The following is a 144,179-nucleotide window of genomic DNA, read 5'->3' as shown; positions in this document are numbered from 1 at the left end:
TTTTATATATAGCAGTGTGTAGATATTAATCCCAATCTCCTAATTTATCACTTCTCCCCACACTTTCCCTTTGGTAACCATAAATTTATTTCAAGATCTGTGTCTATTTCTGTTTTGTAAATAAGTTCATTTGTATCGTTTTTATTAATTTCACATGTAAGTGATATCATATGATATTTGTCTTTCTCTGTCTGACTTACTTTACTTACCCAACCAAAAAATGGGAAGAGGATCTAAATAGACATTTCCCCAAAGATTATATAGAGAAAGCCAAAAAACACATGAAAAGATGCTCAACATCACTAATTATTAGAGAAATGCAAATCAGAATGACAATGAGGTATCACCTCACACCAGCCAGAATGGCTAGCATTAAAAAAATCTATGAACAATAAATGCTAGAGAGGGTGTGGAGAAAAGGGAACCCTCCTACACTGTTGGTGGAAATGTAAATTGGTACAACCAATATGGACAACAGTACAGCCTTCACTTGTGGCTCAGCTGGTAAAGAATCTGCCTGTAATGCAGGAGACCTAGGTTTGATCCCTGGGTTGGGAAGATCCCCTGGAGAAGGGAAAGGCTACTCACTCCAGTATTCTGGCCTAGAGAATTCCATGGACCGTATAGTCCATGGGGTCGCAAAGAATTGGACATGACTGAGTGACTTTCACTTTCACTTTTCAAGAAGGTGCCTTAGAAAACTAAATATAGAACTATCATATGATTCAGCAATCCTATTCCTGGGCATATCCAGGGAAAACCATAATTCAAAGAGATACACACACCCCAATGTACATAGCAGCACTATTCACATTAGATAAGCTATGGAAGCAACATAAATGTCCATTGTCAGAGAAATGGGTAAAGAAGATATGGTACATATATACAATGGAATATTACTCAGTCATAAAAAAGAATGAAATAGTACCATTTGCAGCAACATGGATGGACCTAGAGGTTATCATACTAAGTGAAAGTCAGCAAGAGTTTTTACACTTGTAGATTTTATATTAGGTCTTTGATCCATTTTGAATCAATATTTGTATATGGTCTGTGATAGGGGACACAATTCTTTTTTTTTTTTTTTTTTGGTATGTGAATACTCATGTGTCCCAGCACCATCTGTCAAAAAGATTATTTGTTTTTCCTCCATTAATTAATTTGGCACCCACTAAAAATTAATAAGCTACAAATGTCAGGGTTTACATCAGAACTCTCAATTCTATTGCACTGATCTATCAAATGTCAGTGCCATGCAGCCTTGATTATAGTATCTTTGTAGTAAGTTTAGAAATTGTGAGGTCCAGGACTTGTGAGTCCTCAACATTATTCACTTTCAATATTGTTCTGACTATTCTGAGTCCATGCACTTCCATGTGAAAATTGAGGATCATTTAATCAATTTCTGGAAAGGAGCCAACAGGGATTTTTTGCTATGGTATAGACTCTGTAGATCACTTTGAATAGCACTACAATCTTAATAATATTAAATCTTTCAACATGAACACAGAATATCCTTCTGTGTTTGTTTTTAGATTTTCTTTAATTTACTCCAACAATGTTTTGAAGATTTTAAGGTACAGTTTTTTTACTTCTTTAGTTACATTTTGCTCTAAATATTTATTCTTTCTGATACTACTATAAATCAAATTGTTTTCTTAATTTCAATTTAGGATTTTTTCATTTTAAGTGTATAGAAATATAAATGATTTTTGTACACTGACCTTATATCTTGAAATTTTACTGAACTTATTTATGTATTTTTAGAGTTTCTTAGTGAATTTCTTAGCATTTTCCATATAAAATATCATGTCATATGAGCATGTACTGTTTTTAGAATGCTTTACATATATAATCATAAAATTTGTTTATCTTTTTCACGAGCTTACTTTTTTGCAAGCAAAATATCCAAATACTTATTTTTCCAAATTTCCTGTGTGTTGCCATTATTAATTCCATCATTCTCCCAGCTCCCCCTTATCTTCATGCACACATAATACTCACTTCTGAGACCACTGACAGTTCATCCCAGACTGAGTGGAGAAGGCTTGTACCATTTGCTGCTGTTCCTCGGACAAAGTGGCCACGGAGCTGGTGGACGGTGTGGGCACTGGGATGGAGACTGCACTCTGGGTGTTTTTAGGCCTGGCTTCCATCACAAATAGCTCATCATTCACTATACAAAGACTGGAGGAAAAATACACATTTAGACAAGTGATGGATGGACAACCAGCACCCCCAATCCTGACTGCTGCCACTGCCACTCAGCAACCAGATTCCTTCCATCCCCCTCCTGTGTCTGTCCCCAGGCTCCCTGACTGGTTCTTCTGCCCCTCACACAGAGCCCACCTTCAGAGAGATTGTCTACCAGCTTCACTCAATGGATAGGTTGATCCCCAACCCACAGACAACTTCACGTTTACCCTGAACAGCAGCCCAGTACACTACAGTACAGGAGTGTACAGTCTGATCCCCATTTTCAGAAGACACTGAGTCATGGAGAGGTCATGTGACTTGACCAAGGTCACACAGAGAGTGTTGGGTCAGGGAGAGAACCCATGTGCCAATTCCAGAGTCCATGCTCTTCCTAACCACTAGGCTAGATTGTTCCTTGGAGCTCCCTGCTGGCTTTCCACAATACTGAGTAAACGTAAGGTCTGCCCCACCACATGTCCAGGACCCTGAAACCATGCTGGATGGGTCATTCTGCCCACAACACGGCTCTCACCTTGAAGAGCTGGTAGGGGTAATGATGAAGGTCCGGGTGAAGGCACGCACACACTCCTGAGACCCTCCTTCCACTTCAACAACAAACAACAAACAATACCTCTTAGAGCCCTACATGTTTACAGGCTCCCATGGTGGACCCCAGTCATGCTGAGGGGACAGCTATTCGTTTGGGGAGCCACGGTGTCAGGAATGGGGAGGGCAACTGTAGGAGCTGTCTGCTCCTGGTGTACGTGTCCCCATGACAACCACTACACAAGTTCATGGGATGCATTTTTCATAGCTGCCCAAGAGGTGGACATTATGACCCCATTTTGCAAATGAGGAAACTGTGGGGTTAAGTAATGGCACAAGTTCTCAGTGTAAAGATCTGAGATGGGAACCACCAAACTCCACAGCCTATGTCCATAATGCCCAGGGCAGGAAGGCAGACATGGACGCAGTTCAGATCTGGGTTGTCTATGGGAAGACTGAGGGCTGGAAGACACAGAGGGGAAGGGAGGGGAAGGGAAGGAAAGAAGGGGAAGGGAAGGGAGGGGAAGGGAAGGGCAGTGAAGGGGAGGGGAGTCCAGGGGAGGGGACATAATGAAAGGGGAGGGGAGGGGAGTCGAGGGGAGGGGAGAGAAGCTGGAAGGGCCCTTGAGCTGGGAGCCTAGCCAGAGGAGGAAACAGTGGGGCATCTGGGCAAAGAGGGCTACACACACTTACCTTCCTTGAACATCCCGTTGACAGAGAAACAGAGCATCGTACCCTGAAAAGGAAGAGCCCAGGTAATGTCACCCCCTCAACCTCTTCCCCACCTGTGGCTTCCTGCCTGACCATCCCCCTACAGGCTCCCCACCCCGTCACTGCCGCCCCACCAAGGGAAGAAACAAACGCTCACTGTCTGGAACCACATGTCCACCAGGAAGGAGCTGAGGTCATGCTGAGTTTTGGGCAACATACAGAGGGCACGCACAATGTCACTATTTGTGTGCTTCAACTGCTGGACACGCAGGTCTGTATGGGAGGGGAAGAAAGCAAAAGTCAGGGCTGCCACGCCCTGGACCCTATGATTGGCTCCCTCACCACTCTTCCTGCCCAGCCTTCCCACCACACACTCACTGGGGTCCTTGACCTTCTTCATATTCCTGCTGTCCTTGAAGTACGCACATAAGCTGCTTCTAGGAGACAGAGGAACAATGGGTGGTGGTCCAGCCAGCAGGGATGTTAGCAAGAGCTGGCCTGTGTCTGATGGGGAACCACACAGCCTGAGGGAGGAGTCTGGGCAGTGATACTCACAGGCCTGGATCCTCAGAGTGGAATGGAATGGTCAAGGAGAAGCAGGCCTTGTGGTGGTAAGCACTGAGAAGGCCATATCGGTTTCCAGAGTCATAGATCAAGTAATATCTGTGGAACAGCAACGAGGACAGGCTGTCAGTGATCCAAACCCCAAAGGAGACCTGCGGTTTGGTGGCCTGACCCAGACTCAGCCCTTTCTATTCCTCATGGTGCCAAGTCTAAGTGAACTTACTGCTTCAGGAATTGAAGGATCATATTCTTCAGTGCGTCAGGTTCTTCATTGTTTTCCTGGAATCAAAAGGCATTTGAGACTATGTAGTGGATAAACCCATACCTGCAATAGCCCCAAATATTCTCTGATCCTCTTCCTCACCTTGCTGGGCTTTGTTGCACAGGGAGGGTGACTGTCAGTGACAACTGTTGAGGGTAACTCCTGGCCATCCTGTAGAATGGAAGAGGAAGTCAGGAGTGGAGACCAGAGGGGTGACCCCGGATGATCAGGGAAAAGGATGATCCCAGGACACAGAGGATAGGAGGTAAGTTGTAAAAGGGTCCTAGAAAGTCCATAGGCAAGCTTACAGTGGGTGTCTTCATCATGATGTCTTAGAGGTCTCTAGTATTATATGCAACTTTTATGTGTCTGTGTATGTGTTTATGGATATTTTTCCAGTGAGCATATCCATGTCATTTTCAAGACTCCATATCCCCTAAAGTGGTCAAGGGTCTGATGCCAACACATAATCTAGGCAAGACCCAAAGGGCTTGAGTGTAGGAGGTCTGAAATGTTAGTAAGATACAATGATTTACATAAGAACTTACCAGGCGCAGTAACTTTGGGAAACATTCTATGACGGCACTGTCCAAAACCAAAAACAGAGAAGAGATGATTGATAGTTCAAGGTTGTAATGTCTAATTTGAATTAAAACATTAACATGATAAACACAGATTGGGGTGTTCTTGCCCATTCAGCAGCCCCTTGTACCCACCTCAACTTCTGATTTTGAGGGTTTTGGGTTGACTTCCCTGTTGAACACTGAGTATCTCTCATCTGACTGAAAGGCACCATCTCCTCATCTCTCTGAGTACCTTAAGTTTAATATTCCTTCCTCCTCTCATTCTCCCGCTCCTTTCCCCTGGGTAGCTCCCACCTAGACTGTCCTGACTCCCTTCTCCTGTGCCTCAAGGACGAGCACTTCAAATCCAGTCTGCAGGCCTTCCTCTCCTCCCTGCCTTCCTTCCTCTAGGGCCCAGTGAAGGCTGTGGAGAGAAGAGGGAATGGGAGGATGGGAGCCTGGGGCTTTGCTACCTCACTGGGCATCCAGCACTCTGCCAAGTCAGGTCACACCTTAGGGATGGCCCAGGAGGCTGTGGCAGGGAGGTGAGTGAGGTGGGGCTCAGGAAGGATGAAGACAGAAGGAGAGTGGAGGGAGGAGGGGAGAAACAAGGGAGACATAGGGGCTCAGAGACAAGGGAGAGAGAGAAAGCAAAGGGAAGGGAAGGGAAGGAAACTCTACCATGGTGGGGCTCAGGGGAGAAGACAGAAGGAAGAGGAAGTAGTGCCCCTGCTGCAGCCCTCTCCTTCCCCTGCCCTGGAACACCCCAGGCACCCCAGGTAGGAATGGAAACTATGCACATGTTGGGCTGGGGGCCAGCCACTAGATGCTTCTTGAAGCTTTGACACCTGTGTGAGCTCGGTCAGACCTGGGCATGGGAAACAGAGTAGCCATGGGGGTAGATCTTAAAGGGCCAGGTCCCGGTTCAGTGTGGAGCTGAGGGTCTTTGGCCCGCCCTCATGATCACCACTTTCTGTCCTGATGGCCTCTGCACCTGTCTGAGTTGGATCTTTCTCTGAGGAATCACACGTGTCTCAGGCTACCAGGGGTTCCTCTGGAGGACAGGCAGGATGATGTGACGTGTGCAGGGAGGGAGAGGCGGTGTCCCCCGAGAGGCCTGTCCTGCAGTCTCCTCTAACTCCTCTGCCCCCTGCCTTCCTGTCCTGCCGCAGGAAGCTCTCTGCACACTGGCAGTGGCCAACTTCTGGCCCCTTGACTCAAGGAACCCTGCTTTTTCCTAAGAAGGATCCAGCCCCTGGCTTTGGGCTAAGGGAATGGATGTCATGACAGCAGCCACCCAGGACCTCAGCCCCCAGCACTGGGCAGGAAAGCCCCTGTGTAAACATGGAAGAGGAGGGGAACACTTTTGGAGGTAGAGGGAGAAGGACCCTCTCTGAATGGAGGAAGGAAGCCCCATCTCAGCATGGAGAAGGAAGGCCCATCTCAGCATGAGGCCCGGACTTGGAGGACCCTTCTCAGTCCAAGGCCCAGCAGTAGGGTCAAGTCTGGTCACTCCTGGTCTCGGTGAGGGAGAGGAGCCCTGATTCCTGAACCATGCTCTTGGGAGGCCCTGGTGGAGAATGCTAGGGGCAGAGAACCAGAAGCAGATTTCTGAGACCTGAAGAGGTAAGCAGGTCAGAGGAAGGAAATTCCTCACGGGTAAGGGACACAATAACCTCAGATATGCAGATGACACCACCCTTATGGCAGAAAGTGAAGGAGAACTAAAGAGCCTCTTGATGGAAGTGAAAGAGTAGAGTGAAAAAATTGGCTTAAAGCTCAACATTCAGAAAACTAAGATCATGGCATCCGGTCCCATCACTTCATGGCAAATAGATGGGGAAACAGTGGAAACAGGGGCAGACTTTATTTGGGGGGGGCTCCAAAATCACTGCAGATGGTGACTGCAGCCATGAAATAAAAAGATGCTTACTCCTTGAAAGAAAAGTTATGACCAACCTTGACAGCATATTAAAAAGCAGAGACATTACTTTGCTAACAAAGGTCCATCTAGTCAAGGCTATGGTTTTTCCAATAGTCATGTGTGGATGTGAGAGTTGGACTATAAAGAAAGCTGAGCACCGAAGAATTGATGCTTTTGAACTGTGATGTTGGAGAAGACTCTTGAGAGTCTCTTGGACTGCAAGGAGATCCAACCAGTCCATCCTAAAGGAGATGAGTCCTGAATATTCACTGGAAGGACTGATGCTGAAACTGAAACTCCAATACTTTGATCACCTGATGCGAAGAGCTGACTCATTTGAAAAGACCCTGATGCTGGGAAAGAGTGAAGGCGAGAGGAGAAGGGGATGACAGAGGATGAGGCATCAGAAGGGGATGACAGAGGTTGGATGGCATCAGCGACTCAATGGACATGAGTTTGAGTAAACTCTGGGAGTTGGTGATGGACAGGGAGGCCTGGCGTGCTGCAGTCCATGGGGTTGCAAAGAGTCGGACACAACTGAGTGACTGAACTGAACTGAACTGAACTGAACTGAAGGAACACAGAAAAGAGAAGGCAGAGCCTATGATCCTCCCAGAAGATCATGGCTGCCACCTTTGGCAAAGAGGTACTGTCAGTAATAGTTTAGGCCCCCATGGGTAAAGGTCACCAAGAAGGGTGACAGGATGGTCTCACACAAACCTTAAGTAGGTGGACTGGTCTGGAAATCTGTTACACAGTGGGTTCCCTCGCAGCCACAGCTCTTCAAGCTTCAGCCCCTTCATCTTGTTCAACTCCCACATAGAGTTCAGCTGAGAAATATGGAGAAGAAATTGGAAAAGGAATCCCAGGGCAAGAGAAACAACCAGGCCCCTGCAGCCCAGCCTCCACCCCACTCACCCCTCAGGTGCCCTCATCTGCCTCCTGTCATCACTCTGATGACCACAACCAACCCCCCTACTCTCATCCCAACTTTGATCTGACTCCCTCTTCTTACCTCATTGTTGGAGAGGTTCAGTATCTTGATTGTGGGGACCATGTGCACAATGTCAGACAGGCCGTCCAGGTGGTACAGTTTGTTGCAGCTCAGGTTCAAGGACAATAGCTTTGGGTGAAGAAGAGTTAGAGTGAAGGTTACTATTCTGGATCTTGGAGACAAATCTGTCCTCCACCCCATCTCTTCCACCCCCTACCATAATATCAGAGCTGGGCCTTCAGCCTCACCTCAGGGAAGTTCTTCTTGATGATCTGCAGGGCAGCAGCCATACAGTTTCTTCGATTCAGAATTATCTCAATATCATGGCCCATCAAGTCTTCAGGAAGGAGAGGGGAGGGAATCAGAACACCAAGTGGGGTCCAGGCCCATAATCAGCCCCTCACCACATTACCATCCCCAAGACTCCCTCTAGGAAGACCCCCTCTGCCCACACCCACCCTCAAATTACTACTGTCAGCCATACCTGGGTCAAAGCGGAGCTTCTGGAGGTCAAGAGATTGCTGGGAGACATCAAATCGTTTGTTAAAGGCCAGCTGCAGAGACAGAGAGAGGGAGAGAGCCACTCTGAGACTGTGGTGGTGGCAGGGAAATCGGGGGTGAGAGGGATGGGGGGCTGGGGGAAGAAGAGACAGAGGTGAGTGTTGGCATACAGGATGCCTTGAGTTGGCATTACCTTTAACTTCTCCATTTTTTCTGGTCTCAACTTATTACGCACAGAGTAGGGAACAGCAGAGGGGTTGACAAAGATAGGTATCTGCAGGAAGAAGAGGTGGGGTAAGCAGCAACTCTAGTTCAAGAAGACGACTAGCCCCAGGCCTGTCCTCCTGTCCCAGGATGCATTATAGGCAATGATCTGGACACACACCTTTTGGTTCTCTTCATCATAGATCTTGTAGCTTACATCCATCAAGGCGGAGGCAGTGCTAGCTTTCTGCACGAAGAATCGAGCCCCATTTTTCACATAGTGGAACTATAGGGATTAAATGCAACAGCAATAGTATCAGAGGCCAACAGACCCTGCTATACCAGATCTCTCCCCCTTCCCTGTGCCCACTCATCTGGCTTCAGCATCCTCTCTTACATCCACTGGAGTAAAGCAGACACTGCAAAGGCTCTGGATTGAGTTCATTAGCCACATCTTGTCATACTTTTTCCCATGAGGAATCTAAGGATGAAAAGAGGGGTTAGGACAGAGGACAGATGACAGGGAATTTAGCCTGGAGAACAAACCTTTTCCTATTCTTTTCCAGTCTTCTACTGAGCTTGAAAGGGCATCTAAAGAAGGGACCACTGGTATGATTTCTTATGTTTGTGCATAATATGGATTTCCAAAATACTCCTCTCCAGTCAAAGCTCTCTGCCAATTAATCAAGGTGTTAGAGATGATCTTTCTTTAATAAAGTTCCAGGAGATCCTACCTAGTGCAGATACTGCTTGCCCCTCAGACAAGGTCTCCAGAGACTCGGCCCCCCATGTCCCACACTCAGCTAGCCAAACTGAGACCTCTAGTGCAGAGCTGCTCCATATCCTAATCAGTAGTTTATGTCTTTGCCTTGAGATAGTCTCCAATGTTCTCCTTACAGTCGGTCTGTTCCCTTTATATTGCTTCTCTGAATTTTTCCTTAGATGAACAAGACTGTTAACTAAGCAATAAAATGGTCAGATTACAAACTGTCCCCAGCAGAATAAACTAGCATCTCAACATGAGAACAACATAACTCCTCCTGATTTTTCTCTCCTTCGCATTCCATACTTTTTTCAGGATACTCACTGTGACCTTAAACCAGCTCCCTTGGGCACCATCTTGTGTGTTCTCCCTCATTTTTCTCATCACAGGTTTTCCATTTCCCCACACAGTAACACAGATATTGCCTTCTCTGCGCCATCTCACTCTCCTCCCGTTGCCTCGGAAGGAATAGGGAAAGCTGACATGGAGAGAAGAAGAGTGAGTGGCCATAAGTGCTAAGAGAGTCTTCTGTACACACTCGTCTCTTTGACACCAGCACTACAGTTTGGATCATTGTTTAGTCACTAAGTTGTGTCTCACTCTTTGCAACCCCATGGACTGCAGCCCACCAGGCTCCTCTGTTCATGGGATTTCCCAGGGAAGAATAACGGAGTGGGTTGTCATTTCCTTCTCCAGGGGATCTTCCTGACCCAGTGATTTTACCCTCATCTCCTGCATTGGCAGGTGGATTCTTTACCACTGATCACCAGGGAAAACTCAATTAGGGTTGCACAACCATTATTCCACTTCTAGCATACTTCAGTTTTACAGTGAGAGAAGGAAAAGAAGTCCACAGGGAGAGCTGGACTGTCCCAGGGGCTGCTGTGTGCAAACCCTGCTGCCTGGTCACTTACTGTCTTTCTTTGGGGCCCTCATGGACATTCCTCATCACCATACTTCCATCATCATCAGAGTGGTGTGAAGGCTGAGTCTCATATTCATTATCTTCATAACGAGGGCTCCTCTTGTCAAAATCATCTTGGAAAGAACTCCAACCTTCATTTCTTCCTTCAGGTGAACTATCACCACCTCTGTATTCTGAAAAGTGGAACAAAAATACAAGTTTGAACACACATCAGTGGCCTACTCACCATGTACAATGTCTTAGGCTAACAGGCAAGCAAAATGCCAACCTGGCCTAAGGGTTCAATCCCACACACCCCAAAAGGAAACTCTTCTGTCAGTTCAGACGCATACTCAGTCCCTCAGTCCTGTCTGACTCTTTATGACCTAGCAGCCCACCAGGCTCCTCTGTCCATGGGATTTCTCAGGTAAGAATACTGAAACGGATGCCACTTCCTCCTCCAGTGGATCTTCCTGACCCAGAGATCAAACCTGTGTCTCCTGCATTGCAGGCAGTTTCTTTATCTGCTGAGCCCTCAGGGAAGCATTATCTGAGAGATGGCACTATCATGGGAGAAATCGAGGAGAAGCAGGATGAGGAAGAGGAGAGGTTTGGAATGCAGGTGTTTGGAATACACAATAGTTATACTTTCATGTCCATGCTTTACTTGTATAAAAAAGTTAGGTCAGAGTTTTACCAGGTTCTTGAGGGGAAGCACTATTACTATTGACTCGTTACCTAACATAAGAGAAACAATTATTGATAATTAGATCCACCTGTCTTCTCTCTGATTCTTAAACTACATCACTTTGGACAATTCACGAAACTTCTCCTGATCTCAAATTACTTATAATATGTAAAAGTCAAGGATTAAAGCTAAATACCACCACAATCAAGATATAAAGCATATACTACACTCCAAATTGTTCCCAGTTAATCTTTTCATCTCCCAGCTCCATATAAACCTTTATCTGCTCACAGTTTCTATATAGTAGTTTTGCTTGCCAAAAATCCTAGAAGTAGAATTTCTTGTAAATGGAATCATACATACTGTATACCTTTCCATCTGGCTTTTTAAATTCAGCATAATGTTTCTGAAATCCAGTTATGGTCTTTCCTTTTTCATTGCTGTGTAATACCCCACTGTATGGGTTGTAGCTCTCAACCTTGTTTACACAGTAGAGGTACTTGGGGAGATTGAGAATATCACCAGCACCAAGCTATACTCAAAATAATTAAAGGCACCCACATTTTCTAAATTCTCCATGTGACTGCAGTGTACAACCACAGTTAAAAGTCACTGTGTTAAAAGTATCAGCTTTGGGCTTATGGTCTTTCCTAGTGGCTCAGACTATAAAGAATCTGCATGCAATGCAGAGACACAGGTTCAATCCTTGGGTCAAGAAGATCCCCTGGAGAAGGCACTGGCAACCCATTCCAGTATGTTTGCCTGGAAAATTCCATGGACAGAGGAGTCTGGTGGGCTACAGTCCATGAGGTCACAAAGAGTTGGACACAACATATTTGCCAGAGATCCTAGAAATGGATGCCACCTCATTTTGCTAGCTTTCCACTCTGTTGTTTTAGGGACCTGGTGATTCCATTAGCTTAAATAAGAGATTGAGAAACTATAACCCATAGGCCAAACCTGATCTTTGGCCTGTTCTTCTAGGGCCTGCAAGCTAAGAATTGTTTTTACATATTTGAATGGTTAAAAAAGTAATAATTCTTGACATGCAAAAATTATTTGAAATCCACACATCAATGTCCATATACAAGGTTTTATTGGAACATAGCCATACTTGTCTCTGGAGGCTTCCACCCTACAACAGCAGAGTTAAATAGTTACAAAACAGATAAAATGGTCCTCAAGGCCTCAAATATTTGTGATCTGGCCCTTTCCAGGAAAAGTTTGCTGAGCTCTGGCTCAGAGCGAGTGTCTTTAAAGCAAATGCACAATAACTGTGGTAAATGGCTGATGATCCCTTTGGCTAAGCCTGGGAAAAAGATTTACTATGGTTCCTTGTGACTTCACTGTAGGGTCCCTTCCTCAGTAGTTCACTCATTCATGGTATTCTGGGTAAATGTGAGAACTGAGTAAGGGATTACCATTCACCAACAAGACAGCTCAAATCACCAGATCTAGAGCTTGATTTACTTATTTTTATGTTATTCTATATCTTATTATAAATAAATATTTATTCAAATTTTATTTATTTATACATGGATCAAATGCAACTTAAGGGTATGTTGAGATATTTCAAGATCCAAGGGATCTATTGATCACTTAGCTACATTTAGAGACTGAAAGTGAAAGTCGCTCAGTCATGTCTGACTCTATGTGACCCCATGGGTATAGTCCATGGAATTCTCTAGGCCAGAATACTGGAGTTGGTAGCCTTTCCCTTCTCTAGGGGATCTTCCTAACCCAGGGATCAAACCCAGGTCTCCTGCATTGTGGGCGGATTCTTTACCACCTGAGCCACAAGGGAAGCCCAAGAATACTAGAGTGAGTAGCCTATCCCTTCTCCAGCAGATCTTCCCAAACCAAGAATTGAACTGGGGTCTCCTGCATTGTAGGCGGATTCTTTACCAACTGAACTATCTGGTGGTCAAACCAATGTGACTCCCCTTCCAGTCTTGCTGTTTATCAGATGAACTGCACTCACCTTGAGGCAGGCAGTTAAGTGCTCCTCCTGGGCCTACAATTCCAGGACCCCATCATACCCACTGAAATGAGGGTGACCATGTCAATGGCAGGGTCTACCATCTCATCTGTGTATTACACAAGTCAGCTACTTCAGAACACTTCAAAGATGAAGATGCCCCCCTCACTAATATGTTTCTCAATGCTATGGGGAAAGGATTGACCTCTGAGTTCCAAATAGCAGGTGCTTGGTCCACTGACACATTGATTTCAAAGGTATTTCAATTCAAGTGATTTCAGGTGATAACTCTTGAGCCTGCTGCTGCTGCTGCTGCTAAGTCACTTCAGTCGTGTCCGACTCTGTGTGACCCCATAGACATCAGCCCACCAGGCTCCCCCGTTCCTGGGATTCTACAGGCAAGAACACTGGAGTGGGTTGCCATTTCATTCTCCAATGCATGAAAGTGAAAAAGTGAAAGTGAAGTCGCTCAGTCGTGTCTGACTCTTAGCGACCCCATGGACTGCAGCCCACCAGGCTCCTCCACCCATGGGATTTTCGAGGCAAGAGTACTGGAGTGGGGTGCCATTGCCTTCTCCAAAACTCTTGAACCTGAGTCCCTCTAAAATCAAAATTCATTTGTCAAGTTTATGACTAACTTCTCTATCCAAAACTTCATTCCCTCTCTTGTCCCACTCATGATCTCCTCAGGACTGAGAAGTATACCAGAAAAGGGGGGTTTGAAACTGAATAGAAACATGCAGGGCCCTCCTGAGGACAAAAGCCCCTCTGTCTTCCCTGTTTCTTGTTTGTAGAAAAAGGCTTTGGGCCCCTCACTCTTCCCTGAGTTCCAAAGAACAGACTCAAGCAGTTACTAATTAGGGAGGTGAGGGAATGCAGAAACAAAGGGAAAGCAGTCAAGAAACAATAGTGCAGGTCAGTCCCAAGATGGCAGAGGAATAGGATGGGGACACCACTTTCTCCCCTACAAATACATCAAAAGATAACCTGCATGTGGAGCAACTTCCACACAACAACTTCTAAATGCTGGTGGAGGACCCCAGATATCCAGAAAGGCAAACCAATCTCTTCGAAATGAGTCTTGATGTTAGTCTAAAAGGGGGACAAAAACCCTAAGGCAGAAGGCTCACCTTCAGAACTTTGGACAATCATAGAACTCCTAACCCCAGGGAACATTAATAGATAAAAGCCCACCCAAAAGCCTTCATATCTACACTGAAATCAAACTCCACCCAAGAGCCAGCAAGTTCCAGTGCAAGACACCCCATGCTAATCCTCCAGCAAAATAGGAACACAATCTTGAACATTAAAAACAGGCTTCCTGAAGTCATACCAAATCCAGAGACACCCCCAAACTCATTACTAGACACTGCATTACCCTCCAGAGAGATGAGAGCCAGCTCCATCCACCAGAACACAGACACAAATCCCCCCAATCAAGAAACCCTCACAAGGCAGTGATTCAACCCCACCCACAGGGAACAGACTTCACAGTTAAGAGGGACTATGACCTTCCAGCCTGCAGAAGGGAGACACCAAACACAGCAAACTAAACAAAATCAAAAGGCAAAGAAATATCCAGCAGGTGAAGGAATATGATAAGAACCTACCAAACCAAACCAAAGAGGAGGAGATAGGGAGTCTACCTGAAAAAGAATTCAGAATAATGATAGTAAAGATAATGCAAAATCTTGAAAACAAAATAGAGTTATGGATATATAGATTAGAGACACGGGTTGAGAAAATGCAAGAAATGTTTAAGAAGGAACTAGAAGAAATAAATAGTCAATTAGTAATGAACAATGCAATATGTGAGATTTAAAACACTCTGCAGTGAACCAACAGTAGAGGAACTGAGACAGAAGAGAGGACAAGTGAGCTAGAAGATAGAATAGTGGAAATAAATGAAGCAGAGTGGAAAAAAGAATAAAAATAAAGGAGGACAGCCTCAGAGATTTCTGGGACAATGTTAAACGCTCCAACATTTGAACATAGGTGTTCCAGAAGAAGGAAACAGAAGGAAAGGGCATGAGAAAATATTTGAGGAGATAAAAGTTGAAAACTTTCCTAAAATGGGGAAGGAAATATCCACCCAAGTCCAAGAAGCCCAGAGAGTCCTATATAGGATAAACTCAAGGTGAAACACACCAAGACACATATTAATCAAACTAACAAAAACTAAACACAAAGAACAAATATCAAAAGCAGCAAGGGAAAAGAAACAAATAACTTACAAGAGGATCGCTATAAGGATAACAGCTGATTTTTCAAAAGTAACTCTTCAGGCCAGAAGGGAATGGCAGGATATACTTAAAGTGATGAAAGGGAAAAACCTACAGCCAAGATTACTCTACCCAATAAGGATCTCATTAAGATTTGAAGGAGAAAGCAAAGCTTTACAGACAAGCAAAAGCTGAGAGAATTCACCACCACCAAGCCAGCTCTTCTCCTTGGAAGAAAAGCTCTGACAAACCTAGACAGTGTATTAAAAAGCAGAGACATTACTTTGCCAACAAGGGTTCGTATAGTCAAAGCTATGGTTTTTCCAGTAGTCATGTACAGATGTGAGAGCTGGACCATAAAGAAGGCTGAGTGCCTAAGAATTGATGCTTTCGAACTGTGGTGTTGGAGAAGGCTCTTGAGAGTCCCTTGGACTGCAAAGAGATCAAACCAGTTGATATTGGAATATATTGGAAATAAAAGCAAAAATAAACAAATGGTACCTAATTAAAATTAAAAGCTTCTGCACAACAAAGGAAACTATAAGCAAGGTGAAAAGACAGCCTTCAGAATGGGAGAAAATAATAGCAAACAAAACAACTGACAAAGAATTAACCTCAAAAATATACAAGCAACTCCTGCAGCTCAATTCCAGGAAAATAAACGACCCATTCAAAAAGTGGGCCAAAGAACTAAACAGACATTTCTGCAAAGAAGACATATAGATGGCTAACAAACACATGAAAAGATGCTCAGCATCATTCACTAACAGAGAAATGCAAATCAAAACCACAATGCGGTACCATTTCACGCCAGTCAGAATGGCTGCTATCCAAAAGTCCACAAACAATAAATGCTAGAGAGAGTGTGGAGAAAGGGGAACCCTCTTACACTGTTGGTGGGAATGCAAACTAGTACAGCCACTATGGAGAACAGTGTGGAGATTCCTTAAAAAACTGGAAATAGAACTGCCATATGACCCAGCAATTCCACTGCTGGGCATACACACTGAGGAAACCAGAATTGAAAGAGACACATGTACCCCAATGTTCATCACAGCACTGTTTATAATAGCCAGGACATGGAAGCAACCTAAATGTCCATGAGCAGAAGAATGGATAAGAAAGCTGTGATACATATACACAATGGAATACTACTCAGCATTAAAAGGAATACATTTGAATCAGTCTAATAAGGTGGATGAAACTGGAGCCTATTATACAAAGTGAAGTAAGCCAGAAAGAAAAACACCAGTACAGTATACTAACACATATATATGGAATTTAGAAAGATGGTAACAATAACCCTGTATGCGAGACAGCAAAAGAGACACAGATGTATAGAACAGTCTCTTGGACTCTGTGGGAGAGGGCAAGGGCGGAATGATATGGGAGAATGGCATTGAAACGTGTAAATTATCATATGTGAAATGAATCGCCAGTCTAGGTTTGATGCATGATACAGGGTGCTCTGAGTTGGTGCACTGGGATGACCCCCCCAAAAATGGCAGCTCTAATTATTAAATAATAACTAATTAGTTTTGAGAAAGTGTGGAAATTGATATAAAATGTGAGACAGTTCATCTGCTCATCCTTACAATTAAGTTGCATCATCTTCTCCAGAGTGGGGCATTTTATTTTGCTTATAAGATTTCCTAATGACTAGCACTTATGCACTTATTTCTTGCCATCATGATATCAGAAACATAAATTGAGGTTATATATAAAAAATGAAAAAATGGAAAGGCTAAGTAAAAGAATCACTAATGAAATAAGATAAAATGAATAAGCAATAAGTAGTTTCTTAATGAGAATAGATTATAATTATCAGTAAACATACATTGTTCGTAGTAAACAAAGGTACAAGGTATTAACATGTTAGAAGAGATTTAGTTTGAACAGGTTCTCCCAAAATGTTTTCTGAAGAACACTGGTACTTCAAATGGTCTGTGGGAAAATGTTCCATTCCCATAGCAATTGAGGAAATTAACTGCTACAGACTGAATGTTTATGTTCCAACCTAATCTCCAAGGTGAGGGTACTTGGAGGTAGAGTCTTTGAAAGGTGATTAGGTCATGAAAGAGGTTCCCTCATGAATGGGATTTGTGCCCTTATAAAGAACCCAGAGAGCTCCCTTGCCCTTCCTGCCCTGTGAAAATACAACATGAAGACAGCCCTTTATGAAGCAGGTAGCAGATCTCACCAGACACTGAACCTGCTGGTGTCTTGATTTTGGACTTCACAACTTCCAGAACTGTGAAAAATAAATTTCTGTTGTTTATAAGCCACCCAGTCCACAGTGTTCTACATAGCAGCCTGAACAAATTAAGTCACTACCCCTTTCTCTGATAGTCAAGTTGCATACTAGCATACTTTATCTTTAAAGTAAGACATTATAAGAATCCTTTTACCTTCATTTTTGTATGTCCCATTGTTCTTTGTTGGATGAGTATTTTTTCGTTGGTGCTTTCTCTCAGACATAGTGTTCTGTAGAACAAATCTTAAAGTGCTGAAACGAGAGAAAAAACAGCTATTATATAATAAAAATACCACCCCTATAAACATCTCTCAAACAATATTTAAATCCCTCACAAAGGTAAACACAATCTCTTATTTGCTGAATTTTACTCCTTAAGTACCATCTATGTGATTCTTATGAAATGCATCACCTATAATTTTACTTAATATGTTTTCCTTAAATAAATTCACTATTTTTTCCACATGACGGAATGGGGTAGTTTTCAAGAAGTGGAATAAGCAATGGTGAGGAGAATCAGAAGCTAGCAGTGTCTGGTTGCTGCTAATGCTGCTAAGTCGCTTCAGTCGTGTCCGACTCTGTGACCCCATAGACGGCAGCCCACCAGGCTCCCCCGTCCCAGGGATTCTCCAGGCAAGAACGCTGGAGTGGGTTTCCAATTTCCTTCTCCAATGCAAGAAAGTGAAAAGTGAAAGTGAAGTCGCTCAGTTGTGTCCCACTCTTAGTGACTCCATGGACTGCAGCCTACCAGGCTCCTCCATCCATGGGATTTTCCCTAAGCCATTTAGAGGTTCCAAGCAGAAAAAGACTATGGCATCCCATCCCCCATGAGTACATGCTAAGTTGCTTCAGTTGTGTCCAACTCTTCAAGACCCTACAGATTGAAGGAAGCCTGCCAGGCTCCTCCATCCCCCACACACTTTGAAAAACTACTGATAGGCAAAGCAAATACAAAAAACAAATTCTGAATCTTCATGTAATGGCTAGTTTCACACTTTTATTGAAAAAATATCAAATTCTTAAAAAATAGTCCCCTATCGATATATGGAACCAATTAAGAGACAGAAATTAAGATCAGATCTAAAATTATCTATATAAATTGGCATCTAGTTCTCGGGTATTGATAAAAACGTGGTCAGAGGAGTGCAACGGACACCACCACGTGGCAGAAAGTGAATACCGAGTGGAGATAAGCAAAAAGTACGGCTTTAATATGGGGGCACTTTCACTTTTCACTTTCATGCACTGGAGAAGGAAAAGGCAACCTACTCCAGTGTTCTTGCCTGGAGAATCCCAGGGACGGGGGAGCCTGGTGGGCTGCCGTCTATGGGGTCGCACAGAGTCGGACACGACTGAAGTGACTTAGCAGTAGCAGTAGGCAAGAAGAAAGAGAAGCAGGGGAAGTCAACCCAGTTTCCCAAGCCTGAGAAGTCCCTCAGATTTGAGAAAAGTCCCTGTCTTTTCCCAAGGGACGCTGAAAGAAGTCCCTCAATCCCTGTCTCTGCGCCACCTGCTGCTCCACCAGTTCTGAGTAAACCTGGTACCGGTGGGCGTCCATCCTACCCAACTAAAACCTCCCGCAGCTGGATATAAAAGTTAGTGGAAAAGTTGGAATCCGAGCCAGAGTCTCCTCAAAGTTTCCCGAGTCAGGACACATACCTTAATTCTAAGGCTTTCCTCACGGAGTCGTCCGACTCCCCAGAAAACTAAGCCGACCTACCGAGAGCCATTCAGAAGGCTCTCCGACCGTTTAAACGGTGCCCCCTTATCGCGCGAACATGGAGCGTCACGTGACTGCGAGATTCGCATAGTGGCGCCACCATGGGGCGTGCCACCATGGGGCGCGCCACCGTCCACCATGGGGCGCACCACCGTGGGGCGCGCGCCACCATCGACCGTGGGGCGTGCCACCGTGGGGCGCGCCACCGTGGGGCACGCGCCACCATCGACCGTGGGGCGTGCCACTGTGGGGCGTGCTACCGTCCACCGTGGGGCGCGCCACCGTCCACCATGGGGCGCGCCACCGTGGGGCGCGCGCCACCATCCACCATGGGGCGTGCCACTGTGGGGCGTGCTACCGTCCACCGTGGGGCGCGCCACCGTCCACCATGGGGCGCGCCACCGTAGGGCGTGCGCCACCATCCACCGTGGGGCGTGCCACTGTGGGGCGTGCCACCATCCACCGTGGGGTGCGCCACCGTCCACCATGGGGCGCACCACCGTGGGGCGCGCGCCACCATCCACCGTGGGGCGTGCCACTGTGGGGCGTGCTACCGTCCACCGTGGGGCACGCCACCGTCCACCATGGGGCGCGCCACCGTGGGGCGCGCGCCACCATCCACCGTGGGGCGTGCCACCGTGGGGCGTGCTACCGTCCACCGTGGGGCGCGCCACCATCCACCATGGGGCGCGCCACCGTAGGGCGCGCGCCACCATCCACCGTGGGGCGTGCCACTGTGGGGCGTGCCACCGTCCACCGTGGGGTGCGCCACCGTCCACCATGGGGCGCACCACCGTGGGGCGCGCGCCACCATCCACCGTGGGGCGTGCCACTGTGGGGCGTGCTACCGTCCACCGTGGGGCACGCCACCGTCCACCATGGGGCGCGCCACCGTGGGGCGCGCGCCACCATCCACCGTGGGGCGTGCCACCGTGGGGCGTGCTACCGTCCACCGTGGGGCGCGCCACCGTGGGGCGTGCACCACCATCCACCGTGGGGCGTGCCACCGTGGGGCGTGCTACCGTCCACCGTGGGGCGCGCCACCGTGGGGCGTGCGCCACCATCCACCGTGGGGCGTGCCACCGTGGGGCGTGCTACCGTCCACCGTGGGGCGCGCCACCGTGGGGCGTGCGCCACCATCCACCGTGGGGCGTGCCACCGTGGGGCGTGCTACCGTCCACAGTGGGGCGCGCCACCGTGGGGCGTGCGCCACCATCCACCGTGGGGCGTGCCACCGTGGGGCGTGCTACCGTCCACCGTGGGGCGCGCCACCGTGGGGCGTGCGCCACCATCCACTGTGGGGCGTGCCACTGTGGGGCGTGCCACTGTGGGGCGTGCCACCGTCCACCGTGGGGCGCGCCACCGTGGGGCGCGCGCCACCATCCACCGTGGGGCGTGCCACCATGGGGCATGCTACTGTCCACCGTGGGGCACGCCACCGTGGGGCGTGCGCCACCATCCACCGTGGGGCGTGCCACTGTGGGGCGTGCCACCGTCCACCGTGGGGCGCGCCACCGTCCACCATGGGGTGCGCCACCGTGGGGCGTGCGCCACCATCCACCGTGGGGCGTGCCACCGTGGGGCGTGCTACCGTCCACAGTGGGGCGCGCCACCGTGGGGCGTGCGCCACCATCCACCGTGGGGCGTGCCACCGTGGGGCGTGCTACCGTCCACAGTGGGGCGCGCCACCGTGGGGCGTGCGCCACCATCCACCGTGGGGCGTGCCACCGTGGGGCGTGCTACCGTCCACCGTGGGGCGCGCCACCGTGGGGCGTGCGCCACCATCCACTGTGGGGCGTGCCACTGTGGGGCGTGCCACTGTGGGGTGTGCCACCGTCCACCGTGGGGCGCGCCACCGTGGGGCGCGCGCCACCATCCACCGTGGGGCGTGCCACCATGGGGCGTGCTACTGTCCACCGTGGGGCACGCCACCGTGGGGTGTGCGCCACCATCCACCGTGGGGCGTGCCACTGTGGGGCGTGCCACCGTCCACCGTGGGGCGCGCCACCGTCCACCATGGGGTGCGCCACCGTGGGGCGTGCGCCACCATCCACCGTGGGGCGCGCCACCGTCCACCATGGGGCGCGCCACCGTGGGGCGCGTGCCACCATCCACCATGGGGCGTGCCACCGTGGGGCGCGCCACCGTCTCCCGTGGGGCGCGCCACCGTGGGGCGCGCCACGCCCCCCCTACCCAGAACTTCCGGGGTTTGACGCACGTGGACCACGTAATAAAAAGATCCAAGTCACCTCAGGGTTCAGGAGCGTTCAATCCTCATGTAACTGAAAATTAACCATCAAGTGACCACAGCATGTCACATGGACCATAGAATGAATATACATGACCAAGAGCCACTGGATAGGTGCAGTTGTTCATATGACTGCAAGCAGTTTGCTTGCCATGTGATGGTAGGAGCCATGTCACTGTTGATGCAGGGATCTTGATTGGGTAGCCAACAATCTTTACAAGATAGAGATGGCTGAGCCTTTTATGTGACCAAGGGGGGCCATAGCATCCATATGATTCTAAGAAGCAGGTCATCTTTGTGACTTGGAGGGCTGAGGTTTCCACATGTTACTAGCTAGTATGGGCCGCGTGACAGGATGAATCCACATGATGTGCAAGGTTTACGAGTCCGCTGTACTTTAGTGATTTGAAAAGCTGGACCTCTGACATGATCATAATGGCAATCGGTCCAGAGAGACTACGTGAGCTCAGGATTTAAGATCTCATGCTAATGGCAACATACTCCAGTACTCTTGCCTGGAGAACCCCATGGACGGAGGAGCCTGATAGGCTACAGTCCATGGGGTGGCTACGAGTCAGACACGACTGAGCGACTTCACTTTCACTTTTCACTTTCATGCATTGGAGAAGGAAATGGCAACCCACTCCAGTGTTCTTGCCTGGAGGATCCCAGGGACAGAGGAGCCTGGTGGGCTGCCATCTATGGGGTCGCACAGAGTCGGACACGACTGATGTGACGCAGCAGCAGCAGTAGCAGCTAACATGATCTGCAGGTCTGGGCCTGCCATGCATCTATAGTGCCCACAAGATGGCAGCATCCAAGTAACCACAGCCTTAGGTACCCAGGATGCTCACAAACTGGATCAGCTTCCTGAGTGATGGTGACAGTAGGGTTCTCGTGGCTGCGTGTTTCAGGAAACCGTTCTCTTCTTGAGACATGGAGATCTGAGATTGCTCACATTCCTGGTTTTCTCATTGACGGTGGTGTCTGTGGGTGATCTTCTTGAGCACACAAGCCTTGGTTAATCCAACCCCTTTAATGTGCTAGTAAATTTCTTTAATGTGCTAATTTTGTTTTTCCTAATAACACATGAAATTTAATACATAAATTAACGCATAACAATGAACTGTGCATGCTGCATGCTCAGTTACTGAGCCACGTCCTACTCTTTACATGGTCTTCCCTAAAACCAAAACTGTTGCCATATTGTAAGGACTTCTTAAAAAACCTAAGTGGTGGATATAGGTAAGTTCTGTTGACTTAATTTCATGCAAGTCTAAGAAAAATTAAAGCAAACCCAGTAAGTGAATTTCAGTTGTTAATTTGAAAAAAAAAAAGTGTGTAAATGATTATAATGTGTCAAGCATTTTATTTGTGTATGTGTGTATCAAGCACTTTAAAACATTATGTTAACTCATTTAATAGTGGTAATTCTATAAACAGCTTCCCAGACAGCTCAGTTAGTAAAGAATTCGCCTGCAATGCAGGAGACCAGGGTTCAGTTCCTGGGTCTGCAAGATCCCCTGGAGAAAGGATAGGTTACCCACTCCAGTACTCTTGCCTGGAAAATTCCATGGACTGAGGAGCCTGGTAGGCTACAGTCCATGGGGTCGCAAAGAGTGGGACACAACTGAGTTACTTCACTTTCACTTTCTTTTCACCCACTCCAGTATTCTTGGGCTTCCCTGGTGGTTCAGCTGGTAAAGAATCTGCGTACATTGTGGGAGATCTGGGTTCAATCCCTGGATTAGGAAGGTCCCCTGGAACTATTATTATTCCAGTTTTCACAGATGAGAAAGGTGAAGCCAGATGTGTGAAGTCATTTGCCTAAAAAGTAACTGAATTTATAGGTGCCAAGTTGGGTGTTACTCCTAGACACTCTGACTCCAGACATTGTATTTTGAACACCCACAAGATTTTCCAAAGAAAATTAAGAATGACTCAGTCTTCTTTATTCGACTAACTGGAAAACCATCCTCAGTTACCGAAAAGTTGAGATCATAGAGGACCTCTTTAAAATACCATTTAAATAATTTCAAGTACTACCATTATTATTATTCAGATCAGATCAGATCAGATCAGTTGCTCAGTCGTGTCCAACTCTTTGCAACCCCATGAATCACAGCATGCCAGGCCTCCCTGTCCATCACCAACCCCCGGAGTTCACTCAGACATGTCCACTGAGTCAGTGATGCCATCCAGCCATCTCATCCTCTGTCGTCCCCTTCTCCTCTTGCCCCCAGTCCCTCCCAGCATCAGAGTCTTTTCCAACGAGTCAACTCTTCACATGAGGTGGCCAAAGTATTGGAGTTTCAGCTTTAGCATCATTCCTTCCGAAGAAATCCCAGGGCTGATCTCCTTCAGAATGGACTGGTTGGATCTCCTTGCAGTCCAAGGGACTCTCAAGAGTCTTCAACACCACAGTTTAAAAGCATCAATTCTTCGGTGCTCAGCCTTCTTCACAGTCCAACTCTCACATCCATACATGACCACAGGAAAAACTATTAGAGCTAATCAAAGTTGAAACCAATGAAGTCCTTCAGATTCATTTTAATGTATATTCATTTAATTCATTTGAATATAAACATCCTTAATACATGAAGTATTTGTGTATATAAAAGGTGGTATAAAATGCTAGATGATAGGTTAAAACATTTCCTTCTTTTATTTTTAAAAATAATTTTATTTATTTTTGGCTGTACTGGATCTTTATTGCTGCATGGGCTTTTCTCTAGTTGTGGTGAGTGGGGGCTATTCTGGTTGTGGTGCACAGGCCTTTCTTTGTGTTGCCTTCTCTTGTTGTGAAGCACGGGCTCTAGAGTGCTCAGACTTTAATAGCTGTGGCCCATGGTCTCAGTAGTTGTGGTTTCCTGGCTTAGTTGCTCTTTGGCATGTGGAATCTTCCCAGATCAGGAATCGAACCTGTGTTTCCTGCATTGGCCACTGAGCCACCAGGGAAGCCCCCTTCTTTTATTTTTAAAGACTATAAAGAGAAACATGACAGTCTTTATAGCTCTTGATGGAATTCCAAAAAATAAAAATGAGTGGAATCTGAATTTACATTTAGTTTGCACCTTCCTAGAAAGAACAGAGAAAGGAGAAGGTCCATATATATTTATTTCTTTTTTAGTTGCTGTTTTACAAACACTGTTTTTGCTGATTTGTGTGGAAAACTGAAGCTTTGTCCGTATATCCCAAATAAATTTGATGTCGTCTTTCTGGCTTGCTGGCTTAGGCAAACTTAATGCTGTACAAGCAATGGGATTATTTTGCTAGCACTCTGCAATGTGGCATGGCTATATAAATAATCTGAAGAAAATACTACAGACCAAAGTTTGCACCATGGTTAAATCTGAATATACTAGTAAAGACAGCAGACTGTGTGTTTGTAGTTCTAAGCTTTTTGAAGGAAGTCATGATTTCTTGGAGTGACTGTGTATGGGCAACTTGGTGTTTCTTAGATAATTTTGGATTATTTATGGAACACATGTAAATGCAGAGTATGAAAATGAAGCCACATATTAACAGTAGAACCTATTATGAAACTTTGAGATGGATGTAGGAAGCATCCGTATACAATCACAGGATGGAATCTGACATCACAACCTGACGTTGGTCCCAACTCTAGTTTCTGTAATTAACTGGTGGTGTGGTGGTTTAGTTGCCAAGTCATGTCCAACTCTTGTGACCACATGGACTGTAGCCTGTCAGGTTCCTCTGTCCATGGGATTTTCCAGGCAAGAATACTGGAGGAGGTTGCCATTTCCTTCTCCAGGGGATCTTCCCGACCCAGGGATCAAATCCGGGTCTCCTGCATTGCAAGTGGATTCTTTACTGACTGAGCTACCAGGGAAGCCCCTTCTGTAATTACCTAAGGATGGACAAGTCCACTAATGGCTATTGAGGTAAACTTCTCTTACCAAAAAACAAACCTAAGCCAGAAAGAAAAACACCAATACAGTATACTAATGCATATATATGGAATTTAGAAAGATGGTAACAATAACCCTGTGTACGAGTCAGCAAAAGAGACACTGATGTATAGATCAGTCTTATGGACTCTGTGGGAGAGGGAGAGGGTGGGGAGATTTGGGAGAATAGCATTGAAACATGTATAATATCATGTATGAGACGAGTCGCCAGTCCAGGTTCGATGCACGATACTGGATGCTTGGGGCTGGTGCACTGGGACGACCCAGAGGGAGGGTATGGGGAGGGAGGAGGGAGGAGGGTTCAGGATGGGGAACACAGGTATACCTGTGGTGGATTCATTTTGATATTTGGCAAAACTAATACAATATTGTAAAGTTTAAAAATAAAATAAAATTTAAATTAAAAAAAAAAAAAAAACAAACCCTGGAGTTCTAATTATAACTTTTCTTGGGAAGGGTCAGATATTCTCCTGTCAAAACTAATGGTCATTCCATTTATTTTTTCTCTGAGATGATTACCAGGTGGTTTTTTTTTTTTTTTTTTTTTTTTTTGAGATTAGAAAATATATTTAGTTACACTGATGGGTGCCTATCAGCTCTTTCTAATATACATTGTGGAAGGGAGGCTAAGCCTATGGATAAACACCTACATGAACACAGCTTATATAAGTTACGCTGTTTAGACATTGCATTTATCAGATGTTGTGTCTATTTAGATGAGGCAGGTTGGTAAGCCATTCTTCTTAAATATTATTTGGCAAGATTTACTGGAAATATTTACTTCTTTTATATTTCTGTTTTGTGGTGGATATTTTGGAGGTCAGTGCTAGTGTTGCAAAGAAGCAGCAAATTAATTCTGACTCCATGTTGGAACTATTTCTTTGACAAGCTTTTCATTGTTTTTGTTATTATAATCATACATAATGGCTTGCTTAGAAGGACCCCGCCCCTCTGCCAGACTGTTAAACTAAAGTGCCTTTGTTCACTAAAGTGCCTTGTCCACCTATAGATGGCAGGAAGGAAGAAATTAACACATCCCCTCCCTGAGGCTTGCCATTCTAGAAATGTTTGCAAGATTAATGACCTTTTTACTTTGCTTCCTCACCTCCCCCATCTCTGATCTAAAAAAGAATCTGGCATCCAGACCCCGATAAGATGGTTATTTTGAGGTGCTAGCCTGCCATCTTCTTGATCAGCTGCTTTCGAATAAAGTCATTTTCCTTGCCTCAACACCTCCAGTCGTGCAGCGAGCAGAGCAAGCTTGGACTCCTTAACACTAGTGGCTTTATTTAACACAGATAAATGGGAAAGGGGAATAACAGACAGTTGTGATACTGCCAAACTACACACAAATACTCAAATGCTTTTGGTTCAAACACAAATATGTACAACTAAAGAAGAAATCCTGTGTGAATTTACTTTAAGAAAGTAAAATTGACAATCTGGTAATAATATTCAAAAGAATTGATCAGATATGGCTCTACCTTTATAGGATTTGTAATCAAAACATGTTTTTCTTTGTTCCTTTAAGAAATTTATTAATTAACTAGAAGTGACTTTACTGTCAAACAATGGGAAAGAAGAGAATCAATTGTAGATAGTGCTCCCTGTCAAAGTACTCCGTATGCTCCCTTCTCCCTACACAAAGTAAAGTTTAACAGCTCTAGGTGATGATCTCATTCTTGGGGACTTCCCCATTATGGAAATAGGAAATCACATCCACAGTGAAAATGTCTTTTGAGATCAGTGGATAGGAAAAAGTGAGAAGGCTGGGATTCCTTACAGGGTTTTTGTTCATAAACTATGCCATTTGTGATGGTATGATTCACAGTTTGAAAATCCCATCCCCATGAAGCCCATTAAAAAATAAATGTGTGGTTCAAGACTTTAAAAATTATTAGAAATTAAGAATTTAAGTGGCCTTTGCTTGACTCTTGTTATCTACTCATTGTAACTATTTTTCCCACCCCCAAAATAATTCTAACTATTGTCTTTGGAAATAGTATGAGACAAGTTTTTACATAAACAGCCACATTGTTTTCTTGTTATAATGTCACACTTTCATTTACTGTAGTGGATATGTTCACATATGATGTAAAAGAGTGACCTTTGCCAGCTTTCTTTAGAATGAAGTTAGGATTGAAAACTAAATTATGTCAATGAACTTTGTATTTCCATAACATCACCAGATGATTTGTTAATTATCTACTTCATGTAGCCTGTTTTGGTCCAATTATAATTGAAAATGTGCAAGATGCTCTACCTTTTTTCCCTACAAAATCTAAAAAAAAATGTGGCATATCCTGTGCTTTCTAAAATCTAACAGGTACTTGCAATAGTTGACTATAACTGGAGTCTGAAATTTTAATTTAGTCTAGAGTATCTGTTTTTATATGTGATAATTTTATACAATTAAAAATCTCTTTAATAGAGGGAGAATCAAGATGGTGGAGTAGGAGTACATGGGACTCATTTCCCCTACAAACACATTAAAAATACCCCTACAAGTGAGACAGTTCTCACAGAAAACAAATAGGAAACTCGTGGAAGATCTACACAACCAAAGCTGCAAGAAATATCTCTATATAACCAGGAAGGACAGAAAAATATTTTAAAGGCATCAGGACAGGCCGAACACCCTGGGAGAGATACATAACAGAGAGGAACCTTAAAGGAACCTTGCAAGGCGAGTGCAGAGAAAAAGAGATCAAGCCAGGCAGTCAGGCGAGAAAAGGGAAATTTATTAGAGGGAAAAGAGAGGGTGACTGGCTCTTAAGGAGAACCAGCGTCCTCTCTTTCTGACGGAGTCCTTCTTATACCCCACCAATGAAAAATTCTCTGAAGGGATGGTCATGTAGCCAGAGGTCTTGAATCTGGTGGTCTCGCAGCTTTGAGAAGATAGGCACCAGTGAGAAAACAGGATACAATTTGGGCAATTTGGTCAGTCTCAAGGATCTCTGTGATTTTATTCTTTGTTTGTGAGGTTGACATAATGAGCCATCTTATCAATGAGACTCCATGTAGGCCCTATCATTCCAGCCTTTTTTGATTTAGGATAACGGTCGAAGGTCAATCTTCTGTAACTTCTTCCTGAAGGACAAGGGTGTTGTGGGGGTGAGATAAGAGAAGGCTGGAATGTGGGTCAAGGGGATTTGTGTGGAGTCGAAGTTTTTGATAATCTGAGTGAGTTAGAAGTAGCTCCTGGATAGTTCGGTTGGTGAAGGCTTGTAAACCATCCTGAAGAAATTTGAAAAAAGACGCATTAAACATGGACCAAAAGTTAGAATAAGGGTAAGTAGAAGGTTAGAAATAAGGGTAGTTTCCAGGTTATGCCAAGGGATTGAAGAGGAAAAGTTAAAATTTTACATAATCTCCTTCTCCTTCTGCCTCTGTAACTCAGCTTGCCCCTTGCAAAATATAGATCATGTAGGTCACGTATTCGCAGAACGTGGGGACTTGCAATACTAGGAACTGGAGTTTATCTCACTCACCCTTGTCCTGCTCTTTGCAATTGTCCAGCCCCTGCAAACCTGCTTAATCATGCCTGTCCAGGCCAGGCATCCCCCTCCCCATCTTGGACTGCTGTTCCCATGCTCATGAAGCCGCTTAGTTTAAACCAGCTTATTAACAGCTAGTGCTGCCTACTATAGTCTGTTTATAAAAACTCTATATTCCCTTTGTTCAGGGCTCAGAGCTTTGAGTGTTAACGCCTCTGGGCCCACTGACATATAAACCTGAGTTCTCCTACTCTCCAAGTGTGGTGCTTGGTTTCTCCAGTACTGGTTTCTGTAACAGGATTGGGCTACTTGTTGAGTGATTTGGGAGATCAAAGCTGGCCCATTATTGGATTGGAGAGAGAGTGGGAGGCCAAAGTGAGGGATGATTTCTCATATGAGAAACTGTGTTACCTCTGAGGCAGTTTCTGATCTCATAGGAAGAGCCTCAATCCACCCTGCAAAAGTGTCTACTAGAGTGAACATGAGTTTTATTTTTTGTGTTGGAAGCATGTGAGTGAAGTCAATTTGCCAGTCCTCTTCTGGGATATGTCCTCAAGCCTGATGTGTTGGGAATGAGGGAATAGGCTTTAAGGATCCCTGTGTTGAGACTGAGGAACAGATAATGCAAGAGTGAGTGATTTGTTGTAGGAGTGAAAGAAGGTTAGGATAGGTGATAAGAGGTCTTAAGAGATGATTGAGCTTCCCTCATAGCTCAGTCATCTGCCTGCAATGCAGGAGACCCGGGTTCAGTTCCTGGGTCAGGAAGATCCCCTGGCGAAGGAAATGACAATCCACTCCAGCATTCTTGCCTGGAAAATCCCAAGGACAGAGGAGCCGGCAGGCTACAGTTCATGGGGTCGCAAGAATCGGACATGACTTAGCAACTAAACCCACCACCAAGAGATGATAAAGAGGTTTAGTACTTAAGTGTAGGACCTGATGAATGCCTGTAAGAATCTGTGTGGCCTGAGATTTGTGAAGGACATAGCGGCCCTGTTTTTGTAACCAGTTTCTTTGTGGTTGTGCTTCCTCTTGTAATAATCGTGTTTTTTCTTCAGGGAGGTAAAGGGGCTTTATGTTGGGGATTACTATAAATTGTTGAGCTGGTGATTGGAGTGAGGCTTGTTTTGCTTCTCTGTCTGTGGCATCATTGCTCCATGAAATGGGGTCTGAGGGCCACCTGGTGACCTCGGCAATGTATGATGCCTACTTCAGTTTGCATGTTAGCTGCTTTTAAAAGGTGGAGTATAAGCAGGGTGTTAGTTATGGGAGAGCCTTTAGTAGATAGGAGCCCTTGTTCCTTCCAGATGGCAGCATGTGAGTGTATGATGTGGAAAGTATGTTTAGAATCAGTGTATATATTTGCTCTCTTGTTAGCTGTGAGGGTAAGGGCTGTAGTTAGTGCAACAAATTCTGCCTTTTGGGAAGAGGTTCCTGAGGGGAGAGGCTGGGATTCAATAATTTCGGTGTCAGAGACAATTGCACATCCAGCTACTTTTTTTCCTTCTGATGTTATAGAGGAGCTGCCATCAATATACCAAGTAAAGTCAGGATTATTTAAAGGGGTTGAGGAAATGTGGGATAAATGGGGAATCAGGTCTTCTAAAGCCTCTTTGCAAGTATGGATGGGGGGCTCAGAAGAATTAGGGATAAGGGTGGCAGGGTTGAGAGTAGGACAGCGTTCAAAAGAACTTGGGAGATTCAAGAAGGGTGACATGAATTAGTTGGATGCGTGAAGGAGATAGAGGGCCATGGATCTGTGAGAAAGTCCATAAAGTCATGTGGTGAACGAATGACAGTGGGTGCTCCAAAAGTAAGTTTTTTACTTTTCTGAGTGAGGAGGGCAACTTCTGCCAGAGCAAGTAGGCAGGCTGGCCATCCTTGAATTGTGGTATCTAATTGCTTTGATAGATAAACGACAAGGGTGAAGGAGGGGTCCTGATTTTGTCTCAAAACTCCTAGGGCAATTTTGTGTCTCTCAGTAGTGTAGAGTATAAAGGGGCGAGAAAGGTCATGAAGTGTTAAAGCTGGGGCTGAGAGAATGGGGCTAAGAATGGCTTAAGGGTGTTAAAGGCTGAAAGGGAATTTGATTTTAGCTCTAGGGGTTCTGAAAGATCTCCTTGGGTAGCTTGATATAGGGGTTGTGCCAAGAGGATGAAATTAGGAATCCAGAGGTGTAGATATTCAGCTGACCCCAAAAAGGACTGGATCTCTGTTTTTGATGTAGGGAGTGGTACGGTGGATATAAGGAACTTTCTATTGGTAGTAATATATCTCTTTGTTGATGTTAAAAGGACTCCAAGATAGGTCACTCTAGGAAGAGAGAGCTGAACCTTGGTAGGAGATACTTGATAGCCTCGATCAGTTAGAAAATTGAGAAGTTGTATAGTGTGTTGTTTGGAGAAGGCAATGGCACCCCACTCCAGTACTCTTGCCTGGAAAATCCCATGGATGGAGGAGCCTGGTGGGCTGCAGTCCATGGGGTCACTAAGAGTCGGACATGACTGAGCGATTTCACTTTCACTTTTCACTTCCATGCATTGGAGAAGGAAATGGCAACCCACGCCAGTGTTCTTGCTGGAGAATCCCAGGGACGGGGAGCCTGGCGGGCTGCCGTCTATGGGGTCACACAGAGTCGGACACGACTGAAGCTAAGTATGTTGTTAAGAATGTGTAAGTGAAGGACTACAAAGGAGGAGATCATCCACATATTGGAGGACACTACTTGGAGTAAGGTCAAGAGAGGTTAGGTCTGATGCTAGAGCTGGGCCAAATAAATGAGGGCTATCATGAAAGCCTTGTGGAAGGACTGTCCATGTCAGCTATTGGGAGTGATGATTGTCTGGATCAGTACAGGTAAAGGCAAAGACGTCTTGAGAGTCTGGGTGTAAAGGAATAGTAAAGAAGGCATTTCTGAGGTCTAGAACAGTGAAGTGCATAGTGGAAGAGGGAATGAGAGAGAGAAGTATAGGGATTTGGAACTACTGGGTATATGAGGATAACAGCTGCAATGATAAGTCTCAGGTCCTGGACCAGGCGATAGGAACCATTGGCTTTTTGACAGGTAGGATAGGGGTGTTATAGGGAGACAGAGTTGGGCACAAGAGGCCCTGATGTAGGAGTTTAGTGACGATAGGCTTTAACCCTTGTTAATGTTTTTGGGAGATGGGGTATTGTGGTTGATTGGGGAATTTAGAGGGGTCTTTGAGACAGATACGAATTGGAGCATGGTAAGAGGCAACAGATGGGTTATCTGTATCCCAAACTATGGGGTTTATGGACAAGGAGGGCAATGCGGTGGGGGAAGAGGAGGTGGGGTTGAGGAGCAGTAGCCAGGCTAGATCAGAGGCTGGGCTTGGGATAGTAACAGAGGCTTTGAATTTTGAGAGAAGGTCTCTCCCAAGAATAGGAGTGGGGCATTTTGGGAGAAATTGTATGAGAAAAGAATAGGAAAATGGGGTATCTTGAAATGTGCAAGGTAGAGGCTCAGTTATTCGTGATGTAGATATAAAACCGTCAACCCTCTCTCTGAGAGACCTTGGTTTTTTTGGAGTAGGCAGACATAGCAGAGTAAACGGCCCCTGTGTCAATGAGAAAGGAGATCAGCTTACCTGCCACTGTAAGAGTTATCCTGGGCTCCGTACAGGTGATGAGAGTTGGGGCCTGGGGCCCTGGGCACCTTCAGTCTTCAGTGGCGAGTCCCAGAAGGCTGGGCAGAGCTGGGTTGGCAGACTCCTGCTTGACACCAGAAGGAGATGTCCGGATCCCTAGAGCAGGATTTGGTCAGTTGACCTTTCAATGTCCCTTTTATAACACAGCTGGGACATGGACCTCGAGGGGGCCTTCGCTTTAGGCATGAGTGGGCCCAGTGGCCTTCTTTGCTGTGTTTGAAGCAGGGCCCAGGTAGCTTCCTTTCTTTGTTGGTTGATAGAGGCTTGGAGCCATGTAGGTCAGTGGCTAAAAGCTGGTATTTGGCCTAATCTCATTGGGCCTTCTCTAGTTTTGACTGTTCTTCCTGGTTTTTTTAAATCTTAAAAGTTAAATTTAAAAGGTCTCATTGAGGGGTTTGAGGGCCTTCTTCTGCCTTTTTTAGTTTCTTTCGGCTATCTGGGAATGACTGGGAGATAAAATGCATTTTAAGGACAAGAGTACCCTCTGCTGAAGTGGGGTCTAATTTTATATATTTTTGTAGGGCTTCTGTTAGGCCTTTTGTATATTTTTGTAGGGCTTTTGTTTTGTAGGGCTAGAAATTGTGCTGGGGTTTTCATCTAGTCTTTGAGTTATTTCCTGGAGCTTATCAAAGGTGATGGCTTTATGCCCTGCCTTTTGAAGGCCCAGAATGAGGCAAGCAATAGTATGATTACGGGCTGCTCATCCAGGTCTCCCTGACTGATAATCCCAGTTGGGATCATCTCGGGGGACAGCCCCTACAGGCTTAGTCTCGTCTGTCCTGTGTATCTCATCAGCATGCGCCTGAGAGTCTTGTCATACTTGTTCCTTCTCTTCTGGGAGAAGAGTGGAGGAAAGGATGATGTAAATATCATGCCAGGTTAAGTCCTAAGACTGGGTGATATACTTGAATTCTTTTAGATAATTATCAAGGTCTGAGGAGAAGGAGCCAAGATGCTTTTTAATCTGAGATAGATTGGTGAGGGAAGGAGGATGGGACAGGAACCCAAACAATGTCTTCTGCTCCATCTACTTCCCTTAAAGGGAGGAGTGGAGCAGGGGAAGGAGTGGGGTCTGCGGTGAAGTTTCCTGTTTTAAATTTGTTTGGGACCAGGTTTGGGGTGAGGATCTAGGGAGGTCAGGATAAAGCCTTGGGACCCTCAGGGTATAGGGTGGGGCTGAGGTCTCAGAGCTTCTCTCAGACACTGGCTGGGGAGGGGCGGGTGGGAGCTTCAGAGTCATCCTGTGCTTGAGAAGGAGGGAGAGAGGAGGGGACATAAGGTGGAAGTTTTGGAACTGTATCTGGGGTGGCTGCAAATGGATTGGAAGCGATAGGGGGTGGGCTGCGGTAGAAAGGGTTGAAGGAAGAAGAAAAGTCTGAACAGGGATCAGGAGACATTGTATTAGGAGGTTGTGGCCCAGAGTGGGCTAAGAGTATTTGAGAAGTAGAACAGGATTCACAGAGAGAGGGTCAAGAGCAGAGAGTGAAGAAAACCTGAACTTAAGGGATTTCTAACCACTTACCATTTGGCGGCAGAAGTTATCGAGGTCCAGTAGAGTATTATAATCAAGAGTTCCAAAAAAAACAGAAGAGTTCCGTTTTAGGCCATCAGGAGCTGTTATCAAGTCTGTATTGCGGCCAGACAGTGTTAGAAGAGTAAATAAGTCTTTTTGGTCTTATATCCCCTTGGAAGCCCAAAGCGTTTAGGTTTTGGAGAAGGCATCCTAGAGAGATAGATTTTGAGGGCTGGGATTGAGAATTTCCCATTGTGGCTGAATAGGGAGGTTAGACAAGGGCGAGAGAAAGCGAGGAGAAAGGTCCAAGAGAAAAGGCCTCCCCATTCTCAGGTCTTTCTCAGAGAGTAATAATAGTCTGCTTTGAAATGGGCGTCCCCTATTTCAAAGTCAGATGGGGCACAAGGCTGGGGCCGAGGAGTGTGGGGATCCTTGAGCCTAGGACTTGGAAATGAGGCAAGAGAGAGGGGATCCAAGAGAATGGGATTTCACTCACCGTTGTAACTGACCAATGAAATGTGGGCCGGTGTGTAGATGTCAGTCCGGCAAGGCAAGTGGAGAGTCCCGTCCTGGATCTCATGTCAGTTTCTCAGCAAGATCCAAGGGAGGGGACCACCAGAGGTGGGCCTGTGAGAGGAGCCCACCACTTGCGGTGGATCTTCCCTCCCAGGTTTCAGCACCAGAATGTAAGGTGAGTGTAGAGAAAAAGAGATCAAGCCAGGCAGTCAGGCAAGAAAAGGGAAGTTTATTAGAGGGAAAAGAGAGGGTGACTGGCTCTTAAGGAGAACTAGCGTCCTCTCTTTCTAATGGAGTCCTTCTTATACCTCACCAATGAAAAATTCTCTGAAAGGATAGTCGACGACATAACAAGCCATCTTATCAATGAGACCCCATGTGGGCCCTATCAATGACAAACCTAGACAGCATATTAGAAAGCAAAGACATCACTTTGCCAACAAAGGTCCATCTAGTCAAAGCTATGGTTTTTCCAATAATCATGTACAGATATGAAAGTTGGAACATAAAGGCTGGGCATCAAAGAATTGATGCCTTCGAACTGTGGTCTTGGAGAAAATTCTTTAGAGTCCCTTGGACTGCAAGGAGATCAAACCAGTCAATTCTAAAGGAAATCAACCCTGAATATTCATTGGAAGGACTGATGCTAAAGCTGAAACTCCAATACTTTGGCCACCTGATGCAGAGTGGACTAATTGGAAAAGACCCTGATGCTGGGAAAGATTGAAAGCAAAAGAAGAGGGCAGCAGAGGATGAGATGGTTAGATAGCATCACCAACTTAATGAATTTGAATCTGAGCAAACTCAGGAAGATAGTGAAGGACAGGGAAGCCTGATGTGCTGCAGTCCAGGAGGTCACGAAGAGTTAGACACAACTTAGTGACTGAATAATAACAACAACTTATAACTTCATTAATTACTGCTATATATGTTTTTGAAGATATGTTATCAGGTGAATATAAGTTCAGGATTTTTATCTTTTTAATACATTTTATGATTAGATAATAGCTTTCTTTATTGCAATTGCTTGATGTCTATTTTGCCTAATATTAATACAAATTAACCACCTTTAGGTTTAATTGGTCAGTTTACTGGTCATTTTTTTTTAATCATCATTTTATTTTCATCCTTTCTGACAGTCGATTGTACCTGTTTCATGGCCTGCTAAAACACGTTCATAATGCCTGTATTAGATTGTTCAGACTGCCACAACAAAAATGCCACAGACAAAGTAGCTTAACAACAGAAATTTGTTTCTCACGGTTCTGGAGGCTTGAAGTAGAAGATCAAGGTATGAATAGGTTTGTTTTTGCCTAAGGCTTCTCTCCTTGGCTTGAAGATGACCATCTCCTTGCTGCTTTTCCTATGGTTGTCTCTCTGTGTGTATACACTTCTGCCGTCTCTCTGTGTGTTCTAAACTCTTCTTATAAAGACACTGGTCAGATTGGATTAACGTATACCTTCACAGCCTTAATTTAACTTAATCACCCTTTAAAGGCCCTGTCTCCAAATCCAGTCACATTCTGTTGTTGTTGTTCAATTTTTCCATGGAGTGGTAGTGTTAAGTTGCTTCAGTTGTGTCTGACTCTTCGAGACCCTATGGACAGTAGCCCACCAGGCTCCTCTGTCCAAGGGATTTCCCAGGCAAGAATACTGGAATCAGTTGCCATTCCCTTCTCCAGGGAAATCTTCCCAATCCAGGGATCGAACCCACTTCTCCTGCATTGCAAACAGATTCTTTACCAGTGAGCCATCAGGGAAGCCCATGTAATCAAGGCTTCAGTATATGAATTTTGGGAGAACACAGTTCAGTCAATAACAAAACCTAATGTTAAGATGACATTATCATAGAAGACAAGAGAGCAGAGGCAGGAACAATGATGCAGAGCAGGCAGGAAGATGGTATGTTAGGCTTTCATTATTCTATGGCTTCTTCAGTTCATAAAATTCTCTATTTTCCAATGAATCCCAGACGACTGACTGAGAAATTTGCATTGCTACTACCTTAGCCTGTACCTAAAGGATGGGAACTAGTATTCCATACTGGTTACTAGTACACCACCTAGAATCTAACACTTTCCTATTATTAATAGGTCTGCTATTTTTTTCCAAGATACTTGACCTTTCTTAACCTCAGCTTCTTGAATTAGATACAGAGACAAGATCATTAGTCATATAACTCCAATTGTAAGAATTAAATGAAATTTACATATATTTTTGTATATAATAAGGGCTGTTTGCAAGGTTTAGAAGGTTGGTTACTCAGCTAGTATTTACAGAATGGTCATGCCATTCTGCATGCCTATGAAACATACAGGAGGGGAAGAGTAGAATCTTTGAACTGGGGTTAGACCTTTTGTGGGCCCAAGTATCTCACCAAATACCTCCATTACTATTTAGCAACCAGAGCTCCTTGCAGTTCTCTATATAGATTCCTAACCTTCAGGGAGAAAGGAACATTGTCTGAATTTTTTCATTGTCCTATCTTCCCTTTTTGGCACTAAGCTTGACATGTAGAGGTGTGTGAATGAATGAATAAGTAAATGAATGAATGAAAGTTATATTCTAGACATATATCTTTCTTCTCTAACAGTTAATAGCCCCTGGAAGACCAGAACCTTAGCCTCGCAGCCAGTGCTTTTAAGTGATTCATCAGAAATTTGGAAAAGGGAAGCCTAGACTTACCTCTAACTTGATGAGCCTTTGCAGGGACATTCTGGAAATCTTGGCATTTGTATCTTCAGATAACTTCTATACACACTCCTTGAGCATCTTATGTAGTTGGTTTGAGAGATAGCTAAAGATCAAATGAAACTTCTGATGGTGATCTAGCTTATTCAATAGGGCAAAGCAGTCAAAATTGAAAGTCCTGGGAATATGGGTCATCATGAGGTTAACTTGGTTGCTCATTTCCACTACTCAAGTAAAGAACTGGAAGTGAAACCTTATTCAGTGATGTAGGCTCACCTCTTGGAAGGATTCCAGCTCCAGCTTTCCAAATATCTCCTCAAGGCCATAGAATAGCATGTGGTTGATGACTAGTATCCTATAGCAGGCACACGGAAGCCTTGGTTCTCCTCAAATTTCTGAAATATATAAGAAAGAAACTCAGACAGCTGACTGTAAGAAATCAAATAAACCACCTACAGAAAGGTCCATGTGTATTTCCACAGGTTCTAAGTTATATTGAGGGGAAGGGAAGGGAAGAGAAGGGATTGGCAATGAGCTGGTCTGCCTCTGTCCCTTCCTTTCTCTTCTCTATGCTGAAATCCATTGCCCACCCTGCAACCAATGATAAATCTAACCACGAAACCATGCAAGGTACCTTTTATTGACATCTTCAGGGAAACAAAGAAGAGGTACCCTGGCACACTGTGCAGCAAAACCTCATCAAACTTCTTTCATTAGACAACCCTGCCTCCTTTCCCTACAGCCAAATGAGATGAACAAGCATTAGCTCCTGCCCTTCTTGAATAATTTCCTTCTCTCCAAATCTGTCCTAAGTGGAGCCATTTACCTCTCTCAGTTTCTCACAATGGAATCCTCACATATATCATCCCCTTCAGCATACCGAGGATTCTTCTTTATATCCCTCCTCTCTTAAACATGGGAGAGTTTTATATAATAAATGTTTTTTGCACTCTCATATTGATTTTTGTATTTCTTTCTAATAACTCCCAATATAGCTCCTCCTCATCACAAGAATTTTCAGTCATGGACCACAGTGTCTCTTTTCAACAGATTATACAGCTGTGGTTCCTGCCTTGAGCCAACAATTCTAGCAAGTCCCTCTTTTTTTGTCCATGAAACAGCAAGGATGTTCATTGCTGCCTGGTCTTGGCAAAATAAGAGCTGCTTGTCTAAAAAGCATTTTATTTCACATCAATTTTTATTAAGGTTTAGGGTGGAGCTGTGTTTTTCCACAAAAAAGATAAAGGTAGAGGGTGCAGCCATGTTTCTTAAGCCCATTCCTAAGACCCAGAGAGTCAAAGGCCTAGTTTCTGCATTGTGAAACAAGGAGCAGAGAAAGTGCATTTGAGGTAGATTTCTGGGGAATGACAGTCCTGGGTTATATATTCATTATTTTATCCAACTGATAATTATTTTAACAGATTTTCTAATGTATAATTGACATGTAATCAACTGTATATATTTAAATTTTACAACTTAAGTTTTGACATATGCATGCACCTATGATATCATAACCACTATAAAATAATGAACATATTAATTAACCCCCCAATTTCTCATGCTTCTTTGTAACTCCTCTTCACTCCCTCCTTCATCCCCATCACCATCCCCCATGCCCAGACAACTAGTTTGTATATTCTAGAGTTTTATATAAATGGAAGAATATAGTTCATCCCAACTTTCTCTCAGATTCTTTGATTTTGCATAACTGTTTTGAGATTCATTCATGTTGTTAAATGGATCAATAGTTTGTTCCTTTTGCTGATAAGTAGCACTCCACAATTTACTTTTCCATTCATTAATTGGTATGGGGCTTTCTTAATAGCTCAGTTGGTGAAGAATTGCCTGCAGTGCAGGAGAGCTTGGTTCAATTCCAGGGTTGGGACGATCCCTTGGAGAAGGGATAGGGTAACCACTCCAGTATTCTTGAGTTTCCCTTGTGGCTCAGCTGGTCAAGAATCCATCCGCCTGCAATGTGGGAGACCTGGGTTCAATCCCTGGGTTGGGAAGATCCCCTGGAGAAGGGAAAGGTTACCCACTCCAGTATTCTGGCCTCTATTCTACATGGAGAATTCCATGGACTGTATAGTCCATGGGGTTGCAAAGAGTTGGACATGACTGAGCAACTTTCACTTTAATTGGTATATGTTTCAGCTGTTTCTTAGTTTTGAGATATTATGAATATAGCTGTTATGAAACTGGAGTACAAGTCTTTGGATAGACATATGTTATCATTTATCTTGGGTAATTATCTAGAGGTAAAATGGATAGATTAAATGATAGGTCTAAGTTTAACTTTTAAAAAACGTCCAAACTGTTCTTCAATGTGTTTGTACCATTTTATATTCCCACTCAATCAGTAATCATTGAGGTTCTACTCTCTTCTAAGCCTTATTCTAGATACTTAGGAATAAAGCATTGAACAAAGCAGACAAATATGTAGGTTCTCATTTAGAAGAGCTGGAGGTGGTCCCAAGGTGGTCTCTAGAATGCAATCTCTGAGATTATATTTAGTATTCTGGATGCTTATTACAGAGTCCTATAGGGATGAACACTTCTAGAATGGAGGAGGAAGTAGGACTGAGAAAAGGAAAAAATTAGTCTTATGATGCAGGACTACTAATAGCTTTTGCCCACCCTGTATGGAGTTATGGAGCTAAAATGTCCTCCCAGATTTGTCGAATATTAGGCCTAAATGGCTGGGCCTTTATATTCTTCCTCAATCAATGAGGAATGCCATAGTAAGGGCATGACTATGGGCAAAGAGTTGGACATGACTGAAGCGACTTAGCTTGTGTGCACGTATGGGCAAGATAGCTCTCTGCAGCAGAGGTTATCCTTGAAACCACTGACAGCCGAATGCTATCTGATGTTAATGCCAACAAAGTGGGCAACAAGTCCCTCCTTTAAGGGGAAATAGAGGGAGCATGATTCTGTGTTCATCACAATCTACCCCTTGCTCTGATTGGATCTATTTCTTCATTTATGTCCAGGGAGCAGTTTCTCTGGGACCCATTGGATCTGTATTACTGAGGGAAGCTTAGGAGATAATTACCAGCCCAGGGGCTTCCTTGGTGGTCCAGTGGTTGAGAATTCATCTTGCAATGGAGGGGACACTGGTTTGATCCCTGGTCTGAGAAGATCCCACATGCTATGGGGCAACTAAATCCACGCACCGCAACTACTGAGCCCATTGCTGCAACTGCTGAAGCACACAATCCTAGAGCCCATCCTCCACAACAAGAGAAGCCAGCACAATAAGAAGCACATGCATTGCAACTAGAGAGTATTCACCACTTGCCACAACTAGAGAAAGCCCTCGTGCAGTAATGAAGACCCAGCACAGCCAAAAATAAATAAATAAAATTTTAAAAATTAAAAAAAATAACTGCCAGCCCATATCTCTGCAACTAGTCTTGTGGCCACAACTAATATTCATCTTCCACTATACATTCTAGATTCCCTTCATCTTCAACTTACCTCTGATGATGTTAATAGGTTACAAGTGACATTATCCAAACCCTCATCCCTGGTCACTTAACTCTTTTCGCTGCTTAAATTTCTCCTTTGTCTTTTTTTTTTTTTACTGTCAAAATTTGGCAGGGGAGTACCAAGAAGCACTCAACAGATCACTTGGGAGCCAAGAATATTTCTCCCTACTCTCAATGTGTAATAATATCTTTATCCTGTGATCAGAATCAATTACCTCTGCCAGAATGATGACTCCTTTTTCTGCATTATGGCTTATAGACACAAGGAGAATAAAGTGCACAAGTGGCATTTGTAGGGTATAATTCAATAGCCCAGAGTTCTAGGAACCAAGCACCCAAATTTCTCCAATGAGAATCGATTGGAATGATGGCAAGTGAGGTCACTCCAGTATATACCCCTTTTTTCCCAGATCAATGCATTATTCCTTTTGAGGACCAGAATCATACAAAAGTCATTTATTCACGGTGTATACCAAGTCCTAGCGGATGATTCCCAATGCTACTAAACCATTGCCTCCAAAAAGAACTTTGGGCCTTCAGCAGGCCTCTATTAGGCAGAAGCTTCTGAATGGTATAGAATGCTGTATGACTAATGGATTCTCTATTCACGGGTTCATTTCCACACATTGTTGTTGTAAAATGGGTCTCCTCATCTGTTATCATGTTTTCTGGGAATCCCATGACAGATAGTGGATCTAACACTCTGTATGCTCTCAGACAGAGGTGATGGCTGAAACTTTGAAGGCAAACAACAATCTAGAGTATAGATATTTTCCTTTCAAAAGACTCAGTATTCTTTTCAAGGTGAAAAGGCCCAATTTATTCAAACAGTCCCCATATTTGAGGCTCAACATTAGTTTCTATTTATTTTATTTTTTAACTTTACAATATTGTATTGGTTTTGCCATATATCAACATGAATCTGCCACAGGTATACATGTGTTCCCCATCCTGAACCCTCCTCCCTCCTCGCTCCCTGTACCATCCCTCTGGGTCGTCCCAGTGCACCAGCCCCAAGCATCCAGTAGCGTGCATCGAACCTGGACTGGTGACTCGTTTCATATATGATATTATACATGTTTCAATGCCATTCTCCCAAATCATCCCACCCTCTCCCTCTCCCACAGAGTCCATAAGACTGTTCTATACATCTGTGTCTCTTTTGCTGTCTCATATACAGGGTTATTGTTACCATCTTTCTAAATTCCATATATATGTGTTAGTATACTGTATTGGTGTTTTTCTTTCTGGCTTACTTCACTCTGTATAATAGGCTCCAGTTTCATCCACCTCATTAGAACTGATTCAAATGTATTCTTTTTAATGGCTGAGTAATACTCCATTGTGTATATGTACCACAGCTTTCTTATCCATTCATCTGCTGATGGACATCTAGGTTGCTTTCATGTCCTGGCTATTATAAACAGTGCTGCGATGAATATTGGGGTACATGTGTCTCTTTCAATTCTGGTTTCCTCAGTGTGTATGCCCAGCAGTGGGATTGCTGGGTCATAAGGCAGAAAGGTTGGACGTCAAACAATAGCAAAGCTATATCCACTTAGGTAAGTTAAGGCCCAGACTGTTAAGCCCAGGCACAGCCTCCATCATTCCCACCATGGCCACTTTGGACGTGTTCTCATCAATATGGATAAACATAGTTATTAGACTTTAATTAGCCCTGGACTTTGTGTATATGCTCCCCACACACACCAGTTGCTAGGGCTTCCTCCAATACCTAGATGAACTAACTCATGCTCGCCCCCAAAATTCTCATTGTCTCTGGATTAAAAACAAATGTCATATGCTTCCTAATGGGGCTTGCCACCACAAAGTGATTTAAGATATCCTAAAAGCAGGAAAGCTTTCTCTTGAAAGATAAAAAAAACCAGAGAAGATGAGAGACTATTGTACTTGTTTTGTAGTTCCTTATTTGTCCTAGAGATCACTATCCTCTAATAAGGTGGTAGCCAGCAAATCCTATAAATGACTTAACATACATATGTTAGTGGAGTGTTGGCTTTCTACATATCCTAAAGACATCTCTCTTGGGAAATTTATGTGCATTTTACTACTCATAATCCAAAGATAATTCTAAATATTTTAAGCCAAAGTAGTGAATAATTATGGGTATTTCAGTTTCGCGAGATATTTTGGGACAAGAAAGTCATGTGGTACCTTAGCCTGACTTCTCCCTTGACCTTCTATGTTGATGGTAAGCCTCTTGCCCCAAATATATTTGCATTATAACCAGGCATTTCCCAGTGGATATTCTCTCCAAAGCCACAACCATTAAGAACTGTTTCAATAATTGAAATTTATCCTTTTCCTTTCTCCAACTTACTTGTATGTGTTTCTTTCTCTCTAAAAACATGATGAGCTTCATGAAGAAAGTGATAGAGCTCTCAAAAGCCTTCATGTCAATGTTCTATATGTTGATTGCAGTGGTTATATATGTGAATGCACATATCTAAATTTATTGAATTATATACCTAAAGTGGATGCATTTGGGAATTCCATAGTGGCCAAGTGGTTAGGACTCGGTGATCTCACTGCCAGGAGCCTGGGTTTGATCCCTGGTTAGGGAGCTAAGATTCTATGAGCCATGCAGCAAAACCAAAAACAAATGGATGTATTATGTTGAACATAAATTATAGCTCAGTGAAGTTGATTGTTTTAAATTTATTTCTTTTTAATTGCAGCATAATTGTTTTACAATATTGTGTTGGTTTCTGCCATATAGCAACATGAATCAGCCATAGTGATGTTGGTTTTTAATGTCTTTGTATCCCTTCCCGAATCTAGAGTTGTGTCATGCTCATATATGGAATCGACATGTGTTTTCCGATTGAATTAGAGTGTGAAGCTGTACAGTTGGGTTTTGTGTGTTTGCTTATTTATTTTGTTTTGTGCCATTGCCAAGAATATTCTCAGGGGCTTCCCAGGTGGCTCAGTGGTAAAGAATCCACCTGCCAATGCTGGAGACACAGGAGATGCAGGTTCAATCTCTGTGTTGAGAAGACCCAGTGAAGAAGGAAATGGCAAGCCACTCAACTATTCTTGTCTGGGAGATCCCATGGATGGAGGAGCCTGGTGGGCTCTAGGCCATGAAGTCACAAAGAGTCGGACATGACTGAGTGACGGAACATGCACACATGCAAGAATATTCTCAGGACCTCCTGGCTTATACATCCAACCACATGCCACCCCCACCAGATTTTTCATAGGCTTCACAAATAACACGTACTTCTAAGATATATCTCATTTCAAACCCCTTCTCATCCCTTCCATTGCTAAGACTTTGTCTACAAGACTGTAACCTCTCACTCTGTCTGCAATAGCCTCCTAAACTTGTCTCCTTGATCATACAGTTGCTCTATTTCAGTCTTTTCTCCAAAGAACATTTAGAGTAAGCTTTAATAAAGTAGATTTTAATAATATTATCCCTTCCTTTTAAAAAGCACCCAGTGGCTCCATCATAATAAGAATAAACTCAAAGTCCTTACCATGGCCCACTAGACCTTTTTGTTATTGGGCCCCTTCTATCATTCTAACTTCATTTTCTGACACTGTCCTCCCAATACACACTGGCACACAAGCTGTTTCCTAAAAGTGCCAAGCTTGCCTACATCTAAGGGCCTTTCTTCTTGCTGTTCCCCTGCCTCAAGTGCTCAGCTCCTATATATTCCCACTGCTGACTACATCTTGCTATTTGATTAGACCAAAGTCACATCTTCAGAAAATCCTTCCTTGCCTTTCCAACCTTAGTCATTCTCTGTCACATTTCCCCATATTATTTTCTTAATAGCTCTTAATTCTTGAGTGTATCAACCCCTCTAGAACATAAACTCCATGGAAACCATGACCATGTCTGTCAAGCTCTCTGATGTATCTCTAGTACCTTTCACAGAGCCTCTCATATCATTGGTAACCAAAACATATTTATTGAATGAATGAATGAGTGAATGCATGACATAGATTAAACATGCTAAATTATGATGACTCAGGCATAGTCTGGGGCAGGGGATTCTGGAAGATGGGAGAGTAAGCTCAGGTGTCTTTGAAGCAGCACTTTTGTTTGAACCCATGAAAACTGTGGTTGGAAAATTGAGTAGAAAGACATGATAATTGAGGCAGTGCTTCTTCCTGCTTTGGGTATAAAAGTGGTAGCATATAATCTATATCAATTTTTATATCAAACTATTTCTTAATAAACAAATCCCTAATTTATTTTGTACAGTAATGTTTCTAGGAAAAGACCACATTTATAGCTCCCTTTGCAGCCAAACATGGCCACATGACCAACTTCTACCTAATGATGTGATTGCAGAAGTGTTGTGTAATAGTTCCAGGAAGGTAGCTAAAAGGGAGATGAATTTCTCAGACCATGGTATTTCTCATACCATCTGTTTTGGACTGAACTATGTCCTACCCAAATTCATATACTGGAGCTTTAACCTTTGGTACCTCAGATTGCAACTGTGTTTGAAGATAGGGCTTTTAAAGAGGTGATTAAGTTAAAATGAGGCTGTTAGGGTGGACCCTAACCCAATATTATTTCTTTATAAGAGGAGTTTAGGACGCACAGAGAAATACCAGGGTGTCTATGTACAGTGGGACAACCATGTGAAGAAGGAGTAAGGAGACAGCCATTTGCAAGCCAGGGATAGAGGCCTCAGAAGGAACCAAACCTGTGGGCACATGGATCTTGGACTTCCAACCTTTAAAATTAAATTTCTGTTGTTTAAGCTACTCAGTCTGTGGTATCTTGTTATGGCAGCCATAACAAACTAATACATCATCTGATAAAGTTTTCAATTTTCACAGCTCATTAGAATCAACTAGATCTTGGACTTCCAACCTTTAAAATTAAATTTCTGTTGTTTAAGCTACTCAGTCTGTGGTATCTTGTTATGGCAGCCATAACAAACTAATACATCATCTGATAAAGTTTTCAATTTTCACAGCTCATTAGAATCATTTTCTCTTCCCCGCATCTCCCTTCATTTTTTGCCTTATCCGGATCTCCACAGATGGACCCAGAGATTGCCCCACTTCTTAATCCTGTTCCATATCCAAGTTCACTTCTAATTTGAGGCACATTTGACAGCTTTAGCTCCATTTCTGCTCTCCCTGTCAAGAAAAGTGAGTCTCAAGGAGCCTCACGTTCTCTTATTCTGTCTGTTAGCCTGAGCCAGGGCAGCTCTCTAGAGGTAACTTCATGCCTCTTAATCCAATTATAAAATGGATAAAAGGCATGAACAGAGGACAAATAGGCACAGGAAAAGATATTCAACATCTTCAGCCATCATGGAAATGCAAATTAAAATTTAAAAGCACAATGAAATATTAACTCCACCTGTCAGAATGGCTGAAGAAAACAGTGACAAAACCAAATGCAGTGACTTCCTGTGTGGTCCAGTGGTTAAAAATCTGCCTTGCAATGGAGGGGATGTGAGTTCTATCCCTGGTATGGGAACTAAGATCTCACATATCACAGAGCAACTAAGTCCATGCGCTGCAACTACTGAGCCCATGTGCTCTGGAGCCTGTGTGCCACAACTAGAGAGCCCGCGTGTCACAACTCCTGAGTCCAAGTGCACAACTAGATAGTCCACGGGCTTCAATGAAAGAACCCACATGATGCAGTGAAGATCCCGTATGTCACAACTAAGACCCAATGCAGCCAGATAAATGAAAAACCATGTACATTACCATATGTAAAATAGATGGCCAGTGCAAGTTTGATGCATGGAGCAGGGCATCCAAAGCCAGTGCTCTGGGACCACCCAGAGGAATAGAGGAGGGAGGTGGCGGTGGCAGAGGAGGGGGACACATGTATGCCTGTGGCCAATTCATATTGATGTGTGGCAAAACCCATCACAATATTGTAATTATCTCCCAATTAAAATAAATAAATAAATTAAAAAAACAAATTCAGGCAAGACTAGATAAACTGAGTCACTCATACATTGCCAATGGGAATGCAAAATTGTACAGGCAGTCTGGAAAACAATTTGGCAGTTTTTCAAAACTAAACATGCAATTACCATATGATAGATACAGCAATGACACTCTGGGCAATTTACCCAGAGAAATGAAAATTTATGTTCACACCAAAACATTTACAGGAATGTTCATAACAGTTTTACTCCTAACAGTTAAAAAGTGGAAATAACCCAGATATCCTTCAACAGGGGAACGGCTAAACAAAATGTGGCACTCCTTTCCCAGTTTTGAACAAGTCTGTTGTTCGATGTCCTATCCTAACTGTTGCTTCTTGATCTGCTTACAGGTTTCTCAGGAGACAGGTAAAGTAGTCTGGTATTCCCATCTCTTTAAGAATTTTCTACAGTTTGTTGTAATCCACACAGTCAAAGGCTTTAGCATAGTCAATGAAGTAGAAGTAGCTGTTTTTCTGGAAGTCCCTTGCTTTCTCCATGGTCCAATTAATGTTGGCAATTTGATCTCTGATTCCTCTGCCTTTTCAAAATCCAGCTTGTACATCTGAAAGTTCATAGTTTCCATACTGCTGAAGCCTAGCTTGAAGGATTTTGAAAGTGACCTTGCTGGCATGTGAAATGAGTGCAACTGTACAGTAGGTTGAACATTCTTTGGCATTGCCTTTCTTTGGGATTGGAATGAAAAATGACCTTTTCCTGTCCTGTGGCCACTGCTGAGTTTTCTAAATTTGCTAACATATTGAGTACAGCACTTTAAGAGCATCATCTTTTAGGATTTGAAATAGCTCAGCTGGAATTCCATCACCTCCACTACCTTTGTTTGTAGTAAATATTTCCTAAGGCCCACTTGATTTCACACTCAAGGATGTCTGGCTCTAGGTGAGTGGCTACACTGTCGTGGTCGTGCAGTCATTAAGACCTTTTTTTTGTCTAGTTCTTCTGTGTATTCTTGTCACTTCTTCTTAATCTTTTCTGCTTCTGTTAAGTCCTTACCTTTTCTGTCCTTCATTGTGCCCATCCTTGCATGAACTATTCCCTTGACATCTGCAATTTTCTTGAAGAATTCTCTAGTCTTTCCCATTCTATTGTTTTCCTCTATTTTGTTGCATTGCTTATTTAAGAAGGCCTTCTTTCCTCACTGTTCTCTCGAACTCTGTATTCAGTCGGTTATATCTTCCCCTTTCTCCCTTGCCTTCCACTTCTCTTCTTTCCTTAGCTATTTGTAAACCTTCCTTACACAACCACTTTGTCTTGCATTTCTTTTTCTGTGGGGTGGTTTTGGCCATCACCTCATGTACAATGTTATGAACTTCCATCCGTAGTTCTTTAGCCACTCTGTCTACCAGATCTAATACTTTTAATTTATTCTTGAACTCTGCTGCATAGTCATAAGGTATTTGATTTAGGTCATACCTGAATGGCCCAGTGTTTTTCCCTATTTTCTTCAATTTAAGCCTGAATCTTGCAATAAGGAGCTCATGATCTGAGCCACAGTCAGCTCCAGGTCTTATTTTTGCTGACTGTATGGAGCTTCTCCATCTTTGGCTGCAAAGAATATAATTGGTCTGATTTCAGTATTGACCATGTGGAGATGTCCATGTGTAGAGTCATCAAACTCTAGACAGTGCATTAAAAAGCAGAGACATCACTTGCCACCAAAGGTCTATATAGTCAAAGCTGATTTTTCCTGTAGTCATGTATGAATGTGAGTGAAGACTGAGCACCAAAGAACTGATGCATTCACATGCTGGTGCTAGAGAAGACTTTTGAGAGTCCCTTGAACAGCAAGGAGATCAAACCACTCAACCCTAAAGGAAATCAATCCTGAATATCCATTGGAAGGATTAATTCTGAAGCTCCCATACTTTGGACACCTAATGTGAAGAGCTGACTCACTGGAAAAGACTGATTCTAGGAAAGATTGAAGGCAAAAGGAGAAGGGGATGGCAGAGGTTGAGATAGTTAGATAGCATCACCAACTCAATGGACATAAATTTGAGCAAACTCTGGGAGACAGTGGAGGACAGAGCCTGGCATGCTGCAGTCCATGAAGTCACAAAGAGTTGGACATGACTTAGCAGCTGAAAAACAACAACAGCAGTCGATACTTTTACCTTTGAATGTTATATTGTTTTACTAGGACTTTCATAGCAAAATACCACAGACTGGGTGGCTTATATAACAGGAATTAATTTTTTCACAGTTTTGGAAGCTAGAAGTCCAAAATCAAAGTGTCAGCAGGCTTGGTTTCTCCTGAGGCCTGTCTTCTCAGCCTGCAGATAGTTCTCTCCTTACACTGTCCTCACATAGCCTTTCCTCTGTGTGAACATATCCTTGGTGTCTCTTTGTGTGTCCAAATATCGTCTTATACTGATACCAGTCAGATGGGTTTAGGGCCCATCCTAAGTAACACATTTTAACTTAATCACCTCTTTAAAGACCATATGTCCATGTACAGTCACATTCCGAAGCAGGGGATGTTAGGACTTCCACATCTGAATTTTGAGGTGCCACGACTCGGTTCATAACACTCCACCCTTGAGATACCCAAATTTCATGTCCATCTCACATGCATATTACTTTTACCTCTATCTCAACAGCCTAAAGTCTTAACCCACCACAGCTCAACTCTAAGTCCCATGTCTAAATAGTATCTAAATCAAGTATAGGGAAGACTCAAGAGATGCTTGATCTTGAGGCAAAATTCCTTTCCAGCGGTCAAACTGTGAAACAAGATAAGTTATCTGCTTACCAAATATAATAGTAAGACAGGCATAGCATAGACAGTCCTAGTTCAGATGGAAGAAATTGGAAAGAGGAAAGGTGCCGAGGGTCATTGTTGTTGTTCAGTTGGTCAGTCACGTCCAACTCTTTGTGACCCTGTGGACTGTAGCCCACCTGGCTCCTCTGTCCATGGGATTCTCCAGGTAAGAATACTGGAGTGGGCTGCCATTTCCTACTCCAGAGGATCTCCCCGACCCAGGGATCGAACTGGCATCTCCTGCATTGGCAGAGAGATTCTTTACCACTGAGCTGTCAAAGGTCATAAGCAAGTCTAAAACCTAGACAAAAAATTCCATTAGATTTCAAAGATTAAGAATAATTCTGTTTGGTTCAATGCTCTGTCCTCCAGGCTCACAGGGATGGAAGCTCTACCTTCTGGATCTGTTTGGGGTAGCAGCCCCACTCCTGAGGTCCCAGGCCTGACTCGTTGAAGCCAAGGAGGAGATAGTCCCAGCTTTGGGGTTGTTTCTACTTTTTCTTGAAGGATAACATGTGTTCACAGTTGGATATGTCTATTATCCTGTCCTATAGAATCCCAGACATCTGACAGTCTTCCTTCACTTTGTCTCATCCCTCTTCTCTTCAGTCAAAGCTGGCAACGTTTCTGATGGTATAACCCCATCTCTATTCCTGGCTTCTGCTGAGACGGCTGATTAGACCATGAATCATATCCATAGTCTAATGGAGCAACTGTCTAATTATATACTTGGTGTTCTCTCCAGGGCTCGAACCCAGGTCTTCTGCATTGCAGGCAGATTGTTTACTGTCTAAGCCACCAGGGAATTCAGTGTTTTCTCCAGAATATGTTTTCTCATTTTTTGCAATATGGATAGACTGAGAATTCCTCAACTCTTAAAGTGTGGTGCCTTTCTACTTAACAATTTCTTCTTCAGTTTTTCTTTCTCTCTTTCACATTTTACTATAAGCATCAAGGAGAAACTGGGCAATGCCATCAACATTTTGCTTAAAATCTCCTCTGCTCAATATCCAAATTTGTCCTTACAATGTCTAATTTCCACAAAACATTAGGACACAATTCAGCCAAGTTATCTGCCACTTTGTAACAAAAATCATCTTTCCTTAAGGTTCCTACCACATGATCCTTTTTCCTTTCTGAGTTCTCATCAGAATCTCCTTTAGTTTCATGTTTCTACCAACAGTTTCTTCCTGGCACACTACACTTTTTCTAACATGCACTTCAAAACTCTTCTAGCTTCTATCCATTCTCAGATACAAAGCTACTTCTATATTTTCAGGCATTTGTTAAAGCGGTATCCCATTTCTCAGTGCCAGAATCCATATTAGTCAGGATTCTGCAGAGAAGCAGAACCAACTGCTGCTGCTACTGCTGCTAAGTCGCTTCAGTCGTGACCGACTCTGTGCGACCCCATAGACAGCAGCCCACCAGGCTCCCCTGTCCCTGGGATTCTCCAGGCAAGAACACTGGAGTGGGTTGCCATTTCCTTCTCCAATGCATGAAAGTGAAAAGTGAAAGGGAAGTCGCTCAGTCGTGTCTGACTCTTAGTGACTGCATGGATTGCAGCCCATCAGGCCCCTCCGTCCATGGGATTTTCCAGGCAAGAGTACTGGAGTGGGTTGCCATTGCCTTCTCCGAGCAGAACCAACAGGATGCTTATTTATTTTAAGAAATTGAGTCACATAATGGTGGAGGTTTGGTAAGTAAAAAATCTGGAAGGAATTCCCTGGAGGTCCTGAGAGCTTCCACTGCAGGGGGCATAGTTTTGGCCCCTGGTTGGGGAACTAAGATCCCACAAGCATGGCCAAAAAATAAAAAAGTAAGAGGCCAGCCAGTTCTTCAACTGATTGGATGAGGCTTATCCATTATGAAAGGTTATGTGCCCTACTCAAAGTTCACTGATTTCAGTGTTAAATTCGTACAAATGATGGAAGAAATGTTCACATGTTGAGGTATGGGAAGTCATTCTAGGTTATTCATGATTTAACTTAAACTTTATGTTAACCAGAACATCCTGTTTTGTGGCCTATTAAACATACATTGTACATCTGCTTTAACCATTAAAGAAAAGGATGTGTTGTCCAGAAGTGTGTCATTTGGAATATAGAGATAAATGCTTCCCTTTCTGGGACATCAATGCTACTACTCCTTCAATGATAAGGCTCCATTCCCAGGCACCAATGCCATATTGACTCACTGTGTATATGCTGATCTGTATTTTTTGTAATCTTAAAGAAATGTACCTCATATTTGATGTTCTTTGTTCTGATAAGACATTAAACTGTTGAAAACTATGCTTTGCTGGAGCAGTTCCTGAGAACTTTCTGAGAGGTTGTCACCTGGGCAATAGTCCTCAGTTTGGCTCAAATAAAATTCTCCTCTATTCTTACTATAGATAGGTTTATTGATTACTTCTACACAAAAAACACCTTCATATAAACATCTAGAATAATGTTTGATCACATGTCTTGGAACAATGATCCAGTCAAGTTCATAAAATTAACCATCACAAATGCTGCAGAGAAGTCTCTCCAGCCCTGGGAACTCTCCAAGTCAAAAAAACAAAGGGAAGTCCCTGAGATGGTCTTTCAGAGAGCTGTCATACTAGTCAAAGCATACAACCACTATCTTTGAGAATAAGGTTTGTACTGTTCCCCGTGGCACTTAGCAACCTTCACTAGGAATCTTCATGGTTGCTGCTGGTCTGGGAAATGAGGATGGTAAGAGAGTTATTTTAAGTGCCATAGCTCTCTCTTACTAAAATGCCACAGCTTCTTTCTTCATTAAAGTTTCTTCTGGTTGTTGTGAGAGTTTGACTAGATTCCAGAGTTCTGTGAAAGTTGAGGCTGAGTTTTTGCCAGTTTAGTTGCTTTTGTATCAATACATGAACAGGAGTTTGCTACACTACCATTTTGAGTGACACCCCTTCTCTAAATTAAACCACTTTCATGGACCCCTGAAAGTACCATGGGGCCTAGACATTGTGACTACTGTGCTTAATTGATAAGATGTCCCTATGCCTGCCAAGAATCTTGGTACCTAGAAGCCATTCTGAGCCAGCCCTTCCCTAGGGATAGTGAACTTCCTGTCAGCTTCAGTAGTCACAAAAATGGGAAGTCAATTCCCAGCTCTGCCTTTAACTCTATGATCTTGACTAATGGACTTAACTACTCTGAGATTCACTTTTCCTCTTTTTTCCATTTGGGTCTCAGAATGAATGCAATAAATTAAAAAGAACAAATGTGTGCTAAGTCACTCTGTCATGTCCAACTCTTTGTGACTGTAGCTCTCCAGGCTCCTCCGTCCATGGGATTTCCCAGCAAAAATACTGGAGTGGGTAGCCGTTTCCTTCTTCAGCGGATCTTCCAGACCCAGAGATCAAACCCACGTCTCTTCCATCTCCTGCATTGGCAGGATTCTCTACCACTAACGCCACCTGGGAAGCCTGCCTAGCCCAATATTGATACTCAAATCTAGTTCCAGTTCCCTCTTCTCACATCAAATCTTCCACGAGCTGTCTATTTTCTCTCTTGCCACTTTTCCACAGGTGAAATTAGTGGCTGGTAATGGCTGGATAAAGTACTCTTTGAAGAGTATTTGCATTCTCATTAAGGACACTCTTCAGCCCATAGGATTTAAACTTTTCTGATGGAATTAAAAGTCAATTCTTTGGGGAGAAGCACAGTTTAGGAAGAGGGACTAGTCCCCTTTACAGATACTTTGGGTGTTTGCATGTGTTTTTAATTAGGGAAGATCTTTGGTAGATGATGATGTTCCACTCTTGCAGAGGATATGAAACTTGATAAATTAGACACACTATGATGGACATGCAGATATTATGTAATAACTGCCTACAGATAGGGAGATGTGTGATTTGGGGCACATCACAGGAAAACTTACTTTGCTCATCTATGAACTGAGGATAATAAAGGTGACATGAAAATGTTTTACAAACTCAAACTTAACCAATGTGAGGCAGTGTAATTATTCATTTATATAGTCACTGTTATAAAATCTTAGCTAATAGTAAATTTCTACCCATCCATGCACCACAACTACAGAACCCACGCACTGCAACAAGAGAAGCCCGCATGCTGCAACAAAGACCCAGAGTAGCCAAAAAAAAAAGTTTAAAATGTGCCTTCCCACAAAGCAATAGTCTGAAAACAGTGTCAATGCAAAGAGTTTGTGACTTAAACTCATTTTTTTAGCCTTCTTAAAGGCAGACTTTTCCTATCAAATCTCTCCTAGTACAAAAAATGAAACCACAGAATTTTTAATTCCCAGGTCTAATTCCACATACAATTTTTGTGAAATTTATTTGTTTATATCAGGCTTCATTTCCAAAAAATGTCAAGGCAGCTTACAAAGACAGGGGCTTGATGGTAAAAAAAAATTTTAAGTGATGAAATTGTAGATAAAGGAAAATAGAAAAAGTAAGAGTGAAGTTAGTGAAATATAAGGGTAAGGTTGGTATTGAACCCCATATTTAATGCTTCAGAGCACCCTGTAAATCTAGCATAATAATCATCCAGCTGTTGAACACTGCCAGTATTCAGTACTTCTTGATATAACTCAGTTTACTGTTGAACAACTGTGACCACTAGAAAGGGCTTTTTCTTAGCATCACCACCATGTAATTTAGCACTTAATCACGGTCTCCCTAATGCTAACTGATATTCTAATTTAATTAACATTCACTGAGAGTTCAATATGCATCAGAAACTATGTTGATACATTATCTCATTTAATCTTTAAATAACCTTGTGAGTTTTTTAAATCTTCATTTTACAGATGAGGAAAAGCAAGGTTTCAGAGGTTGAATGACCTGCCCCTAGTTACATTAAAGCAGTCAGCTTAAAATGTTCTTCCTAACATAGATCTTCTGAATCTGAATCCAATGTCTGCACCACTCCATGTCATCTCCCCATAATGTATGGGTTTTTTTCTCCCCCTGTTGCACTATAAGCTACCTGGGTACCTGATAACAGTGTTGCTACCAATCATTAAATAGCAAATATTACACTAAATTCAGAGAAAGCCTCAGGAATCACCTCCTGACTTCACTGGCTATAAGATGCAGTGAGACAGGAATGAGCCCTGTTCCACTAGGGCTCTGTCAGCTTTGGAAAATAAAAACATGTGGAGTATATATATATTATATATATATATATATATATATATATATGCCAAATTAATGATTACTTTCTTGGTTATTTTATGCTTTATCTCCTTCCTTGTATACATATTAGGTGAGGTAAGATTGAAGTACAGCTAATCTTTTGAAAAGAAATACAACACAGATTTTCCTGACCCATTGTTCTACCCTCAGTAAGCCAATTAAAGAGTTTATGAACTCTTCCTCTGGAATCTTGCCACAATATATTTAAAAATTATACAAAAACAAATGGAAGAAAACATAAATGGAGCCAACCTCTGAGACGGTAACAGGCAGGAAGGCCAGGGGTCTCCAAAGGGAGGAAATAGGGTACAAGTGTCAGACATTTTTTATCTCTCTCTTAAGCAGCAGGAATTCCCTGGTGGCTCAGATGGTAAAGCATCTGCCTACAATGTGGGTAGACCTGGGTTCGATACCTGGGACAGGAAGATCCCCCGGAGAAGGAAATGGGAACCCACTCCAGTATTCTTGTGTGGAAAATCCCATGGATGGAGTAGCCTGGTAGGTTATAGTCCACGGGGTCACAAAGAGTTGGACACGACTAAACGACTTCACTTCCACTTGAAGCAGCAGGAGGAAGTAAACAAGTGTTAGATTTTTTTCCCCCTTCTCTATACTAATTTAAAAAGAGGTTTCTCTTAAAATTCTGTGTTGCCATGACGACACCTGGCTCCACCAGAACTTAACTTTTCTTAAACCTTGAGCTAACCAATGTGTTTTTCTTAATGGAATTGTTTGTCTTAAGCTATGTTAATGAGCTATGTATTTACCCTAGACTCTGTCTTCAAGTCTGTTCAGCCTAAGACTCAAAACAGATTTGACAAACCAGTATGTTTTACTCATGCAAATGTTCTCTTAAGCTATGTTGATGAGACTGTATTTGCTTGGAAACCTGTCTTTCTTCAAGATTCATGTCAGTCATTTTATGGCACCGGACAACTCACCTTGTGCCAATGTTATCTCAAAATGCATGTTGTGGGTGAGGGGCCTGGTGCCAGTCTCTGAGTTTTGAGACATTTCCTTGCTCTAATTAGCAGACTGCTAGTAGCTATATAACATCCAGCTAAAGACTAGCAGCGGGGCACCCTTTCTACTCCCTTCTGATGTCTATGTCAGAAGCTTTCTCTATCTCTTTTACACTTTAATAAAACTTTATTACACTAAAGCTCTGAGTAATCAAGCCTTGTGACTGGCCCCGGACTGAGTTCTTCTCCAGAGGCCAAGAATCCCAGTATCTTTTGTGGTTCAGCAACGAACTTTCACCTCTAGTGAGGTTATGCTAATAATTTAATTTTGTTTATAGAATAGTAGATCTGTGGGGAATCCTCTTCTATCTTTCCAGAATATGATTTATCATTGCCACTCCCAAACATCTGTTTTCCAAGTGACTATCTTAAACTGAGGTGCAGAGTGAAACTTTACTGACCCCAAGTTTCATGGGTCAATTGTTATATGTTAGTACTTAAAGCTTTTTTAATATTTTAATTTTTTTTAGCCATGGTGGGTCTTTGTTGTTGCACGTGGGCTTTCTCTAGTTGCAGCAAGTGGGGGCTACTCTTCATTGTAGTGTGCTGACTTCTCCTCGCGGTGGCTTTTCTTGTTGTGGAGCACGGGATCTAGGTGCATGGGCTTCAGCGGTTGCAGCTCATGGGCTCTAGAGCATGGACTCAGTAGTTTGGGCACACTGGCTTAGTTGCTCCATGGCATATGAGATCTTCCTGGACCAGGGATCAAACTTGTGTCCCCTACATTGCAAGGCAGATTCTTAACCACTGGACCACCAGGTAAGTCCTAATATTTAGTTTTTAATTCTCTTTGGACTTGATTAAAAGGTCCCAAGAAACTTCAGTCTGTTTTTAAATTAGTTAAGTTTCTTTTTCAATCTTAAGGCTACCTCTTTCCTCTAATGACATCATGATGCTTCTTTCACTTTCTTGATATCACTGTGAAATTCGCCTGTCCGAAGCTGAGCTTTGCTTTCCCACTTTCTTGCCTCTGAGCTCATATATTTCTCAGAAATCTATGACCCAGCTCTGGCATTTCAGAGTCTTGCCAAGAGAACCTCACAGACTCTCTTCATCTGTCTCTTACTCCCAGTTTCCTCTGATACCACCCTAGTCTCTGATGCCACACATCCTGTGTCTGATCTCCTGTCCTGTTTACCTTTCCAGCTTCACACTGATTTTTAAATGGGAACATTATATTTTATATTCACTTTAGACCATCCAGTCCAACTCCCTCTCATTTCCTTTTTCTGCCTAGAAACTCTCAATGACCCCTTTTACCTAAACAGTTAATGATAATAACCCTCTCTGTCAGTCTTCCAGGTCTAACCCTACTCTTTTCTCAATCTTTCTTAGCATCAGGGTCTTTTCTAATGAGTTGGCTCTTCATATCAGGTGGTCAAAGTATTGGAGCTTCAGCTTCAGCATCAGTCCTTCCAATGAATATTCAGAACTGATTTCCTTTAGGATTGACTGATTGGATCTCCTTGCAGTCCAAGGGACTCTCAAGAGTCTACTCCAACACCACAGTTCAAAAGCATCAATTCTTCGGCACTCAACCTACTTTATGGTCCAACTCTCCCAACCATACATGACTATGGGAAAAACCATAGCTTTGACTAGACAGACCTTTGCTGGCAAAGCAATGTCTCTGCTTTTTAATATGCTGTCTAGGTTTGTCAAAGCTTTTCTTCCAAGGAGCAAGGGTCTTTTAATTTCATGGCTGCAGTCACCCTCTGCAGTGTTACTGGAGCCCAAGAAAATAAAGTCTCTCACTGTTTCCATTGTTTCCCCATCTATTTGCCATGAAGTCATGAGACCAGATGCCATGATATTCGTTTTTTGAACGTTGAATTTTAAGTCACCTTTTCCACTGTCCTCTTTCACTGTCAATGACAGAATCTCATAGCCTGCTCCAAAATAGAGTCTGTTCCTTAAGACTGCTCCCAGTACCTCCTGTCTGGGATAGATTTCTGGGGGAAATTGGTGAGAGAGATTTGTTTGTAGGTAATTTACAGGGGGCATGCTCAGAAGAACACTTCTGAGGGAAGCAGGATTAGCAGAGAAATTGAACTGTAATACAGTCCCAACAAAGGACTCAGTGGATCCAATGGCCTTTCAGAGTTACCCAAAATTGAAACAAGAAGCCTGACATTTATGTACCTACATTATCCCATCAATGTGGGCTATGCCCAGGAGAGGGCATGACCTAAGGAGAGGCAGTTCCCTTCAAACAAGGCCAATTCCCCAGAAGGGGAGATGAGTGTCTCTATCTTGAAAAGTGTGACAATTCTGGGGAGCACAACACTGCACCTATTACAACAAATTTCTTTGTATATCCATTGCTGTTATCTATTCTGTCAATCTATATAATTTGAAACTTTTATTTTCTACTATTTCCTTTACTATCTTTACCACAATCTCTTCTCTCTTGTATTCCTTCCAATTTAAGTTTATTTTGCTGTCATACTTCCTGGGATCCACTTTCTCTAGTCTCCTCCCCATCTACTACTGTCTGAACTTTTCCTTACTTTACCCATTATATTTCTGCCTGTTATGTTTGATTTCTGAAACCAGGAGTTTTCATTTTATATGTGTGTTGTTTTTTCTGGAGAAAACTTTATGCTGGATAGTTCTGAAGTCCTTGGGGCTTAGTTCACCAGAGTGCTCTATGATTTCTTGCTGATTCTGTACCATTTTTTCCACTCACTTGCAATTCAGGGCCTGTAATGACTTCTTTCAATGTTTCAGTTACTCTCATACCTATTTTCTCAGTTTGATCAAAAAATAATGATGTCTTAGATGACACTGGTAACTGAAGATGAAGAGAATTGGACATTAGGAGAGATATCTTGGTGATATTATCAAGAGGGATTGCTTATGGTCTAATGTAGGAGTGAAGAGGTGCTCCAAAATGGTTTTTAGCTTGGGTAACTGGATGAAGGTTTTATAGAAATGAGGAACACTGGGAGATGAATGACTGATAATGGAACAAGCAGGCACTCTATTTGGCTATGTGAAATTTGGAGTACCTGTTAGATAGCCAAGTGGATATATCAAAGAAGTAGGTCTGAACTGAGAGGAAAAGGTTTGCTTAGATGTCACTTCCTTTGGGAAGCCTTTCCTGAATACCCACTTTCCATCTCATGAAGCATTACCCTTGCTACCCACAGCATCTTTCATCACTCCCATTGTAGCCTTTATCAAATTTACACTATAGTTTCTTCTTTATTAGTCCATTTTCTCTGTTAGAATGTGAGCTCTTTGTGGAGCAGAACTTACGTTCTTCATTTTTTTTTTTTTTTCCTCAAATTTCTTTCCTGGATATGTGCTATGAGTCAGTTCTTATCATTTGTCCAATGCATGCATATAACCAGGCAGCCAATTACATTTTTCTCCATAGCTACAATCATTGAAAATTATTTTCTAAATTCAGTCAAAATTTGCCTCCTTCTACTTTCTATTCAGTTGAGGATATACCTATGAAACTAAGTGTTATTAATTTACTTGTCTGAATACTGAGTTCAATAAGTTGCCTTAAATCACATGTGATTATATATATATATGTGTGTGTGTGTGTGTATATATATATATATATATATGCATATTAGCCTTTCAAGCCAAGCATGTAATAAAAATCCCAACATTGTTTTCACATGTAATATCTTTTTTTCTCCCCCCACATGTAGTATCTTAAAAACAATGTCTCCTCAAACATGTTTTTGTATTGTCTTCCATAGCCAAATGTGGATTTAATGTTTATACTAATAACTTTTATCTTGCTATATTCAGCACTCAACTCTAGAAGTTGAGATCATTTTTGATCCCTGAATATATATTTAAATATCTCAAAATACTATTACTTCCAAGTGTTCAGCTGCAGAAGCTGGAAGCAAAGCAAATGTGCCAAAGTAGGTAACAGAAAATTTATTTTATGGTGGGGTTAAGATATAGTTCATTTTTGGCCAAAAAAGCTTTTTTTGGCCAAAAACACCCACTGAAAATATTTCAAAACCATTTACTAGAGCAAGTCACTGATAACTTCTCCAAGAATGCAGTCAACACCACATCCTTATTTCTCATCAAACTTGCCACACCAGCAATTTAAATGATTTACCCAGTATTGACTAAAATTTTAATTTTTAATGTGTGCAGCTAATTTTAATGAATAATTACCTATTTTGGAAATATCAGAGTAATTTGGTATCTTTGTGAATATTCTTATGATATATAGTTTGAATTCCCACCTTGCAGCTTTCCAGATAAGCAAAAGATAAGAGAATTCAGCACACTAAACCAGTTTTACAACAAATGCTAAAAGAACTTCTGTAGGCAAGAAACACAAGAGAAGGAAACGATCTGCAAAAAAATAAACCCCAAACAATTAACAAAATGGTAATAGGATCATATATATCAATAATTACACATTTTTTCAAGTGCACATGGGACATTCTCTAGGGCTGATCACACGCTGGGCCATAAGGCAGGCCTTGGTAAATTTAAGAAAGTTGAAATCTTATCAAGCAGCTTTTCTGATCACAACACTATGAGATTAGAAATAAACTTCAAAGAAAACTCTAAGAAACACATGGTGGCTAAACAATATGCTACTAAGCAACCATTTGATTACTGAAGAAATAAAAAAAATACCTAGACACAAATGAAAATGAAAGTACAATGGTCCAAAACTTACTGGACGCAGCAAAAGCAGTTCTAAAAAAGTTTATAGCTATACAATCTTACCTCCAAAAACAAGAAAAATTTTCAAATAAACAAACTAACCTTACACCTAAAGCAACTATAGAAAGAACAAACAAATCCTAAAGTTAGTAGAAGGAAGGAAATCATAAAGATTAGAACAGAAATAAATGAGAGACAAAACAATGGCAAAGATCAATGAAACTAAAAGCTGGTTCTTTGAACAGATAAATGAGATTGATAAACCTTTAGCCAAACTCACCAAGAAAAAAAGGGAGAGGACTTAAATCAGTAAAATTAGAAATGAGGAGTTACAACTGACTCCACAGAAATACCAAGAATCCTAAGAGACTACTATGAACAACTATACACCAATAAAATGGACAACCTGGAAGAAATGGAAAAGGTACAGTTTTCCTAGACTGAACCAGGAAGAAATAGAAAATATGAACAGACCAATCACAAGACTATAGGGCTTATTTCTGGGTTTTCTATTCTGTTCCATTGACCTATATATTTCCATTTTTGTGCCAGTACCATACTGTTTTGATGACTTCAATGAGATATCACCTCACACTAGTCAGAATGGCAATCATCAAAAACTCCACAAACAACAAATGCTGGAGAGGGTGTGGAGAGAGGGGAACCCTCCTGCACTATTGGTGGGAATGTAAATTGGTACAGCCACTATGGAGAACAGTATAGAGATTCCTTAAAAAACTAAAAATAGAGCTACCATATGACTCTGCAAAAAACTGAAAATAGAGCTACCATATGACCATGCAATCCCACTCCTGGGCATGTATCCAGAGAAAAATATGGCCTGAAAAGATACATGCACCCCAATGCTCATTGAAGCATTGTTTGCAATAGCTAAGACATGGAAACAACCTAAATGTCCATCAACAGAGGAATGGATAAAGATGTGGTACACATATACAATGGAATATTACTCAGCCATTAAAAAGAATGAAAAAAAGGCCATTTGCATCAATATGGATGGACCTGGAGAGTGTCATACTGAATGAAGTATGTTAGAGAAGGAGAAATATCATATGACATCCTTTAAATGTGGAATCTAAAAAGAAATGATACAAATTAACTTACTTATGAAACAGGAAGAGACTCACAGACTTAGAAAAGGAACTCATGGTTGCCAGGGGGAAGGGATAGTTAAAGACTTTTGGAAGGCCATGTACACACTGCTATTATTTTAAATGGATAAGCAACAAAAACCAATTGTATACCACATGGAATTCTGCTCAATGTTATGTGCCAGCCTGGATGGGAAAGTGGTTTGGGGGAGAATGGATACATGAATATGTACGGCTGAGTCCCTTCACTGTTCACCTGAAACTATCACAACATTGTTAATCGGCTATACCTCAATACAGAATGTTTTTGGTGTTAAAAAAGTGAATTAAAAAATAAATAAATAGAAATATCAGTAAGGAAAACAAAACAAAAAACTTTACAGTGTGATCTCCTTAGAGGTGAAAATTGTTTATTTCCCCTCTCACTCCCAAAGTAAAATAATATTCAGCTGGGAAATAATTATTTACATAAAACAATATATAGAAATTAAAACACTTTAATATAATATAAACATTTACAGAATATAGACTGATTTTTTATCAGTACTTTTTGAGAGAACTCTTTAAAACTATATATCATCTACATTTATTATAGACTTTCCCACTTTCAGAACTAGAAAATACAAAAATACACTGTAAATTATATTTAACAAACGAACAAAAAATCAATCTAAATTGCTTCACATATTTTCCTTGGAGAAAACCAAGAAACATAAACAAACATATAATAGCAATAAAAAATACCACCAACACTAACACAACTCAAACAGAGGATGGATTCTATAATGCCTGCTGATTTTCTCATTTAAAACTAATTTTCTCCCATAGGTAAATAATTCACTAGCAGAGCAACTGGATGAACAGGAGCAGAGACAGCCTCATTAAGATAAATTACTTTATACATAGGAAATATGTAATTTTTCTTCCATGTTAAGAAATGAGAAAAATAACTTGAGGAAAAGGCATATTGAATACTCTTACTTTACTTGGCTTTTGTTAACGGTTGAAGTAACTGTTCACTTAGGGAAATTCAAATAACATGAATTTCATGAAACCAAACTCTTCAACTTATTTCTTCAATTCAACCTTAAAGGAACACAACTTAAAAGTTCAAAATCCAAGAGAAGACTCGTCCTAAATCACTGACATGTTTGTCTTTTAACTGGCTTCCTTTTCTCTTATGTTCTTATCTGTGTTCTTTTGTTCTTCTTTCTCAGAGGTGAGGTTTAGGCTTGTTTGTCTCTTCTTTCAAGTCAATTTCAATTTTTACACACAAAAAACTAAGCGTTCTTGAACTGACACTGACTGTACTCACCTCTCTTTTTCTTCATTGGATGTTTCTGTCTTTGTCTAAATTCCCCCATTCTATTTCTCCTGGGGTAAACAAGGCTAAAAGTTTAAAATCCAAGAATAGACTCATCCCAAAGCATTTCCTCTTCCGTCTTTTCTTCAACAGGTTTCTTTTTCTCTTTCTTGTGCTTACGTTCTTCCTTCTGAGAGGGTACACCATGGCTTTTTTTCTTTTTTCGATGCTTAAGCTTTCCTGAACTGACACTGAGTTTCTCTCTGCCTCTTTTCCCTTCCCCAGTGCCCTTGTCCTTGTCTAGACCTGTATCCCCATAACCCTTTTTTCTTTTATGCTTGGACTGCTCCTTCTCTGGCCTTTCTTCACCTTTCTCCATGTGCCTTCTTCTCTTCTGATGTTTCCGCTTACGACCTGCTTGATGCTCACTGGTATCGTTTCCTGAGGAGAGGTGCTTATAAACTTCAGATTCTACACTGTATGTGCCAGAGTTATTGTCCTGCTGACTAAGGCTCAGGGGTACTGGTTTTTCTGGGAAATAGTCTCTGGTGGGTTGACAGTAGGTCACAGGGTCTAATCTCTGTTTGTTGTCATGAGTTGGTAAAGGATGAGGTAACAGGTTTTCTTCTGCCTGTGAAATACTGTATGATCCTGGGTAAGTCTGGAAAGTCTCAAATGGGAGTTTTTGCTCAAACATTCTAGGTCTGAGTCTGGAATCAACCATTTCTCTGTGCTTATGGGTTTCTACAGAGCTATCACTTATCTTTCTGAAAGAAGTCTTTGGCTCTAGTCCTCTGGCTTTCTGCACTTTGATATAATCCTCAAGTTCATCTTGGAAAGAGTTATATGTCCTCTTTGACTGAGCTGGTAACCAGTGATATAATTGGCTTTCCACTGGTGAAGTAGTGTATGGTCGTTGGTAGGTCTGAGAAGTCTCAAATGAATATCTTTGTTCACACATTCTTGGTCTGGGTCCAGAATCAATTTCTCTGTACCCATGGGTTTCCACAGAGCTCTCTCTTTCCTTTCTGAAACAAGTCTTTGGATCTAGTCCTCTGGCTTTCTGCGCTTTGATATAATCTTCCAGTTCATCTTGAAAAGAGTCATATGTTTTCTTTGATTGAGCTGGTAAGCAATGAGGTAACTGGTTTTCCACTGTTTGTGAAATATTATATGGTCCTGGATATGTCCAGAACGTCTCACCTGGGGATCTTTGTTCAAACATTCTATGTCTGGATCTGGAATCAACTGCTTCTCTATACCCACGGGCTTCCAAAGAACCTTCTTCCATCTTTCTAAAACAAGTCTTTGGTTCTGATCCTCTGGCTTTCTGTACTTTGATGTAATCTGTATATTCATCTTGGCAAGATTCTGGTGGCTTCCTTGATTTCTTCACTAGATTAATAACAATGGATTCTCTGCAAATAAGACAGTAGAAAGTTCTTGTTACTAGATTATTTTATTTGGAATATTTGCTTTGCTTTCAAAAATACTAGTTTGAAAAAAAAATACAACAGAGGCCCAAGCAAAATTTTGAAACCTACCTTAATATAAAAGCTATAAATCATGACTTTGTATGCCAAAGAGAAGAAGCAGGAACAGTCACATATCTCCTAGGCACCTCACAATTTTTTATACATAAAAAATTTTCACACTTGGGATGAAAGGGAAGATAGGTATAAAGAAGCAGACATATCTGATACTGTTGTAGTACTTAAAAATGTAAGACATGTTGGGATGTGTGGGAAAGGACCAATAATATTTAATGCCCTAAAGATGGTCTGATCTGCATGCCACATTGCTGTAAAAAGTTCTAATTATCAGTTCCTTGTATAGATCTATAAATGTGACATCTATTTATTCTGGAACTCTGAAATTTTACAGAGTGTAAATGAAGGTTAATTTGGTTAGTTATACAATTTAGCTACCTAGTATTCAGACTCAATAATACAAATATTTTCTACCAGAATAATGTAAGTTATACTAAAAGCAACAAAATAAATATACAATACTTAAGTGCCCCTCTGTCCCACTACTTGACTTATCCAGTCCCCAACTGTCCAGTCAATCTTCTCCTTAAAATAATAGAACAAATTGGAATAAATGTGTACTAAGCTCCTACAATGGGACCTTGCCCATATTTTTATACTTCACTATAACCACTTTATGTCACAGCTGTCCAAAATTACTTGGTAGAAAGATCTGGTATTCCAGTTTGGTTCTGTTTAACAGCAAGACCTTTTTTCTTAACCACTATACCTCACTGGAAGGATGACAAATCGATAGCTGAACCTCTGGAACTAGCCAACCTTCCGAGGATTACAGGGATTATTTGAATCATCTGGCTAGCCTGAGAATGATCCTTTAGCATCTTTCCAAAGATGTCTGGTCAGGAGGGTTGCCCGTGAGCCAGCTCTTTTGGCATACTATCATACTATCATGGCTAGAGAACTCCCTAGGAGATGGAACTAGCATACAATATGTTACAAATACTACCAACCATATCCAGGATGAACTCTTAAGGAAATAAATGTCTAGAAAGTTTGTATAATACATGTAAAGATACTTGACAGAACCCCTGTTTTTTTGGTATCATAGAAACACTTTGGTAAGAAATTCTTACTTAAGTTGATGTTCACTTCCTTGCATATGAGACCGGAACATTTCTAAAGATGTAAAGGTGATATTACAAATACGACAATCGTAGGTTCTCATACTAAATGCTGGAAAAAACAGAGTTCAAGTTAAAAAGGTCAATAGGAATATACTTAGAATTACATAGCTGGACAGTTGTTTACTAGAAACCATCTACTTGAACTTTCCCAATTTAAAGATAAGGCCTAGAGAAGATAAATGATTTGGTTGAAGTCGCAGAGTCAGTTAGTAACAGAGATAGCTTCTCAGAGCCCACGTCTCTTATTAAAGTCCAAAATTCTTCACACTATACCACACTGCAGCTCCAGCCTTGGTCTCTTTAAGAAACTGCTATCTGCTTGTTTATTTTTGTTATGCGAAAGTACAACAGACACTTCAAATGTAGTGTGCATAATCTATCTTTGCCTCTTAATCCCTCAATCAACCTCTTTTTGTTTGTCCCCAACTTTCTTTCTACCCAACTAAAACTTGAAACATCCCAAAATATTAAAGATGAATAAAGGCAAATGTTTACTCTCTTACCTGAAATCACTGTAATGCATTAGTTTACCAAAAGTGATTTCCATAGACAGATTTTAGAGAGAGTTTCAGTGAGCCCCACTCTCAAGATAAATGCTGAAAGCAAAATTCTAAAATAAAACTATTAGTTACCACTTCATAAGAGTCAAGAACTATAGAATAGGTATACTATTTACCTCTCTATTCTGACTGATAGGTAGAACTGGAAGCAGGTGATAGGTTACGTTTTATTTTCTTAATCTTATTATCCCTCCACTTTCTCTTCAGTCAGAAGATGCAAATTAATAAATTTCATTAAGCTAAATATAAAAACAATCTCACTCTAAAGAAGAGGCAATAAATTCATGGCTGCAGAGATTTTAGGGTCCAGCAAGGCTATCTTCTTTGAAATCAAACAGCAAATTGATCATTTAAAGGACACTAAATTAATCATTACTAGGTGTATTGGCCATGTCCAAGCAAAGATTATTCATAGAAACAGGAAACTACTGTCAAAGGGAAAGAAAGATCCTGACTTTGAAGCACATGAGGACTATGTTCACTACTGATGTATTCTCTGCAGTGGGCCCAGGAGAGCTCAGCTGGTTACATCAAAGTCTGAATAAATGATTCTTCAAAACTATCCTCTCTTCCTGTGCTGACTTTCGCACTTGCCAAGTCACTTCTGATTATAATTTGGTTTCCTATATTACTGATACCAATAAGAGGATAATCTAAATGATATTTTTTTTTACAAACCTGGGAACTGAAATATCTATTTATGCTCCTACCATAAATCAATAACAGAAGACAGTGAATTAAACTGCAATGTTTCCCAGACTTCTCTGATAAGAATCAATTGGAGTGTGAGTTAAAAATATAGATCCCCAGACCCCTTCTTCTGGAGAATATGATACATTGGGACAGGGAATTTGTATTTTAACAATATCCCAGCTAATTGTCAAAGAATGGGTGGAAAAAAAAAACCTTAAAGGAGTGTCTTTCCAGTTCCTTTGTTATTTATCACCATCTTGCAATTTTGTTTTTGGTTTGGGAAGTCCTTCATTTGAGGCTAATCACCTTTGAAGATTCTGGCAAAGCTGAGAACTGAATCCAGGACTCTGCATGCTTATAAAAACCCTTTCCAGACATTATAGCTAACGTTATTTACAAGTGGGAAAATTAAGGCTCGGATTCACTTGGATATGTATTCTGAGGGCACCCAAGTTATGCAAGATAAGCAGGACTCCTGGTTTCCCCTAGGCTAGTGGTTCTTAATGTTAGTTACACATTAGAACCATGTGGAGAACTCTAAAAATTATTCATGTTACAGCTCAACATAAAACCAATTTAATCAGAATCTCTAGGGGTAGAACTAGGCTTTCTTACTTTTTGCAAGCATTCTAGTTGATTTTTCTGTGCAGAGACTGTTAAGCACCACTGCCTAGATGATCTCCAATGGTTATAAACTTAGATTATATTTCAGAGGTTTTACACATTTGTCTAGTGCTTATAGAGTATATATAATGTTCTTTTCAGTTCCTCCTTGGTTTCTTCACAAGTTATATCAGAAGATTATAATACAGGCAATATAGTAGTTTAGAGGAGCTGCAGGTCATATATGAAAGACCTAGAAGCAGTTCTGGAAAAGTATGGTCTGCTTCTATTACCTTGCTGCTGCTAAGTTGCTTCAGTCGTGTCTGACTCTGTGCGACCCCATAGACGGCAGCCCACTAGGCTCCTCTGTCCCTGGGATTCTCCAGGCAAGAACACTGGAGTGGGTTGCCATTTCCTTCTCCAATGCATGAAAGTGAAAAGTGAAAGTGAAGTTGCTCAGTCATGTCTGACTCTTCGCGACCCCATGGACTGCAGCCTACCAGGCTCCTCCGTCCATGGGATTTTCCAGGCAAGAGTACTGGAGTGAGTTGCCATTGCTTTCTCTATTACCTTAGCCCTTGTCTTTTTAACACATTGATATTCTTTTTCTAGGATACAGTCTTCTGAGAAAATAACATATGAAAATGGTGTAAACCCTTTCTGTGAAGACACGAAGCCTATGTATTTGTCTCAAGATCAAAATTCCTGGTCTAATCCTACTGAAACCTGCCTCTACTGTTTCTCATACTGTCCATTCTCCTGAGTCTGTTCCTTGGGCCTGTCAAATTTTGCTCCCCTCAGCCCTGCTAGGATTCCTTGTTTCTGACTTCACCCTGTCAAATTTTGCTCCCCTCAGCCCTGCTAGGATTCCTTGTTTCTGACTTCACCCAGCAACTCAAGTTTCTTTGTATCTGGTAACTTTCAAAATCATCCATAACCTAACACATGTGGGGCAGACTTTTCTCCTAATCACAGTCCTATCTTATAACTCCCTGGACTAAGGTCTTTGATTTCAAAGGAGAGATTAGGGGAATGCATGTCTTTATAGTCTAACATTATGGTTCTCAATCTTGGCTCTATATTGTAATCACTTGGGGAGTTAGAAAAGAAAAAAAAAAACACTAATGTGAGTGCCAGGGATTCTAATTTAATTGATTTGAGGGATGGCCTGAACATTGGGATTTCTAAAAGATCCCTGCATGATTTTAGTATGTAGTAGAGAATGAGAATCATTGGTCTAATATCTTAAATGGGGAAAATCAATTGAGAGCTACATGTAAGCAAAAATGCAACTTAACATGGCATTTAGCTTATGAAGAAAAAATAGAAAATGTACAACTTACATGTTTAAAAATTATGACAGGGAAACAATATTTTAAGAAAACTAACATTTGTTGAGGACGTATTCTGTGATGGGTATGGTATATACTGCTTCATTTCACCCTTTTTTCAATCCTGTGACGTAGCCTTATTTTCATTTTATACCTGAGGAATTTAAGGTACAACTGGGCAAGTGACTCAAACACCTCGATGTTTATCCCACTGCCTCTCAATAAACAATTATCAAATATTGAGAAAAATCTATATTCATTGGAGTATAAAGCACTGAGAAATATATTTCAGAATAAAATACAATCCCTGTCTTAAGGGGCCAATTAAGTTAAGAGACTATAACACAACTGTCAATGAATAGTAAAGCCTATGAGAAATCAGAGGAAAGGGAGAATACCAAGAGTGAGAGAAGTTGTGAAGGACTTTGGAGGAAAAGGATTTGAATTATAAGGAAAGTAGGTAGGGCATTCTAGGGGATGAAAATAATATCAGGTATGGAAGAGACAGAAATGAGCGTGGTGTGCTGAATTCAAATAATCTGTTCAACAAACACTAAATACCTCTGTGGCACCAAGTATCATGCTAGATGCTAGGGGTACAAGATGAACAAAATGGGCAGATTGCTCACAAATTCAAATGAGAAACAGATACATGAACAGAGGGTTTCAATCTCATTTCATAAAAGATAAGAGAAGTATGCTTAAGAGGTATGGGAATTCAAGGAAGCAGACACACTTAGTATAATATGGGAGTCTGAAGAGTGCTACTGAAGGAGATGAGGCCTTAGTTAAATTTGGAAAAGTAGTTAATGGTGAAAGGAGTTGAAAAGAGCACAGAAGTATTTATAGGAACTTTTTGAAATTTGGAATTGTAGAATAAAATATAAGGGGATGGCATGGGAGAGGCAAAAAGGTGTCAGATCAAAGAGACTTCTATATTATGCTAAGGAGTTTAGCAGGTGGTGCAGTGGTAAAGAACCTGCTTGCCAATGCAGGAGATATAAGAGACATGGGTTTTGGTCCCTGGGTTGGGCTCATCCCCTGGAGTAGGAAATAGCAACCCATTCCAGTATTCTTGCCTGGAAGATTCCATGGACAGAGAAGCCTGGCGGGCTACAGTCCACTGGGTCGCAAAGACTCGGACATGACTGAGCAACTGAGCACACAGAGCACAAGGAGTCTAGACTTTATATTCTGTGGGCTGGGAAACCATCAGGTGGTTTAACCAGTATGTAACATGGTCAATTGTGTGTTTTAGAGAAATCTCTTCTCTAACTGCAATATGGAAGGTAATTTTGAGAGGAGCAAGCCTGGAAGTAAGGAGACCACAGTTACATAAATATACCAGACCAGGCAAGAGATAAGGAGGCATGGACTAGAAAGGTCACGGTAGGGACTGACAGGAGCAGAGATATTGGTGTAATATTTACCATTAAATCTAACAAAATTTAATGACTGATTAAATATGGGAGATAAAGGAGAAGGAGGAATCTAGAGAGGTCTAAAATAACTCAGCATAGTTTGATGACTGAGTGTGTGGTGATCCTAACTGAATTGGAATTTCATAAGGAATACTGGACATGGGAGAATAATCAATGGTGAGCTTGAATTTGGATACACAGAGTCTGCTATATCTCTGAGATTTCCATATAAAGGTGTCCAACAGGCAGTTAGATATGGGAATTTGAAAGGGAAACGATAGTTTAGAGTGATTTTGGAGAAATCTGAGGATAAAGGGTAATTAAGACAGAGTGGATGAGATCTCTTGAGGACAATGTATGGGTGGGCACAGGAATAGCAACATAATGATAAAAACCCTGGATAGTGTCACTCTTTAAACTAGATGGTAGAGGAGGAGGGGGTCCATGAAAAGTCAAGAAGTAAAGGACAGAGTTGCAAGGATGAACAGGAGAAAGTGATGTCAAAGGAGCTAAGGAAGTAGAGATTTTTAAAGAGGAATGTTTAGTGAATGGAGCAAAGATGTCTATTGGATTTAGGCATTTAGAAGTCACAACAACCCTGCGAGGAACAGTTTCAGTGAAATAGTAGAGTGGTGGTGTGGAGGGCTGGGGGGATGTGTGGCAACAAATGGCAGTGAGTTGAGGAGGAGTGAATATCAGTAAGGACAGTAAGAGCATATCTGAAAAATAAGAACACAACAACAAAAACCTTGGCTAAGAAAACAAGGGGAAAGTATCATAGTGAAAGGGAAACTCAAGGTTAAAGGATTATTTGGTTAGGGTAAGATGCTTGGTATCCACATGTGATGGTCACATTTTTCTTGATGGCATAAGGAATAAGCTTGTCTGAAGGATGTGAGGAGGTGGCGTGTTGAATAGTAGAAGAAAGTGTTGGAAGGTGGTGTAGATTTAAAAATTACTGCTGAAAGGAAAATGAAGGAAAAGGAAGAGTACTAAGTAGGACTAAAAGGTCACAGAGATCGGATACTAAGACTCTATAGAGGTACCCAATCTCTAGTGTTATATAATTTTCCATAGCACCACTAAGTATTCTGAATGTAAAAGTAGAACAGGTAGACTGTGGAATTGATCCTAGGTTGAAATCTTGCTACTAGGTAGTGAGAGAATAACAATGAGGTATAAGTAAAGCCTTCTAGAAGGTGGTTACAGCATTAAAGTGATGGTAATGAAAATGCAATGGAAGGGTACAGGTAGGAGAAACAGTTCTAAGAAGACTTGATAAGACTGTGGATGGATAGGATATAGGGGAATTTTGTCAAAGATGCCCTCAAAGATTCAAGTGTAGGTGACTAAAAAATAGTGCTACTACTGGCAAAAACAAAAAACTTTTGATAAATTCAAGATGGTTTCAGGGAAGATTATTAATTCAGTGTTGGTACGTTGAGTTACAGGTGAAGGTGAGACAATAAGTGCAACAATGGGGCTATAAATTAATAAAATAAAACAAATACAATAAATAAAAAATACATACATACTTTAGCTCTATATCATTATGGCAGCCATTCCTGTGCTAGTAAGATCTGGGTTGGATGAAGGACATGAAGAGAGCAGTAAGAATGATGAAGAAACAGAGAAAGAGATTAGATAGAGTAGAAACATATATAAACAATAGCAGATAAAAAAGAAGGCAAAGACAGCAAGAAGGGAGAAAATAGGTGAAGAGTAAAAATAATTAAAGTGGCACATGTTAAACTGCTTTTGTCTTACTGCTTGCTCACTTATAATATATGGGCTTCTGCTGTTGCTGTTCTTTGAAATTCTCATTGGCTAATTTAAATTCTCCAGCTAGTTTTTTTAAAGTTTTTTAAAAAATTGGAATATAATTGCTCTACAGTGTTGTGTTAGTTTCTGTTGTACAACAGTGCTCCAGCTATTTTTTAATCCTCAATGTTTACTGTAATGAAATGAAATAGTCAAGGCAGGGTTGAAAATCTTTTGAGCTTCCAGCTTCAGAGGCTAATGTAAAACGACTTCGATGACTGGATTAAATTATGCTGATAATCAGCAGCCCCCCTGCCTGGCCAGATGAAAATTTCACCAAAATCCTCTTTCTCTCATTCTAATAATCTTGCAACTTCAGAGTGTAAAATAACCCTCCTTTCAGAAGTGACCAGAGTACACATCTCTCTCAGAGCTGACACACTTTTCAGTTCCAATTTACCCAATGCCACACAACTAGAAGCCACTTATTTCAGAGAACACTCTGCACGGCAACAGGAAAAACAACCTATCAAGTCTGTCGTATCTTCTAACTTCCATGACTTTCAGGAGCCCTACGACTTCTATTTCTGCTGTTGCTGCTGCTGCTAAGTCATTTCAGTCGTGTCTGACTCTGTGCGACCCCAGAGATGGCAGCCCACCAGGCTCCGCCATCCCTGGGATTCTCCAGGCAAGAACACTGGAGTGGGTTGCCATTTCCTTCTCCAATGCATGAAAGTGAAAAGTGAAAGTGAAGTCACTCAGTCGTGTCCGACTCTTAGCGACCCCATGGACTGCAGCCCACCAGGCTCCTGCGTTCATGGGATTCTCCAGGCAAGAGTACTGCAATGGGTTGCCATTGCCTTCTCCAACTTCTTTTTCTACATTTGTCTAAATTGACATTCTTTAAAATTCTAGATAAAAACAGAGATTTCTATGTAACTTTTGGTGAGATGTTGAATCACAATAAGCAGCAAACTTAATAATACAAACACAGGGTTAGCATTCAATAAATAAAGGTTAATAGTTCACTGATTCATATATTAAACTAATCTCTATTGAGGTAGGCCTACTCTGCGCCAGTTTCTATCTCTAGGAATGGAAATACAGATGAGTTAGATGAAATCCCCTTCCTCAAAGACCTTACATTCTAATGGGAGATAAAGACACAGGAAGAGATAATTAGACATGCAGGTTAAGGAAGCAGAGAAGACAAGCCTTGAAGGAAGTAAAAAGACTTACAGGGAAGTAGCATGTTAAAGTATGAGTAAGAGTTGGTCAAGAGAAGAGGGACATGAAGATGTTCCAGGCAAAATGGCAGCATGAAGGGCACAGAAACTAAAAGCATTTTGCAGGTTCATGACTCACATAGATCACAGCAGAAAGTAGCAGGGAATAAGCCTGGAGGAGGAAGACAGGACAAGATGGTAGAGAACTATGAAGCTTATATTTTTATCCTTAGAAAATAGAAAAATAAGGATTTTTAAGCAGAGAAGTGACATAGAAAGATATGCACTTTAGGTGAAATACTCTAGTGGTTAAATTGAGGGTGGATTTGGGGAGACAAAACTGATGGACGGAGAATAGTTAGGAGGCTGTGTCAATATTCTTGAACAATGCTTCTCAAAATTTATTGCGAGTACAAACCACCCAGGGATCTTGTTAAAATGCATAAAATGCAGATTCAGATTCAGTAGGTCTGCAGTGAAGCCTGAGATTCTTTTTTCTAACAAGCTCTGATGTGGTGCTGAAGATGCTGCCTACAAACCACACTTTGAATAGCAAAGCTCTAGGAAAGATATTGAGGGCTTGAACTAGTATAAGAAAAGCAGAGCAGGAGATAAGGTAACAGTGATATTCAGAAGGTAAAACAGTCATGGCTTGGTGCTTCATTAGATACAGAAAGTGAAGTAGATGGTGTTGGGGGATTTAAAGTTAACTACAGGTTTCTACTTGGAATGACTGAGTGGATTTGAAATGGCTATGAGGTGTCCAGGTGAAGAGGTAGCTGCTCTTTGGATATATGAGTCTAAAGTTTTACAGAAAGTTCATAAGCATATAGATGAGATAAGAAATCAAGGGAATGGATTAGATTATTTTACAGATTAAGGTCAAGAATGGAATCATGGGAATGCCTACATTTAGGCAATAATATTTTTAAATTAATTAATTTTTAAAAATTTATTTTAATTGGAGGCTAATTACTTCACAATATTGTAGTGGTTTTTGCCATACATTGACATGTAGGCAATATATTTTAAAAAGAGCCCCCAAATAAAACGGAAAAGAAAGAGAAACACAAGAAAAGAACACATGCAAACAGAGTTACATAAAGCAGAATAGAGCTTCAAAGAGGGAGTAATGAACATTTCCGCATGAAGCAGAAAAGTCTAGTAAGGAAAGAACTGAAAAATAATAGTGAGCAGAGGAAAAGAAGTGGGTGGAAGAGAGAATATAAAAAGGGAATAAAATACACTAGTAGTGAGAAGGTGCCTGTAGTGGGGGGAAATGAAAAAAAAAATATGGTTAGACAACCAAGTGGATCACTCCAGTCAGGATCAGAATCTTTATTGTGCCGGAATTCTTGCCACTCTTCCTAAATTCCTTTGTTCATCCTCTGTCCTTCCCACTTCTATCAATGCAAATCATACATTTCCTTTAAAAAGATTTTTTGAGTCACTTTATTTCACTCCTCTGGTTATCAAAAATATGTACACAAAAATCCATGGCTGCAGCCTCTTGCAATGAAGTGCTATTAACCCAAGTAGTTTATACACTTGCCCTTATCAGGGAAAGTGGTGCATCTTCATTTGTATTCCCAAGAATGACTAGCCTAGCACCCAAGAGACACTTAAGCCATACTTAGTGACTGAGTGAAATAACTATATAATACTAATTTAAAATACTTTAAGTACCTATAATATAACATGAAACCATGGTAATTCCCATATTTGATAAATAAGAGTCATTTAAACCTTTCTGGGTCTCATTTTCCAGAAAACCACAGACAAACCTACATGGACTCAAAAGTCCTTACTTACTGAAAATTCTATGATCCCATGAGTATTATCAACCTCCTATTCAGTAAGAGTAAAATGGTATATATATAAGCCAGTATTTTTATAAACTATAAACTTCCTAAGAAAGAAATTTGGGATATTCTTACTGTTTACCATTTGCATCTGATTTTGCAGGAAGAGGTTTCTCTCTTATCTTGTCTATAAACTTCTTTCTAGCTTCATTTCTTTTGTGTTTTTTCCCAACATAATGTTGTTGGGCCATTAATGGACTATTAAAAGAAGCAGGACAGAGCTTGCAATACTTGTTTGGATTATTCAAATCCAAAGCACTGCTGGAAGAAGAAGGCATAATCTTGTCTTTAATCCCACCTGGAGGAGGCTTGACAGCAAGGGGCTTCAGAAAAGTTGACTCTGCAGAGGTAGTAATAGGCACACCTGCTGAAATAGTCATAATGAAAAGTGATCCACATGTTTTCATTATAAAGTATTAGAGTTCTTTTAAAACCTACTGTCTCTGGACTTTTTCCACACAGCACTGTTGGATTAAGGTATTCAGGCTAAAAATAACTGAATATAAGTCTGTCACCAAGTGTCTCCAACAAAGATACAGGAAGCAATATTCAGCAATCAATGAAGGCATGAGAGCTGTATTAGGATGGCTCTTGAAATAAGTGAGGGTAAAAGAGACAGGTACCAACTTCTAAGTTGATGTCTTTCTTAAGTAGCATAGTAAGTAGATCATCTATTCAGCGGTGTTTGTATCAAAATACAGTTTATGCAGTTGTTCAAGGCTATAAAATTATATGTTCCCACAATTACAGTTATTTCAGAGCTCTTTCATGTAGTCTCCTTTCTGAGCCCAAATTTATGAATTTGGGGGACTAAAGATAAGGCTTTACAAAATGCTTTCTTTTGTGTGGTACACTGATTCTGTCCCTCTTGACTGACAGCAGAACAACAAATATACAAAAATCAGAGAGACTAGAATAAATTTAAAAGTAATTCATTTCATTTATTAAGAAAACAATGTTTTAATCCTGATGTGGCCTATGCTATGAGTTAGAAATTAATGTAGGTAAAATTGTGATGCCAGGCATGCTTTATTCCTAAAATGTTGAAGCTAGTGAGAATATGGTAAATTATTTACTCCAGAGGATTAATCATTATTTTTTGTTCTAGCACACAACATTTGCAAAACACAGGCTGGAGCATACTCTACCACTTCAGGCCCAAAGTGAAATCTGTGGGTCAGTTCTCTCATGTGCTGGTGGCCCAAAATCACTGGAAGGACAGATCAACATGTTATATAGTTCTCTGGATCTCTGGATCTAACATAAAGTAAGTTTTCAATAATTGCTCATTGATATAGCTAATGGTACTTTTTCTTTACATTCATAGGAAGAAAGGAATGAGCTATCAGGGTAGAAGAAGATTCCATACCACTTTTTTTTGTCTACAGTTAAAGTCAGAAAATGCTGCAACATAACTATATTATGGTGAAGACATTGGTCTGAACACACATTATGAGATAATGTTTTGTAAAGTACTAAAGCAAAAAAAAAAAAAAAAAAAGAATGAGATAAATGCCAAGGGGAAGAAGAAGAAACTATGACTTAATAATTTGATTAGAAACTGGAGAGCTCAGGTTGCTTATTGTTGTTTCTTTATAGCAAACATGTTTTTATTTGGATTTAATAAACTGAAAAGGAGAGGTCACAACATTTCTTAAAATTTAGCTAGCAATAATGATCTCTATATTAAATGTCAAGGGCACAGAAAGAGATTAACTGAGCAGAAGAACCAAGTTATTGTGGCAGAGTAAAATTCTCTCCAATAAAAAATGGATAGCAGAGATGGGAAAAAAATTATAGAGAGACTCTGTATTGAAGCTAAAGAGGTGAATGTCATCTTACCCGTTGCTGGCTGAAATCTTGATGGAGATACCTGACCACGCTCCTCCATTAATTGCTTCAGTTTTTTAGAATGGACTTTCCCCACATAGTGAGACTGAGCAACAACTGAGGAGCTAAAAACCATGTGGCAGAGACCACAAAATTTGTTTCTGTCCACTACTTCACTTCTATGCTCCTGAAATAAGCACAATCTTGTTAGAAAGATTTAATAACTAAGTTTTTAATTACAACACCAACATAAGCCACTCACCTGAAAATTCCTAACATCCATCTTCATTTTCTTACCAGGCACTTCATTTTGTTCCCCATGCATTTGAAAATAAAACCTAACATTTTGAGCATGTTTTTCACTCTGGAAAAAGATACAATATGACTTTGTTTATTCAACAACAGAGGCACGTCAAATTTATACCTCTTTGAATCTGAGGACAGCACCTGTGAGTTGGAATATATTTAGTGTGTACCTAGTTTATGAAAAGGTTTTACATGCTTTCAAGGCTCTAAATCTCAGTTAAAATGAAAATAATACTACAATTTAGAGACCAATAACTTTTAGTTTTTGACAGAAACTCCTGCTGCTGCTGCTGCTAAGTTGCTTCAGTCATGTCCAACTCTGTGCTATCCCATAGACGGCAGCCCACCAGGCTCCCCCGTCCCTGGGATTCTCCAGGCAAGAACACTGGAGTGGGTTGCCATTTCCTTCTCCAATGCATGAAAGTGAAAAGTGAAAGTGAAGTCGCTCAGTCGTGTCCGACTCTTCGCGACCCCATGGACTGCAGCCTTCCAGGCTCCTCCATCCATGGGATTTTCCAGGCAAGAGTACTGGAGTGGGGTGCCATCGCCTTCTCTGCAGAAAGTCCTAGTTTTTGTCTAATATCAAATTTTTCTTCTTCCTTAGTTACACATCTTAGGCAATAAACCCAGCTAAAAGACTGCATATTCCAGCTTCCCTTTCAGCAAGATGTAACCATGTGATTATATTCTAGACAATAAGATGTAATCTGAAATGTTGGGTAGAACTTCTGGAAGTCTCCTAACAGAATGGGGGATGAACTCGTCTCATCTTCTTCTCTCCTGCTTCTGGAATTAAGATATAAAGGTCATCTAGGACAATGGGAGCTCTTGAGGACAGAGGCTAGTTCATCAGAGTAGAAAGACAGAAAATGCCTAGATCTCTGATAGTGTTATGAAGCTGTCACATCAGCCCTGCATTGTTTACCTCTCAAATTCTTTTCTGTGAGGCAATTAACCTTTCTAAGTTAAGCATATAAAAAAAAATCTCTGAACACATATATAACAAAATACACAATAACCAAAATGTTGATGTTAATAGAAGGGACACATTAATATGCCTGAGCACATACTGTGAGGCAATTACTCTATCTACAGCATTTTAAATTGTGAAGTGTGTGCAGGAATATAGCTGAAGTACATACCCACCGCCCAGTTGTAATAGATTTTAACATTTTTCTCTATTTCTTTCAATCTCCTTTTCAAAAGAGGTATAATTTTACACAAGAAGTCCTAGCTCCTCATTTCAACAATCGCTTCCTCCTTGGTCTTTCCCCAGTAGGTAACTACTATCTTAAAGTTGTTTTGTACCATTTCCTCTTACTCTTTTACTAGATATGCATGTACCTATAAACAGTAATATGTACTATTGTCATTTAAAATTTTTTATGAAAATGGAATCAGCCTATTCCTATCCTTTCAACTTTTTATAACTCAATATTATATAAGATTTGCCCATATTGATACATATGGCTCTAGTTCATTCATATTACATGCTGCATAACATTCTACTCCATATGCTACCCATCAAATCCCCTAATGAAGGCAGTTATGTTTCTGATTATTTTCTTATTACAAACATCTCTGCACTGAACATATGTAGATGTATCTCCTAATATAATGGCCAAGAGTTTCTTTAAAGTAGATACATAGATATGGACTATCTGGCTTATATGAGGGTTTTCAGCTTTAATAGGTACTATACAATTTATCTCCAAAGATGCTGAAGCAGTTTACAACTCCAAATGTAGCACGTATGAGTATTTTTGACTTCCTATATTTTCTTAAGTGTTAAGTGCTATTAGGTTTTAATTTTTGCGAGTATGATGGTTTTGCTAAGATAGTTCATTATCATTTTAACCTGAATTTCCCATATGATCAACTCTGAAGTTAAGTATCTGTACTCTAGGCTGTTCATATCATTTTCCCATTTTTCTATTGGGTTGTTCCTTGTTCTGATATATAGTTATTTATATAGTCCAGATACTAATCCTTTGTTAGTTATTGGAATATAAATACCATTCAATCTATGGCTTGTCTTTTAACTTTATAATGAGTTTTCTGTCATATAAATTCCCCTATCAAGTATCATGATATATTTTAAAGCTACAGTAATAAGGTGAAATTATTTTAGAGACAGGCAAACATAGTAATACAATAAAACATAATAAGAGAATAAAGTATATATGAAAAGTAGCTTATGATAGAGATGCCACTACAAATCAGTGGGGCAAAAATGAACTGTTAAATAAATGTGCTGGAACACCTACTATCTGTATGGAAAACAATGTTATCACCTTGCATATATGAAAATAAATACCAGATGGATCACACACATTAACCCAAGAAATAAAACTTTTAACAGTATTAGAAAAGAATAGAAGGAAATATTTATCTGGCAAAAATACAGAGAATAGTTTCTTAAACATGTATAAACATAAATATAAAAGGAAATATTAATAAGTGCAACCTTATTAAAATTCAAAATTTTTGCCATACTGTCCTATATTACATGCTGAGATAGTCTGACAATATTAACCAAGCTGTATATTAAAGAGAAAAAAAATCACCTTTACAAGCAGGATATTTGTAAAGAAGTGCTTTCAAATATAGTTTGAAAGTCATGTATAGTTTGAGTTGGTTATTTAACAAGCTTAAGCACTAAACTTATAGATGGCACTGGAATTTAAATAAAAAATATGCTATAACATTATATAACATAATGCTTTATAGTCATTAAACTATTATAGATAAGTAAAAAGATGCAATGATAGGACAAAGTGTTCAGAATATGTTCTTATATGAAAAAGCAAGGGCAAAACAACATATACAATTCTCTTTTGTAAAAATGTATGTGTTTAGAAAGCATACTGGAATCATATAAGCTAAAGAGAAGTTAATTAAATGATGGTTACCCACAAGTGACAGACTTATGATTGATTCACATTTTCTCACAATTTTGTACATTTTCTACACTGAATAGTAAGTACTTCATAAGCCCATAAAAGCTATTTTTCAAATTTAAATTCAAATGGTTCCAACCATGGTTATCAGAGAGCTCCTTGATTATATGTTTCTCTTTATTAACTCTTTGAGCTTTGGGGTGCCAGGATGTGCTAGGCACACTCAAATGTTTGATTTCATTTAATTTTCACAAGAATAGTAAGAGAGATTTTAGCTTCCATTTTGCAGCCTGAAGAAACATGCTCAGAGAGGTAAAGTGACTTGGCCAGGGTTACACAACAATGGCTTGAACCTAGTTGAGGTGGTTTACTCACTAAGTCATGTCTGACTCTTGCAAACCTATGGGCTGTAGCTTGCCATGCTCCTCTGTTCATGGGATTCTCCAGGCAAGAATACTGGAGTGGGTTGCCATTTCTTTCTCCAGGGGATTTTGCCAACCCAGGAATCGAACCCAGGTCTCCTGCATTGCAGGCAGATACTTTACTGACTGAGTGAACCTAGGTCCTCTCAATCCACAGCCAACACAATCTCACCATCTATAATTATAGTATTAATAGTTGAATCCAAATCAACATAAGGACCGAGATATAACTGCCAATAAGATTAGTACTGGGCAAAACAAGATTTTAAAGTAGAACTGGCATTATATTTCTTTTAAGTAAATGTATCTGGTACTTTTGTTAATACAGATACCACATATGAAAAAAATCCAATAGTTGATAACATGACGTAGAAATGGGAGACAAAACTAATTGAAAGGAAAGAATACTAGATATGAAATCAGAGGAGATCATCTTTAAGCTTAGTAATGCCAAGATTAGCTATGGTTAATCACTATTCCTCTGGGTTTCAGCTTTCTAATCAATAAACTAAAGAAGTAAGAACATTAAATATTCCTTCTTTTAGCTCTAGAATTCTATGGTATTGTGCTTAAAAATATGTAGTTAAATCAAGTGCAAGACTAGTTCATTTTGTTTTTACCCTTCATTTACTGTAAAGGAAAATTCTGGAGTTCAGTGAGATCCCTTGATTCACATTAATAGTTTCCTATTCAAGCCTTATAAAACTTTCCTTATATTTACTACAAGGACATGAAGCATACAGTGACTTGATAGAAAGGGAGGCAGAATGATGTGAAGAAAGAAAATATGCTTTGGAGTCAAAAGAGACTGAGTTTAAACCCAAATTTCCCAAACTTAAGCTGGTAAATTACTGTTCCTCACTGAGCCAAGCTCTTCATCTATCAGAGGGAAATAATACACAGGATTCTCATAAGTATCAAAACCAGATAACATATGAAGTTTATCTGCTGCATTAAAAAATCTATTTTATACTCTATTTCCATTGTTTTTAACCTACCTCATAATGTGAAATCCTTTGTGATTCAAACTGAAGCACCACTCCACATACATGACAAAAATTATCTGCAAAAAGTTCAGTCTTTTCCTGTTCATTCCAAGTTATATCTATGAATAAAATAAAGGGAAGTGAGACATATATCACATCAATGAATAGTTAGAATACATATCGTTTCATGAGATGAGATGAGATGAGATGAAGTCGCTCAAGTCGTGTCCGACTCTTTGCGACCCCATGGACTGTAGCCTACCAGGCTCCTCTGACCATGGGAAGAATACTGGAGTGGTTTGCCATTTCCTTCTCCAGGGGATCTTCCCAACCCAGGGATCAAACACCACTTCAAATCTGAGTCCTTGTGAGGTCACAGTAAAAGCATTTTGCTTATTGAGTATGCAATTTAATACGAGCATAAGTCTGCCTCTAATGTAGGGTATAGCAAGTTATTTAATATGATAAGTCTGTGTGATTTTTAGGTAACACTGGAGCCATAGCTCCAGATAAGTGACTGTTTTATGACAAAGCCTTTTTAACGATTACATGGGTACTTGTGCATGCATGCTCAGTCAGTCATGTCTGACTCTTTGCTACCCCATGGACTGTAGCCCACAGCCTCCTCTGTCCATGGAATTTTCCAGGCGAGAATACTGGAGTGGGTTGCCATTTCCTACTTCAGGGGATCTTCCTGACCCAGAGATCGAACCCTGTCTTCTGCATCTCCTGCACTGGCAGGCAGATTTTTTTTTTTATCACTATGCCACATGTAAAACACAAAATTCGGAGGGTTGGTTTCTTAATCCTGCCTTTCATTATTGGTGCCCCAAATCATTTTATGAAGCTCACAAAGTTACTGGTACCCCCATAACTTCCCTGGTGGCTCAGTGGTAAAGAATCCATTTGTAAATGCAGGAGTGGGGGGTTTGATCCCTGGGTTGGGAAGATCCCCCGGTGAAGGAAATGGCAACCCACTCCAGTATTCTTGCGTGGAAAATCCCATGGACAGAGGAGCCTGGTGGGCTACAGTCCATGGGGTCGCAAAGACTTGAAAAAGTTGGACAAGATTGAGCAACTGAGCACTCACATACATAATCCTTAAAAAGGCATTGTTATAATACTGTCACTTATCTAGAGCTATGGGTCCAATATTATCATATTTCCCTGGTGGCTCATACAGTAAAGAATCTGCCTGCAATGTAGGAGACCCAGGTTTGATCCCTGGGTTGATCTCCTGGAGAAGGGAACAGCAACCCACTCCAGTATTCTTGCCTGGAGAATTCCATGGACAGAGGAGCCTGGTGGGGTAGAGTCCATGGGATGGCAAAGAGTCAGACACAACTGAGTAACTAACACAAAAATCACACGGAACCACAAAAAACTTTGTCTATAGTAGGCAAACATTTTCCATTGTTATACAAACATTGGCACACTCATTTAGCCAAACAAGTCTCACACAAGCCCCCAAAGTATTATTAATAACATCCACAAATTATGCTACATTTTTCACTGTAATAACACAAGTCAAAATATTTCTGAATTTACACTTGAGGTCCACACTTCAAACTAAGCTTTCTAACAGCTACAATGTATTCTGCCAAAATTTATTAGTGTATCTACAAGGTATAAATCACAAAACATCAAAATTTTGCTTGCTGCTTGGCTATTTAAATGAATAAGCTAATACTATACATACTTTCATGGTGAAATGCCCATGACATATCAAATGGACAAAAAATTGTAGAACAATAAATATAATACATTCATTTCCAACACTAAGATTAAATATACACCACATATAAATATGTGGAAAGATATAAATTAAATTTAAAAATGATTAACTTTGGGAAGGAAGGCCAGAAAAGGATGAAAGGGAAAAAATTTAACATTTTAATTTCTGTACAACTGTTTTAATTTTTGCAAGAAGTATGTAGGACTTTCTATTTAAAAACCTTTAAAAGTATTTATTTTAAAAGTTATTTTGGATATCTTCAACTGAGCTTTAGTTTTCAGTACCACTGTATGGACTAAAAAGGCTTACTTAAATTGCATGTTCAAGATAATAATAATTTTAACAAGGAACATGTCAAAAACAAGTTGAACAGTTATAAATTTATGCCTATAATGTATAGTATCCCCTCTGAATTATTTTTAGGTTGTTCTAAAATATATCATTTCTCTAATTTTGACTGTAAAGTCAGCAAAGTAAAGAGTTTAACTAAAATATATTTCAGGACTTCCCTTAACTACTATATGCAATGAGCACAGTGATAAGATCTTGAACTTCTTATTAAAATTTGTAATAATAAGCAAATATTATCATTTGGTGGCAACATAACTTGTTACAGAGGGGAAGTTTCCATTAAGAAGGCAAAAGGAAACTACTAATTTAGAAGTTCAAGAATTCCTAAGATTTAACATTCACTTCTTTCCTAGATCAAACTTTAATTCCAGATTTCCCTACTTCTAATAGTCAAGGTTTGATACTGACAGTCAAGTTGGGAAATATGAAGGCTGAGTTTTTTAAACATAGTCTTTCATTATTGGTGACCCAAACATTTCCACGAAGCCCATGAAATTACTGGTACCCCTACAACGTTTCCTTTAGAATGGTATTGCCTAAACTTACTGCCTTTGACTCATTTTCTCAAACAAGTTCTTGGTCTGTATTTCTTTATTAAATGGTACGATATTCCAGACTCAAAATCTCAGCCATTATTAGCCACAGCAAATCACTGTTTCTTGTCCATTCTAGCTTATAATGTTATTTGATATCCATCTCTTCCTTTAAATTTACCATAACACTACCCGAGTTCAGACCCTCAATGTCTTGGACATCATTAAGATTTATTGTTATTTACTGAGGCTAGTTTCAAAATACTATGGTACACATTTTGGAAAGAGATAAGGCCTTTGTGTGTGTGTAAACAAGATAATAGCTTACTCTTTTAGTCCTTAAAACAAATCTGTGGCTAAGTGTTATTTCCCAAATTCTGAAGGTTAGGAAATTAGGATTCACTGAAATCAAGAAAACTTATCACATGTGTTATTCCATGGAGCTGGAACTTAAACTTTTTATCTTGACCTTTTCTATTATACATACAGAACTGTCCCACATGTTGGAAATGATGCAGCAAGTGAATAACTATTAATTTCAAGAAATTGACAATTTATCAGGGAAGATGTGTATAGAAAGAACTATGATCCAAAGATCAAAATGTCATAAGTGATATAAGACATAAGGTACAATGTATTCCTGCTGAGAAGTTTGGGGAAAGCTTTCAAGAGGAAAACAGGCTTTGAACTTAGCTTTAATCAATGTATAAAATTCAGATAGAAGAGTGGAATAAAGGTACTGGGGGGGGTCAAGAATATGATTTCATATTTCAAGTATTTTGTTGTTCAGTTGCTCAGTCGGGTCCAACTCTGCGACCCCATGGACTTCAGCACACCAGGCTTCCGAGTCCTTCACTATCTCCCAGAGATTGCACAAACTCATGTCCATTGAGTCGGTGATGCTGTCCAACAATCTCATCCTCTACTGCTCCCTTCTCCTGCCCTCAATCTTTCCCAACATCATCGCATCAGGTGGTCAAACTATTGGAGCTTCAGCATCAGTCCTTCCAATGAATATTCAGGGTTGATTTCATTTAGAGTTGACTGGTTTGATCTCCTGGCTGTCCAAGGGACTCTCAGGAGTCTTCTCCAGCACCACAGTTTGAAAGCATCAATTCTTTGGCCTTCAGACTTCTTTATGGTCCAACTCTCACATCCAAACATGACTACAGAAAAAACATAGCTTGGACTAGACGAACCCTTGTTGGCAGAGTGATGTCTCTGCTTTTTAATAAGCTGTCTAGGTTTGTCATAGCTTTTCTTCCAATGAGTAAGTGTCTTTTACTTTCATGGTTACAGTCACCATCCACAGTGATTTTGAAGCTCAGGAACGTAAAATCTGTCACCGTTCCCATTTTTCCCCATCTATTTGCTATTAAGTGATGGGACTGAATGCCATGATCTTTGTTTTCTGAACGATGAGTTTTAAGCCAGCTTTCTCAGTCTCCTCTTTCACCTTCATCAAGAGGCTCTTTAGTTCCTCTTTGCTTTCTGCCATTAAGGTGGTGTCATTAGCATATCTGAGGTTATCGATATTTCTCCTGGAGATCTTGATTCCAGCTTGAGCTTCATCCAGCCTGGCATTTCACATTATGTACTCTGCATATAAGTTAAATAAGCATGGTGACAAAATACAGCCTTGACATACTCCTTTCCCATTTTGGAACCAGTCCTTTTTTCATGTCTGGTTCTAACTGTTGCTTCTTGACCTGCATACTGGTTTCTCAGAAGGCAGGTAAGGTGGTCTGGTATGCCCATCTCTTTCAGATTTTCCAGTTTGTTGTGATCCACATTGTCAAAGGCTTTCATGTAATCAATAAAGCAGATGTTTTTCTGGAATCCCTTTGCTATTTCTATTATCCAACAGATGTTAGCAATTTGATCTCTGGTTGCTCTGCCTTTCTAAATTCAGCTTGAATATCTGGAAGTTCCAGTTCATGTACTATTGAAGCCCACCTTGAAGGATTTTGAGCATTACCTTGCTAGCATGTGAAATGAGTGCAACTGTGTGGTAATTTGGACATTCTTTGAAATATTTTAGGATGTTTCAAATCCTAAAAGATTATGCTACTAAAGTATTGCAATATTCAATATGCCAGCAAATTTGGAAAACTCAGCAGTGGCTACGGGACTGGAAAAGGTCAGTTTTCATTCTAATCTCAAAGAAGGTCAATGCCAAAGAATGTTCAAACTACTGCACAACTGGGCTCATTTCAGATGCTAGCAAGGTAATGCTCAAACTCCTTCAAGCTAGGCTTCAACAGTACATGAATCAAGAAACTTCAGATGTATAAGCTAGATTTAGAAAAAGCAGAGGAACCAGAGATCATATGGCCAACGTCCACTGGATCATAGAAAAAGGAAGGGAATTTCAGAAAAAAATCCGCTTCTGCTTCATTGACTACTTGAAAGACTTTGACTGTGTGGATCACAACAAATTGTAGAAAATTCTGAAAGAGATGGGCATACCAGACCACCTTACCTGCCTCCTGTGAAACCCATATGCAGGTCAAGAAGCAACAGTTAGAACTGGACATGGAACAATGGACTGGTTCCAAATAGGGAAAGGAGTACTTGAAGGTTGTATTTTGTCACCCTGCTTACTTAACTTATATGCAGAGTACACGATGTGAAATTTTGGGCTGGATGAAGCTCAAGCTGGATTCAAGATGGGCAGGAGAAATATTAATAACCTCAGATATGCAGATGACACCATCCTAATGGCAGAAAACAAAGAGGAACTAAAGAGTCTCGTGATGAAAGTGAAAGAGGAGACTGAAAAAGTGGCTTAAAACTCAACGTTCAAAAAACAAAGATCATGACATATAGTCCCATGACTTCATGGCAAATAAATGGGGAAAAATGGAAACAGTGACAGATTTTATTTTCTTGAGCTCCAAAATCACTGTGGACGGTGACTGCAGCCATGGAAGTAAAAGACACTGGCTCCTTGGAAGAAAAGCTATGACAAATCTAGACAGCTTATTAAAAAGCAGAGATACTTAGTCATGTCCAACTCTTTGCGATTCTATGAACTACACAGTCCATGGAATTCTCAAGGCCAGAATACTTGAGAGTGGGTAGCCTTTCCCTTCTCCAGGGGATCTCCCAAGCCCAGGGATTGAGCCCAGTTCTCCCAAATTGCAGGTGGATTCTTAACCAGCTGAGCCACAAGAGATTCATGTTGATGTATGGGAAAACCAATACAATATTGTAAAGTAATTAGCCTCCAATTAAAATAAATAAATTTATATTAAAAAATAATAAATAAAAAGCAAAGACATTACTTTGCCAACAAAGGTCCATACAGTCCAAACTATGGTTTTTCCAGTAGTCATGTATGGATGTGAGAGTCAGACCATAAAGTACACTGAGCGCCAAAGAATTGATGCTTTCGAACTCTGTGCTGGAGAAGAATCTTGAGAGTCCCTTGGACAGTCAGGAGAACAAACTAGTCAATCCTAAAGGAAATCAACCCTGAATATTCATTGAAAGGACTGATGCTGAAGCTGAAGCTCCAATACTTTGGCCACCTGATGTGAACAGCTGGTTCATTGGAAAAGATCCTGATTTGGGGAAAGACTGAAGGCAGGAAGAGATGGGTGCAGCAGAGGATGAAATGGTTGGATGGCATCACCAACTCAATGGACATAAGTTTGAGCAAACTCTGGGAGACAGTGAAGGATAGGGAAGCCTGGCATGTGCAGTCCATGGAATCGTGAAGAGTCAAATACAACTGAGCAACTGAACAACAACAAGGATATGAAGGACAATAATTGAAAGCTTGGAATGAGGCTAACTCATAAATGGCTTCATTAAGGCATTTAGACTTAATTCTGCATTCAACAAGTGTAAAGAAGTGACTTAAAATAGGGCTATGAGTTAGGAAAAAGGCACAGGCAACAGGAAAAAGGTCATGAAGTTAAACCAGAAGTGGGCAGTAGGCATAGAAAGGAAGAAGCGAATATAAGAGATGCATGTAAGCTAAGTCATGCATGACTCTTTGCGACCCCATGGACTGTAGCCACAGCCTTGTCTAACTCAATGAAACCATGAGCCATCCCATGTAGGCCACCCATGATGGACGGATCATGGTGGAGAGTTCTGATAAAATGTGGTCTACTGGAGAAGGGAATGGCAAACTACTTCAGTATTCTTGACTTGAGAACCCCATGAACAGTATGAAAAAGCAAAAAGATATGACACTGAAAGATAAACTCCCGAGGTTGGTAGGTGTCCAATATGTTACTGGAGGAGAGTGGAGAAATAACTCCAGAAAGATGGAGTCAAAGCAAAAACAATGCCCAGTTGTGGATGTGACTGGTTATGGAAGTAAAGTCTGATACTGTAAAGAACAATATTGCATAGGAACCTGGAATGTTAGGTCCATGAATCGAGGTAAACTGGAACTGGTCATACAGGAGATGGCAAGAGAGAACATTGACATTTTAGGAATCAGTGAACTAAAATGGACTGGTATTGGTGAATTTAACTCAGATGACCATTATATCTACTACTGTGGGCAAAAATCCCTTAAAAGAAATGGAGTATCCATCACAGTCAACAAAGGAGTCCAAAATGCAGTTCTTAGGTACAATCTCAAAAATGGCAGAATGATCTCTACTCGTTTCCAAGGCAAACCAACCAATATCACAGTAATCCAAGTCTATGCCTTAACCAGTAATGCTGAAGAAGCTGAAGCTGAACAGTTCTATGAAGACCTACAAGATCTTCTAGAACTAATACCCCAAAGAGATGTCCTTTTCATTATAGGGGACTGGAATGCAAAAGTAAGAACTCAAGAGATACTTGGAGTAACAGGCAAATTTGGCCTTGGAGTACAAAATGAAGCAGGGCAAAGCCCAATAGTTTTGCCAAGAGAATACACTGGTCATAGCAAATGCCCTCTTCCAACAACACAAGAGAAGACTCTACACATGGACATCACCAGATGGTCGATACCAAAATCAGATTGATTATATTCTTTGCAGCCAAAGATGGAGAAGCTCTATACAGTCAGCAAAAACAAGACTGGGAGTTGACTGTGGCTCAGATCATGCACTCTTTATTGCCAAATTCAGACTTAAATTGAAGAAAGTAGGGAAAACCACTAGACCATTCAGGTATGACCTAAATCAAATCCCTTACAATTACATAGTGAAAGTGACAGATTCAAGGGATTAGCTCTGATAGAGTGCCTGAAGAACTATGGATGGAGGTTCATGACATTGTATAGGAGGCAATGATCAAGACCATCCCCAAGAAAAAGAAATGCAAACAGGCAAAATGGTTGTCTAAGCAGGCCTTGCAAACAGCTCTGAAAAGAAGAGAAGCAAAAAGCAAGGAGAAAAGGAAAGATATATACAGCTGAATGCAGAGTTCCAAAGTTAGCAAGGAGAGATAAGAAAGCCTTTCTCAGTAATCAATGCAAAGAAATAGAGGAAGACAATAGAATGGGGAAGACTAGAGATCTCTTCAAGAAAATTTGAGACACCAAGGGAAAATTTCATGCAAAGATGGGCACAATAAAGGACAGAAATGGTATGGACCTAACAGAAGCAGAAGATATTAAGAAGAGGTGGCAAGAATACACAGAAGAACTATACAAAAAAGATCTTCATGATCCAGATAACTACGATGGTGTGATCACTCACATAGAGCCAGACATCCTGAAATGCGAAGTCCAGTGGGCCTTAGGAAGCATCACTATGAACAAAGCTAGTGGAGGTGATGGAATTCCAGTTGAGCTATTTCAAATCCTAAAAGATGATGCTATGAAAGTGCTGCACTCAATATGCCAGTAAATTTGGAAAACTCAGCAGTGGCCACAGGACTGGAAAAGGTCAGTGTTCATTCCAATCCCAAAGAAAGGCAATGCCAAAGAATGCTCAAACTATCACACAATTGCACTCATCTCACAGGCTAGCAAAGTAATGCTCAAAATTCCAAGCGAGGCTTCAACAGTACATGAACTGTGAACTTCCAGATGTTCAAGCTGGATTTAGAAAAGGCGGAGGAACTAGAGATCAAATTGCCAACATCCACTGGATCATCAAAAAAGCAAGAGCGTTCCAGTAAACATCTACCTCTGCTTTTCTGACTTCACCAAATCCTTTCTTTCACTGTGTGAATCACAAAAAACTGTGGAAAATTCTTTGAGATGGGAATCCCAGACCACCTAACCTGCCTCTTGGGAAACATGTGTGCAGGTCAAGAAGCAACACTTAGAACCAGACATGGAACAACAGACTGGTTCCAAATAGGAAAAGGAGTACATCAAGGCTGTATATTGTCTCTGTGCTTATTTAACTTATATGCAGTGTACATCATGAGAAACGCTGGGCTGGATGAAGAACAAGCTGGAATCAAGATTGCCGGGAGAAATATCAGTAACCTCAGATACTCAGATGACATCATCCTTATGGCAGAAAGTGAAGAAGAACTAAAGAGCCTCTTGATCAAAGTGAAAGAGGAGAGTGAAAAAGTTGGCTTAAAACTCAACATTCAGAAAACTAAGATCATGGCATCTGGTCCTATCACTTCATGACAAATAGATGGGGAGACAATGGAAACAGTGACAGACTTTATTTTGGGGGGGCTCCAAAATCACTGCAGATGGGGGCTGCAACCACGAAATTAAAAGACACTTGTTCTTGGAAGAAAAGCTATGACCAACCTAGACAGCATATTGAAAAGCAGAGACATTATTTGCCAACAAAGGTCTGTCTAGTCAAAGCTATGTTTTTTCCAGTAGTCATGTATGGATGTGAGAGTTGGACTATAAAGAAAGCTGAGTGCCAAATCGATGTTTTTGAACTGTGGTGTTGGAGAAGACTCTTGAGAGTCCCTTGGGCTGCAAGATCAAGCCAGTCAACCCTAAAGGAAATCAGCCCTGAATATTCATTGGAAGGACTGATGCTGAAGCTCCAATACTTTGGCCACCTGATGCAAAGAACTGACTCCTTGGAAAAGACCCTGATGCTGGGAAAGACTGAAGGCAGGAGGAGAAGGGGATGGCAGAGAATGAGATGGTTGGATGGCATCACCAACTTGATGGACCTGAGTTTGAGCATGCTCTGGGAGTTTGTTGATGGACAGGGAAGCCTGGCGTTCTGTAGTCCATGGGGTTGCAGAGTCGGACACAACTGAGCAACTGAATTGAACTGAACTGGACTGTAGTCTGCCGGGCTCTTCTGTTCATTGGATTCTCCAGGCAAGAGTACTGATGTGGGTTGCCATGTTCTCCAGGGGATCTTCCCGACCCAGGAATCAAACCTGCTTCTCTTATGTCTCCTGCATTGGCAGGTGTGTTTTTTACCACTAGAGCCACCCATATCTATGGAAACTAAAGGATATTATAGCCTGAGCTTAAAACTTGCCATGAATATGATAAACCTTTAGATCTATTGCATTTAAGCTTAAGCAATGCTGTTGCTGATGCAGGATGTAGACCTCTGACCTTTTATCCAATTCATTCATCTAAAATTACTTGTCAAAAGCAAGTTCTCCTTTTGGGTATAATATAATGAATATGTTAACTTTAGTGAATCAAAAATTAAAACACACAAAAATCTAAAATTCAAAAAGAAGACATCAGAGTGATGTTGCATATTGGAGTGTACTTAAAAGGTGTACTTAAATAGCACACTTTCCTAATTCAAAGATGATTAAATCTACATTCAAAATTTCAGAAACAAACCTTCAGGTAAGAATCATTCTGAATCAAGGTTTCACATCAAATTCACAGGCACAGCTTCAAAATCAAACATGCTGAATCAAAATAAACCTCTCTGTGGGTGGTCCCATCCACCCACAAGTCATTCTCATGGTCAACCACGCTCGAGAGGACAGGCTCAGATCCTTACCCATAATGACTGTACAATATCTTTTTCGTAAATAAGATGATTTATACAAAGGTTTGTCATCTAGAATGATACTTATCAAGCTAACAGAGCTTTAGTGTAACATGAAGAGATTTTTTTTAATGAAGGAAGGAAGGAGGGAGGAAATAAAAAGAAAATAGTCTTTGGCACTACTTCAAATCTATTTAAATCTCCAGGATTGAGGACCAAGAATCTGTGTTTGTAAATAGGATCCCTAAGTAGTATCTTTAAACAGCCAACCTAGTGATCCTTGTTGAGTCTTCCACCAAGGTAGTCTCAACCCAGGCTGCACATTATAATCACCTTGCTTGTTATCAGAACATACTAATGCCCAGGCTCCATCCCAGACCAATTAACTCAAATCTCTGGGAGTGGTTCCCGGCCATAGTTTTGTTTTTTCAAAGCTTTGTGTGTGACTCTGTTGCACAGTGAAGGTTGAGAATCACTGCTATCTTCTTTAGCAGCCAAATTTTTACTTCTTTTTTCAGTTGAACTGAAATCTGTTTTCCTACAGTAGGGGTTCTCAAACTTTAGTATGCATCAGAATTACCTGGAAAGCTTGTTTAAAGAGATTGTTGGACCCCATTCTAGGATTTCTGATTCCATATTCCCAGGATAGGGCCCCCAAGAATGTACATTTCTAAAAAGTTCCCTAGTGATGCTGATGCTGCTGGTCCGGGGACCACACTTTGAGAATCACTATCTTAGAGTTTCCAGTAGTTCTAGTTCTATTCCTTTAAGTCATTGTAAGCATACACTTTCTTCTTAAATATTTTTTTTAATTTTATTTTATTTCCAAACTTTACATAATTGTATTAGTTTTGCCAAATATAGAAATGAATCCACCACAGGTATACATGTGCTCTTAAATATTTTTAGAGAACCATTACATCTTTATTCCTTCCCTTCCTCTTGAGCCTATTTGTGAGCTGATCCCAGTTCTGTCATGCAGCATGATTTGTAAATCTCTAACTAGTTTGCCTAAATCCATGTCATTCATAAAGTGTAACACAAACACATCACCCTAATGGGGGTCACAATCAGAACAAACTAATGAAATCACCTTAATCTTTTAAACTGTGGTAACAAAAAACCCATATAACATAAATTTTACCACCTTAACCATTCTTCAGTGTACAATTCACTAATATTAAGTATATTCTGCTCCCTATTTTGAATATTTCTTCTAGTAATGCAGCCTAAGATTGCTTTGCCATCTTTGGGTGGTCACATCATACTGTTAACTCATGCTAATTTTTTACTAAATTACAAACTTCTTTTCCACCTGAAAGTGATAACCTCTGTACCTCCAGGACATAGTTATATAGATAGGATTTTTTTCTGGACCCCCAAACAGATCCCATATACATTCAGATTTATCTCAGGAGGATTGTGGAAGGTGGCTTTTTACTGAGGGCAATTACAAATGATGGGGTATTGTTTTTCAGAGGTCATGCCATACTACCAATTCTCCTCAAGCTGCATTTCCCCTAAATTTGACATGAATGTAATGATATCTACTTTCTAAAGGTGCTATGTGAGGCTTGGAGAAGTCAAGCAATTGTCACAAAGTCACACAGCTAGTAAGTGTCAGAGTCAGGATTCAAACCTAAGTCTGCCCAAGATTTCCCTGAGAGCTGGCTCTTAAAAAGACCAAAGTCTTGAATAAGAAACTTCCTCTCTAGGTTTGGCATATATAAGAAACATATGTTTGATTCACACAGGATGCTAAATAAATATTCCTTTAGGCCCTACTTTACCCTGATCCCCACTCCTTGAGACGTGATTTTGGGACATCCAGAAAAAAATGGCCTATAGCCAGCTCTGAAAATAGGAGAGAAAACTGGTGATAGTACAGATGTTTTTCAGGGGGAAGGCCAGCTTCAGGAAGCAGATGTTAAATTAGGGGTAGGGGTAAGGTGAGCAAATGACGTTGGCTGTGAGGAAGATGGCTGAGAGAGGAACTAATGTTTACTGAACAATCACTACATGCCAGGAACTGAAGTGTTCTCTCAAAGAACTAGACTTCAAGAGGTGGTTCTGATAGGAAGCAGGACCAAGGTATAGCTGAAGAAACTTGGAGATTTGTATCTTCCTCTCTTTTATTTTCTTCATTATACTCTCACCATGTCTTTTTTAAACTGGTTAGAATAGGAAACAAATGTATTTTTGTTGGTTGATTGCTAAAATATGGGCTTATATCAATTTTTAATTCCAAAAGCAATAAGATTGTGAAAAGCACTCTTTCTAGAGGGAGACTGTATTACAGACTTTACCCTGCAACTAACTAGCCATATAACTAAGAACATATCACAGACATATCATGTATCAGGTTACCATTTCTGTAGTTTCTTTTGTACTTGACTATATCATGGGTTGATGGTCAAGGGAAAAGACTGTATTTTAGAATACATACAGAAGCAAAATTTTGTTGGGTACTTACAGACGGACCCAAATATCTTAGCTTTTTCCAAATGATAAGCCTATCAGGAAAGCAAAAAAGATGATTTGAAGTATTAAGCAGCTATTCAGTTCATACACACTTTACGGGTCTAAAACTTCAAAAGGTCCCAGTATTTCTTCCCCTAATCCTCCATTATTAGCATCTCCTTGTCTATGTCCTAACCCAAAAGCTGATTCTTTCTCAAGTATTTCTTGGCAATACACACATATTTCTGAGTATAAGGTTTTAGTCATTATAGCTAATGTCAGAAAGAAAACATCTTCTTAGCAAACTGAAGTATTATTTTAGTTATAATTTAGGTATCAGTGGCTCAGTTTTCAGTTACAAAGAATACACCAAATTCATGGGAGATGGTCCTGCATCTTTCAATCTAATTTGGTTGGAGAGCAAAGATTAAAATGTATATAAATAGATTACATATTAGAAAATCAAATGAAAAATACTGAATGCTGTGAAATGAGATTTCATCTTTTGTATGCAGCAAATAAGATGCTTTAAACATAGACAGTAAACATCTCCCAGTTAATCTTAAGTATACTGCTTTAATACTTCTAACATAGCACTTCTGAGATGTTCTTCATTCCTTGACATATTTTGCCTGCTATCATAATCCTGGAAAAAATATGCATCAGTTCAGTCGCTCAGTCATGTCCGACTCTTTGCAACCCCATGGACTACAGCATACCAGGCTTCCCTATCCATTACCAACTCCTGGAGCCTGCTCAAACTCATGTCCATCGAGTCGGTGATGCCATCCAACCACCTCATCCTCTACATCCCCTTCTCCTCCTGCCTTCAATCTTTCCCAGTATCAGGGTCTTTTCCAAGGAGTCAGTTCTTCGCATCAGGTGGCCGAAGTATTGGAGCTTCAGCTTCAGCATCAGTCCTTCCAATGAATATTCAGGGTTGATTTCTTTTAGGATTGAATAGTTTGCTCCCCTGGCTGTCCAAGGGACTCTCAAGAGCCTTCTCCAACACCACATTTCAAAAGCATCAATTCTTCAGTACTCAGCTTTCTTTATAGTCCAACTCTCACATCCATACATGACTACTGGAAAACCATAGCTTTGTAAGATTTATACTCTGAATCAAAGCACACCTTAGGGCAGATTGGTAGTGAGATCTTAATGATACACTGGTATACTCTCAAATATGGACTGGGATATAGTGTCTTTGAAGCATACAGGAATTTCTGATGCTGATACCATTTCTTTGTGTTTTAACATAAAACAAAAGCAATGGGTCATAAAGAAGTACTGTCAAAAACTAGGTTCAATATGGGAAGAGAACCTAAGTCTGATAATGGAGTGAGAGCTGAAACTCATAGGATATGGAAAAGATTAAGAGTAACTTTTAAATATCTGTTTTTTCCAGAATCAGCAAGTTCTATAGAGTGTAGAAATATAGTCATGTAACAAAAGTTTCAGTTTGGAGCAATGAAAAAGTTCTGGACATGGATAGTGGTGCAGGTGGCATAAAAACATGAATGTCACTGAATTGCACACTTGAAAATGCTCAAAATGGAAACCTTTATATTATGCATATGACAATAAAAATAAAATATTGAAAAAAATTCGAAGCACCCTTCTTCTCCCTGAACTATGGCATGAAAGGCAGTTGACAACCTGCAGAGCCAACTTGTCACTCAAGAAACTGCATGAACAAGTAATAAACCTTTGTTTTGCTAGCAGTAGTGTGCCTGCATGCTAAGTCGCTTCAGTCGTGTCCAACTCTTTGTGACCCTATGGACTGTAGCCTGCCAGGCTCCTCTGTCCATGGGATTCTCCAGATAAGAATAGTAGAGTGGATTGCCAGGCCCTCCTCCAGGGGAATCTTCCTGATCCAGGGATTGAACCCACGTCTCTTATGTCTTCTGCATTGGCAGATGGGTTCTTTACCATTAGGGCCACAAGTGTAGTGTAGTGTTAGTTGCTCAGTCGTGTCTGACTCTTTGTGACCTCATGGACTGAAGCCTGCCAGGTTCCTCTGTCCATGGGGTTCTCCAGGCAAAAATACTGGAGTGGGTTCCCATTCTCTTCTCCAGGGGATATTCCCGACCCAGGGACTGAATCTGGGTTTTCTGCACTGCAGGCAGATTCTTGACCCAAATGATCTTCTACTGAATAACATTTATCAAGGCTATTTTAAATGAAAGAGTGATTTTGTGACAAATTATAAATGGGATCTTATAAAAAAGAGTTCATGTATTTGATGCTCTTACAATTTGATTATATTTATGTATAGTTGTAGCCTTTGGTTACAGAATGAATCAACCAATTTTCTATTAATGAATGTGCTTAATCTCTTTACTTCCTTCCTACAAGGAATGTTTACATGACTTGAGCAAATAAAACTTTCATAATAACTTGGAATGGGAGAGAAAACCATGACCTACAGTACTAGGTAGTAGTAAAACAATAAGTAGTAGAGCACTGGGTAGTAGTAAAAAAAAAAAAAAAAAAAAAAAAAAGCAGCTTTTGAGTTGGTCAAACAGATTCAAATCCTATCTCTACCCATAACTATATAAACTTGAGAAAATTATTTTGTCACTCTGAGCCAGTTTTTTCATCTAGAAAATACATTACCTCTCTCAGGATGTGATGAATATGAAATAAAATAAAAAATTTTTAAATGTTTAATACACAAAGGCACTCAAAGTATGCTTGTTTACTATTCCAGGAGCTTTGAACCTTTTACTTAATATTATATATAATTGTTTTATTTCAGATCAGAGTAATTTGAGAAATAATCTAGTCTAGAGTTTCTCAATCTTGGCACTATTTTCACTTTGGGCCAGATAATTCATTGTTGTGAGAGGCTGTTCTATGCATTGTAGGATATTTAGCAGCATCCCTGGCCTCTACTCTGGAGAAGGAAATGGCAACCCACTCCAGTATTCTTGCCTGGAGAATCCCATGGACAGAGGAGTCTGGTAGGCTACAGTCCACAGGGTTGCAAAGAGTCAGACACGACTGAGTGACTTCACTTTCTTTCTTTCTTTTCTGGCCTCTACTAACTATAATAGAATTTGGTAGCACTCCCCAGTTGTCACAACCAAAAATATCTCCAGATATTGCCACACGTCCCTTGTGGGGCAAAATTATCTCTAGTTTATAACTGATTTAGTCTAATGTCCTCATTTCAAAATAATGAAACTAAGGCCCAGGAAGATTATAGGAAATAAAGGACTGGAGAAGTTAATATTTTAAAGATATGATTCTAGATACAGGTGCATTTGGACCATGGACTTGAGCATTACTAAAATTCCCTGTGTTGACACAAATATATGCAATTTAGATTGTACCAGAATATCTGCCTTTGGGGAAAAAAAAAGCAAAGAGGATTCATTTGCCAGAAACTCATTTTTAAAGGGACTTTGTTGGATTGTGTCTACTCCAAATAGCTGCAATATTATGCTAAAGTTCATGTATACAAAATGCAACTGAGTGTGAAATCCAAATGATCATACTTGAAATTTCCTTCTAGTACTATTAGACAACACCAGACAATTTAGGATGAAATAGATTTTTTTTTTTTGTGACAAAAGAATAACATATATGGCTTGAATCAGAAAAGAATAATGAAATCTGTGCTTATAATTTGGTTCATTCTCTCTAATGGAATTAAAAACCTTGCAAGATCTCTGAGGAAAAGAACCAGAAGATCATCACATGTCTTTAGTTCTAGGTAAGAAAAACTTTGTTCGCTCCAATTAAATTTTCTTTGGTGATGAGGGTGAAAGAGGAGAGTGAAAAAGCTGGCTTAAAAGAACATCCAAAAAACTAAGATCATGACATCTAATCTCATCACTTCATGGCAAATAGATGGGAGAAAAGTGGAAACTGACAGATTTTATCTTCCTGGGCTCCAGAAGCACTGTGGATGGTGACTGCAGCCACGAAATTAAACCATGCTTGCTTCCTGGAAGAAAAGCTATGATGAACCTGCTGCTGCTGCTGCTAAGTCACTTCAGTTGTGTCCGACTCTGTGTAATCTCATAGACAGCAGCCCAGCAGGCTCCCCTGTCCCTGGGATTCTCCAGGCAAGAACACTGGAGTGGGCTGCCACTTCCTTTTCCAATGCATGAAAGTGAAAAGTCAAAGTGAAGTTGCTCAGTCGTTTCCGACTCTTAGCGACCCCATGGACTGCAGCCTACCAGGCTCCTCTGTCCATGGGATTTTCCAGGCAAGAGTACTGGAGTGGGATGCCATTGCCTTCTCTGATGATGAACCTAGATAGCATATTAAAAAGCAGAGATATCACTTTGCTCACCAAAGCCCATAGTAACAAAGGTCTGCTGACAAAGGTTTTTCCAGTAGTCATGTATGGATGTGACAGCTGGACCATAAAGAAGGCTGAGCAGCAAAGAATTGATGCTTTCAAACTGTGGTGCTGGAGAACACTCTTGAGAGTCCTTTGGACAGCAAGGAGATCAAACCAGTTAATCCTAAAGGAAATCAACCCTGAATATTCTTTGGAAGGATGATGCTGAAGCTGAAGCTCCAATACTTCGGCCACCTGATGCCAAGAGCTAATTCATTGGAAAAGAACCTAATTTTGGGAAAAATTGAGGGCAGGAGGAAAGGGGGGCAGCAGAGGATGAGCTGGTTGGATGGCACAACTGACTCAATGGACATGAATTTGAGCAAACTCTGGAAGACACTGAAGGACAGGGAAGCCTGTCGTGCTGCAGTCCATGGGGTCACAGAGTCAGACAGGGCTTAGCAACTGACCACCACCACAATGTGATATGAAGTTTATGCTTATTCAAATTATGTGACTCTAATTTATAATTGGCTATATTTACTAAAATGAATCTTACTTGCATTTGTTACATGACAATAGACTTAGTTGTACACAACATCAAATTTTCTCAAGACAATTTATCAGATATTTATGGTAAGAACTAGCTACTAACTGTTTTAATGCTTTGCTGAAGTAAGAATTTCATAGTCCAATTGATCTTGATGCCAAAAAAAAAAAAAAAGCATTGTAAAGAATGCCTTACATGTTCTATTTTAATAGGGGCAAGAATGCAGCAAATTTAAAAATAAATAAAAAAAAAAGAATGCAGCAAATCTCAAAAGGGTTGGCTGCAATACTATGAACATATATCTCATTCTTAAGTTACAGATTTTAAATCAGGAGCCATTAAGAAAGCTAAGAAGTAAACATTTTAATTCTACCAGAAGTATATGCGCTATAGTCTCCATGACTGTACCTTTAGAAATAATCTTTCTCAAACATTCTTGATTAAAATGTATTTTTAAGAAATAGCTGACTTGACCTTTGCAATCTTTAAATACCATCATTATCTTAGGAAAGAATGAGCAGAGCTCAACACTAAGTTGTAGGACACTAGGGAACTGATGTTAACCTTGCCAAGGAGTTTTAACTCTTTATTTCCCTAAAGGGCACACTTCATTTAAGGAGTTTTCAGATATAGATTAATTGTGCCAGAAATGCAGATCTGTACCTGTCAGCATTATGAACACTCATAGCTATAATGCTATCTAGTACCTTTACTTTCTCAGATTATAAAATTAGTACCTGACCTATACATTTGGCAAGTTTTATTTACACAGATTATCACAATAAAAAAAACAATGAAGGCTTTCTCAGGGCATATTAACGATTATAAAATGTAATGGAATTAACAAAATAATTGGGAGTACTTGTTATATGTTTAATATTTATTGAATATTGAAACTAAATTCTTGACCTTCAAAATCATAAGCACTCTGTGGCTAGCGAGCTCAGCAGTCATGCTTATGAAGTTAGAAACTGAATTCAAGTCCTGTCTAAATTCATTAATTTACTTGATCCATGAGAACTACATTGTATCAGAAAGTCACCATGTCCCTCATTCCAACAGGTTAGTAAATGTGAATGGATCTGCAAGACTGCTTTCAGGTGGAAAAGAATCAAAGTTCATATCCTAACAGATATATATGATGAATATAATCTTAATAGATGTTTATGAATCTAGATGCTTAGTCAATATTTTCACATACTGATACTCAATAAAGCAGAGGATCGCAAACTTAGAAATGGTCATTAACCTCTCTCCAGATATCCCCACCCTGCCAAAAGCAGAGAATTAAAAATTAATTCCAACAGTTGGCTAATTATTCTTCCTTAGTACTAACATTAGATGTATCATATGATTTGCTTTAGTGTGCCTATAATATTTGAGACAATGTGGGCAAAGTACAGATTTACAATGAACAATGGCACAGTCTTGACAGCTTAGAAGTCTGACTAGTTACACTTAAAACTGTCTTTTCCCCAACTATTTTATTTTTACTTTATAATTTTACTATCAAGCACTACTATTGAGCTCTATAATATAGCTACGTCTAGAGCTCTATAATATAGCTACGTCTAGTTTGCCTGTATATTCTGGGCACTGAGCCAAGCGTTTGGTGCAGGCATGCACGCACGCACGCACGCACACACACACACACACACACACACACACACGGCATTCAATAAATTATTCCTGAATAAATGAAAAAAAGGCTGTTAACTAGGTTTTCTCTTGCTGGCCTTGAAACTTTACTTAAGAACATTAAGACAAAGGAAAGCCTTGTTAGGTAATTGCTATGCAAACAGATCATTAAGTAAAATGCCAGGATGTCCTCCAATTTAAAACAGAATCTATTTAATAATTTCTTTTTCTTAAAAGGAAGAGGGAAATAAACAAGAGGGTTTCTGTTTATTTTCGTTTAGATTTTTACTATGATCATATGGTAACATCAATACTGGATGAAAACTCAGTTTTGAGCCATTATACATTTTTGAAAAAACTTCACTGAATGAAATATGAAAGGTCCTAGAAAATCTCATGACTTGCCCCTCTCCATGAATTTGTTTCTTTGTATGTGTTTTTTCATACGTGTTCACATGGCATTTATTTGTTGATTTGTTTTTAAGCTGATGGTCCAATTTCCCACTTGGAGCCTTTAAAAGCTTCTAATCTTCCCTGCTTAGCAATTTCTAATCTCCACTGACATTTGCTCATTACCAACCCCAAGACAGATGAAAGCCTCAGGAGTATTGACTATAGTTGAAAATGGATCAGCAAATGTTTTATCAAACAACTTTTAATAGTCCTATCTGTAGTGGATTTGTAATAATCTGCTGCTGCTAAGTCAATCTGAATCTTGACAATTCTTTGCCACTTGTTAGTCATCTTTAAACTAGGACTTAAAAAACAAAACAAGCAAAAGATATTGGCACACCACCAAAAAACATTTTTCTCTCCTCTCCTTTATCCACTATCATAACTGGTGACAATTTATGGCCTCTATAAATATCTAAACAAAAATAACTTGATATCTAAATAGCATTTTGGACAGTGTACTGTATCAACTATGTCTCATTTGTTAAGTGAAAAGTCAGGAGTTTTGGTTTGGACTGAACAGTTAATGAAGGATATTTACCCCAAATGAAATGGTAAGACATAATTTTTAGATAGCAATTATATTTGGTTTCTCATATCCTAGTAAACTGTATCAACACTAACAACAAAGACTGTATTACTCACTGAATGTCAGGTCATAAATCTTGGTCAAGGTTTCTATAGTTTATGAACCACTGTTCTAGTGCACAGCCATGGAAATGCTATTGAAAGAATATCAATGCAGAACTGCAAAACCACGGTTCATACTTTCAGATCTGAAATTGATCTAGAGTTTGGCTAGTTCAATACCTGTATTTCATAAATGTCAAGACCCAAATCCAGGAAGCTTGAGATCTGTTCAGGGTCAGAAAAATCTAGCAGATAAACTAACACCAGAACCTAGATTCAGCAGACTCCTATTTTAGGGCTCTCCTCATTTTTACCAGCTAGAAGTAGTATAGACAGGGTATTGCCACTACTTTCTTAATTTGTAACTCTTAAAGTCATTAATACCTGCATATATTTAAAGATACTGCAACCAAGTCAGTCACAGAGCCAGGCAAAAAGCCATCTTTTCCATAAGATGCTGGTCCTAAACCTTACTGTGAAAAGGCCATGTGAGTCAAACTGAACTGTGATCTTGACTCCTGAAAAACTGTTCTCTCCTTTGTGTTGGTTATAGACAGAAATTTTGGTATAAAAACAAAAATTCCAGGAGGTTTCATACTTTTCATCCCTGAGCAATTGTGTTTAAGTCCAGGATGACTGAAGACACTAAATAAGTCTTTCAAAAGCTGCCTTCAGTAAAAGAGATCATAAATTTAAAAAACATCATGTATAGTGTATTTCTAACTTCTATATTTAGTAAGTGCCATTTATGTAATGTGCCTATGACAAACATTGTAAGGGATTTTCTTCTGCTTTGCCATTCCTCCAAACTGAAAGATGTCATAGGTTACGGGATACACCATTTAAGAATGTGAAAACTATTTTTATGGAATACTTTTATTTCTACTTCTAGGAAAAAGTAACTTTGATTATTTTACTCTATTTTGGGGTCCACGATCTTTCACTTTGGAGGCAAATTAGCAGCATAGGGTAACACAGAATATACTGGAAATTAATAATGAAATTTACGATGGCAAAATGCTTTACAGAGATTTTCTGCGGTGGACTCAGTCTCACCCAGATAAGAAGCATTTCCAAAATTGCTTTAAAACACATTTCAATGGCAAATTTTACAGTTTGCTATTAGTAGGCTGTTCACAAATATATAGTACTTTGTGTGATCTAAATACCACTTCAGCTGAAATAGTCGCGAAATATGTTAGGAGTAATGTGTGTTGGTATGTACATTATTTATTAAAGCCAAAACCACCTTAAAGATGGGCATGAAAACCTTGCTTTAGAAGGTTACACCCTCAAATAGCCAAAGAAAATTCTGAAATCTGTGCCTCTGCCACTTTTCTTTCCTTGGTACAACCCCCTCCACCAGACCCTACGACTCTAAAATCCAACCGATCCTACTTTAAAGCTCAACATACACTCTAACCTCCCCAAATGTCTAATCCCGGCTCTCCTTAAATACACTACTCTAAGTTTCTACACTGAAGGATGCTGAATTTCCCCAAGGGAAATTTCCTCCCTCTCGTTTCTTTGGCTGTTTCTCTCTCATCTCTTGCCCCTCTCGCCGTCAGTCCCACTTCCCTTTCCCTGACCTTCTAGTTCCAGCGCACTTTTCTACCTTGCTCTCTCTCCTTTCACCAAATCACACCTCGGATTCCTAGAGAGAGCACACTAAAGCGCCCTGGCTGGGAGAGAAATTAAGTGTTGTTTTTTTTTTTCCTTCCGTTCGAACTCCTGGCTTGTGAGTACCTGCAGTTCCTTTTCCTGGGGGGGCCCCATCCTTTTCGGGCAGAAGGAGGTAGGGAAGCCCCTCTCTGCTTCATCCCTCTGGCACACTCGGGGATACAACGGCGGGGCGGGGCGGGGCGAGCTTGGCCTTTACTGCGCCACAGCAGGTGGGGGGTGGGGCGGTGGCGAACCGCGCCCAGTCCGCTCTGGGACAGGCAGAAGAGAGGCAGCAAAGGAGATGGGGCCTCCCCCACACCCCGGGACGGGAACTCACCTTCTCTCAGGCAAGGGCGGGTGTCTACTTTAAAACTACTGCCCCCCCTCCCCGCCGCCGCCATAGTGGAGCCGCCAAAGCCGCCGCCGCCGCCGCCGCCGCCGCCACAGTCACCGGCAGGCGGGCAGGCAGACGTGGAGGTGGCGGAGGAGGCAGGCACAATCGCTGCCGCTGCCGCCGCCGCCGCCGCCGCCGCGCAGGCGGTGGCGGTGGAGGAGGAGGAGGAGGAGGAGGAGGCGACAGAGACGGTAGCTTCCTGAGGGGAAGACTCCGCTGCCAGCTGTGTGACAGCGTTCGGCGCCGCCGCCATCGCAGCGAGGCGCCGACAATTGCTCTTGCGCCTCATTCCTGTTAAGCTCCTCTTGCCCCGCCTCCCGCTTAGCCCTGCCCCTTAGCCCCTCTTTTCCTTGCTTCGGTTCAAGCCTCTTTCTCGCTCCTTCTCTCCACCAATAGGAACGCTTCAGACCCGCGGGCCACCCCCTCCCTTCCCCCCACGGCTTGGCGTAACCAACCTCCCTTTGGAGGGGAAGCGACAGTGGCCAAGGGCAAAGGGCAAAAAGCGCGGGATGTAAAAGCACGTGGTCTTCACACAGTGATGTCTTTTCCGTTGGAGGAGCTAATCTAAAACCAATTTAAGGAAAAGAATGTCTGGAAACCAATTTATTTCATCACCAAAATTGCTCTGAAATATATCTTCTCCCACCGTTCTTATAGCCCTCAGTGAACAGAAAAATAGCAGAAGCCTTGGTCACGATGCAATTTCATCACGAGCCCTAAAGTACTGCTTAACTATGGATCTACCCATCTAAATTACAATTAAAAAACTGGAAATCCAGGACTCAGCCATAAAACTAGAATATTACTTATTTGAATCTCCTCATAATCTTTCCCCCAAATTCCAAAGAAATAATTATCTTGATTCATATTAGTTATTATTCCCATACTCTTTTTACATATGTTCCAGTACATAGATATATGCCTAAACCACGTTGTTTAGTTTTGTTTTCAAATTTGACAAAATTTATGTATTTTTCTAGGTAGCATTTTGGGGCTTGTTACTTTCGCTAAAATTTTGTTTCTGAAATTCATCCATGTAGCTGTAGTTCACTCACTGTCAATGCTGTAAAATATCCATTCATTTCTCTGTTGATGGGTATGTGTCATGGTGCATCTGTGCAAAAGTTTCTCTTGGGTATGCTCTCCTTTGCATTTTCACTTCCACAGCCCTATTTCAAATCCTCATTGTCTCTTATCAGAACTATAGAATTTGCCTCACTGGTCTCCTTTCCTCTGATCTCAAGCCCCCCAATCTATTTTCATATTCCTGCCATTTATCACTGTCTCCCCTTTGCTTGTTAAGATAGTCAAAGGACACAGTTTTGCACTATTAGTCTCCCTTTTCACTTCCTATTCTCTTCCCCTTCCACTGTCCCCACCTCCTCACACTGCTTTTACTTTATTTAACAGTATTAAAATCTTAGATTCCTATAAAAGCTGGTATTTCATGATGTAATGCTATTGTATATATTGCATCTTCTTCCTGAAATGTCCCCTTCCCCTATAATTAGGCATCTTCCTACTGAATCCCTATACACCCCTTGAAATCCCAATAATATATCACTTCTTCCAGGTAACATGTCCTGTCCCTACTTAGCCTTAATTCCACTCTCTTCTGTGCTACACCTATATCATGTGCATATTTTGAATGTGTGCCTCTCTTCTCCATAGACTGGGACCATTTAGAAACAAAAGATAGTTTATTTCTGATTTCTCATGATCCAGCACAGTGAAGTCCTAGGCAAAGGTCAAAAATCAATGGTCCCTAAGCCTAGGTCCCTAAGTCCTTAGGTCTGGCCCACAGATGTGTTTTAACTTCACAGTTATTTATTTACTTCCCTGTCAACATTCGAAACATTTGGCATTTCATGCAAAAGAAAAAAAAAATGTCTTAAAAACATTTGAAGATTTGGCAGTATTTGTTGTGCATTCCTAACTGCCAACAACTGGCTGGAGCTGAATAGCAAACTCAGAGACTTGGAGTGCTAGGCTTTTAAGGACATTTTAATGTTGTTTTTGTGGTTCAATAATTTACCCAAGATTACCTGAGTCATTGGGTTTCTCTAATGTTCTTTCCTGTCCTTCTCTAAGTTAGTGCAGCATTTACTTATTGAAGAAATTACTGGAAAGATCACACACAAGAAATATTCTGCTGAAACAGCAAGTAGGACAAGGCATGCATAAAAAAGAGTGTAATTTATCCCTCCCAGTATGGGAGGGAGAATCCCTCAAAAGCATTGTTTCTCAAAATATGAATCACAGTTCATATGTAACTATATAACTGTATAAGAACTATTCAATCAGAATCTGGGGAGTGTGCATCCCTCAGGATTAAGTCAGCAAAAGAGAAATTGCACTAGGTATTTCAAACAGAAATTATTTAATACAGAGAATCAGGTATTTTTAACAAATCAGGAAGGTTAGAGAAATAAAACTCAGAGGACTTTCCCAGATATTGTCAACTAGTCTCGGACAGTCTTTCCATCCTCTTCTGTGTTCTCCTCTGTGTTGCAGAAGCTGGAAGCCTATGAATTACATTTCCCAGACTTTTTGGTCAGCAGGATTCTGAATATGGTTTAGGTTTCACCAGTGGTACACATTTTAGAATAGAATGGAGGCCATTCTTTACATGCACTCAAATAGATGTAAAACATGAGTTTTTGTAGTGGTCTCAACATTCTTCTGCACAGCTTATACCCAAAGGCTTTGGAGGACCTGTAAGATTAGCAGTGATTTACTTGAACCTGCTGACCTCTGTGTGGTAGTTACAATTTCCTGTCTTTGGACTATAGTAGCCAACAAATACTAATTAAGATAGAGTTACTTCTTCCTTCTTAGGCACAATGGAAACTTTTGTGTTTTCTGTTCAATCAAACAGTAAAAAGAGGGGAGAGGATATTGCATGACATAAAAGAAAGTAGTTAATTTTCTCCCCATTCCCCAACTCCATTTGGTGACATGCCAGAAAAGAAAAATGCCACCGAATCTGAGTAATACACTATGACAATAAGCACCTACTTTCCTGTCTTCCTCTACACTTCTCATTGTTCTCTATGACTGTAATGCTATTAAGTGAATGGCAAAATAATTTCTTTCACAAGAGAGAGGAGATGGAATGTAGCAAAGAGTGACAATTATTGAAAGCCTCCTATGGGCTAGACTTTTCCCATAATTTCCCATTCATCTCACAACAGTGATGTTGAATTGGGTTCATTAACCTCATTTAAAGAATGCACTCAGATTCATGGATATAACTAACTTTTCGCTGGTTTTCAATTTAGTGATTGAAATGGTCTGCTTATATCACTGGACCACAGGGAGGGGGACAGTATTGGCTGAAATGAGTTTTAACTACTGACTCCTAAAATCACAGAAAGAAGATGGGGGTTGGGGTGTGTGGAAGTGGGTCTAAGGTGTAGGTCAGAGTTGCCAAAAAAAATAAAGGAGTATATCTTTGAATATTTGAGAAATCAATAAGGAAAAGCATACCAATAGTTATTTCACTATTTCTATGGTGAAACATAATATGCATTGTTTGGAATAATATGGGGAAATTAAAAATTCTATTGCCAAATACAATACACTTAAAGATATCAGAAAATGGAAGAAATAATTAGAATATAATTTGGTGGCATATAACTAATGTGATTTACATAAAAATGAACGTGACTTAGAACAGTAATATTCAAAATTATCAACAAATAAATCAAAGGTGAAAAACAATTGCAATCAAATATCCAAATTTGCTCAGTACCAGTAAAATTAAAGAAAAGCAAATAGACACATTGATATTTACACATAAGAAAGGCCCAAAATAGCATGAATAATGTAACAAAGTTTTAAACAAAAATATATGCATATGAATATACAGATATAACAATTGAATTATATACAAACACACATACAATGTATCTGCAAAATACTAAGAGTATTTTAGATTTCTCCATTGTTGAAGCAGTAATATAGATAAAATTATGACAGGACAAGATGTATCTCATTAAGAATTGATGTTATATGACCCAATCAAAAAATGGGCCAAAGAACTAAACAGACATTTCTCCAAAGAAGACATACAGATGGCTAACAAACACATGAAAAGATGCTCAACGTCACTCATCAGAGAAATGCAAATCAAAGCCACAATGTGCTACCATCTCATGCTGGTCAGAATGGCTGCTATCAAAAAGTCTACCAACAATAAATGCTGGAGAGGGTGTGGAGAAAAGGGAACCCTCTTACACTGTTGGTGGGAATGCAAACTAGTACAGCCACTATGGAGAACAGTGTGGAGATTCCTTAAAAAATTGCCATACGACCCAGCAATCCCACTGTTGGGCATACACACTGAGGAAACCATAATTGAAAGAGACCTGTATACCCCAATGTTCACTGCAGCACTGTTTACAGTAGCTAGGACATGGAAGCAACCTAGATGTCCATCAGTAGATGAATGGCTAAGAATGCTGTGGTACATATACACAATGGAGTATTAGCCATTAAAAAGAATGCATTTGAATCAGTTCTAATGAGATGGATGAAACTGGAGCCTATTATACAGACTGAAGTAAGTCAGAAAGAAAAACACAAATACAGTATATTAACTCATATATATGGAATTTAGAAAGATGGTAACGACGACCCTATATGTGAGACAGCAAAAGAGACACAGATGTAAAGAACAGACTTTTGGACTCTGTGGGAGAAGGCGAGGGTGGGATGATTTGAGAGAATAGCATTGAAACATGTATATTACCATATGTGAAACAGATGACCAGTCCAAGTTCAATGCATGAATAGGGCACTCAAAGCCAGTGTACTGGGACAACCCAGAGGGATGGGATGGGGAGGGAGGTGGGAGGGGGATTCGGGTTGGGGGACACATGTAACCCTGTGGCTGATTCATGTCAATGTATGGCAAAAACCACCACAAAATTGTAAAGTAGTCTCCAATTAAAATAAATTAATTAAAAAAAGAATTGATGTTATGGAATTGTATTTTTATTAATGTGAAAGTTGTCAAATATCCATACAAGTTAAATGAAAAGGAAATTATACAGAGACTTTACAGAAAATATATCTGTTTATGTCTAATGTCTTGGTCTCACAGTATACACTTTTGTGTATTCTCATTCTTGTTCTCTGCTCCTTACCCCCATCACATAGATGCATACACACATACACACATACATACACACACACACACACACACACACGGAACTTTCTTGTCAGCCTAGAGAGGGTCTGAGAGGACCATCCTACCATGTGACAGCATCCAGATATGTAGCAGAATCACACAATGCTCTTTATGTTACATAAACATCTAGAAAATTTCAGAAGATTCTCACTGTTTGAGAACTATAGGGAAGTGTATTCCTAAACCTAAGTTTATCTTCTATGATTGGTTAAGGGAGGAGCAGCTTAAGTGTTGGTCGCATAACCACTCAACTGAGTTTGGAATCAGTGACAAATTTCAGCACCCCATCTCCACTTGTTTCCTGTGTTTTCCTGACTTCTGATTTTTACGTTTTATGTTATCCATACTCTTTACATTACCATGCAGCTCTTGCTTTAAGAGACATCAACTGCCCTCTTAGGTCCTAATTAGAGTTGTTCTTTCAGCTATAGACTTCTCAGGATTAAAATGACAATGGAGTTTTAAAAAAGTAATTGCATAAGTAATATTAATAGTGTATGCTAGCAAATTTTTAAATTTTAATACTAATCTTACCATCCAGCCAAAAGTTGTTTTCTGGATGTAAAGAATGTCAGAATAAATGTCACTGTTAGCCATTTTTTGTTATTACTAAAGGGTGTATTCCATGTGGGCACTTAAAAAAATATTTAGTATTAATACAGAGAGATTTTATGCTGCAGGAAGTGTCTGAGAATTTACTTGATGATACCTGCTATGAGTGTGTGTGTGTCTGCGTGTGTACTGAATAGACCAGATCCAGTCTTTGAATTTCTCTTAAACAGAGCCACTCACCACAAGTCTTTCTTCAAGAAAGATTTTCTTTTAAAATAGCTGCATTGTATTGGTGTTTTTCTTTCTGGCTTACTTAAAGTGAAACAAAAAAATAAAATAGCTGCATTGTATAAGTGTTTGGATGAGGGTCTGAGTGTCTTTACAGGGTCTTTTAAAACTACTCAAAGCACCATAGGACATTCACTTCACTAAAATATTGAGTTGACATTTATTGGGTGTTGAACATGACAGAGGATGTGACCTACCTCAGGTCCTACAATGACTTATGGGTTTGACTATGGGACACACACCTGCTGACTCTCACTTTAACACTCAATCCAACAGACCTACTCACCTGAGTATTTTGTCTTGTAAGCCTCTAGGGACAGCACAGATGTGAGGCCCCCAGAAGGAAGGATATTGCAATTCTATAGCAAGTTTATATGGTAATAGTTCACAGAGTCCTTCCCCAAAGGGACCTGTAGCCTTTTACTTAGCTAACTGTACATTGGGGAACAATTACCCAGGCATATTTAGCCTCCTGGACACTGAGGTCTAGTTGACATTGATGCCTGAAAACCTAAAGTATATTCATGGCTCTCTGAGAGGGAGCATATAAGTTATCCCAGATCTAACTTACTGTATTTCTAATAAGTCTATCAGACAATCTGCTTGCCATCTCCCTGATCCACAAATATATAACTAGAATAGATATACATGGCAGGTGACAGAATCTCCATATTGGTTCCTTAGCCTGTAAGGAAAAAGCTATTATTCTGGGGTAATCCAAGTGGAAGCCTCTGAAACTGCTACCACTCTGGCCAAGACAGTAAATTTAAAAAGAACATACAAAATCCTGTGGGGAGTGGCAGAAATTTGTCCCATCCTTAAAGACCTAGAGGATGTAGTGGTAATAATGCCTATCATTTTCCCTCTTATCAGTCTGGATCATAAAAAATCCAAAGGGATTAAAGAGGAGGAGAATAAACCACCACAAACTCAAACAAGTATTAGATCTATTTGCAGCTGCCATATTGGTTGTGGTATCTTTGCTAGAACAGATTTTAAGTACAAAGGACATGGTCACTCATCTAACAAATGAATTCTTTCCAACCTTACCATGAAGAACGCCCAGGCACAGTTCACATTCACATGATTTGGACAACTGAATTAATGTGTGGCTTTGTCCCAGAGATATGTTAACTTTCCAATTCTGTTATAGTTTGAAGAGATATGAAACATGTGGACATTCTGCAAAATATTGCTTTGGGCCACTATATAGATGATATCATGTTAACTGGATCAGGTGAGAAAGATACATTTGAGTCCTTAGTAAAACACATTGTGGGAGATAAAACCATCACAGATTCACATCAATGAAGTGTTTAGGGGTCTAGTCATCTTGGACATACACAGACAATCTTATGAATATACCGGATGCATTATAGCATTTTTGGCCATCCACCAATCAAGAAGGATGGATGAGACACCTGATAGGCCTCTCCAGGCTATGGAGGCAGCACATTCCAACTCAGAAATACTGTTCTGACCCATTTACCAAGAATGGTAAATGCAATGCAAGAATACCAACTTTGAGTGGGGTTTAATTAAGAAAAGGCTCTGTAATACGTCCAAGCTTGTGTATATGCAGCCTTGCTGCTTGGCCCATATGACCCAATAGATCCTATTGTATTAAAGGTAGGTACATGTAGAGGGAATAGATGACGTGTAATTTATGGCGAGCCTTGGCAGGAGATTTACAACATAATCTCAATGTCCCGAAGCAAAGCCATGCCACCTGCAATGAAGAATTAGATACCATTCAAAAAAGACCCCAGGCATTTTATCGAGCCTTGATAGATACATAGCACCTGGTCCTTTGACACCAAGTGAATATACAGTAGAATAATGGCTCCACCTTTAAAGCTGCTGTAACTCGGAGGGTATCTAAAGCTCTAAAAATAAAATATCACTTACACTGTTCTTAGAGACCCAAATCCTCAAAAAAGGTTAAAAAAGCTAATGATATTATCAAAAGACATTTACACAAATTAACTCAAGAGACAAAAGACAATTAGATTAAAGTCTTACCCATAGCTTTAATGAGGGCTTGAACTGCCCCAAAAAAGGAGGGACTGTCCCCCCTTTAAATGTATTTATAAAAGGCCTTTCTTATGCACAGACATTGTTATAGACCCCGAAGCCTTGAAATTAACTAGTTATGTAACTCAGCTCTCAGCTTTTCAACAGGCATTAACAAAACTCCGGGAGACGACTCCTGACCCAGCCTCTGGGTCAAACAAGCCTCTATTTGAGCCAGGAACTGAGGTCCTCATAAAAACATTGAGATCTGGGGGCCCATCCCTCAAGCCCCTCTGGGAAGGCCCTTACCAGGTTATTCTTTCTTCTCCCACAGCTGTCAAAGTGCCAAAAATTGATTCGTGGGTACATCACACTCGAGTTAAGAGGTGGCACCCTGACCAAAACTAAGTGACTTCATTTTATGTCTTTACTTACTATGCTCTGACTTTGTACTTTTCAGATGGGCCTAATAATCTATGCGAGCCTACTTCTGCTGACTCCAAAAATCCTGAGTCTGCTGTTTGATCCTCAAGACAATGCCTTCCTGTCCTGGGCTCACTCCTAAGCTACATTCCACAATTGGTCTAACCGCTGGGTCTGTGGAACACCCCCCTCTTCATCAGTGAAAGGCTTCCCGTAGGACATTTCCACTTCAAATAAAAGACTTTCCCCAAGTCTGTAAATACCTTCTACAACAATCACATGCGATGCCTCTTCTATAAGCCTCTTCTTCATCTGATGACATCTACCAACCATAAAATAGACTGGTGCAACATACACTTTAACTATGGGCATAACCTGACTTTTAATTTTGATTTTTAACTTGTTTTAATGACTATGTTGCCTTGCATCTGTAACTATATAACTACATTTGTTTCTAGCCACATAAAAGCTTTTAAGTTACAAATGGTTACTCAAACTCCTGCTACTGCTACAGCTGCCTCCAACTACTATTTGGGGTCCCTGGATCAGATATCCTCAATATGAAGATTAGGAGAATATGTTGCCTCACCAATTTAGGGACAACGCCCCTTGTCAGCTCAAAAGCAGTTATGGAATGAGAACTATGCCCCTTTTCCCTAGACCACATAATTCTCCTAAAAAAAAGAGTGGGGAGGGGGAATGAGAGGGTAATAGGCAGGAAGGCCAGGGGTCTCCAAATGGAGGAAATAGCCTGCAAGTGTCAGACATTTTTATCTCTCTTAAGTGGCAGGAGGAAACAAACCAGCAATATTTTTCCCTTCTTTATACAAATTTAAAACGAGGTTTCTCTTTAAATACTGTGTTGCCATAATGACACCTGGTTTCACCTGAAGTTAACTATCCTCAAACCTTGAGTTAACCAATGCCTTTTTCTTATGGAAATGTTTATCTTAAATTATGCTAATGTACTATACATTTACCACAAACTCTGTCTTCAAGTTGGTTCCGCCTCTTGGCTCAGAACCTACTTGACAAACCAGTATGTTATACTCAGATATTGTTCCTCTAATCTACGTAAACAGAACTATTTGGTGATATGCCCTTCTTCAAGATTCAAGTTAAACATTTTATGGCCCAAGATGAACCATTTGGTGCCAAGATTATCCCAAAATACATCTTACATGTGAGAGGCCTGGTGCCATTCTGAGTTTTAAGACATTCCTTTCTTTCATTAACAGACTGCTGGTGACTATATAACATCCAGCTGAAGACAGCAGCGGGGCACTCTTTCTGCCCCCTTCTGATGCCTATGTCAGAAGCTTTCTCTATCTCCTTTATACTTTAATAAAACTTTATTACACAAAAGCTCTGAGTGATCAAGCCTCGTCTCTGGCCCCAGATTAAATTCTTCTCCTCTGGGGGCCAAGAATCCCGGCGTCTTTGCGTGATTCAACAACAACCTTTCAGTATTAGGCATGGGCAGGTCACAAAAGCATAGTTAAACTACTGATGTGGGTGCCAAGGCTCCCTCCCAAGTTATCAAAACTGTTTCATCAGAGCCTCAAGTCTCAACTCATAGTTGTGGCTATGGAAGATTCCTTATGACCGGCTTGATGGAGAAACAAACTGATTCATGGATGGGTTGGCCCAGTATGTGGGTAGGAGCTGAAAATAGAATGCTTCTGCACTATGCTTTGCTCTGAAGTAGCCTTGAAATGTATACATTTTAAGGGTAAAGCTTCCCAATATGCAGCACCATGGGGAGAGTATCTTGGTCTTTCATCTTGGTTTAAAGAGAATTGGCCCAGGGTAAGAATATATTTGAACTCAGAGGCAGTGGAAGATGACTTGTCAAGTTGGTCAGGGTCCTGGAAGGAGAAAGATAGAATATCCAGTACAAAAAAATCTGGAGAGGAGGCATATGGATGACGGATGAACTAATGGGAGTAGGCACAAAGTGAATATCTTTGTAGTGCACATTAACATCCACTAAAGAGAGCTATGACAAACCTAGACAGCATATTAAGAAACAGAGACATCACTTTGCCAACAAAGGTCCATATAGTCAAAGCTATGGTTTTTCCAGTAGTCATGTATGGATATGAGAGTTGGACCATAAAGAAGACTGAACATCAAAGAGTTGATGCTTTTGAACTGTGGTGTTGGAGAAGACTCTAGAGAGTCCCTTGGACTGCAAAGAGATCAAATCAGTCAGTCCTAAAGGAAATCAATCCTGAATATTCCTTGGAGGGACCAATGCTGAATCTGAAGCTCCAATACTTTGGCCACCTGATATGAAGAGCCAACTTATTATAAAAGACCTGATGCTGGGAAAGATTGAAGGCAGGAGGAGAAGGGGATGATGGAGGATGAGATGGTTGGATGGCATCACTGACTTGATGGACATGAGTTTGAGCAAGCTCTGGGAGGTGGTGAAGGACAGGGAAGCCTGGCGCACTGCAGTCCATGGGGTCACAGAGAGTTGGACACGACTGAGCAATCGAACAACAACAACAAAGACCAAGTGGCACTAGTTGTAAAGAACCCGCCTCCCAGTGCAGGAGACATAAGGATGCAGGTTCGATCCCTGGGTGGGAAAAATCCCCTAGAGGAGGGCATAGCAACCCACTTCAATGTTATTGCCTGGAGAATTCCAAGGACAGAGAAGCCTGGTAGCCTGCAGTCCATGTGGTCTCACAGAGTCAGACACGACTGAAGCAACTGAGCATGCACGCACACAAACACAAACAGCACCTGCCACGGAAGTGCTATTAAACAGTCAAGTAGACAGGATAAACAAGCCAGTTGGCCTTAGCCAGTTCCTGTTAGAAGCCTACTATAGTGAGGGCAAAATGCTTACTTCAAGGGAGAATTAATATAATTAATGAATTAGATTAATCAATTAATATAGTTAATGTTCATTAATAAAAATGATGTTGGCTATGCACGGGCCCAACAGTATTTGTCTCCTGAATCCATTTCTCTATTTACCAGCCCCACTATGATGCTCTGTCCCTCTGTGCCATCTTTTGCTTTTGGAGATCAATGGGAAATTTTCTCCTAAATCATACTATACAATAAAACCAGGGGTTAGGAAAAGACATGAAAGAAAAAATGATAAAAATCATTCTTTTCTTTACCAACTCTATTAAGTAATTTATCCTATAACCACTGAATGCTGAAAATAATGTGAACTGGGACTTGAATGCATAATTGTCTGACTTCAAAGTCTGAGACTTTAACCACTGCATTAGATTTTCTCTCTCTGTCTTTTCACGCACACCCACTCACACACACACACACACACACACACACACACACACACACCTTTCTTGAGAGATGAGATACCATTTAGCAAAGAACAAAACCAGTAGAGAATAAAACCAGTACACTGGCTGCTGGAGTGGCCACTGGAGTGAATTTAGGAGACCTCTCTAGCTCCTGGTACCAGCAACTCACCCCATAACTCTTTAACAACCTTGCATAAATCCCATCAGCTCTCTTCTTACTTCACCTATCAGTATGAATTTCACCTGTCATGCTTCTCATATATCCAGGTTTGTGCAGAAGAACATGAAAATTAGTCAAATTATTTTAATTAAATGCCTCTAGTTCATGACATTGAAGCATGGTGGCACCAAGAGGCTGATAGGGAACAATTACTACCAAAAGCAGAGGTCTTGGGTTCAGTAGCTCTGGTAGGGGTTCCAGCTTTATGAGAAAAATGTGAAAGTGGTTTAAAGCACCGTGAATTAACATACTGGTTATCATTTTGCTACAAAAAAATGAAATCCAGTTAGCATCATATCCAGTGAGAGTCCACCCAATTTCCCATCAAGTGATGTGTGTCCATTGCCTTGAGAGCCACCAGCTTCCCTCCTGGATTATATATAGTATCTTCCTTCTTTCAATTGGAAGCCCTTTCACTACACTCAAGTAACAATGAAGTACAATGAAATGCATTTCTGTCCTTCTTCACCAAACACCAGAATTTAACATGAAAACCAAAATTGCTCTTCCAAGTAGGCTTCCATTCCCATGATACCACACACCCATGCAATAAAACTGCCATTAATCAAGACATAGATCCCAGGACAACCAGTGTGTGACCCACACAGGAGCACCAGGATCACAAAAACATAGCTAATCCACTCAACCTTTTTTTCAACTGTTTTTCCAACACAAAACCAAACTGTATTTTCCATTTCCAGAACCCATATAATTTATAGAACACAATGCCTTTTCATAGTCCTTTCTCTATTAATATACCACTATATTAGACATTTATGTATATAGCACAGATGACTTATGGAGTTAATTCTCAAATTTTTACTTATCATACCTTAGGAGTTCTTTTCAAAGATAGAGCCAAGCTAAAGGCAATAGCATTGAATATAATATCATAAAGACCTGGATTATGATATCAAGTTTTTCATACAGTGACTATGTTACCCAAGACCTCATCTAATGGATGGAAATGCTAATACTTCACATCACTGTTATGCTGTAGGCAATAACTGGGATGATTTTTGTCAAGGAGCAAGCACAGTGCCTGGCACAGAGCAGTCACGCACAGTGCCCTGGGTTTCTGAAAGTATATGGACCATGTAAACTTTCTTCAATCCTTGCAAACACCAGTGGGCACTTATTTAAACATCAACTGCCACAACGAAAATAATTTTAAAATACTACTGCTTGTTGGTATTTATTGTGAAAAGTCAGTAGGACAGAAAGAAACAAAAAGAAATATGGTGATTTTAAATCATGTCCACAAACTCTTTGAGGTGGGGTTTGTGGTCTTCTCCCTGAACCTGGGCGTACTTATAACCTACTTTTAATCATTAGAATGTGGCGGAAGTGACAGTGACAGTTTCTGGGCACAAATCTTGGGTTACTTGCACTTGGAACCTAGTCGCCATGCTGTGAAGAAGCTCAGGTCAGTGCAGACACCACATGCAGATGTTCTGATCAGCAATTTCTGCTCAGGTCCCAGCCCACAGCTAGTCTCAACTAGATGAGCTCAGATGACACCAGCCCCAGCCATCAAGTCACCCTGAACCTCTGAATTTTTACAGCTGAGCCCTTAGATATTGTGGAAAAAGAAAAGCTGTCCCTGCTCTGTCCAGTCCAGATTCCAGACCCACAGAGTTAGTGAGCAAAAGAAATATTTAATGCCATTAAATTCTATGACAGTTTGTTGCTGCTGCTGCTGCTAAGTCACTTCAGTCGTGTCCAACTCTGTGCGACGCCAGAGACGGCAGCCCACCAGGCTCCCCCGTCCCTGTGACAGTTTGTTACACAGCAATAAATAACCTGAACGTAGGTATTAAAGTGACTTTGTTACATGAGGGAGAAAGCAGAGTGAAGACAGTTTCTGAATGTGCCCAGTGTGACAAACCTTAGGTTTTCTCATTTTCTCCTCCCAGTGGTCAAGGAAGGAAGGTTCTATTGCTCCCATTTTGAAGATGGGCAATGCCTAAGTTATAGGAGTTAAATTACATTTCCTGGGATACACACACTCTCTCTCTCTCTCTTCTTGTTAGCTGAGAGAGGATCTGAAGTATATATTTTGTCAAGTGATTTAGTGTTTGGGTGGTCTGCCTGATTTCCTCTACCAAAACCCCTTCATGCCCCCTCAACTCCTGTTATGTTATGTCAAGAGGAGAGTGAAAAAGTTGGCTTAAAGCTCAACATTCAGAAAACTAAGATCATGGCATCTGGTCCCATCACTTCATGGCAAATAGATGGGGAAACAGTGGAAACAGCAGCTGACTTTATTTTGGGGGGCTCCAAAATCACTGCAGATGGTGATTGCAGCCATGAAATTAAAAGACGCTTACTCCTTGGAAGGAAAGTTATGACCAACCTGAGTTCGATCCCTGGGTTGGGAAGATCCCCTGGAGGAGGACATGGCAAGCCACTTCAGTATTCTTTCCTGGAGAATTGCATCAACAGAGGAGCCTGGAGGACTACAGTCCATGGGGTCACAAAGAGTCGGACGTGACTGAGCGATTTACCACACAAGCATATACTGAGATTTTGTTAAATAACAGGATCAATACTTCTTCATGCATTTTCTCTTATAAAGACGTTTAATACTGGCCCAAGAACCAGGTCAAGATGCTTACTCTTGGAAGGAAACTCCAGGAGTTTACCCAAACTCATGTCCATTGAGTCAGTGATGCCATCCAACCATCTCATCCTCTGTCATCCCCTTCTCCTCCTGCCTTCAATCTTTCCTAGCATCAGGGTCTTTTCCAGTGAGTCAGCTCTTCGCATCAGGTGGCCAAAGTATTGGAGTTTCAGCTTCAGCATCAGTCCTTCCAATGAACACCCAGGACTGATCTCCTTTAGGATGGACTGGTTGGATCTCCTTGCAATCCAAGGGACTCTCAAGAGTCTTCTCCAACACCACAGTTCAAAAGCATCGATTCTTTGGTGCTCAGCTTTCTTTATAGTTCAACTCACATCCGTACATGACCACTGGAAAAACCATAGCCTTGACTAGATGGACCTTTGTTGGAAAAATAATGTCTCTGCTTTTTAATATGGTGTCTAGGTTGGTCATAACTTTCCTTCCAAGAGTAAGCATCTTTTAATTTCACTTATAGGTCTAGGTATACAATATCCAATGTAACAGTACATTCAAATTAATGACATGTCCCCATTCTATTATCCCTTTTCTATCCTGGCACAAATCATGCTGCATTGGGTCCTGGATGAAGGGCAAAGAATAGAATGAGGCTCACCAAAAATTTTCTGCCCCTACCCAAAAGTTTATTCTGTATGCCACAAGAATGCTTTCTACAAGTCTGCTGTCCTTTCCCAATATGGTGGTTTTAAAGTTTGGTTAACTAGAGGTTTCACTTTCCCTAAAGGGAATAGAAATCTCCACACCTGATACAATACTTACAACTGTGTGGATCTTCCGGTGAAGAAAAAAGATCTTGACCTGGTTCTTGGGCCAGTATTGTTAAATAGGATATCAGCTCTGGATTTATTTCATTACAGTGATGCTGAATGAGGAGTCACTATAGGATCTGGGATGACAATGCCTGTGACTCGCATCATATTAAACAGGCACAGGCAGCACACCAGGGACTATATGCCAAAGGTCCAAAGTTGTGGAACATTCTAGTTCTGCTGGTTCTGGCTGTTCTTTATTTAGCTCATGGTTTGGATATGGGATTCCACCACTTCAGCTCAATGTCAAACTGAGCTCCTTTTTATACTACTTGTTTGGAATATTCAATCAGTTCCCAGTTTCTCCATAAGAAATTACTCTGTAACACCTGGAGGGCTGAAGACAAATATACATCCAGGGATGTATACATGAGAAGGGAAAAGCTACCCACTCCAGTATGCTGGCCTGGAGAATTCCAAGGGCCATATAGTCCATGGAATCACAAAGAGTCAGACACAACTGAGCAACTTTCACTTCACTTTATAAAACTTTGCTTTAATGTTTTGAAGGTAGCTCAGGATTCATATCAGGAGCTCCTGGTCCCTCTGCCCCATTAGGGTCCTTAGAGGTATCACTCACAAGCAGGCAACAGATGAGAGCATAGACTATAAACCATCATCTCAGAAATGATGGCCTCAGCTCAGCAGCCTATCACTTTGAAGATGATGACCTCTGCCCAGTAGTTGAACACATTGAAAATGATGATCTCAGCACAATGTAGCAGTCCAAGCCTTGATGCTGACACTGCCAGATGTCCTATCACCACAGTCCAATGCCAAAACCCACCCAAAAAATTCTGACCAGACTCACTTTCTCTGTTCCCAGACTCAATCCCTGACTCTTCCACCCTACCTGTTTATCCACCTGAATCTCCTATAATTTCCCCAACTGCCCTCTCTTCTCTCTCTCTCTCCTCCTACCTTATCCATCAGTTTCAATCTATGCAGGCCTCTGTTCCCTACACAGATGATGCCAGTGGCACCATGGTTACTGTCCACTACTTAACTGAAGATCCTACACATCCTACTTACCTATATCTCTAAGATTTCATATCCTCTCTTATACCATGTAATGACAGCTTGCAAGGAACTAAAGCCTATTGGCAGGCCCCAATATCTATCCTGCTGCATCAAGGAACTCCCCATAGATTATTCAGATTTGTTCTTAACCCACTCTTTTCCATCTTCATGCCTCTTGGTGTAAACTAGCACTCTATACGATTTCTGATATATTCCTATTGGTGCCACTTCATTTAGTTTCTCCTCTTGAGTACCTATTAGTAATGATGACTCAGTGGTAATGAATCCACCTGCAGTACAGGAGACGCAGGAGATGTAGATTCAATCCCTGGGTCGGGAAGATACCTTGGAGAGGGGCATGGCAACCCACTCCAGTATTCTTGCCTTGAGAATCTCATCGACGGAAGAGCCTGGAGGGCTACAGTCCAAAGGGTCACAAAGACTCGGACATGACTGAGCAAGCAAATGAGCAAATCTTGGGTACCTAACACCTGAATTTGGAGAAGGCAATGGCACCCCACTCCAGTACTCTTGCCTGGAAAATCCCATGGGCAGAGGAGCCTGGTAGGCTGCAGTCCATGGGGTCTCAAAGAGTCAGACACGACTGAGCAACTTCACTTTCACTTCTCACTTTCATGCATTGGAGAAGGAAATGGAATCCTCACCTCCACTCTCTCTCCACAAAGGCCTAAAACTCTACCTACTACTATGTATTTCATTTGGTAGCTAGCCGTGATTACTGTCCCTGTAATTGTTTCCACCTCATTTTCCATTGTAAACTCCACAACTGCAGTAGTTATGATTTTCCCTTGTCCAACAACCCCACGCTACATGCTCCACTATTTTGCAGTCTCATCATACCCAAGCCTCCTTTCTGTGACTTGCTGGATAATATCTGTGTAACATGTTCTCTAAGAGCTGAACTTCTAACAATGCTGGGCATACTAACTGGTGCTCCAGCCTGAACAACCAGTCCTGCAACTAATCCCTATCCCCTTGGAGGTGTTTGATGTCCATATTGACTACTCATCATTCTCTCCTTATCTGCCCCCTGCATTTCTTTCCAGCATTCTCTTAACCTCATTAAATTTCCATTCATGGACCCCATATCCCTCCTGTCTCCCATCATCAATCAGTATTATAAACAGCTCTCCCCCTCCATTAAGACTATTTGACCCTCACATGTCTGCACTGATTTAAACTTTCCCATCAGAAACTCTATCCTCCAAGCCCCTTGGGGCTACTTGTTCTCCTGTGGTATCACACCTATTCAGTAGGGTAGCATATTCTATTCTTCCATTCCTCCCCCTTCCATGCTATGCAATTTGACCTTTGTTTTATGCATATTTTGTCTCTGATCTCCCTACATACAACTAAAAAATTAATTTCTCTCATCTAGTTTTCCCACAAAAAGCAGCAGCAAATTACCTTTTTACCTATTATATTAGGCCTCTTTGCAATCACTGGTATAAGAAGCACAAATTTAGGTATTTTCAATTTATTATCACAAACTTAACACATATAGGCCACCCAGACAATGATATCACTTCCTTAGAAGCCCTTAATATGGCTTAATTCTCTCCAGCTGCTATGGTAACTAATAAAAGTTAGCATTGAACTACCTATTGCCATATCAAGGTGAAATTTGGGCCTTAAATGTGGGCCAATAGTATAGGAAAGGTCGTCAGAATATTCCAACAGATAGAACAAACCAAAATAATAAATAATATTACAAAAGTACTTAGATTCCCTGGGCCCTGGTTGATTTATTCTCCTGGATGTCTCCCTCTGTCTAAGTGACAATACTCTACTATCTTCCAGGGAGCTGTAATAATTGCTTGTTGTTGTTCAGCCGCTCAGTCATGTCCGACTCTTTGAAACCCCATGGACTGCAGCAAGCAAGGCTTCCCTGTCCTTCACTATCTCCCAGAGCTTGCTCAAACTCATGTCCATTGAGTCAGTGATGCCATCCAACCATCTCCTCCTCTGTTGTCCCCTTCTCCTCCTGCCTTCAATCTTTCCCAACATCAGGGTCTTTTCCAATGAGTCAGTTCTTCACATGAGGTGGCCAAAGTATTGGAGCTTCAGCTTCAGCATCAGTCCTTTCAATGAATATTAGGGATTGATTTCCTTTAGGATTGACTAGTTTGATCTCCTGGCTGTCCAAGGAACTCTCAAGAGTCTTCTTCAGCACCACAGTTTGAAGGCATCAATTCTTTGGCGCTCAGTCATTTGTTTAATTGTCCAGCTATCACATCCATACATGACTGCTGGAAAAACCATAGCTTTGATTATATGGAACTTTGTAGGTAAAGCAATGTCTCTGCATTTTAATACACTATCTAGGTTTGTCATTGCTTTTCTTCCAAGGAGCAAGTGTCTTTTAATTTCATGGCTGCAGTCACCATCCACAGTGATTTATTTTGAGCTGGTTTTACAAACTTGATCTCTCTCAAAAATAAGTTTATTTACAAGAAACATGGTAGGTTGCTGTGCTAACTCAGACATCAGGGATACATTTTTAAGATCCCTGGAAAAACGTGTATCCTCACTGATATGTGATTTAGTACCAGCATCCTCTTGGCCACATTTCCTACTTGTGTCTGTTGCCTCCTTCAGCATCCTGATAAGGCTCACCCTTCCCACACCCATACTCCTGTCCTTCCTCCAACTGGTTTGAGTCTCCCTAGGCAAACAGGAACACTTGCCCTGCTGAATCCTACCAGGGGCCCCTGCTCCCACCCACTGTAACCAGGCTCCTTTCTATCTCATTCAGTGTTACAAATCTGGAAAGGGAAACCACCATCATTTCACATACACATCCTTTTAAGCCACAAGGGCAGAGGAGGAAGAAGAGGAGATGGGAACTCTGAGAAATAATAAAAATGTTATAATCTGAAAAATCTGTCTTTTTTGGAGAGGAAAACCAAATAAGGGAGGATTCTGTCTTTTTGGAGACAAAAACCAAAAGCAAATTCATTCATTTAATTCAATACACACTTACTAAATGTAGTTCCAGGAGTGATACTAGATATTGGAGAAATAAAGGTGACTAAGAGAACATGTTATTTGACCTCAGAGAGTTTGTAATCTGATGGAGAAATCAGGCTTCTGATACATGTAAAGAGTGCTATGAAAAAAAAAAAAAAAAAAAAAGAGTGCTATGAGGATATCCCAGGATGAAAGGGGAGCAATCCTTGTTGGGTGATTAACTGAATACAGGGGATTCACTGAGGCTTCACAAACAAGTGACTTCTAAATTTGTGTTTAAGGATGAAAAGGAGAGGAGGAGTTTGAGGGTATTTTAGATATAATATTTCACAATTCAAAAGAGATGAGCATGTATGATGTCAGGAAGACACAGGAAAATATGACCCATTCAAAGGTCAGCGTGTGATTGAATTTAGCTGAACTATAGGGAGTAAACAGCTTCCCAGGTAGCTCCGTGGTAAAGAATCTGCCTGCCAATGCAGGAGATGCAAGAGACGCAAGTTCGATCAAAGGTCGACAAAATCCCCTGGAGGAGGAAAAGGCAACCCACTCCAGTGTTCTTGCCTGGGAAATCCCAGGACAGAGGAGCCTGGCAGGCTTCGGTGCATGAGGTCACAAAAGTCAGATACAACTTAGTGACTAAACCACCACCACCACCATAGGGAGTAAACAGAGAAGAAGCTAAAGAAAGAAATGTCATGAGTCAAATCATGAAGAGTCTTGGATGATGTGTCAAGGGATCTGGATTTTATTCTTTGATTGGTGGGAGTTCCTAAAGAGTTTAAAGCAAGGAAGTAACAGAATCAAATTTGTTTTTGAGATATAGTACTTTGACAGCACTGTGGAGGTCAATTTAAGTAGGAGAGGCCAGTTAAAAGAATTTAGCAGTAATCCACAGTTTTATTGATGCAACAGTACTAAAATTAAATCATTGACAATAGGAGTAAAGAGGGGAGAACAAAACCAAGTGATAATTAGGAGGTAGGACCTGGCAGCTAAGTGGATGAAGGAGAATAATAAGAAGTGACCAAAAATGACTTCAAAATTTCTGACTTGGACTATGTGGCTGATTGTTAAGATAGGAGATATGAGAGAGAGAGAGAGAGAGAGAGAGAGAAACATTTCATGGAAGAAGAGGAAAGAAAAAAAGGGGAAGACTTTTATATTGTATATTCAGTTTGATAATCTCTGAAGAGTGTCTTAGAAGCAACTGACTGTATGGGTCTTCAGTTTAGGAACAATATCAAGACACTGAGATGTTTGAATCATCAGCCTATAGATGGCCATTAATTAAGGCTAAGAACCTGACTGGGCTCATGTAACAAGCTCATATAAAATGAAATGAGAATGGGCTAAAAATAAAGCCCAACGCAGGAAAGGCTAATATATTAGGGGTAGTTAGAGAAAGAAAACCAGCAAGAGAGATTGAAACACGTTAGGCACATTGCATGAGAATCACAAGAAAATGGTGTCGCACAATCAAAGGCAGGAAGTATCAGTTGATGAAGAGTTCAAATAAGAAAAAGACTAAAAAGTATCTGCTGGAGTTAGCTTTGATAAGAGCTATTTTACTGGAGGGGAAGGGGGCTGTATTCTACAGTAGGTTCAAGAAGGAATGGGAAGTAAAAAAAGTGCAGAGAATTATAAGAGACAATTTCTTTTAAAAATATTGATTGTGAAAACAATGACCAAAGAACCACCATCTTTTTATTGACTGCAATGAAAAAGCCAGTAGATGGTGAAATGTCAAAGATCCAGGGAAGAGAAAGGACAATTTAAGGAGGAAGGTCCTAATGTCACCGGAGGGGAGGGGAGTTTCGGAACACAGATGTAGGATTTAGTTTTGAAAAAGAAGGTTTCTCATTCTACTAAATTTCTACAGATGATGGTAAGGGTGAATACAGATATAGATACTGTCATGAGGGATGGAGGAGGAACTTTAGGGAATCCCATGTTTTGGACTCTGTTTTCTCTGCCAAGTAGATGAGGTCATTTGATGGAAACAGAAGACTGAAGGACAGTAATGAATGTCTGAAATAACTACCTAGTGAAAGCAGAGAGAGAGCCAGTGGGGGACACATAGAAGCATTCCTTTTTTCTTTTAAAAAATCAATCCATTGAAGCTTTGGCTAGCACTGAAGGCCAAGTTGAGACTGTAGAACTAGAGCTTATAGAGGCACATGTGCTTGGAGATATGCTACTAAGGAAAATAACAAAGGAAAGCTATGATTAGCACCCTTAGGTGTAGTAGGAAAAAAAAACAGACAGTTACATAAAATTGAGTTTGAATGCATCCAAGCAAGGGGGTAGGATGGTCAAGAAGGACAGAAGGGTGAGTGTATTGGCAAGAAAGTGGTTAAAGTTATGAATTGGCAAGTTAGAGAAAATAGAATGTCAAATACTTGAGATCTCTATGAGATTGTACACTAATTTTAGTGGGAAAAAAAGGAAAGACACGTGAAAATGTAGAAGGTGGTAATTAGAAAGTAGCACTAGAGTTTAAAATGTTGGAAGTATGAATGAATGTTATGAATTATGACTGTGTCCAGGATGTAACCATGAGAGGGTATTCTTGGTATGGAAGAAAGGGGAAAACAACTGAAATTAAGTAACCCAAGAATCCATGATACTAGGGAGTTAGTTGACTTGTGTAAGAAGATATTGAAGGCAGGGAAGATAAGATAGATAGGATAGATGGTAAGGACACGAATATAAGGAAAATGATCAGGAGCTTGGTAGAGAGTAATAATCAAGAAAGGTAGGTGATTATGTACAATCAGATGGCATGAGAGGAAGTTTTTATATGGAGGTATAAAAATAATGCTTTACAAGTGGCCACTGGGTCTCAGAGACATCTCTGACTGTGGTATGGGGGCTTGAAAGAACTACCAATTTTTCCATGAAGTGCTAGTGCTAAGTTGCTTCTGCTGTGTCTGACTCTTTGTGACTCTATGGACTATATAGCCTGCCAAGCCCCTTTGTCCATGGGATTTCCCAGGCAAGAATACTGGAGTGGACTGCCATTTCCTTCTCCAGGGGATCTTCCCAACCCAGGGATCAAACTTGTGTTTCTTAATGTCTCCTGCATTGACAGGCAGGTTCTTTATCACTAGTGCCACCTGGGAATCCCAAATCAACACAGAGACTGGCACAGGATAATGGGTGAAAGACAGGGAAGAGCAGCAGTCCATTAAATACACACAAGATACGGATGAGAATGACTCGACTCATCGTTACCCTGTCACTTTTAGCTTATGGATTATTACCATTTAATATCTGTCTCTGGTGGCTCAGATGGTAAAGACTCTGCCTGCAATGCAGGAGACCCAGCTTTGATCCCTTGATCAGGAAGATCCCCTGGAGAAGGGAATGGCTACCCACTCCAGTGTTCTGGCCTGGAGAATTCCATGGACAGAGAATACCATCCATGGAGTTGCAAAGATTCAGACACGACTCAGTGACTACACTTTCACTTTTTTAACTCCACCCAGCACACATTAGTATACATCATTTTTCACACTACCTCTCTCTGACGGTTGTTTCTACTTTTCTCAAGAATTCTTATAACGTATCAAGATAGTGGAATTTCTATAGAGCTTTATAACAGTAGTAGCTAGCATTTGTTAGGTGTTTCCTATGCATTATATCATACAACAATTTAATTAAAAAGTACTGTTATCCCCATTTTTTAAGGTGTGGAAACTGAGAGATCAATCTACAGCTAAGTAACACTATTAAGTGATGGATCCAGGATTCTCATGCAGATATCCAGACTGTAGCTCCTAAATTACCATACCACAGTATCTTTTTTTTACCAGCTTTTAATGGGAATTGCAAAAAGACATCATAGTATATCATTTGTAATGCCCTTTCTACTTCTAACATTTTGTTAAAGACAATCCATTACTAATAAAATCACACAATGTTAGTGTTAAAATAGAAAGTAAAAATTCTTTTTTGTCACTCCTTTTATAGACAAAGAAAATGAGACTATCAGAGGAAAAATGACTAGTCCAATAACATAGAGCTCATTAGTGACAGAACTGAGAATCGAACCCATGTCTTCTTTACTGCAAAATCTCACAAACATTCACAAGTTATTTCCTCCAGTGGCCTACTGCAGGGAGTGGAAGTGCATCAATAGTAACTTCCTTTGCTATAGGGTTTTGTGTTAAACAATGTCTTTTTTTTTCTTTTACTGAAGTATAGCTGATTTACAATGTTGTGCTAATTTCAGGTGTTTATGTCATCTATCTCCATCATTCATTTGCACAAAGAGAAATCCTGCTATGAAATGCTTTAGCTAAGCAATTAGCTGATGAGACACAGGAAAGTTATTTTTAATGAAGAAGAGGAAGAAAGGAAAGATCTACAACTAGAGAAAGGCAGACCAGTGCAGATACCAGAGTTCTTGCCTTGAAAGTAAGGGAACAGAAGAGGGACGTTGAACAACTGGAGAAATGAAGTCTAAAGAGGTACTAACCTGAAATTTAAAAAAAAAAAAAATTAAAAAAATTAATAATTTTGTAGCTCAAAAAAAAAAAAAAATTTGGGTTTCAAGCCAACTTAGAAAAAAAAAAAAAATAAAGAGAGTACTGGTGTGCTGATAAAGAAAATGCTCGTGGATGGTAAAAATAAATCTCACCTACCTTTTAATATCACGAATAAAATTTGAAAAAGGCTTTGCTATTTACAAAGTGCTTTATGTAAAGCAGTTCCTGCAGAGTCTGCCTTTAGTACGCATTTAATAAATGTTAGCTTTATGTTTCTTTTCCTTCTGTCTTTCCATTCTTGAAGATATTTTGAGATGTATCAGGTTGGGCAGTGTTGCGTCTGTTTTAACAGCAGGCTGTGTCTGATAGTGGGGCAAAACTGGACTTTGGAGCCTGCCTGACAGGACCTGAATCCTGTTGCAATCACTTATTAGTTAGTGATAAGCAGGTGAAAGTACAATTTCACTCTGAGAAAGACATTCAGGCTATTTTACCCTGAATTTCAATTGTTTTCTCTGAAAATATTCCAGGGAGAGGGCTAAGAGGCTTCTGAGAGCTCCCAACATGCTGTTTCCAAATTCAGATGAAATCTTGATGGGAAAAGAGGCCCCAGACTTTTGGAAGGACAGATTTGTATTTTTACCTTCTTAGTGCTACCTTGGTAGTGCTTTCTTGTAGCTCTTTATCTAATAACCTCTCAAAGAAATGAACCTTCTCATATCAACTATCAATAACACATTTGGCTGGAGTGTAAGTTTACAGGCTGCTGTGAGTATAGGAATGCAACAGAGGAAAATGAAAGACAGAAGACATGAGTGCTGTACTTTACAATTATAACCATCGCTGGCTGACAGCTCATACTTTTTAAGCAAAAGAAAGTACTATTGTTTTATGTGGCCTTTAGAAAATGAAAGGGCTTTCTATGTGATTATTAAAGGGAGAAGAAAGCTTTTACAACCCTTTAAAATCAAGTTGGATCTCACTATAAAGAAATCAAAGCAGAAGATGTTACCAAAATGATGGATGAGCTGCAGATATTGAAAAGATAAAGGGTGGTTTGCCATATTTTCTGGTACCATATTCACTTGGTCTAGCTCCTCAGAGGGCTCTGGTAAAAAGGCTCAGTGGTAAAGAGAACCACCTTCAACTATTGATGCTACTATGGGTGTAAGAAGAAGTGGCTATACAGATGTCATACAGTTGCTGTCTCTAGGACAGACACTTATAAGTGACTGTCTAGGACCTATGATCATCACCTATATGTAACTATCTGATAAAAGAAAATATTACATTACCAAGACACAGGGAAGTCTTTCTGGCTTATACATGAGTTAGCTTGAGTTTTATGCTAACTAAAATAGTCTGTCAAACATACATTGTACATCTGCTTTAATTATTAAAGGAAAGGCCACACTGATCAGAAGTAAAGAATGTCCATGTTAAAAATAAAGATTAAATGTCCTTTCTGAGATGCTAATGCTGGTACTCCTGTGATGATAAGACTCCCTTCCTAGCTGCCAAGGCCATACCATATGTGCTGTCTGGGTACGTGCTGGTCTGTCTTTTAGAGACATTGAAGAAATGTATCCCTGATTTGTTCAGTGTTCTTTGTTCTGACAAGATACAAAATTGCTGAAAACCCTGCTTTTCTGGAGCAGGCTTCCGGGCAAGCCCTATTTGGCTCAAATAAAATTCCTTTCGATTCTTATTATTGACTATTTACTGATTATTTTCATAGACACATCTGTCATCTTCTTGGTATAGTCTGAGACTTTCTCAATGCCTGGAGATAGGAGAAGCCCTCAGGAACAATGCTCAGGATAGGTAGCATATAGATGTTTGGGTGGGAAAATACTGGCTCCTGTGTCAGCAGGAACTTCTGACATAATTTCACAACCCAGATGAGTCATCAGTCTGATCTGCTATTGTTTTTGGGCAGATGTCTATTTGAGCATATTTAAGCATCATGATGACAAGGAACACTCATTTTGTTTTACATGTAACAATGTTCTGAAAGGGTCTGGAAATCCCTATTCGTATTTAACTAAGATGTATTGCTGTTGTTTAGTCACAAAGTCATTCTGACTCTTTTGTGACCCCATGGATTGTAGCCAGCCAGGCTCCTCTGTCGATGGGATTTCCCAGGCAAAAATACTGGAGTGGGTTGCCATTTCCTTCCGTAGAGTATCTTCCCTGATCAGGGATTGAACCTGCGTCTCCTGAATGGGCAGGTAATTCTTTACTACTGAGCCACCAGGGAAGCCCCGACTAAGATATAGTATATGTGAAATAAAAGGAGAGATGAAGTTAAAATGTCAGGGTAAGGAGTTTTCATGCAGTTCAGGATGCAGTAGGGAAATATGGAATGGTTTCTGAGAGATATGATAAGTGCCATGTTTTAAAAAATGAATTGGCATAATAATAGTAACAAACTCTATTAAGCACACTGGTACCACTTTATAAAAAAATGTGTGTGTTTGTGTGTGTGTGGTAATCCCACAACAACCTTAAGAAATAGATGCTACTAAAATTCTTATTTTTTTTACAGGTGAAGAAAACTAAAAAAAAAAAAAAAAAGAAAACTAAAAGAGGTTAATTCTTTTACCCACTGTCACAGGAAGAGTAAATGCCAGAGCCAGGATTATGTCCTTTAATTTTTTTTTAGAACTGAACTCAACAGTTCTTTTTAGATTTGCTACACACATTGCTTTTAAAGTTCACTCTCTCCAAACTACCAAAAAGTAACAAAAGAACAGGGATTAGTTCTAATAGAATAGAAAGAATATTACTTTGTAGAGGAAATAAAAATCTTCTCTCACATTTTTTTTTCTAGCTGCTGTAGGCCAGCCTTACAATTGGCATTCATAGAGCAGAAAATATGTGAATCTTTTGATCAAGACAGCTTGCCTTGGTGCCAGGTTTCTGAACGTAGGGGCAATATATTTGCTCTTCAGCTCATCCCACCCATTTTGGCTTCTATAAACTTCCTCACTGTGCTTGAAATTCTAACTACCCTCTTTACCTTGTCTTTCTGTATTATGAGCCTCCGTAAATTTCTTCAGCATGACTGTACCTGTCCTGAGGATTACCCCATCATACACATCTACCAATCCTATGTCTTTTGCTTGCTAGCTTCTCATTTGATCTTTGCTTTGCTCTTTGATTTGGGGGTGATTTCAGGTTTCTAGCTACTTCTCTGCCTGGATCACCATAGCCTGTACCCTTGACTTCAAGCCCATTCTTTACCTGTGGATGTCTGTAGTATTGTGGAAATAAAAATCCTAATAATGCAGAGAATTCACCACAAAGTGTAGAAAGGAAAGAATGATGTTTGATTTTTAAATAAACACATGCTATTCATGTTATGTGCACATAGGCGGTTTGTATAAAACTTAAAAAGTCAGGCCATTTTCACACATTTATATAGACAGTTTGCAGCCATACAAAACACGCATCCTTCAACTTTTATGGTATTCTTGTGTTCCCTACAAGAGGACATAACAGAACAATTTGTTCTGTTATGAAAAAATATATATATATGTTTTCCGTATAGTTCATCCTAAGTTCACTTAAGAATTGAGATAGCTATTTGCTCTAGTTAATTGCTGTCACCCATGGGAATAGTAAATCCTCTCTTATCTCTTCTATAAGCAAATGATTACAGCCTAAGACAGACAGCTAGTTAAACTATCTAGGTGCCAGGAAGACTCCTAGATGTTTACATTTCAAAGGTGATGAAATCCAGACCCCTGAAGAGAGTTATTTACATTCCAAATGTTAGATTAAGGACTGGTTGAATTGGGTCTCCCAAAGAAAGAGTTTTAGAAGGAGAGGGCAAATGATCTATTTGTCCATGAAAAACAGACACAATTATTTTTATTTACTCTTAAGTTTAGCTCTGTCATTGACAACACTGGGATTTCAGACCCAAAGAGTAGTGATGGGAGCTGTCTAAAAGGCAGCATTGAGTTGAAAAGACTCAGGAAACCTCATTATTTTAATAAATCACTGAGCACTAATAAGAGTGCTCCTAAGTTCTCCAACAGCATCCCGGGGGGCACACAAGTCTAGGAGCTACCTACTTTCCACCAGTATTAGAGAATTTGTTCATGTTCCTAAGGCAACCAACTACTGGAAAATGGCTAATGTCCACAGGGGAAAAAAAAAAGTAAATTCACTCAACAGAGTATTGATTTAGCCTTCTGTTAACGTGGATCATTTCTTTTTTCCCCCCAAAGTTTAAACTTTTTACTTTGTATGGGAATATAACGGATTAACAATGTTACAGTATCTTCAGAATTCAGTCTTTTTTGTTTCAGACAGTGAGTGTTTTTGCTTTCCTAAGTTCATTTGTATTAAGGCTTTTGTCAAAAGAGATCATGCAGAGTGTTATGGTTGGTATTCCAGAAATGCTCTTCAAATCTGGCAGTCTAAATGTTTACTTTATTTTTTAAATTAATTTATTTTAATTGGAGGCTAATTACTTTACATGAAATTAAAAGACGCTTACTCCTTGGAAGGAAACAAAATTCATTATTTTTGACTATTTTATACCAGCTTGAATTAAAAAAAAATGAAACAAGTCAATTGCTGATGTTTTCAAACAACCTAGCTGAGTGGTTGTTATTAACAGATAAATAAGCATACTTTACATAGATTATACAAAACAGGCTCCTTCTCTGAGATGAGAGGACTCCTCTAGTTTGCTCCAGGTTTGAACTAGAGTAAGGGCTAACATTTCTTTTGATGCATGGACATGATTTAAAGGGTTCAGGCAGTGATAACTGAACTCTGACCAGGAGCCTCAAAACTAATAGAAGGAAAACAGGGAGGTGGGGAACTGGAATCAAAAAAGAGTGGGGGAGAAGCCAAAGAAGGAGGAAGAAGGTTGATTTTTTAACTTGGAGGAGGTTGCAATTGTGGAATGCATAGGTGGAAGCTTGACACAAATAGAAAAAAAAAATCACAATGGTCTTAACACACAGAGGACAAACTAAAATTATTTACCACATCTATATTTACATGCACATATGTAAAGAAGTTTAGGGGGAAAACTGATGTCAATTTAAGATTTTGAATGAGTCAAAAATATTTTCATTTTCAGGGTGGGATAAATCATAAGAATAAGAAAGGCAATGAGTGACACCATAGACTGTCATTGCCTGAAGGAACCGATAAGTTACTCCAACTGTTTCCTTTTATGAATGAGAACTGAAGCCCAAAATGAAGAGATTTGTGGACAAATAATGTTGCCTGTCATTTCTGTAAGCAACTGCCATCAAGTCATCAGCCACTACACTACAATATAGTATAAACATATCTTTAATATGCACCAGGAAACCAAAAAATTCCTGTGATTTGCTTTCTTGTGATATTAACTTTATTGAGGTGATCTGGAACAGAACCTGCAGTATCTCCAAGGTATGCCTGGGATTCATGAAGAGTATACAGGAACATAGATTTACCCTCTCTCCTAATTCTTTGCATATTCTCTGTAGTTTGAAGCTCAATCATTCTTGTCCCCTCCTTACTCTTACGTTTTCCTAGAGTACAAGTCAGAGTACTGAGATAACTTAGTCATACTATATTTCAGGTCAGAAAACTCGGCTTTATGTGCAGTCTGAGATGACTTCTATGTCTGGGATTCTACCGTCTTTCCCAGGACTACTTGCTTTGTGATTTTATTATATCAAAAAAAAATTGATTGAGAGCAGTAGTGAAGAAGCGAAAGACTAAATATGATATGGTAAATTGCTACCTTGTACCCTGTGAGGGACAGGGCACTTGAAATAAGGAGGTAGCTATGGAAATTAGAAGTCCCCTCTGGTTATTATCTATGACCCACTGTAGTGTCCAATCCATGACCCTTCCCTTTATCTGATATCTGACCCTCACCTCTCAGTAATGGGCCCCTGAGAAGTGTTATGCACAGTAAGTAACTTTGCCTACCTAATCAGGGCTGACTTGATCTGACTCAAGCTGGGCAATCAAGTATCAGTGGAGGAGCCTTCTTTCCCTCAAAAAGAGGAAGATGTTGTTATTAATGATTTGTAGTGTTAAAACCGGAGAAGGCAATGGCACCCCACTCCAGTACACTTGCCTGGAAAATCCCATGGATGGAGGAGCCTGGTGGGCTGCAGTCCATGGGGTCGCTAGGAGTCGGACACGACTGAGCGACTTCACTTTCTCTTTTCACTTTCATGCATTGGACAAAGAAATGGCAACCCACTCCAGCATTCTTGCCTGGAGAATCCCAGGGACAGGGGAGCCTGGTGGGCTGCCGTCTCTGGGATCGCACAGAGTTGGACACGACTGAAGTGACTTAGCATAGCATAGTGTTAAAACATCCAGAATCTTTCTTTTGTGTGTCTGGGTAACGGAGATGAGAGAAAGTGGGGAAAAGGGAAGAAGATGGAGCAGCTTAATGTAGGGGGCACCTGGCCCAGCAAAGCTTGGGCACTGCTTAGGAAATGCCAGATAAGCTGAGAAGCAGCATGGATGTTACATCTCAGCTAAGCATACCTGCCTAAGCCAAGAAACATACAATGGTTATCAAGTATGTCCACTCCCTGTAGGAGATTCTAGCCACAAGTACAGGATGTGCAATCAGTTTGACTCCCTAGCATTTTTAGCTGATCATGCACTTGAAGGATGTGGAAAAACCAAGATAAAAAGGCTTGCAATGAGTACTGGTAAGGAGAGTTCTCAGTGTTCTGGACATCCACTCCTTCTCACAGGGCAGCTTTCAAAAAATCCCCACCTGAAAATCTTAACCCAGATCTGTGGAGCTTTAAGGCTGAAAGAGATCAATATTTGAGTCCTGCCTATGGAAGATGGAAGGGAAGAAGTTGTGCCTAAGGTGGCCTCATCCTGGTGCCAAAATGATACTATAGCTGTGCTGGGAACAAACTGCACATTCAATGAAAGCAAGACAAAGAGGACTCTTCTGTGGTCATCTTACAATGGACTCCATTCCAGAAGACTGCCCAGAGAGCACCAAGAGTCCAGCAGAAAAGAAGACCATGAGAAGCTCAGGGGCTGAGAGAGGACTCAAAAGTAACAGCTGAAGGGGGCATGGCCCATAGTCAGACGTTTCCACTTGGGATCGCCAAAAAGTGAAAGTCACTCAGTTGTGTTTGACTCTTTGCAACCCCATGGACTATATAGCCTGCCAAGCTCCTCTGTCCATGGAATTCTCCAGGCCAGAATACTGGAGTGGGTAGCCATTCCCTTCTCCAAGGTATCTTTATAATTCAGAGATTGAACCGATGGATTGCCAAGGAACTCGTTAAAATGTCCTGTAAAAGGTCCTGATGTTGGATGGCAACCATACCAACCAACAAATTCTGTTCTTAATTCTCCTTCCTCTTTCCTATCCATTACTGTAGGTGCTCAAAGGAGTACTTAGTAAATAGGTAACAAAGTCTAGAAAGGAAAGAGTGATGAGGCCAGTGTTATCCCTCCCCCCATCAATCGTGGGTTTAGGCCAGAGCTAAGAGAGTGAAGTTTCAAACTAAAAATTTGAGTTTTCATATTACATTTGATGTATTAACTTTTGTGTGACAGAAATCAAATGTTATTACATGTGAAAGGAATACCCACATCTGTGAGATATCCCCAAGATTTTTTAAGAATGAGAAAATAATTCCCTTAAGGAAATTTAAAGGTTCAAAGGGAGAAAGAAAAAGTTTCTTTCTGTTTGCTCCCTACTGAATCAAATCCATGCAATAAGCTCAAGTACCAGCAATAGTGCGCTTCCCTGGTGGCTCAGATGGTAAAGAATCCACCTGCAATGCGGGAGACGTGGCTTCAATCCCTGGGTTGGGAAGATCCCCTAGAGAAGGGAATGGCTATCCACTCCAGTATTTTTGCCTGGAGAATTCCATGGACAGAGTGAGGTAAGAGATAGACTGGCTCCAGTTTGGACATTTACAATCAGCCAGCTTCCTCTTTGCATTTCCTGAAGCAAGAGATGGTGGGCTCCAGTTGAAGAATTTACAACCAGCCCCCTATTTGCTCTTGGAAATGGAAATAACAACAGAAACAGGGTAAACAGAGTCTTTGTCTCCTGTAAACATCTCAAGGAATAATCATGGCCAGGACAAAGAGAGGTAAAAACAGTGTCTGAGTAAAGGATAAGGGAGATACGACACACATGCAGAAAGGCTCCTTGGAGTCAAAACTCAGAGAATAACTACAGGCCAAATGAGTCTTGCTTCTCCTGGAAGCCTTCACTTTTAGATCTATCTTGGCTAAGTTCAACATTCAGAAAACGAAGATCATCGCATCTTGTCCCATCATTTCATGGGAAATAGATGAGGAAACAGTGGAAACAGTGTCAGACTTTATTTTTGGGGGCTCCAAAATCACTGCAGATGGTGACTGCAGCCATGAAATTAAAAGATGCTTACTCCTTGGAAGAAAAGTTATGACCAACCTAGATAGCATATTGAAAAGCAGAGACATTACTTTGCCAACAAAGGTCCGTCTAGTCAAGGCTATGGTTTTTCCAGTGGTCATGTATGGATGCGAGAGTTGGACTGTGAAGAAAGCTGAGTGCCGAAGAATTGATACTTTTGAACTGTGGTGTTGGAGAAGACTTTTGAGAGTCCCTTGGACTGCAAGGAGATCCAACCAGTCCATTCTAAAAGAGATCAGTCCTGGGTGTTCTTTGGAAGGAATGATGCTGAAGCTGAAACTCCAGTATTTTGGTTACCTCATGTGAAGAGTTGACTCATTGGAAAAGACTGATGCTGGGAGGGATTGGGGGCAGGAAGAAAAGGGGACGACAGAGGATGAGATGGCTGGATGGCATTACTGACTCGATGGATGTGAGTCTGAGTGAACTCCGGGAGATGGTGATGGACAGGGAGGCCTGGCGTGCTGCGATTCATGGGGTTGCAAAGAGTCGGACACGACTGAGTGACTGAACTGAACTGGCTAAGGTGTGCCTGCGCCCCCAGGGGGAGGATCCTGAGACAAATTAACCAAGAGGGGAACAAAGCAAGATGATTGGCCTGAGGGAAGACAACTGCCCTTTTATAAAAGATTTAAATTTCCCAAAGGTACAACTCTCTGAATTCTCCTGTACACCTTTCCACAAGTACTTTTCTATAAGCTTTTTACTTTACCACCTGAATTTGCTCTTAACTAGGCAGGCAAAGACTGGGGACCATAGCCATAACTGATGGCTCTTGGGGCCCAGTGGTTAGGAGTCCTGGTCTGGGAAAATAAGACCCTGATTCCAGCTACTGCTCGCTGCTGCTTGCCGCAAGCTGCTGCTTACAGCTGCATACGTCCGAAATTAAGAGGAGCCTGGTGGGCTACAGTCCATGGGGTCGCAAAGAGTCGGACACGACTGAGTGACTAACACACACACACACACACACACACACACACACATCAGCAATAGTATCAGATGGATCAGAATCCCTGCCACCTGCTTTCTAGTTTTCACATGACCGGAGACCTCACGTGGTCTGCAACATAGGTCCTGCCTGTCTTCACAGGAATGCACCATATATGCATCCAGTACCCTGTCCAGCCAATGCCTTTGCCTCTGTCCATCTGGTTGTCACAAAAAGGGGTTTCCTCAGGGACTTCAGGACAAGTCTCAGATCAAAGGGGACACTGGCAAAGTGGTAAGACTGAGCTCTAGCTCTGAATCTTGGAAGTTGGATTACAGAGAGCTGATCCTCTCAAAACTGGGTCAGCAGAGAGAATATATCCTGACCACAGCAGCTCAAGTTGGTTTCTGTCTCTTGAAATGAACTCTCTTAATTAACACATCTAACTAGTTTATGTTAGTCCCTGATAGGGATACTAGAGAAGATTCATATGTTCACTGGTTTCACTCAAGATAAAGAGTATACATCATTTATTTATTGTTACAGGCAATATTTGTGTTGACATACTTGCTGTGAAATGCAGACATTAATTTTATTACAACTTTCATCACTTATTCAAAATTATAACAACTTGCTCTGTGTCAAGGTCATCTCTAAACATGAGGATGCAGCAGTGAATGAAACAAAGTCATTGTCCTCATGGAATCCTTGTTACTGTAGATGGAGGTGGAGAATAGATAACAGAGAACTAAGCAAATAATTTGGTAATTTTTATAGATAACAGAGAGAAGCAAATAACAGAAATAAGCTAATAAGTGTACAGAAATTATACAATATGAAATAGTGAAACATGTTGTGATAAAATAACAACAGAAAAATACCAGAGCTCACCACACTCAGAGCTCAACAACAGAGTGTTAACAGCTTCCTTATTTCTCGGTAACACCCCTTTCTCCTTTTTGCTACAATAAGCCCTGGCTCAATCTCTAAAGAATCCGCCTGCAATGTAGGAAACCCTGGTTACATACCTGGATTGGAAATGGAAATCCCCTGGAGAAGGAAATGGCTATGCACTCCAGTGTTCTTGCCTGGGAAATCCCATGGACAGAGAAGCCTGGCAGGCTACAGTCCATGGGGTCGCAAAGAGTCAGACATGACTGAGAAACTGAACACAACCCTTTATAACATCTCTGTAACCACTTCTCTGCATTAAATCTCTCTCTACCTAAAATACTTTGAGTGATTTTTTTCCTTAACCAGACACCTGAGATAATATTCTGGAAGAGCAAACATCCTGCTAGCTCTTATAAAGAGGTGGAGTCAGGTTTCCCTTTATCTGTGTCTTACATCTGCCACCTCTGTGGGTAGGCCTCACATTTTTATCTCTAAAGAAACATGTCTTCCATGAAAAGCTCCTGACATTCGGTAATTTAGGAAATAGTGTATAGTGGTTTAAGAGCATATACTCTAGAGTCAAACTGCCTGGATTCAAATCCAGCATACGAAGACTATGACTTAGATGAATGGTTCTCAAATACTGAAAGTCTTGCCACATCAGAATTATCTGGGATCCTTGGCAGAATCTTCAAATAATCTGAAAGGGTCTGTGATGGGGCCCAGGAATATGACTTTAAATAAACTCTACAGGATTGAGAACCCCTTCAATTCTTCCATGAAGATTCTGTTAAAAACAATGCAGCAGGAAGGTTTTCATCATGAATATAGGTATTTCTCAAGCATGCCTCATAGAGACCAAGGACAGAGGGTTTTCTGACTTAAATCAACAGAACAGAGTGGTTATTAGGCATGTCTGCATGCTGCATGTGTGAGCTCTGCAGCTCACATCTGTACTGTTTTTTTTTTTTTTTTAAGATTTTTAAAAAGCAGTTTTAGTTTACAATAAAATTGAGAGAGAAGTATACCCCCACCCCAACACATGCATAGGCACCCCATTATTAACACTACTCACTAGAATGCTTTTTTTAAAACAGTGGATGAACTTACATTAACTTATAATCACCCAAAGTCCATAGTTTACACTAGGGCTCACTCTTGGTGTTGTACATTCTGTGGGTTTGAACAAAAGTATAATGACATATATCCATCATTATAATATCATACAGAGTATTTTCACTGCCCTAAAAATCCTCTGTGCTCTGTCTTTGTGAGTGTGTGTGTATGTGTGTGCTCTGTCTTTTCGTCTCTTCCCCTGACACACACCCCTGGAAGCCACTGATCTTTGTGGCAAATCTCCACAGTTTTACCTTTTTTCAGAACATCATATAGTTGCAATCATACAGTAGTCTTTTAGATTGGCTTCTTTCACTTAGAAATACGCATTTAAGTTTCCTCTATGGCTTTCTGTGGCTTGATAGCTCATTTCTTTTTAGCACTAAAGAATATTTCATTGTCTGAATGTACACAGTTTATCTATTCACCTACTGAGGGACATCTTGGTTGCTTCCAAGTTTGGGGAATTATAAATAGAGCTGCTATAAAAATTCTTGTGCAGAGTTTTCATTTTTGTAGATAAAAGTTTTCAACTCTTTGAGGTAAACATCAAGGAACGTGATTGCTGGACCATATGGTAAGAGTATGTTTAGTTTTTTAAGAAACTGCCAAACTGTCTTCCAAAGGGGCTGTACCATTTTGTATTGCTACCAGCTATGTATGAAAGTTCCTGTTGCCATCAATACTTTTCTATGCCCTTCCAAAGCCATTTTGGACCTATGCTTTTCACAGATGAGAAAAGTGATGCAAGTTTTACATAGCAAGTCAGGTACCTAAGAAATACCTGAACCCATCACTTGACTCCTTATCCAGGGATGACCACCACATCCATTGCTTAATTTAAGTGATGCATTAGGAAGAACTTACAGCAATCAACAGTAATTGATTCTTCCTTTCAGGCAAAATGTAAGTCCTAGAAAGAGTACCTGTCTGCCTGGATGGTGTCCTCATTGCCAAAATCTCCACTATCAGTGTCATGCCTTAAGAAGGCTGAATTCTGCATTCTCAAGGCCTTTGAAATGAAAGCTAGTGACTGTAGACACAGAAACTATTATTATCTGTTGCTTTCCTTTCAGTATTGAAAACATCATCTCTAAGAGCATTTAAAAAATATTTTTATGATAGTAAAATTGGAAGAGGTTCATAATTCCACCACACTAACACCTGAAAAAAAGAGAATGAAAAGCAAGGGACTATGGACATAAACATGAATACACTCTTTGCACTTATGTCCACCTTTTCATGAAGATAAATGATTAAAAGTTGAATTTTTCAGGCAAAGTATATGCACTTATTTATGTTTTAAGATTTTTTGCCAATAGAAAGCATTAAAATCAAACCAGTCAATCCCAAAGGATATCAACCCTGAATATTCATTGGAAGGACTGATGCTGAAACTGAAGCTCCAATACTTTGGCCATCTGATGTGGAGAGCCGATACACTGGATAAGGCCTTGATGTTGAAATGACTGAGGGTGAGAGGAGAAGGGGGCGACAGAAGATAAGATAGCTGGATGGCATCATTGACTCAATGGACATGAGTTTGACCAAACTCAGGGAGATAGTCAAGGACAGAGAAACCTGGTATGCTGCAGTTTATGGGGCTGCAGAGAGTTGGACATGACTTGGTGACTGAACAACATTAAAATGTTTATATTTAAATTTCACTAACAGCATGGGAGAGACTATACTTCCCTTACATCATTCCTAACATTTAAATACAGTTCATAACACAATTAACATCATAATAAATGGTGAAAGAATACAAGCTTTCTCTCTAAGATCAGGACAAGATAAGTACACCCATTTTCATCACTGCTATTGGATATTGCAGTAGAAGTTCTAGCCAGAGCAATTAAGCAAGAAAAATAAATAAAAGGCATCCAAATTGGAAAGAAAAAAAAGTGAAATTACCTATACTCACAGGGCTTCCCTGGTAGCTCAGTTGGTAAAGAATCTTCCTGCAATGCAGGAGATCCCAGTTCGATTCCTGGGTTGGGAAGATACCCTGGAGAAGGGAACGGCTACCCACTTCAGTATGCTGGCCTAGAGAATTCCATGGACTATATAGTCTATGGGGTTGCAAAGAGTCTGACATGACTGAAATTATCTATACTCACAGATAACATGAACCTATATGCAGAAAACTGCAAAATATCCAAAACAAGTCTACTAGAGCTAATAAACAAATCCAGTAAATTTTCAAGGTACACTCAAAAATCCATCGTGTTTCTATCAGCAATGAACAATCCTAAAATGAAGTTAAGAAAACAGTTTCATTCATAATATTATAGCATCCAAAAAATCAAACCATGGAAATAAATTTAACCAAGGAGAGGAAAGACTTGCACACTGAAAACTATAAAACATTTGTGAATGAAATTAAAGATTTAAATAAATGGGAAGACATTGTGTGTTCATGGATTAGAAACAATACTGCTATGGTGAAAATACTATGAAAGCAATCTAAAGGTTCAATGCAATCTTTATCAAATCCCAATAATTTGTTTTGCAGAAATGGAAGAGACTATTCTCAAATTCATATGGTATTGCAAAGGGCCCTGAACAGTGAGGACAGTCTTGAAAAAGTATAAAGTTTAAGGACACATACTTTGCAATTTCAAAATTTACTACACAGCTACAGTAATCAAAACAGTGAGAGACATATAGACCAATGGAACAGAATTGAGATTTCAGAAAAAAACCCACACATCTATGTCCAATTGATTTTTTAAAAGTGCAGGAGCATTCAAAGAGGTAAGAACATTCTCTTGAACAAATGGCACTGGAACAACTGGTTATCCACATGCAAAATAACAAAGTTGGACCTTTACCCTGAACCATATACAAAAATTAACTCAAAATGGATCAACAATCTAAATGTAAGAGCTAAAACTATAAAACTATTAGAAAAAAAATAGAGGCAAATTATGATTTTGGATTTGGCAAACTGGAAAAAATGGCTCTGAATTGATACTATTATTGTTTAGAGATTTTGACCAATTAAAAATTAGCTGAAACTTGAGTTAAATAATCATCATAATCAATATTGTTTTTGTAGCTATTTTTACCAAAGTCTATTGATACAAACCTCCAAAACAGGGGTCATTTATCAGGTATCTGCCTTGTCAGGAACCTGGCAATTCTAAGCGTGTGCCTGATGTGGGTTTCTATAGATACTTTGCCATGGGATAAAGATATCTCCACTCTGTGAGAGTCAGAGCTATGAAGCTCTTTTCTAAAATCCTACTGCCTTTTCTAAGATTCATCAGTGGGAAATCTGGGGTTGGCACCAAGGCTTTCTTCCTAAACACCCTATCCTAGTTTCCACCCCTTAGTCCCTTAGCTATCCATTGCAGGTCTAGGATAAAGAGATGTTCTCCTATTGTTCTATGGCATGGTATCACCAGAGTACTCATTTTAAGTTCGAGAGACCTGGGTCTGTATTCCTTGTTTTCCACTAACAAGTTTTGTTTTTCTCAAATATAAAAATCAGGGAGATGGGCTGTGTCATCAGGTTGTTTAACTCATTCACATTTAATGATCCAGGATCTGATACTCACTCCTTGTTAGGGGTTGATTTTGTCCCTTCCCTTCAAATATGTTGGAGTCCTAACCTTCAGTACCTTAGAATGTGACATTACTTGGAGGTAAGCACTTTATAGAAGCAATCAAGTTAAAATGAGGATGTAGCCATAGCTCTCTCCTTTTATTAGGACAAAAGTGGCCTTGCCTTGGTATATTTTGGTGCACTCAAGAAAAGAGTTAATCACTCAAGTCGTGTCTGACTCTTTACAACCTGGAATTCTCTAGGCAAGAATACTGGAGTGGGTAGCCATTCCCTTCTCCAGGAGATCTTCCTGACCCAGGGATTGAACCCAGGTCTCTCACATTGTGGCCAGATTCTTAACCATCTGAGACACCATGGAAGCCTCAAAGAAAAGAAGAAATCATCCAATTAAAAGGTACTGCAGATAAAATCCAGTAGGGAGGGATTCTTGGATATGATTCCTAGCTTCAGGATAAGGAAATAATAAAAGGCTTTTAAAAGGGCATTTTGAGAATCCTTATGAAACTTTTAGCAGAGCAAACTAAAGGAAGCCTGTCTGGTAAATTAAATTTCTTCCTGCACGTATAAAAATAATCAGACCAGGTCTAATAAGACCAGCCTTATTTTGTGATCAAGAATAATCTTTCTTTGAGATTTATTTTATCAGCAATAGGAGACTATATGGGAAAAATATGGTTCAAAGGAAAACTCCATTGCCTATAGTACAATTTCTCCATTATTTTATTCTGATTCTATAGGAGCTATTTGAAAACCCTGTAAAAACATATAGTAATAAAAAATAACCTTTGCCAATAGACATGATAATGAGTTTTATCCTGGAGAGGACAATCCTCCTTTCCAGTGAAAAAGTTGGTTTTGTTTTCATTTCAACATTTATTTTAATATTTCTCATTTTTAAATATATTTATGTATTGGATACTCTTTTGAACAACTTATAACACCTACCGAACTTCCTCATTATGAGTAAAATAAAGTCTTTAAGATATGTTCATTTTATAATTGTATGAGAATCACGATTTTAGTTTTTAAAAAATTATCCTTTAATAAACACTAGAGATTAACTCAATGAAAGATGTGTATGAACTATAATGAAGAAAAATATATATCTGTTTGGGGTTTCAAGTGGAAGTATGAGCAGAGTCAGCAACAAGCCTTTTTAGGTAGGAAGATCCACATGTGAATTTACCCCTAAACAAATCTGTAAAATCAAAGCAATCTCAAAAGATTTTTCTGTTAGGAAATTTCAATGCTGGTATTTCTTTTCTAATTTGCAAAAAAAAAAAAACAACAACCTTAAGCTTATTTGGAACACTATTAAATGGAAGCAGAATATTCTGAAAATGTATAAAGAAGAAATGAATTAAAAATTATAAAGTAAGATATAAGTAAGATGTAGTATATGATTAAAATGGAAAATAAAGTGAGAAAATATCTAAAAACAAACAAACTTGAAATTATGTTAAGTCTAATTTGAATAAATACAAATCTTATCAGGTAACATTTGGGGGAAAAATACAATTTTAGGGCATATGTATTACAAAATGGGAAAAGAGAGATAATCTTTTTTACTCTGTGATTTAATACCTGTAGACAGGGAAGCCTGGTGTGCTGCAGTCTGTGGGGTCGCAGAG

At 40.5% G+C, this 144,179-nt stretch overlaps 2 protein-coding genes across 10 annotated transcripts in view; both read right to left on the bottom strand.

The window, feature by feature from the left end:
- Window positions 1-19,030, bottom strand: part of LOC139181046 (nuclear RNA export factor 2-like) — a 20,918-nt gene extending 1,888 nt beyond the window's left edge. Inside the window, exons 1-20 of the mRNA XM_070783772.1 lie at window positions 18,934-19,030; window positions 17,429-17,526; window positions 10,143-10,326; window positions 9,553-9,706; window positions 8,863-8,946; window positions 8,647-8,751; window positions 8,455-8,535; window positions 8,245-8,314; window positions 8,009-8,097; window positions 7,782-7,889; window positions 7,487-7,596; window positions 4,828-4,864; window positions 4,382-4,450; window positions 4,241-4,296; window positions 4,009-4,116; window positions 3,832-3,890; window positions 3,611-3,726; window positions 3,436-3,478; window positions 2,729-2,801; window positions 2,005-2,187 (exon numbers count right to left, since the gene is read on the bottom strand). Coding sequence (XP_070639873.1) covers window positions 2,005-2,187; window positions 2,729-2,801; window positions 3,436-3,478; window positions 3,611-3,726; window positions 3,832-3,890; window positions 4,009-4,116; window positions 4,241-4,296; window positions 4,382-4,450; window positions 4,828-4,864; window positions 7,487-7,596; window positions 7,782-7,889; window positions 8,009-8,097; window positions 8,245-8,314; window positions 8,455-8,535; window positions 8,647-8,751; window positions 8,863-8,946; window positions 9,553-9,706; window positions 10,143-10,326; window positions 17,429-17,498 — 1,799 coding nt within the window. The 5' untranslated portion in view covers window positions 17,499-17,526; window positions 18,934-19,030. The remainder of the gene's footprint in view (window positions 1-2,004; window positions 2,188-2,728; window positions 2,802-3,435; window positions 3,479-3,610; window positions 3,727-3,831; window positions 3,891-4,008; window positions 4,117-4,240; window positions 4,297-4,381; window positions 4,451-4,827; window positions 4,865-7,486; window positions 7,597-7,781; window positions 7,890-8,008; window positions 8,098-8,244; window positions 8,315-8,454; window positions 8,536-8,646; window positions 8,752-8,862; window positions 8,947-9,552; window positions 9,707-10,142; window positions 10,327-17,428; window positions 17,527-18,933) is intronic.
- Window positions 19,031-61,730: 42,700 nt separating this feature from the next.
- Window positions 61,731-103,995, bottom strand: ZMAT1 (zinc finger matrin-type 1). 9 transcript variants are annotated; one of them, XM_070784746.1, is made up of 7 exons: window positions 103,627-103,995; window positions 81,140-81,246; window positions 76,776-76,877; window positions 76,526-76,700; window positions 74,766-75,047; window positions 65,176-65,275; window positions 61,731-63,970 (listed from the first exon to the last, which is right to left on the bottom strand). In XM_070784746.1, exons 1-7 carry the CDS (start codon window positions 103,970-103,972, stop codon window positions 62,647-62,649), a joined length of 2,436 nt encoding a protein of 811 aa, XP_070640847.1. In that variant the 5' UTR covers window positions 103,973-103,995; the 3' UTR covers window positions 61,731-62,646. The 9 variants fall into 9 exon arrangements, with proteins under 9 accessions (XP_070640847.1, XP_070640848.1, XP_019811967.2 ...); XM_070784747.1 differs by having other exon boundaries at window positions 74,766-75,023; XM_019956408.2 differs by having other exon boundaries at window positions 74,766-75,050; window positions 103,627-103,994.
- Window positions 103,996-144,179: the final 40,184 nt, after the last annotated feature.

The sequence above is a fragment of the Bos indicus genome, chromosome X (assembly GCF_029378745.1).
Source record: "Bos indicus isolate NIAB-ARS_2022 breed Sahiwal x Tharparkar chromosome X, NIAB-ARS_B.indTharparkar_mat_pri_1.0, whole genome shotgun sequence".
In the NCBI taxonomy this organism is placed as follows: Eukaryota; Metazoa; Chordata; class Mammalia; order Artiodactyla; family Bovidae; genus Bos; species Bos indicus.
The sequence above is the reverse complement of the archived record's forward strand: the minus strand, read 5'-3'. Positions and strand labels throughout refer to the sequence as shown.

Excerpts from the sequence above, each read along its gene's own strand:
- ZMAT1 (XM_019956408.2), bottom strand. The coding sequence starts at position 103,972 with ATGAGGCGCAAGAGCAATTGTCGGCGCCTCGCTGCGATGGCGGCGGCG. Across the intron at positions 75,051-76,525 it reads AAGATTTCAGCCAGCAACGG|CAGGTGTGCCTATTACTACC; the intron begins GTAAGATGACAT and ends TGACTATTTCAG. Across the intron at positions 63,971-65,175 it reads GGAAGTGAACATCAACTTAA|AGAATCCATTGTTATTAATC; the intron begins GTAAGAATTTCT and ends TCTTATTTGCAG.